Below are 144,179 nucleotides of genomic sequence, written 5' to 3'. Positions count from 1 at the left end.
ATACATTTCTGTTATTAAAGTTGTGGTTTTAATACCCAATCTGTGGGTATCTTTTTTATGGCCACCCCAGCAAATGAATACACCTATGATTGCTCCAGCTTACTTTCTGGAGAGAGTTTGCAGGCCACAGTGCATGGAAGGAGGAATTCAGATGAAACCCAGTGGTCTTTCTGAGCTGAGGAGATGCAGCTGGGAGTCTGAGAAAATCAAAATGGCTTGACTTCATAGAACAGAGTACTGGAGAGGACAGAGCTATACAGAGAGAGAGTTTCAGATATCTGTAGCTAAATCTTCGACTATATACTGATCAGCATGTACATGTAACCTAAAGGCTGAGGTTGGAGAAAGAACCATCCAAAAGTATCAGAGGGAACAGTACTTGGATCTCAAATAGGGCAGGAAGTAGTTTGTGTTTTTATCAGTCAGATTACAAAACCACATAATTAATGTGGCAACAGGTAGAGTTCTCAGAAAGGCATTGCCTATAGTTGGAAAAAATCAGCTCTAGACTAATGGCTGCTTTGATCTCATATAACAAAACTTAAAAGGAGGTCTAGAGAACGTCAAGCTGTTTCTATAAATTAACTGGCTTTTGGAACAAAGCTTAAGATTTTTTATAGATATACAAAAATCTAGCCTCTAACAAGATAAAATTCACAATGTCTGGCAAATAAGACAATGAAAAAATAAGACAATTTTCTTCTTATTTTGCATCCAAAATAAGGAGAAAAAAAATCCAGTCAGTAGAGACAGATTCATAAATTATACAAGTGGTAAATTAGATGTGTAAATAGGGACATTAAAATAGTTATCATAACTATATTCCACAGGTTTAAGAAGATAGAAAATGGCTTTTTCAATTCAATAAGTGAAAAAAAAGTAGAAGCAAGATTGAACATGTTATATGATGACACTAAAGACATAAAAAAGATCCAAACATAACTTCAACAGATGAAAAAATACAATGTCTAAGATAAAATAATAATGGATAGGACTAAAATCAGATTAAATATGGCAGAAGAAAAGATTAGTGAACTTGAAGATACAGCAATCAAAACTACTCAAAATGTGACAAAGAGAGAAAGACTGAAAAAAGATAAAAGAGAGCATTATTGAACTGTGGGATAACATTCAGTAGCCTAATACTGTGGTTTGGCTTTGTGTGCCCAACCAAATCTAATCTTGAATTGTAATCCCCATGTGTCAAGGCAGAGACCTAGTGGGAGGTGACTGGATCATGGTGGTGGTTTTCCCCATGGTGTTCTTGTGACACTGAGTGAATTCTCAGGAGATCTGATGGTTTTATAAATGGTAGTTATTCCTGAGCTCTCACAAGCTCTCTCTTTCCTGTCACCATGTGAAAAAGGTCTTTGCTTCCCCTTCGCCTTCTGCCATAACTGTAAGTTTCCTGAGGCCTCCGCATCCATGCAGAACAGTGAAAAGAACATCTTCTCTTTACAAATTACCCAGTCTCAGGCAGTTCTTTATAGCAGTGTGAAAATGGACTAATACACCTAATAAACCTGGAATAATAACTCCTGAAGGAGAAGAGTGAGTGTAGAAAAAATAATGAAAGAAATATAATAACAACTGAAAAAATTTAAAATGTGATGAAAACTATGGGCCTACAGACTGAGGAAGCTCAAAGAATCCCTAGCACAAGAAACCTGAAGAAAATTTACAAGAAACATAATGATCAAATTGCTTGAAACCAGTGAGAAAGATAAAAATCTTAACAGCAGCTAGAAAGAATATACATCATGTACAGAGAAACAAATATTATATGAAAATGACACCAGATACCACTTTAGAAGCAATGGGAACCAAGAGACAGTGAGGCAGCATCTTTAAAGTATTGAAAGAAAAAGACTATCAAGCTAAAATTCTCTACCCAGTAAAAATAGCTTTCAAAAGCAAAAGGCTACATACTTTTTTAGATGGTAAATTTAAAATGTCTGTTTCTTTAAAAAATAAAAACAAAAACAAAAATAAAAACAAACAGAACAGAGAAAATATTTATAGCACATATATCCAAAAGAGCCCTGGTCTTCAAAATATATAAATACTAGTATAAATCAATAAGCAAAATGGCCAGAAGACCTAAATACGTATGGTACAAAAGAAGAAATCAAATGGCTAATAAATATATAAAAGATACAAAAATCTTTTAGTAGCCAGAGAATTACAAATTACAACCATACCATTAAATACCTATCTTATTGGCTAAACAATGAAAAGCTCACATCTTACCTTTTCTTTTATGATTTATAAGGAGAGAGTGACAGCGATATTATTTTAAATACGTTTCTATTCAGTAAAAATAGATTCTTATTTATCTCCCTGATATGGGATAACAATGTACTGAAATGATTGAGGCAATTTGTATAAAAACAGTTACAAGTTGGTTTTCTTATTAATGAGTTTTCAGATGTCTTAAATTAGAACCAATGAGTCAGAATATTATATAAATTAAATTATGTTAACTTTTATTAATAATGTTAGCAATCACGGAACTAGAATATCCAAAGGAATATTCTTAATCTGGTAATTAAATTTGAAAGAATTGTTATAGAAATGCTTTTGTATTTTTTAAGCTAATTAATTTTATGAGACTAGAGAAGATTGTGGTTTCATTGTGTGAGTTTATCTTATCAAAAATAACTGTCACTGTTGGAATGCAAAAATTTCTCATTTAGAGTAAGAACTATATATTACTTATTTCTTTGTCCCTTGTGCTTCTGGGAGTGCCTGGGAAATACAAAGTTGCTCACAAATGTTTTTTTGGATAGAATTTTGATGTTCTAAGATTTTTTTTGTAACCTTTAGGATAGGTTAAATTAAACTCCTACTAGAGAACTTAATTCTCTCCTCTCTCCCTTACATTATCCAGTATGTTTATCAATATTGATCAACATATATAATTAAATGCTTGTCTTCAAAGTTCAAATAAGTGAAGCTATAATTAAAGTCTAGCATGTGCTCATTTAAGCTGAGATTCACTTTAGAAACCCCAAGTAAGAACAATTCTACTCAGCAAGATGGAAAACTAACGATCAATGTCATAGGGTATGAAGTTGTATTAGACCATTCTTGCATTGCTATAAAGAAATACCTGAGACTGGGTAATTTATAAGAAAAGAGTTTTAATTGGCTCATGGTTCTGCAGGCTGTACAGGAAGCATAGTACCAGCAACTGCTTCTGGGGAGACCTCAGGAAGCTTCCAATCATGGTGGAAGGTGAAGGGGAGCCGCTTCTTACATGGCAGGAGCACGAGCTAGAGAGAGAGTGAGGGGGTAGGTGCCATACTCTTTTTTTTTTTTTTTTGAGACCGAGTCTCACTCTGTCACCCTGGCTAGAGGGCAGTGACGCGATCTCAGCTCACTGCAAGCTCTACCTCCCGGGTTCACACCATTCTCCTGCCTCAGCCTCCCGAGGAGCTGGGACTACAGGCGCCCGCCACCACGCACGGCTAATTTTTTGTATTTTTAGTAAAGACGGGGTTTCACCGTGTTAGCCAGGATGGTCTCCATCTCCTGACCTCGTGATTCGCCCTCCTCAGCCTCCCAAAGTGCTGGGATTGCAGGCGTGAGCCACCGCACCTGGCCGGTGCCATACACTTTTAAATGACCATAACTCATGAAAACTCACTCACTATCATGAGGACAGCACCAAAGGGATGATGCTAAACCCTTCATGAGAAATCTGCCCTCATGACCCAAAATCATCTTTCACCAGACCCACCTCTAACATTGGGGATTACATTTCAACATGAGATTTGGAGGGGACACATATTCAAACCATATCAAAGTTGATTGCTATTCAGTGGAACCACCCATGAAATGCCAACTAGAAAGATGGAAAGAAAGGTGGCCAAATTATTTTCTACAACTTTAAAAAATGTGAATAAGGGCTTATGAAACAAGATTCAAATCAAGTACAGGAAGTATTTATTGACCATCTACCATGTGACAGAAGCTGTGCAAGTTATAGCTCTTGTTTGATTCTTACAATAGCAACAGTGTATCTGTCCTAAATTAGTGATATGGTTTGGCTGTGTCCAGACCCAAATCTCATCTTGAATTGTATGCCCATAATTTCCAGGTGTTGTGGGAGGGACCTAGTGGGAGACAATTTGAATCATGGGGGTGGTTTCCCGCATGCTGTTCTTGTGGTAGTGAATAAGTCTCATGAGATTTGATGGTTTTATCAAGGGTTTCCACTTTTGCATCTTCATTTTCTCTGGCTGCTGCCATGTAAGAAGTGTCTTTAGCCTCCTGCCTTGATTCTGAGGCCTTCCCAGCCATGTGGAACTGTAAGTCCAATTAAACCTGTTTTTCTTCCCAGTCTCAGGTATGTCTTTATCAGCAGTGTGAAAACAGATTAATACAGTAAATTGGTACCAGTAGAGTGGGGCGTTGCTGAAAAAATACCCGAAAATGTGAAAGTGACTTTGGAAGTGGGTAACAGGCAGAGGCTGGAACAGCTTGGAGGGCTCAGAAGAAGACAGGGAAATGTGGGAAAGTTTGGAACTTCCTAGAGACTTGTTGAATGGCTTTGACCAAAAGCCTGATGGCGATATGGACAATAAGGTCTAGGCTGAGATGGTCTCAGATGGAGATCAGGAACTTGTTGGGAACTGGAGCAAAGGTGACTCTTGTTACATTTTAGCAAAGAGACTGGCGGCATTTTGCTGCTGCCCCAGAGATTTGTGAAACTTTGAACTTCAGAGAGATGGTTTAGGACATCTGGCAGAAGAAATTTCTAAACAGCAGAGCATTCAAGAGGTGACTTGGGTGCTATTGAAGGCATTCAGTTTTATAAGGGAAGCAGAGCATAAACATTTGGAAGATTTGCGGCCTGATAATGTGATAGAAAAGAAAAACCCATTTTCTGAGGAGAAATTCAAGCCAGCTGCAGAAACTTGCATAAGTAATGAGGAGTAAGAGGCGATGTTAATCCCCAAGACAATAGGAAAAATGTCTGATGAGGGTGACCCCTTTCTTTAAGAAATGATGGGATCTAGATGGGAAATGTACATCTTTGGAGTTGTTTCAACTTGAACTAATTTTGAGAGAATATGCATTTATCAATGAGGACTTTTTAAAGTGTTTATTTATTTAGAGACAGAGTCTCACTCTGTTGCCCAGGCTGGAGTGCAGTGGCTTGATCATAGCTGACTGTAACCTCAAAATACTTGGTTCAAGTTATCCTCTCTCCTTAGCCTTCCAAGTAGTCAGGGCTACAGGTGCACTAACATGCTCAGCTATTTTTTTTTCTTTTTCTTTTTTTTTTGTAGAGATGGGGTCTCAGAATGTTACCCAGGCTGATCTTGAACTCCTGGCCTTAAGTGATGTTCCTGTGTTGGTCTTCCAAAGTGTTGGGATTATTGGCATGAGCCAAGGATCATGGACCAGTGAGTACTTTTTATAGTGATGAATAATAATATTACTTCCTTGGAACATTTATAGTAAATTAGCTGATACGTTAATCAGGTGATAATTGCATTTTGGTGCAGTCAGAAACTCAATAAACACATTATTGAAAACTGATAATTACTAATTATAACAATAATACTAGATCCTAGATGTTGAGATTCATCGTGAATATTATGGAGCCTATTTGGTAACATGGAAGAAAAAAATTGAAAGTGTGAGTTCAGTTGTAGCGGAAGATAAACTACTCATCAAAATAAATATAAACGCGTAGCAGATTTGATAAAGCAGTAAAGATTATTTTTGGCCACTAGAGGGAGCTCATACTTTAAAAACTGTTTGGAGCATCCATCGTGTTTCAAGGATCACTGCAGGTTTTAAAAATCAGTAATGATTTGCCCTCAATTGTTTTTGGAGGCTTCTTACACTGTAACATACCAGAGGGATGGGTAAGTAACAAAAATTGTAAGTCAATGTGACTATTTCAGAACTGGCTATAAATGTTCAAAAAAATAATCTCTGATCATACTTATTTAAAGTTAGGGATTTAATTTACTCTTCTCCCACTAAAGTATTTCTTTGAAAATGTATTTTCTTTGAAAAGCCACATTTCTCCCAAAAGTAAAATCTGTGGAATTATTTGTTTTCACTTATTCAGGGAATAGGAGAATATGGGTTATAATTTTGTCATTATGTGTATTTCACAGTCTTATCTACCTCTGGAATGTCTCTCAGGCCTCCTCCCTTTAACCTCAGTCCCATGGCCAGCCTTATTCATGGGCTCATTGCTTCTCCTCTGGTCTGTCATGATAGTTTCTTCACTGGTCTCCCCATCCTCACAGACCACCCCGTCTAGTGTCTCCCAAATGCAATTGCCTTTTACGTCCATCATTTTCAGAACAATGTTTTCATGAAACATATTTTTGATCACATTCTTTTCTGCTCAAAACTTCTTAGTAGCTCCCTACTTCTACAAAACAAGTCCACAAACTTCTACTTGGCATTCAAGGTCCAATTCATTTATTTTCTTTTATTTTATTTTTTGAGACGGAGTCTCACTCTGTCGCCCAGGCTGGAGTGCAGTGGTGTGATGTCGGCTCACTGCAAGCTCTGCCTCCCGGGTTCACACCATTCTCCTGCCTCAGCCTCCCGAGTAGCTGGGACTACAGGCGCCCGCCACTCCGCCCAGCTAATTATTTTTCTTTCTTTTTTGTATTTTTAGTAGAGATGGGGTTTCACCACGTTAGCCAGGATGGTCTCGATCTCCTGACCTCGTGATCCACCCGTCTCGGCCTCCCAAAGTGCTGGGATTACAGGCGTGAGCCACCGCGCCCGGCCTCAAGGTCCAATTCAATGCTACCTCCTTTTCAGGCCCACTGACTCCAGGCTGGAATAATTCTGTCCCTCTCTTTTCTGAGTTCTCATGGTAGCTATTTTCTGTACAGACCTTGTGGCATACCTCCTTACTGCTTTATTTTATAGTTGCTTATGAGCATGTCTTATATCACCTCTATGGCCAACTTCCTTAAAGCATGCCTCCTTGCTCGGAAACCAGAGAGGAAGCTTTGCTTCAGCAAGGAAATGATGTTGAAGGGCAATTTAAGAGATCCAGATTTTGGAGAAATTCTGATGTGGAATTGATAGAACTGGATGCTCTGGCTGCATAACAAGCCACCGCAAAATTTAGGAGCTTCAAATGAAAGCTTATTATTATCTCTGAAGCTTCTGAGGGTTGACTAGACTCAGGTGGTTCTCACTTTGAGTTTCAAGTCTGATTGCAGTCAGATGGTGGTTGGACTGGGGTCCTCTGAATGCTCAGCCAAGCTCAACATCCAACATGGCTTCTTCACTTACGTGTTTGGACCCCTGGGCTGGGATGGCCAAAATCTCTGGGATTTGGCCAAATATCTTGCTTTCTCCACGTGTTCCCTCCATGTGGCTAGCTTGGGCTTCCTTAGTGCATGGTGGTCTCAGGTTAGATGTCTTATGTGGTGGCTGACTTTCCCTAGAATAAGGAGTGAAAGAGCCCTATTCCCTAGAATAAGGGCCTTTCAAAAGGCCCGGGTAGAAGCAGCAAGGTTTCCTATGTCTTAACCTTGGAAATCCCACAGCATCACTTCCTCCAAGTGCAGCCCAGACCCAGTGTGGGAGGAGACTGCACAGGAGCATGGGTGCTAGAAAGGGTGCTTCCTCAGGAGGCCATCTCTGAAGCATGGCTACCTCGCATGCTAACATTTTCAATGGGAAAAACATCCTGCTCTGAGGAACAGAAGGGATAAGCTAAAGACACACCAATCAGAAGAATGGGAAAAGATCAGGGTGACAGAAACTTAGTTTCAAGAGAAAAAAAGGTGGTCATTCACTACTGTTTAACATGTCTGCAGACCTTTTTACACTCTTCTCACCAAGAGGTGGGGCTATGTTTCCTCCCTTTGAAACTGGGCAGGCTTTTCTGAACGTTTTATCCGGTAGAGTATAACAGAATTCATGCTATGCAGCTTCCAAGATAAGGTCAAAACAGGGGATGCAGTTTCTACCATGCTTTCTGGACTATTTGTTCTTGAAACCTTCAGCTGCTATGTGAGCAGTCTGATTTTTCTGAGGCTGCCATGTTGTGAGAAGCCCAAATTAGTCCATGTAAAGACCACATGGAGAGGTTTTGAGACTACATGAAGAGAGAGATGCACAGCCAACCCTTTCCAAAAACCCTGACCCACACAGAGGCCATGAGAGAGAGCGTGACTGTAGCTGTTTTAAGCTGCTATGTTTGGGGGCAGTTTTGTTGTTGTATTTTGTTTTTAAAAGACAGGGTCTCCTCTCCCTCTGTTGCCCGGGTTTGAGTGCAGTGGTGCAATCATAGCTCACTGCAGCCTCAAACTCCTGGACTCGATTAATCCTCCGGCTTCAGCCTCCCAGGTTGCTAGGACTACAGGCATGCACCACCACAGTTGGCTAATTTTTTTAGTTTTTAATTTTTTTGTAGAGAAGGGTTCTCGCTATCTTGCCCAAGCTGGTCTCAAACTCCTGGGCTCCAGTGAGCCTCTCACCTCGGCCTCCCAGAGTGTAAGCTACTATGTTTTGGAATGACTTTTCATGCTGCAAAGTATAACTGGAACAGGTGAAGACTGAAAAAACCTTATATATAATAACTATGTGATTGCCTTCCTGTCCTTCTTTCTGTCTTTGTTTTTAACAAGACAGAAGCTTCTCATGATGTTGCTGTCATTCCCCACCTGCCTCCTCCTAGACAGGGACTGGGGCCCTCCACATGAGGCATGCTGTCCATGGGCCCTCCACGTGAGGCCTGCTGTCCCCCGGCCCTCCAGGTGAGGCCTGCTGTCCCCGGGCCCTCCACATGAGGCATTCTGTCTGTGGGCCCTCCATGTGAGACCTGCTGTCCCCGGGCCCTCCACGTGAGGCCTGCTGTCCTTGGGCCCTCTATGTGAAGCCTTTTGTCCTTGGTCCTGTGGCTGCACCTCCTGGCGGATGCAACCATGGCCACGCGTCCATCTCATCTCTACCACATCTGAGTTACAGTTTCCAGAGCAGAAAACTCTTGCTAACATTTAGGATTTAGACGCATCTCTTTGCTTCTCTTTTCCCATTTTAGACTTCCCTTGTAAGGAATGAAAACCATTATAATTCTGAGAAACTCAGGCCAGACAAAGCCTTCTGAAGCCTCATGGCCATTTTCCTCAGCTCATAGTGCCCTGCTAGGCCAGGGGTAAGGTCACTCTCCCCGCAATCCACCCATCCTGCTCCAAGTCAGGAGCCCTCACAGAGTTTTTCAGCTTCCCACTAGTAGGTCTTTGTTCATCCCATTCTCCCACATTGAAGCAAATTGGAGCTACCTTCTTTTTTCCCTCCTCTTGGGAGTTGCTTTATTTTGGGTTTCTTTGTACAAATTGTTGACATAGCCCTTGATGGGAAGGATCAAGACGGATCCTCTCATCCTTCCCCTTACTGAGCAGAAGTGTCTGACCCTCTGGCCTTCTATGAACCACTGGGACCCACAAACAACATGTCAGATCCAAAGAGCACTGGCCTCCGAACACGGAAGTAGGTGGGCAACTGAAGGAAAGGTGAATAGTGAGAACAAGGGAGGGGAGGACAAAGGGAAGAAGGGAAGGGCCGGGAGATAAGACATTGACATGTGCAGTGAGCTTAGCTGGGCATGGTGGTGTGAGACTGTAGTCACAACTCCTTGGGAGGCTGAGAGGAGAGGATTGCTTGAGCCCGGGAGTTCACGTCTATACTGGGCAACATAATGAGACCTTGTCTTTTAGAGAGAGAAAGAGAGACCAGAAGTCCTGGACATAGCCAGGCTGTGGGCAGCCCACGGATGAGGTGAGATGTCAATGTGATCATCCCTGGAAGTGTGAAGGAAGGTAGGGCGGGGTTATTGAATACACTGTGTCATTCAATTACTGTCATCATCTGGATTTTATATGGGATGGGGGCTGGGAATTCCTGGTCTACTTGTGCTGGAGAGATGTTTAGGTTTTCTCAGATGGTTAATAGAGGGCACCAGCAGTTGTTTGGTGGCATTGGAGGAACAGCTTTTTGAATCCCAAATGACCCTTTTCAGATAAAATTGAAGCTGAATTGAGACTTCGGGAGGATAAGTATAAAGTTGTAAGTGGGTGGGATAGAGAACAGCCATGCGAATGTCAAATCTTCTGCCTTTTCACTCCTGTCTTAGGCCGAATGTGAAGTGCCCCGTTCTTTCCTTCGGTGGAGCCTTTGAAGATTTTTCTTTTCTTTAAAGCTCACTTAGCGGTTAAAGACTTGAGATGGGCTGTAAAGCTGTGAAAAGCCTGGGAGGAAATGGTGTTGGCATGAAGGGGTAAAGCCAAGCTTGGAGGGGTGCCAGTGGCAGGGACCCACACTAATTCCTCTTCTTCTTATGCCCTTCTAAATATGTCTCTGAAGCACAGGAGAACATTCCTAGGGAAAAACAACGTCCACTCACCTCATTCCAAGAAAATCTGTAACAACATCCAATTGTCTTTGAGAGGAAAGAAGATGACATTGGGAGACATGGCATCTAGAGGAAAAGCGAGAACCACCAGTCTTCCTTTCAGACTTCACAGTGGGATCTTGGCGCCTCAGATAAACAAAGGCACTGGCAGGAAGGAAAGCGAAAATCAGAGGAGAGGTCTGGCAGGCCACAGCCAGAGCAGGGGCAGTGGGTGAGAAAACCCTGGGTTTGAGGATCCTGATTCTCTTCCCTAACAGCCTTTGGGTCCCTCTTTCTGAAACAAGGTTGAGAGCATGTCCTCTGGCCTGGGGTACTTGGGTGAATCTGAGGCACCCCAGGTAGCAATGATGGCAGATTTTGCACTTGAGCTGGGGAGAAAGCCAGTGGTGCTGAAAGCAATGGAGACTGAGGTACAGAGATCTTCCCGCCAAACCCATTCCCAGGCTTTCTGCCTCTCTAGGAATGGAGAGAGAGAGAATGCCTTGGCTGGTTTCCTGAAATCCAGTTCGTGGAGCCACAGCCCCAGTGAGTGCTCACTCAGGAAACAAATGCTCAAGAGAGGACAGGCATCAGCTAGGAAACTCCACTCCGAAAGGGATCAGCTGTTGCTCTCACAGGCACACTGCTTTGGTCCAGGAAGTCAGTAAAACGCAAACAGGATCCCAGCGAGGTCATTTGTTTTGGAAAAGACAGAGGGAGGAGGAGGGAGGGGCAGCCATGTGAACGTGCAGTTATGTCAGGGCCTCCCCAGATCCCTGGAACGTCCTGCCTGAGCACACCAGGGAAAACCTCTCCTTGCTCACTAGCCCTCGGGAAGTACAGCTCTCACTGAAAATCTGTCAGCATAATTAAAAAATGAACACCCCTCCAATCGCAAGATCAACGCCAAGGGTTACCTTCCTGGGGAGCTGCCCAGGGGGAGCATGGTTTCCTAAGACAACTTTTGTGATCTGCATAGAATATTTTTGCTCCTATTTTTTTTTTTTTTTTTTTTCTGAGACAAGATCTGGCTTTATTTCTATCGGGACATGTTTGGATGTTCTTCCAAAAAGTCTACTGGTAAGAGAGCTCAGTTGGTCTTCTAGGAGAGATAACTGTTGACATATCAGGGGCCAAAGGCTCATCTCTTTATTCCCTGAGCTTGGGGAAGAGGTGGCATCATTTCACCCTTAGAGCACAGGATAAATATTATGATCATTCAAGCAAAAAGACATTCTACTGGCTACTTTTGATTTAGCATTACAGTTTCTAATTTATCCCAAAGATATACTGACAGAAATGGAAAGATGTATTCACAAGGCCACCTATCAGAGCATGATTTGTGTATTAGAAACAACTCAAATGTCCATCAATAGGGGACCCTCAACTATGGTACATTCACACAATGCAGTAGTACACAGCTGTAAAAAAAAAGAAGAAGGAGAATATCTCTACATGCAAGTACGAAATATATAGTTGATAAATATTAAGATATAATCATTAAAACTCAAAACAAAATGAAAAAAGTCAAACCTAACTAGATATTGAGTTGGTGGCACATCCTCTTGGGAGAAAGTATTTCAAGTGACATTAAAACCTGGGAATTGACTGTAGACCTCAAGTGGGATATACCCTTAGAACAAAAGGAACTGCAAAAACACACACACACACAAACTTCAAATGTTTCCAGTAATTACATTTTCACGGAAAGTTTTCCTATTGTTATTCTGAGACTATTGTATATGTTTCCCGGTATAAAACAAGTGAGTAATATGTAGGTGTTGTTGGGAACCAGAAATTTAGGTTGAAAAGAGATGTAAATTTAAGTGAGATCAAATAAAAGCCCTATAGTCCTGAATCAGACTTTGAATTGGAAACATTCAATTATAAATATGATGTTTTATCTACATTATCTATCTATCTATCTATCTATCTATCTATCTATCTATCTATCTACAGATCCATTCATTAACCTACCTCTAATCTCCTAGCTTTGTTCCCTGAAAATGCCTAGAAACAAAGAAAAACCTGTTAGCAGTGATCATCCCTAACATACAGATAATGCTCCCCTAAGAGTTGGGGCTCCTTAGAGAAATACCGAGCTCCAGGTCTTAGCGAAAGATGTGCAAGATGCACCTTTAACACGTGGTCCTACCTGAAAACAAGTATACTGTTGAAGACTACCATGGTTGTGTCATAAAGAGTCAAGAGCCAATTTTCAGGGATTCCCATTTGAATATCAGAAATAATAACTGCAATAAGTTAAAGCACATCAATTAAATTTAAATTTATGGGTTTACAATGAGTTTATTAAAAAAGAAGTTCCCTGGGATGTGATATCCGTGTGTCAGTGACAAATCGCAATGATAAGTCCAGAGTAATAGTGTGACCACAGCAATACCAGCAGCAAGGCAGCAGAGCAGGATTCAGGGATTGACACTGGTGTAGCTGTGGCAACAGGAGCCTGAAGGCCTTGAGGAGAATGGGTGCATGATGCTGGGGTCTGGCCAGTGGACAGGAAGGCCGAGAAGGGCACAAGTGGGACTGAGGTCCAGGGAAGACTGATGGAGACTGCAATCTACAGGGAGGTCTCACTATTACATTCACCTCCACGTTGTTGCCTTCCTGGTGCTATGACCCAGGAAATTTTGTGTTAGCATTAAGGAAATTGAAGTCTGTCACCCCAAGAATCTCATATTATTGTAGAAAAATCTAAACTAAGAGTTTTATTATTAAAATCAATCAATTTTATTAGAAACCAAAATGTTTTTCTGCTCTTTTATTTCAAGTAGAAAATTTGTTTGAAAACTAAGATCCTCTGCAGCCATCTCACTGGGATTCATATCTGCAAGAGGGTTTTCTCTTGTAATTTAAACTCTCCACAGTCCACCAATAATTCCTCTTTGCTCCTGCTCTCCAAGAGCTAAGTGACTGAATTCAGTTTGGCTTTAAGTTTTCTGTAGATACTATCAGGTCCTTCTGTGGGGGTGTGCCTGAGCAGTGATTGAGGCTAATCTTGCTTGGCTTAGGAGGCCTGATGTTTTTCCTGACTGAGGTGCTATGATTGAATTTATGTATTTTTATGACTGTAGGCTTATTTCCCGGTTTTTCAGGTTTAAAAAGTACATTTGAAATAATAAGCTTCTTTGTTTTCTTTTGATTGAATCTATGGTGGTAATAAAAAAATAAAGAACAGCTATGCGGAGAGGTAACAATGACTCCATAACTTCTAGCCAACTTTGGATAACAATAAAGGCCTACAATGCAAGAGAATGGAGATCTTCCTTGGGATAAACATTCTGGAAAAACCTAACCCTAACCTTTGTGGTTTCCGTAATGTTCTGTATTTGTAAGAGAGAAGTGATCCACAGAATTTAAAGCCTGGAGACCCAGGAGCTGGGGGAAGCAATTTGGTAGATTTTCCACTTACTACCTGGTCTGATGTACTGGTAAATCTAAAACCCATCATTTCTCTCTCATCTTCCTCTGTCCAGGTTACACTCCCTTGGTCCCCCAATGCAAGTGAACCTTTCAACAGCTGGCCTCACCTCAGACCCAAAGCAGAAAGGGGTTGAACATTGACTAAAGGATTTAGATTCCTTATCTTAGGTAGGGAGATGCAAAGTGCATAAAAACAGACAGTTTTGTTATTTGATATAAATACTCAATTTGACTTATATCTAGTGGTGGGCTTTATGTTATACTGCCACGTGAGTCTTAAAAACTAGGTTCTGGAATGTCATTCTGGCTTGCATGTTTGATTCTATGAAAGGTGTTTGGGAACTGAAATTCTATCTCATTTTCCCCACTAAATTTGCATGGTTATACATAATTTTCTAAAATTGTGCAGGGCCAATTTCTGATGCCTGCATATGGTTCATATTTATACAAGGACTCAGGAGGTTGCTGAAATGGCTGTACCCTGGGAAAGCTTTATAGGATAGATGATTTATGAGAATTGTTTGAAGAAGGAAAAGAGTAGGCTGGTGGAAAGGAGAGGCCAGGGAAAAGTTTGGAGGGGAGTAAAAGGCTTGGAATTGCCAGAATAATGTCAAGCGATGTGGAGGGATAAGAGGAATTTACTGGCTAGAACAGAGAAATCCAACTTATGTAGGTGGACAAAGGGATGCTGTGGAAATAGCCATTGGTAACTAGCTTTATTTAACTAAGCGTAATTAGAAACTTTAATTTAAAGTAGTGGAAAATTGGTAACTCGGATTTGTTGAATGATTGAGTGGTAGCTGTTGGTAAGTTTCTGCGTGGGGATATATATTTCAGAGTGGTGAATTATGTCATTAAAAAATATATGAGGGGCTAGGTGCACTGACCCATGACTGTAACCCCTGAACTTTCGGTAGCCAAGGCAGGAGGATTCTTGAGGCCAAGAGTTTGAGACCAGCCTGGGCAACATAGGGAGACTGCATCTCTACAAAAGATTAAAAATGAGCAGGGTGTGGTGGTACACACCTGTAGCCCCAGTTACTGGGGAGGCTGAGGTGGGAGGATGGCTTGAACCTGGGAAGTCAAGGCTGCAGTGAGCTGTGATCATGCCACTGTACTCCAGCCTGAGTGACAGAGCGAGACCCTGCCTCCAAACAAACAAACAAACAAACAAAGAAGAAAAGAAAAGAAAAAAGGGATATGAGAAAGTTCCTTCTTAGTCTCAATAAGGGAATCTGGAAGAAAGGCATCTAGAGAAGGTTGAGGAATCTACAATGAGGTCCAAAGGGCCTTGAGTCAGGTCAGTAGTAAGTCAAGGGCTCAAAGTGTTGTATGTAGGAAAAAGAAGTATTGTGAGAGGGCAGCTCCAGGGCTAGGTATGCGGCAGAAGAAAGTTTTTGGTTGAGGGGAAACCCAAGATAAAAAGTCATGAAAATGTGAAGAACATAATGCCACTTCTAACAATGAAGCAAATGAGAAGAAAGAGGGATTGCTACAGTAGAAAGAGTGATTGCTGTGTGTAGAACATGGCATGCAACAGCTTTTTGAAAGGTAAAAGTTAGCAGAGAGTTCTGGTGCATAAAACATTTTGCAGATGCCTGAAGATTATTTTTAAGTTTTATTGGGATGGTGTAAAAGAGTTTTCAGAAGGATATTTATTTTGGTCTTTGCCTTACCGATGGCAGTTTGGGTTCTTCCAGTGGCCTTGGGGAGGCACAGCAGGAGACCTGCAAGGAGTGCACCATGCGGGCACTGAGGCACATCCACAAAAGTAGAAGAAACTGGGAAAGCAGGCCAGTTAGAACAGAGGGAATAGACCACACCAGGAAGTTTAGATTTTACTCTACAACTAATGGAGGAATTGCTGCAGTAATTGCTAAGATGAAGGCAATTGATGCTTTTTCAATCCAGAGAATGAATGGCATGGTCAAATGTACATGTTAGAAAAATCCAACTGGCAGCAGTAAGGATTACAGACTGAAGGGGAGGAGACCCTACAAGTGAGACTGTCACCTAGAAAGGAGTTATTTAAAGAAGGACCAGAAGTCCCATTTACTAGAAAATGTTAGTTATGAAGATGCCAAGATGAGGACAGTTAAACGACATAGGCTAAATTCCCATGACATTTAGACTTCATGTCATGGCATCTATTGTACAGCTAGAATACTGAGGGTTTTGAAACAGCTAGGGGTTAATTTGCTGCAGAAATTGCCAAGATGAAGGCAGGAAAGCATTTGAGTGAGCAGAACCTTAAATGGGAAAAAGGTAAAGAGTATTCTGGTTAAGACATAAATTACAGAAACTGCCTGTATCAGTCAGGGTTCAGCCAGAGAGGCAGAATCAATAAGATATATATGTATATAGGAATGGATTTGACTTAAACATGCATGAGGGCTGGCTAAGCAAGCCCAAAGTCCATAGAGCAGGCAGCTGGGAAGGGAAGGTCATAAGCTAGCTGGAATCCCATGAGCCTGAGCTGAAGCTTGGAGTCTCTGAACTTTAGGAAGAGTCTAGTTGCTCCTTAAAAGGGCTTTGGCTTGACTAAATCAGGCCCAACCAGTATGATGCCCCTTTTTTATTAACTCAAAATAAACTGACTTGGGACTTTAATTATGTCTATATAATCTCTGCTCAGCAGCACCTAGATTAGCATTTGGCAAAACAATTGGGATAAGGTGTGGATAGTCCACAAAATGGCCACTGCCCCCATCCATCCTCCAACTCTGAAGAGAGAATATCCTTGTGGTCCACCCTTTCCAGAAACATGCTAGAGACGGAATTCTGGGGAGTACAGTCCAAGCCATAACACTGCCATTCTAAGACCACTTTTCAGGTGGAGGATACAATTCTTAAGATTCTGAAAGTTGAAAATACAAATTATATTCTGTCTTTAATAGTCATAAGGTATAAGTTTCTCCATGAAGTATTGCAGGACTTTATTACTATTAAATGAGAATGTCTTATTTCAGAAACCATTCACATTTTAGTTATATTTTATTTTGTATTAAGTAATATACACATTTAATTTAACAAAGTAGAATATATATTTATAATTCAAATAAAAGGTATTCATAAATAGGACCAAACTTACAATCAGGACACTAATTTTATAAGGAAAACTTAAAGGACCTCTGTTTTCATCCATGGCTTAGCTTCTAATTAGCTTAGTCTCCTTGGCCAAGTCAGTTACCCCATATCTGAGTTTTCTCATGAGTAATATGAGGTAGCTGACTAGACTCACTCCAAGGTCTTTCAAGATCTAGAAGTCTGTTGGCAGCATTCGCAAAACAAATGATAAATTCTTTCTTAAAAACTGTCTATTTGACATTATTGACTACTTACATGCAAATTCACTCAAATGATTCAATGTCTCCTGCAAAATTAGCAAAAGTTTCTATTGTTTTTTGTATTCACTACTTTCTAGAAATCTGTATTTTATCATGGACCATCGACCTCCTTCAAGCAAATCCTCTTAGGCAAGCTTCAGAATGCGTCAGCCTTCACTGGATGGAAAATTTGGACTGCAGTGGGCTCCCTATATCAAGGTTGAACTGACAGGCTGGTTGCGGTGGCTGACGCCAGTAATGCCAACACTTTATTTGGGAGGCCAAAGTGGGCAAATTACTTGAGCCCAGGAGTTCAAGACCAGCCTGGGCACATGCAAAACCTCATCTGTACCAAAAAAAAAAAAAAAAGAAAAAGAAAGAAAAATTAGCCAGATGTGGTGGCACACACTTGTAGGTAGACATGCCTGTAGTCCTAGCTACCAGGGAGGTTGAGGTGGGAGGATCTCCTGAGCCCAGGGAGGTGGAGGCTTCAGTGAGCCATGATTGTACCACTGCACTCCAGCCTGAGTGACAGAGTGAGACCCTGTCTCAAAAAAAAAAAAAAAAAGAGAGACAGAACTGACATGTATTAAAAATACCCTTTTCTTTTTCTACCATCAGCATTCCCTGATTCTGAACCCATGCCTCAGAAAGGCTGTGAGGTCGGCAGAGCCGTGCAGGGGAAAGGCGCCTGCAGGTAGAGTTTGAGGAAGAGAGCTCCAGTCAGGTCCCTGCCATGACCCTCCTCTTGGTTTGGTGGGTCATAGCACCTTAGGAAACAGCTAGGGGGGCAGGAAGTGTGTTGTCTTGAACTCAGCCCTGGTTTTAAATTCTGGCCGCAGCTCCTACTAGCTTTGTTCTGGGCAAGCCATTTAAGCTGCAAGCCTCCCTCTCCTCTTCTGTAAAAGTGACAATGTAATCCCTATTTCCCATGGTCACAGAGTTCATCCTGGTAAGTGTCCTCTTGGCCTCCCTCTGGGCCTCAATTTCACTAATAATGAGCCCCTCTGTAATTTGGGGGCTTCTAACCATGGCAAGAGAGCCTATAATCCAGGTAGAGAACCCTTCAGGGTAGAGACACCAGCCAAACTCTCTTCAAGTAGAAAAGGGAATCTAGAGACAACGACATTCAGAGAAATGACTGCTTTGGCTTCTGGAGCCAAGGCTCCCAATCTCTATTTGAACTATTGAGCTGCCCTGGAAGCTCAGGGAGCAGGAAAAGAGGATGTGTTGTACTATCTGGTGTTAAAATAATCCAAAGGTCCATGCAGAAAAACAGGTGAGCAAAGCAAGCTGGCTGGCTGCCTTCAAGGACCCCAGCCCTCCTGCATCATGCTGGGCACTATTTCTACCTCCTTCCATCCCTGTTTTTTCCGTGTACCCCCCACCTTGGCTGTGTTAGGTCTCACACTTGTAGGCTGATGCACTATGATTTAAGGGTGATCCTCCCTGGAGGATTCCAACTCAGAACTGTGACTGCTCCATACACCTTCCCCTCCTTTCCTCTCCTCTTTTACAGCTGCCTTTTCCCCAAGTGTTTATACTGTAGTCTGCCAAGAAGAAGTTCTCAGCAAAGATAGTGGCCTGGTTTGGCCCTGCCTATTGTATGAAGACACAACAACTACTCCAGGTACAAATGTCAGATGGGGAGCATGGCCTAAATGACCTGCTGTCCTGGCAGTGGGAAGCAGTGTGCTGCTTTCTTCCTTCTAGGATGCAGAACAGGCCTCAACAGGTACCACTTTACATTTCTAAAAGATGAGGGAATAGTAACTTAAATTCTTGGACCAAAAAAACTGTGCCAGAGAGAGGAGAGAGAGTGAGGGAGAGAGAGAGAGAGAGGGAGAGAGAGAGAGAGAGAGAAAGAGAGAGAGAGATTAATTCATATCAGAAGGGCTCCAGGGAGATATAGAGAATGCAGAAGAAATCACTGATACATGTAGATGTTCTATTCTTCCAGCCACTGTTCTCCACCATCACTCAGAAGCCTCATTTTCTTTTTCTTTCTTTCTTTCTTTCTTTTTTTTTTTTTGCAGTTGCAAGATTTAATGGAGTGAAGACAGAGCTCCCATACAAAGGGAGGGGACCCAAAGAGGGTAGCCATTGCTGGCTTGAATGCCTGGGTTTATATCCCGATCATTGTCCCTCCCACTGTGCTCTCAGGCAATAGATTATTGGCTATTTCTTTACCTCCTATTTTTGTCTAATTAGCATTTTAGTGAGCTCTCTTTACTACCTGATTGGTCAGATGTGAGCTAAGTTGCAAGCCCCATGTTTAAAGGTGGAAGCAGTCACCTTCCCAGTTAGGCTTAGGGATTCTTAGTCGGCCTAGGAAATCCAGCTAGTCCTGTCTCTCAGTCCCCCATCTCAACAGGAAAACCCAAGTGCTGTTGGGGAGGTTGGCCGACGACTGCTCTAACTGCTTCCTGCTGAATTGGGGTGCAGTAGGGGTTGTGCAGTTGAGATTTCCTCAGGAGGGGTGCCTTCGATGTCATTAACATTGGAGCATGGGCTAGCAGGCCGGTCCAGTGGTCTGTGGTAGATCTTAGTCATGGACTGCATCTGGGGCTCCATTTGAAGAATGTAGTTTTACAGCTTTAATTCTAGAAGAGACAAATTTAACAAGGAGGTTAAAGATACAGGGATTGACATGTATGGCCTGCAGTGCAGGGGATTATTTCTTTGGCACACTTCACAGGCCCTATCTGCTTGATGGTTTTGAAAAGGCCTGGTCGAATAAATAATAATTTGGCTATCTGATGGGTGCTATCAATGCCTAAGTGGAAGGTTTGGTGAAGGGTTTTAAGTAATTTCTATTGGTTAGCTGCAGGCAAAAGTATTTTTCCTTCTTTGGTGGCTAGCCATCCTGAGGGGAGGAAAGTATGTCCTTGTGAGGTTCCCTATTCTATTTCTCCTGCTGAGTACTGGGGCTTGGTTTCTCAGAGGGGATTACCCCATACTAGGGGTCCTTCTGTAAGCATTTCTAATGGAGGGTCCTGCCTTGCAGCTCTTTTGGCTTCAGTATCCGCTTGGTGGCTCCCTTCTAGTTCCCTTTCCTTTCCTTTCTGATGACCCTGGCAGTGTAAGACTGCCACCTCTTTAGGTTTCTGTACAGCCAATAATAATCTCCTAAAGGCTTCCTGATGTTTGATAGGTGTTCCCTCAGAAGTTAGGAATTCCCTTTCTCTCCATATTGCTGCGTGGACATGGAGGACTAGGTAAGCATACTTAGAGTCTGTATATATATTTACCCTTTTTCCTTCTCCTAATTCTAGTGCCCAAGTGAGGGCTATTAGTTCTGCCAGCTGAGCACTAGTTCCTGGAGTGAGGGGATTACTTTCAAGTATTCCATTATCACTGACCACTGCATACCCTGTTTTTCGAAGTCCTTTTTCTACAAAGGAATTTCCATCAGTATACAAGCTGAGGTTGGGATCAGTCAAGGGAACCTCTAGAAGGTCCCCTCAAGTGATGTAGGTTTGAGCAATCACCTGTTGACAGTTATGTTCTATCTTTTCTTCATTGTCTGGAAGAAATGTGGCTGGGTTAAGAGTTGCACAAGTGCGCAGTCACAGCACTGGCCCTTCAAGTAATAGAGCCTGATATTTAAGTAAACGGTTGTCTGACACCCACAAGTCTCCTTTAGCAGTGAGTATGCCGTTTATACCATGAGATGTCCACACAGTAAGATCTCTTCCCTGTATCATTTTAACTGCTTCAGATACTAAGACTGCTACTGCTGCCACTACCCGTAAACAATGTTGCCAACCCTTTGCCACTACATCAGTTTCCTTACTCAGGTATGCCACGGGTTGCAAGCTGGTCCCTCAGACCTGCATAAGGACTCCTAGAGATATTCCTATTTTTTTCTGTGACATATAAAGAAAAGTCTTGCCCCATTGGCAAGCTTAACACTGGGGCTTGGGTTAGGGCCCTCTTTAGGGCCTGGAAAGCTGCTTCTGCTTCAGGTGTCCATCTTACTAAATGGGTATTGGCTTTCTGAGTTTCCTTAATTAGTGTGTATAATGGTCTGGCTATTTCACGGTACCTGGGAATCCATATTTGGCAGAAACCTGTTATGCCAAGGAACCCTCTTAGTTGCTTTAGGGTTTTGGGATGAGGATAAGCCAGTATAGGCTGAGTAGAGTCCTCACTGAGGGCCCTGGTACCTTTGGATAATTTTAGCCCTAAGTATTTAACCTGCTGTGAGCAGAGCTGAGCCTTTGGTTTGGAAATCTTGTAGCCACAGGTGGCGAGGAAATTTAAGAGCACTTGGGTGGCTTCATGGCACAAGGTTCCTGAACGGGCAGCTAAAAGTAAATCATCCACGTACCGAAGGACAAGAGTGTCCAGGTATGAGAACTGGCTCAAGTCTTGGGCTAATGCCTGGCCAAATAGATGGGGGCTATCCCTGAACCCTTGGGGTGAAACAGTCCAGGTGAGTTGAGATGCTTGGTTTGAAGGATCTTCAAAGGCAAACAAGAATTGAGAGTCTGGATGTACAGGTATGCAGAAAAAAGGCATCCTTAAGGTCCAGGACTGTAAACCACTCTGCTTCCTGTGGTATTTGGGAAAGCAGAGTATAAGGGTTAGGTACAGAGGAGTATAGAGGAAACAACAGCCTCATTGACAATCCTGAGATCTTGCACTAACCTCTGCTGTCTGTTGGGTTTCTGTACTCCTAAAATTGGAGTATTGCAGGGGCTATAGCATGCTTGTACTAGGCCTTGGGCTTTTAGGTCCTTAATCTTTTGGAGTCCTTGTTGGGCCTCGGGTCTAAGGGGGTACTGCCTTTGGTAGGGAAAGGAGGCGGAATCCTTTAGTTTAACTTGAACAGGATGGGCATTCTTTGCTCATCCATATTGTCCTTCTGTTGCCCAGACTTCAGGATTAATTCCTTCCTCAAGCAGGGGACAACAAATGGGTGTTCCTTCTCCTATGTTCAGGTGTATAATGGCCCCTGCTTTTGCTAGAATGTCTCTCCCTAACAAGGGAGTAGAGAAGCCTCATTTTCTTATTTGAAGTGTAGGCTGCCCATGTCTATAGCTGGCTCTCCATCCCGTGTCCTCCATAGTCCTGACACTCCACTCTTTGTCCTTTTATCGATCACAATTTTTTTTTATCTTCAGTTACCTTAAAATAGAAATATCCCCCACATTCCTCAACTTCGCCAGTAACAAAGATTGTCCTCTCCACCTTGGCCACCATACATATCATGACTCTCAATGACTCTACAGTCAAGATCTCCAACTCCAAACATCTGCTTGTTCACAGTTACCTGTCACTTTGCCTTGTCCTTCCCCCCCCATGCACATGCATGAGCACAGATGCACACACCCCTACAGGGAAAGACTCGGCCTTCAACTTCCCTGATAAAGTTAAAATGATCCTTCAGTTCCTCTCCACCCCTCAAATTTCTGAGTGTCCTCATTCTTTTATTCTTCCTTTCTTTCTATTTAAAAGATGAAGTGTATTTCAGTCTTATTACATCATCCTTTTTAAGGTTAGACCTGTTCCCTTGGTGCCTCACAACTTGTCCAAGATCTGGCTTTACTTATTAATCTTCTTTCTGACACCTTCATTTTTCTCTTGTCCACTCATCCTTCCTCTTAGAACTCCAAATATGATAAAAAGTATCTTCTTAAACACCAAGATAGCATTCCTATAACCACACTGCCCCCTCAAGCATCTTCCCTGTCCTTCCTATCACCAAACATCTTGAAAGAATAGTTTGTACTGACTTCCTGTCACCCACTCTGGCCTTTCCAATGAGGTCTCTACCTCTGTGCTGCAGGTTTTTTTCCTAACAGCTGGGTTAATTCCATCTGTCATATTCAGTGGCTTCTTGCCTTCCTCTGACCAAAAGTTTTATGTTAAACTCTGTTTTCATTTTGCATTGTCTTCCTTGACAATTTCACCCTTTCCTAAGGCTTCTAACATTATCTCTATTTCTATAATTGCCAAATCATATCATCATCCCTGAATTCTCTTCATAGAACGTAGGCATGACTCACAGACTGCCAAAATGCAAAAATGTATAAAACCCTGAAATGAAAGTGGAGGCAGATGGTCCTAGATGATAGATGGCAGGTATGATTAAAGCTGCCGGGGATGACAGAAGTATGGAGGGATCCCAAGCCCTTCCTCCCCAGGTCAGCTTTTCCCAGCTTTATATTATCTGCCAAGATGCTCATGCTGTGCTCACATATTCTTTTCTCATCAAGACTATTCTTTCCTCTATTCCATCATGTTCTTCCTCAGTTCTGAGTTCAGATACCTCTTAGACACAATTCTCAATATTCTTGGCCTTGCCTCTTGTTCTAACATCCATTTCCACAAAGGCTTGGACTGACTTCAGGCAAGAGCAGGAAAACCCAGTGCCACTACCTGGGATGACTGTGGGGGAATGGCCAGCATAGTGCTAGGGCAAAATGTGAATGACAGAATGCCCTGTGGGACAGTTGTTGACACGTGGAGGATGGAAGCTGATGGATAAATTCTTCCCTTGTCTTCTTCTTATTTAGTAAGTCTTCTCAGAAGGTTCCTGTAGAATTGAGCCTCCACAATGGTGGCTACCTGATAAAGCATCTTTGTCCTGGCTTCCTGCTTATTCCCTTTTGCATTTTCTCATTCCTCATTCCTACTCCCTGCAATCACATTACCAAATAAACTACTGTCAAATGACAAAATTACAACAAATTTAGTTATAAATCGTATGGGCTTTCATTTGTGATTCATGAATCCAGTCAGCTTCCACTCTCAAAAATAGGATGAGAGTTCCCACTGGGCAATGACAAAATACTAGATTAGGCAGAAACAAGGAAATAGAATAATAGGGGGAAAAAAAGCTGATTGGTTAACATCAGGTTACTTCAGGCTACTTTTTTTGGTGAAGGTTAAAGCATAGGGAACTTTCCAATTACACTGACTCAGCAAGACTGGAATCTCCTGTTTTCAGGAAAAACTGATCTGTTTGGGGATCTGTCTGCTTCCTTAAAGTTTCCGTTCAACTGTGTGGCATTTGGTTTGTTCTGTACCACTGGGGCCTCATGAAGGAGCTCAGTAGAAAACAGTGGCTTCCCACAATTTTTGTTTAACATCACCCACATGTAAGTCTTTCTTTCAGGCTCTACTTTGGGGAAATCCAAGCTAAGATTTGGAAAAACAGTTAATCATATTATGTAGCCTGTAAGATACTTTACAATAAATATGTATTACAGTGAAAACACAAAGGAAGGCACCAAAACTATACATAGGAATTGGGGAACTCTTCCCAGAGGAAGTGATGTCCACTTGACAGTAAAGGGTAAATAGCCAGAGGGAGTGGGAGGAAAATATTGGGGGCTGGGGGAGCAAACTTACAAGACAGAAAAGGATGTGTAAAGGCCTGGAGGTGATAAAGAATATGACACACTTTTATTAATGGTGTCACAATAGTCCCAGTAACCCAGGCTCAAAATCCCCTTGTGACCCTTGATTTTTCCTCCACCCGGGACCTTGACTCCTGATAATCACCAAGTTCCACTGGTGCTGCCTCCTCCACATTCGTTCCACTACCTTTCCTTCTTAGTGTGAAATCCTCGGTTCAGGCCCTCCTCCCTCCCTGTTGGACATTGCTACAGCCTCCTAACTAGGATCTCATGCTCATCCACCAATTCATACTGCACTCTGCAGTCAGAACAACATTCTGAAAACTCTGAACACACCTCTTTCCTATTTGAACACCTCCAGTAGTTCCCCCAGTTATGACTGCTTTCCCCTCAAGTTTACTTTATTGCTAAAAAATGCTAATAATTATCTGAGCCTTTGGCAAGTTGTAATCTTTTTCTAGTGGAGAGTCTTGTCTTGATGTTGCTGGCTGCTGATCAGGGTGGCAGTTGCTGAAAGTTGGAGTGGCTGTGGAAATTTCTTAAAACAAGAAAATGAGGTTTGCCTCATCAATTGACTCTTCCTTCCACAAAAGATTTCTCTGCAGCATGCAGTGCTGTTTGATAGCATTTGCCCACAATAGATTTTTTTCAGAATTGGAGTCAGTCCTCTCAAACCTTGCTGCTGCTTAATCACTAAATTTATGTAGTATTCTAAATCCTTGGTTATCATTTCAACAATGTTCATAGCATCTTTACCACGAGTAGATTCCACCTCAATAAATAATGTTACTTGCTCATCCATAAGAAACAACTTCTCCTCCATTTAAGTTTGATCATAAGATTGCAGCAATTCAGTTACATCTTCACATCTTCATCTTCACTTCTAATTTTAATTCTCCAGCTATTTCCAACTCAGTCTGTAGTTACTTCCTCCACTGAAGTCTTGAATCCCTCAACATCATCCACGAGGATTGAAATCAACTTCTTTCAAACTTCTGTTAATGTCAATATTTTAATCTGAATCTAATGGCATCTAGAATGGTGAATCATTTCCAGAAGGTTTTCAGTTTAATTTGTTCATCAGAAGAATCACTATCTATGACAGCTATAGACTTATGAAATGAATTCTTAAATAATAAAATTTGAAAGTCAAAATTACTCCTCAATCTATGGGTTTCAGAATGAATGTTGTGTTAGCAGGAATGAAAACAACATTCATCCCCTTGTATATCTCCATCAAAGCTCTTGGGTGACTAGGTGCATTGTCAATGAAGAGTAATCTTTTGAAAGGAATTTTTTTTTTTCTTCTGAGCAGTAGATCTCAACAGTGGACTTAAAACATTCAGCAGACAATGCTGTAAACTGATGTGCTGTCATCTAGGCTTTGTTGTTCACTTACAGAGCACAAGCAGAATAGATTTAGCTACTTTTTAAAGACCCTAGAATTTTTGGAATGATAAATGAGCACTGGCTTCAACTTAAAGTCACCAACTGCATTTAGCCCCAACAGGAGAGTCAGCCCATCCTTTGAATCTTTGAAGCCAGGCATTGACTTCCCCTCTCTAGTTATTAAGTCCTAGATGGCATCTCCTTACAATACAGTATAAGGTTGTTTTGTCTTCACTGAAAATCTGTTGTGTTCAACCTGAGAAAGCTGATTGAGAAAAAAAGAAGGAAATGTATTGTTCAGTGTAGTCACCTTCATTAGTGACCCTTGGATAACTTGCTGAAGCTTCTATATCAGCACTTGCTGTTTCACCTTCTACTTTTACGTTATGGAAATGGCCTCTTTCCTTACACTTCACAAATCAACCTCTGCTAGCTTCAAATTTTTCTTCTGCAGCTTCCTCACCTTTTCTAACCTTTATAGCATTAAAGAGAGTTGGATTCTTCCTCTTGATTAGGCTTTGGCTTATGGGAGTGTTGTGTCTAGTTTGAACTTCTATCCAGACCACTAAACCTTTCTCCATATCAGCAATAAGGCTGTTTTGCTTTCTTTCTTTTTTTTTTCTTTTCTTGACAGAGTCTTGCTCTGTGACTCAGGCTGGAGTGCAGTGGCACAATGTTGGCTCGCTGCAACCTCTGACTCCCAGGTTCAAGTGATTCTCCTGCCACAGCCTCCCGAGTATCTGGGACTACAGGTGTGCACCACCATGTCTGGCTAATTTTTGTATTTTCAGTAGAGACAGGGTTTCACCATCTCTACTAAAAATATGGAGTTTCACCATGTTGTCTAGGCTGGTCTTGAACTCCTGACCTCAAGTATTCTGCCACCTCGGCCTCCCAAAATGCTGGGATTACTGGTGTGAGCCACTGTGCCCAGCCTTTCTTTTCATTCTTGAGTTCATTTGAGTAACACTTGTAATTTCCTTCAAGAACGTGCCCTTTGAATTCACAACTTTGCTATTTGGCAGAAGAGGCCTAGCTTTGGCCTATCTTAGCTTTGGACATGTCCTCCTCAATAAGCTTAATCATTTCTAGCTTTTGATTTAAAATGAGACACATAGAACTCTTCCTTTCACTTGAATACTTAGGGGCCACTCTAGGGTTATTAATTGGCCTCCTTTCAACAGTGTTGCATCTCAGGGAATGGAAAGTCTTCAGAAGAGGGAGAAAAATGGGGAACAACTGATCAGTGGAGCAGTCAGAACACAAAACATATATCGATTTAGTTAGCTGTCTTCTATGGGTGTGGTTTTTGGCACCCCAAAACAATTACACTATAACAGCAAAGGTCACTGATCACAGATCACAGTAACATATATAATAATAATGAAAAATGTTTAAAAGATTGAGAGAACAATCAAAATGTGACACAGAGAAATAAAATGAGAACATGCTGTTGGAAAAATGGCTCTGATAGACTTGCTCAATGCAGGGTTACCACAAACCTTGAATTAGTAAAAAACACAGTATCTGAAAAGTGCAGTGAAACAAGGTACGCCTGTATATATACGTGTGTACACAAAGACCCACACACCCCACTTTTCTGCACCTTGGATTTTCTCTAACAATATACCTTGGACACTGTTGTGTTTATTTTATTTTATTTTTATTTATTTACTTTTAGCGACAGGGTCTTACTCTGTCATCCAGGCTGGAGTGCAATGGTGTGATTGTAGCTCATCTCCTAGGTTCAAGCGATCCTCGACTCAGCCTCCTGAGTAGCTAGGACTACAGGCATGTGTCACCATACCCACTAACTAAAACAATTTTTTTTTTTTGTGGAGACAGGGTCCTGTTACGTTGCTCAGGCTAGTCTCAAAACTCCTGGCCTCAAGGGATCCTCCCACCTCAGCCTCCCAAAGTGCTGGGATTACAGTCATGAGCCACGGCACCCAGCCTATTTTTTTAAAGCTATCTAAACAGCTTAATTTTATTGATATGCCATAGTTTGTAAGCAATTACCTCAAGATGGTTAAGTTTTTTCTGATCTCTTGCTATAAAAATTGTGCTGTAATGACTATTGTTGAATCTACATCACTTTGCTCATGAATTAAATTTTTTTTTTTTTGGACCGAGTTTTACTTTGCCGCCCAGCTGGAGTGGGAGTGCAGTGGTACGATCTTGGCTCACTGCAACCTCTGATTCTTGGATTCAAGCAATTCTCATGCTACGGCTAATTTTTGTGTTTTTAGTAGAGATGGGGTTTCGCCATGTTTTCCAGGCTGGTCTCAAACTCCTGGGCTCAAGTAATCCACCTGCCTCTGCCTCCCAAAGTCCTGGGATTACAGGCATGAGCCACTGCGCCAGGCTGAATTGAATATTTGATCAACAATTTAGTGACATGGAAGAATTGCATTTGAGATTCTGTTCAAGCTTTATGTTTTGCTGAGATATCAGAAGCTATGAAATTCTCACTGTATAACGCTACTTTTTTCATCTTTTGCATATGCCTGACTCATACAACTAATTGTTTAGATCCTAATATAGCTTTGACAGATACAAACATGTTGAATATCTCCAGCATCTTTCTCCTTATCCAGTTTTTTTGATGAGGACACACTATAAAGTTCAGCTTAAAATCAGTGAAATAAAGGAGAGGAGAAATCACAAAGTCCCGTGACTCCATGACTCCAGGGTGCTTCCTACTGAGTGGCCCTTCTGGAACATAGCAACCACATGTGGTTTTCAAAGTGTTACTTTTCAGATGTAAGAAAATAGAAACACATGAAAACAATTACACAGGGAAAAAAATCAAGAAAAGTTGGAAGTATTTTTAGGATAACATAATGCAGCAAAAACACAAGTTTAGAAACATCTTTGAAATTCAAACTAGAATTCTTAGGTTATTTTTGAGTAGCTGAAGGCAGTTGAGAACAAACAAACATGTAAGACACCAACAAATCCCATAATTCTGTCACTGCGTGGTAACGGATAGGTGTGTGTGTGTGTGTGTGTGTGTTGCATTTAAGAATACAGTGTTCAAGAAAAAATGTCAGGCCAACCATGTGTAAACTAATCTCTCCAAGTTCCAAAAATTTCCTGATGGAATATCTTACAACATCTCAGAATTTCAAAGTCCCTGAAAATAAGCTAATTAGTTGAAGGCTGACCTAAGAGGTTACTCTCTAGGCCAAGTGTTTCAAATGCCCATTGCAAAGTGATGGCAATGGATGTCTGAAGGCCATTTCTGCACTCGTCAGGGTATTCATCCCTTGGTAGCCTCTTTAAAAATGCAATCTTAGAAGAAGCAGCTTCACCTTTGAAGGTTACTTACTGATCTTTCTCCAGACTTGGTCCATGCAGAAGAAAAAAGTCAGATGCACTTCTGGGTTTCACTTGGAAGAAAAACTGAAGTTGTACCTGCTCTCCTGCCTCTCAGATGAATGAATGTGGCCCTATAGGCTCAGTCTACCCTACTACTTTGGATCTTAATCACGAGTCATAGTGACTTACTAGGAAAAGCCTCTGAGCTCCTAGATTGCAAGGCATATAGTTCCCCAGTTTGAGGTGAGGCTGGACACCTGTCTGCATTTGAGCACACATCATTTGTGGTTCACCTCCTGATGTTCCTGGACTGGGACCCTTTCTCTAGGTAGAGCCAAATATGCAATGCCTGCTTTCTTCCTGCTCCCCTTATCACTCACCTCCTCCCCTCACTTAATTTTCCTCTGACCTTTAACTCCATATCTCTTCAGTCTGACACAATGGACCAGATACCAGCTTTGGAAACAAACAAATTTAGTTCAAATCTGGCTCTACCACTGAACCAGTGTGTGAACTTGTTGTTGCCTAGAAGAGTTAGCTCCTGCCTCCCCTCCCAATACCCTAAGCCTAAAGAAACCCATGTTACTGCAAAACAGATCTTAACCTTACATGTGCACATAAAACCAGTCCAAAATTATATTTAAGACACTCGAATACAGATTACTGGAGAGGGCATAGGAACTAGGCTATTGTGGGGCAAAGACGGGAAGTATACTTTCTGTTGCATATCTTTTTAAATTTTAAATATTTGAATCATTTGAATATATTATCCACAGAACAAAAGTATAAGAAGAGAAATGAATAAAAATACATCTTAGAAAATTTGTATGTAAATCAAATGACTTTCCCATAGATAAAATATAATAGATTTATTTTATTTAATATAGAGTTTGACAAATAAATTTACTGAAATAGCCACAAATATGAAATGTAATGAACTGTATTATATTTGAATTATAATCTAAGGCAATGAACAAAAACTGTATTATTTCAATTCTCTTTCCTTATTCCACCGAATGTGTGATAAAAATTTATTGAGTAAAATGCTAACGTTTATAGAGCACTTAACAGTTTACAAAGTCTTTCATGCACTCCAATTATGATCTTCCACTCACAGAAGCATCCAGGGCAAGCATGATTACTTCACTTCCCAGCTGATGAAATAAAATCCCATTTGTCCAAGGCCACAGAGCAAATCAAACAAGTGGCAGAATTGGAATGTGAATCCAGTTCTCCTGGCTCTGAATGAGGCCATAATGTTTCCCCTAATTTCAGGCAGAATTCATACTTTAACTGTTTAAATTTAACTTAAGAGACTGGAAAAAGAAAAGTAAAATTTAAACAACTATCCTATTGACATCACCACCATACTCAAACATACTGTGTTTTACACCTCACTAGTTCAATTTCTCTGTTCTGAGACCACCAGTGTATTGCTCAGGAACACCTGACAACTTCTCAGACTGCAAAGTGGACATATTTATGGTGCATCCCTACTTTGAATGGAGTCAAGAGTAGAGAGTTGGAAACAGATGGTCTAGGTAAGAAACGCAAACCAATGCTGGGAGCAGTGGCTCACGCCTGTAATCCTAGCACTTCGGGAGGATTAGGCGGGTGGATCACGAGGCCAGGAGATCGAGACCATCCTGGCTAACATGGTGAAACCTCGTCTCTACTAAAAATACAAAAAATTAGCTGGGCGTGGTGGCACATGCCTGTAGTCCCAGCTACTTGGGAGGCTGAGGCAGGAGAATCACTTGAACCCAGGAGGCGGATGTTGCAGTGAGCCGAGATTGCACCACTGCACTCCAGCCTGGGCGACAGAGTGAGACTCGGTCTCAAAAAAAAAAAAAAAAATCAAGACTTCTCTTACCCTGAAGAGCATGATGAACTAATACTGATACTACATGATGACAAGATATGCTATGTTGCACATTGGAGAAAGAGTATTTTTACATATTTAATTTAAAGGAAAACGGTAAATTGAATTATGTGTGCACCATGGTATGAAAAAGTGTGAAAAAGGAGAATTTCACTCTTGTTTTTTTCTCCCACTCCCACAAGCAATTCTCTTTTTAGCAGTAACTAAAGAAAGCTAAACATTTATTTTTATCTTTTAACTGTTCCATTTTGTCTTGTCATCATCTTTTGGTTGCATATAACCGAGTTTTTTTTTTTTTAATCAGAAAGTTTAGGGCAATCTAACTGCAGGGATGAAGTGTGCACATGCACGCATGTGCACAAACACACACACACACACAAGAACTATTATTTCATAGCATAGTTGTTGAAGGGCTTTGGAATCAGAAGGCTGGGTCATGCCCTGATATTTAATACCTGTGAGACTTTGGGCAAGTAACTCAGTCATTCTAAAAATGACTTCCTACCTTAGAATGATGTGACAATCAAGCTAAAAAACATAGGTAAGTAAAAGTGTAGTTCTTGGAACATGACATTCATTTGCTCACGTATTCACTCATCATTTGTTCATGAATTCATTCGATGACTAGTTACTAGCACTTATTTCATGCAGGCCCTGAGCCAGGTCCTGGAGATAGAGCAGGGAACAAAACAGAGCAACTCCGGCCCCAGAGTTTATATTCTCTGAAAGGAGACCAACAATAATATGTAAGGTAAAATTTTAGAGTGGCAATTAGTCTATTAAAAAAGTAATAGGTATAGGAGACAGTGTTAGGGGTGCAGTTTTAATTTGATTGGAGAAGGCTATGCTAAGAAAGAATGGGTTTAATTCAAGTCAGTTGTTAAAATTATTATAATTGTTGCTGGGCACAGTGGCTTCTGCCTGTAATCCCAGCATTTTGGGAGGCTAAGGCGGGCAGATCACTTGAAGCCAGGAGTTGGAGACCAGCCTGGACAACATGGTGAAACCTCGTCTCTATGAAAAATGCAAAAAAATGAGCCAGGTGTGGTGGCGCATGCCTATAACCCCAGCTACTTGGGAAGCTGAGGCAGGAGAATCCGTTGAACCTGGGAGGCGGAGAATGCTGTAAGCTGAGATCGTGCGACTGCACTCCAGCCTGGGTGACAGAGCGGTACTCTGTCTCAAGAAAAAAATTATTATAATAGTAATATATTCTATATTCATATATCATATTTGCAAGTCTTTGTGAGTAAACTAATGACTGTGATATAATTATAATAGCAAGCACAGAAGATCATTAAACACACATGGACAATGGCCACGCTCAGCTTTCCTCTCTGAAAAGAATTTAACATCCTAGAATTGTTCTGTGGCTCCCTATTATTAAACACTTAGTTTACATAAAATTTTATAGCAGATCTTGTATACAAGTTATAATAATATTATGGTGAAAACTAGCCTGAATTTACCAAGCAAATGAAGAAAATAGATCTAATTCTTCAAAATAAATGCTTTCTGAATGGAGTGTCCATTTTGCAGTTCCTTGACTTGGCTAAGTTACTTGCTCTTGGTCTGAAGCTTCCTTTGAAGCAGTTATTACATCTGGAGAAAACAGGCCCCTGTACCTGGGGTCAGGACATAGGGAAAGGTATTTTATTACTCTTCAGAAAATAGAATCTTTATTCAGATTCCTTTTATTCTCTTGGCCCCACTAGTTCTTCCCTTTATTTCTTACCTTTTAATTTTTTTCTTTCTACCTTTTCCTTTCTTCTTTACTTTCTTCTCTCGGATTCCTCCTCTTCTTCCTCTCTTCCTTCCTTCTTTTTGTTAGTTCTCTTCTCGTGCAAGCTAAGTAAAGAAAAGGAAGCATTTTACCATCAAGTGAGAACATTTCAGACTACACAGAATGAGAATCTTCATAGTCGATAGGCTCCCTTCACTCAGGAGAGCTTGAATCACCTGAAAGCCTTGCCCAAATCTCCAGTAAGAGGAGTGGTGCCATGCACCAGCTGTGTGTCTCCGAGAATTCAACCTCTCTGAATCTCAGTTTCCTCAACAACCGCAATTACACATTTTGGTGGAAGTTTGTTTTATCCATTAGAAATACTAGATGAAAGTGCTTGGCCCTTTGGCATTGCAATGTGGCAACTGCTGAGTGATGTCAATGCATGAAATTTGAAAGGATGGTGATCGATTTATTACATGTTCCAAAAAAATATTAATAAGTTATTTTTAAAAAGTGCTTGGCATTCTATAGGCACTAAAAAATAAGAGTTATTGTTTCCGCACTCGGGGGTGTTCTCTGCCGTTTTCTCTTCGAGCCCAATCCTTCCTTTCTGTCCTCTCAGGTGTGTCTGTTCTTCTCAGTCTAATATAAGCTTTTCCTCAGTTTCTTTGGGTTACCGAAGCAGCAGGTCCTTTCTCTCTGATTCTAAAGACCTTTGCCTAGGTCTGTGCATGCATGAGCTGATCACTGTCTTCCTCAGTTAGTTGTTGGCAATGCCCGGGCAGGAACTAGGGCTTCTTGACTATGGGTGTGTGGCTTTTCCTTCATGACACCATATGGCCTCTGAGAGCTGGCATTTGATTTTCATTTAATTGAAATTCTTGTAGAAGATCATCAACAATACCATTAGCAGGAACCAGCTTTTTAAATGGTCAGAATAATCCTTGTCTATTTTTGGAGATGTTGTCTTGCTCCTAGAGCAGCTGTGAGTGTGTGAACTCATCAGTGATGTGGACACTGCCCAAATAGTAATCAACAAAGAAATCTTATAAAATTACCAACAGATTACTGCTTCAGCCTGCCAGCACTTTCAATGCCAGCCAGCCTGTTTTTGTTTTTCTTTGTTTGTTTTCCACTGCAATAGGTTGCAATTTAGAGTAAGTCTTTGTGGACTATGAATGAAAATAGAGTTTCACACTCAATTGATAAGCTTTGACAAATGAAAAAACACATACGCGGTATATTTGGGAGAATAAACAGGAACATAGAAAACTAGGGATTCATCTCTCCCTTTCCTTTATCTTAATAATATGAGACAAATGTAATAAAACTCTATCTTACCCCCATCATAATGCTGTACATGTAAGTAATGCCAAAGAAGTATATGATATTTCTTGCCCTTCATGGATAAATGTCAGAAATTGTATCACAATGACCATGGTACAAATAATTCACCAGGACGGAAAAGAAAAAGAGGTTAAAAGTTTCTATTTGCATATATTTCAATGCATTTTGAAGTCCAAAGGATACAAGTTACATAACATATAAGTTAGATGCATTTCCCCAAATGCAAAAGTAAATATCTTAGTGCTACCTCTGCTTGCTGTTGCTCACATTCTCAATTTTCCCCAGTGCCTCCTTCAGCTATTGCTCAATGACTTCTCTAAGTTACATTTTATAGATTCTTCAAAGAATCCTTGCTTCTGTGAGGTTACCTAAACCAGGATCCCATAAAATTAAGACAATGAGACAGGAACCACTGAGAGCACCGCAGGCAGCAGAGCAGCTCTCAAATCACCAGAGGTTGACGCCACCAAATGGCTCCAGGCCTGAGTTTCTTCCATGTGCTCCTACCTACTTTCTACCTCAAGGGAACTGTTCATTTTTTTTTTAAAAAAAACAGGTTTACTGCTATTGCTATCCAAACAGCTATGCACTATTTTTTCTACTCTATTCTATGTCCTTCCTCTGGATGCATTTTGAAATTCTGTTTTGAAAGCATTTAGATATTTGGGGAGCATAAATTTTTTAAGATTTAAATCAGTTTTGTCTTCACTAGTGATTATTTGCTTTTATTTTTAATTGACACGTAATAATTGTACATACTTATGGGGTACCATGTGATATTTTGACATGCCTACACACTGTGTAGTGATCAAATCAGGGTAAATAGCAAATTCATCACCTCAAAACTTTATTTCTTTGTGTTGGGAGCATTCAAAATCCACTCTTGTAGGTTTTGAATACAAATTATTCACAAAAATTGAAAGTAAATTTTTGTTAATTGTAGTCATTCTATAGTGCCATAGAACACTAAGATTTATTCCTCCTATCTAGCAGTAACTTAGTATTTGCTAATCAACCTCTGGCTAGCTCCCTACCACCCCACCCACCACACACACACCTTTCCCAGCCTCTAGGAGCTACTATTCTACTCTCTACTTCTATGAGGTCAACTTTTTTGCCTTCCATAAATGAGTGAGAACATGCAGTATTTGTCTCTCTATGCCTGGATTATTTCACTTAATATAATATCCTCCAAGGTTCTCATTTTAACCAAACAACATGTCCTGGTATAGGATGTGAATTTAGATTTAGCAGGTCAACTTTTATTTCAACACTGTGGAGTTTGGAAAGCACCCAAGAAGTCAACGAGAAACCAAACCTTTTAAGAAGCCTGGGGCAAGTGCATTTAAGTCCATTTTCCCATCTATTACCAGGGCACTGGGCGAGGCCACACAGGCTCTGTCCTGCACAACTTCAAGGAACATGCAAAGAGGCAGCCTGTGTATAACATGACGAAGGATGGACAAATCAACTGATCTTCAAAGTCCCTTTGAACTGAAATTTAATCATTCTGACAATGGATACTCCAGTATTTCTCTATATCTTCTTCACATTTGCTTTTTAAAATGTCATTTTTTAACATATATTGTTTTAATAACTGTTCTGGATTAAATTTGGTTTAGAAATAATTTTCAATTTGTTTGTGTGCTGCTTTATGTAATAAAATGAAATAGTAAATATTGAAAATGTTAATGAGTTTTAAAACGTTATAAACCAAAAAAAAAAAAAAAAGTCATAAACCTCAGGAAAATCAAAATCAGTAACTCATCTGTCAGGCCATAGGCATGGTGATTTAAATTGAGATCACTTACAAATGTAAATGGATTATCAGATGTCAAATACTTTTACTTTCCATTGTAATTCAAATTGAACATGGGTAAGGCTTAAACATCACCATAAACACTATTTGCTCTAGAGTGAACCTCCTTGTAAGAATTACTGGTCTTGGAACTCAACCAAGGGAACTTAGTTACTGAATTGCTAACAGGAGACCCAGGGTGAAATGATTCTCCCTGTTAAGTGACTCTAATAGTGGTAGAATCCAGCTCTTTTGTTTTAGGCAGTAGTATATTTATGTCAAATCACTATACTTCATATCCAGAAAAGATGCAGGGAAGCTTCCAAGTTTACTAATGCCATCTTGACTGACATTGAGTAAGTTTTCCTTTCTTTGCAATTTTCAGCTCAATAGTATCTTACAGTGCAATGTGCCAGGAAGTCTACAAACTTGAAACTAAGCCTTTCCTGCTATAAATTAAACCTGTTTCCTCCTTGGTACAAACCAAATGCTTAATTATCTCTCTCCTTTTTCACAATCCCTTCATAGAGTCCAGGACTCTTTGATCTTCCTATTTTTTTCCACCTCTAGAATTGGGCATTATTTTAAAACTTCCACCAGTTTTATGGTTCATCTGGAGTCTACACTAACTTAAAAACTGGGCAGAGTATTCACTTTGATATCTGAGTGCTTACTATGTGCCAGGATTAATGTTCACAATATCTTGTGATACATATATTATTACCTCATGAATCATCACAGCAGTCTTAAGAGGTAGTTCTGTTATCCTCCTTTTACAGGTGAGGAACTTGAGGCAGAGAGAGGCTAGGTAAATTGCCCAAGATCACGTTGTGCAAATTCCCCAAAGCAGAATGTGTGCTCATAACCATTGCTCTGCACTCCTTGTCTGTTACATTAAGCTTGCTGGTTTGGTTACCCAATTCCTAAACACTGATGACCAACATATACTAAATTGCCTCTGGAACATTCTTCTGGTAAGTAGTATCATTGAAGTCTAAAAGCAGGTTTACCCATGAAACACATTTAACTAATCTAAGAAATTATGCTCTAGGCCTGGCGTAGCAGCTCACACCTGTAATCCTAACAATTTGGGAGGCTGAGGCTGTAAGATCACTTGTGCCTGGGAGTTTGAGACCACCTGGGGAACATAGCAACACCTCATCTATACCAGAAAAAAAAAAAAAAGGAAGCCAGGAATGGGGGTGTGCACCTGTAATCCCAGTTACTTGGCAGGCTGAGGTGGTAGGAGTGCTTGAACCTGGGAGGTCGAGGCTGCAGTTATCCATGATCGTGCCACTGCACTCCAAACTGGGTGACAGAGCAAGCAGAGACTCTGTCTGAAAAAAAAAATAGAAAGAAAGAGAGAGAGAGAAAGAAAGAAAGAAAAAAGTAAGCTATGCTCTAAACACATCTCCTCATCCAGTACAATCTCCTCCCAGACCACTCCCACCCAGTTTTGTGGATTTCTTTTTTCAAATGATGATTTTGATATTCAACCACTTTTTCATGTTGAAAATATGGTATATATACACCAAGGAATACTATATGGCCATAAAAAAGAAGGAGTTCATATCCTTTTGCAGAGACATGGATGGAGCCAAAGGCCATTATTCACAGCAAACTAATGCAGGAACAGAAAACCAAATACTGCATATTCTCACTTATAAGTGGGAGCTAAATGTAGAGAACACATGGACACACAGAGGGCAACAAGACACAGGGGCCTTTGAAAGGGTGGAGAGAGGGAGGAAGAAAAGGATCAGGAAAAATAACTAATGGGTACTATGCTTAATACCTGGGTGATGAAATAATCTCAACAACAAAACCCCCAGGATACAAGTTTACCTATGTAACAAAGCTCCACTTGTACCCCAGAAGTTAAAAGTTAAAAAAAGAGAAAACATTGAATTCTACTTGAACTATCAGATATTGTCTGTGCAGCATTTAAAAATGTACTAAAGCAGCCAAGCCAAGTGGGAGATAAAAATAATAATAATAAAGGTAAAAAAAGTAATGTACTAAAAATATGGAGATTATATAGAAAACTATAGAAAATTTAGACTAGCATTGGTAACTGAAAAGTAAAATAACAATCAATAAAATGATAAATATAAAAATAATATATTATTCTGAATTGTTCATAAGATAGACGAAAAAGACTTCCTAAGGAACAATTTTCTACACATTATACTCATCTCAGCCACTGCATAGTATAAATGTGTGTTTTCAGATAATTGGGACAAACCTAATAACTTTGAGATAATAGAAATCAAAACAAACTGAAATCCTAGTTTGAAGGCTAAGACTATAATTTCAGTAAGTCTAAATTTAGTGCTTAATCCACTAAGGAGTGTCCTTGGCAGTGAAATTGAGATACAGTACACACCAGTGACCTCTTCGTGTCACTGGTGAGCTTTCCTTGGCTCCCTTCTCCCTATCTCTTCAACGGGTTCCCACTCCAGTGCTATCGGTGTGCTGCTAGAGAACAAGTTTTTTAAAAAAATTTTAAATCACAGCTAATCTTTTCCCAAGACAAACAGTATTCAGTGTGAAAAGAAAGCTCCTGGTTAATTTATGTCGCTTAGAAAACCGAAACAGATAAAGGAATATCCTTTAAAAATCACCACCAGACTGTAATATAATCAGGAACTGGGTAAATTCAACAATAGAAGGAAGTCAAATAGACTGACCTTTCCCAAGTTGTTTTAAAACTGACATGTGAGTGGAAGTTACTGGTGTGGTTTTGTTGCCGCTTCTTGTTTTCCTAAGGAATTTGGAATCTGAGCAGGGAAGTCGCCTGTTCTTTAAACTAGCAGTAGAACAAGAAAGAATATACTCATCCTTCTAGGGGACAAAAAAATAAAGTTATTCTAGCTGGAATGCACCTCCCCAAAAGAGATAGATAGAATCACCAACCAAGAATTTAAACAAGAAGTATTATTTATCTCTTACTATTGGCCCGTACTGTCCTAAATATTGGTAGTGATGAAGGGAACAATTGTGCAAAAGGAGTATTGAAACACATGGAGTTCATAAATGGTCTCTTCTCTCAAGTTTACAGTCTAACTCAAAATTGTTGTATTTTAAGCATGTTTGGAAGTATTTAATTTTTTGCATCATTGTTGTTTGTCATTCTAAAAGTTACTGCTATAATGGCTACAGAAACTGTGGTTCCTGAGTTTTCTGACATAGAACCAATATATTGTTATATGTTACATATTATTTTGTCTTTTCATATAAATACATTAACAAATTACCAAAATGTAGGGGCTGTTGCTAAGCCATCTGCTTTAATTTGGGTTTATAAAATATGATCACTAGAACTATGCCCCAGGTTTTTAAGGGTGCCTATCCAATTTATATTTTTCAGTCAAAAAGTAATGTCTCCAAATAAAACAGCATCAATAGCTTTCCAACAGCCAGTATTAGAAGCAGAACTCCATGGTCAGTCATTCCAGTATAGGTTGTATCTTCACCCAGAATTGTTTCATGTTTGAAATCTTCAACTTCAAACCAATAATCAAATTATCCTCTATTCGTCTAACTTCACCACCTTCTCTCCCATTACCATCTCTGAGTCTGTATGGGTGCTGCTGAATTTCCATCGTCTCCTGTTTCTTCTTGGTTTCCATGCAGGACTGCATGGTCAATGGCTTTTAACGTCTCTCACATCAGTGTCCTTTCACATTCCTTCATCCTCCTCCCACACCTGTGCTGTTCATCCTCAACCCTGTGTCAGTTCATGATCTGTTTCCTCTGTAACTGAGTAGGCAGAAAAAAATCTCATCGCTGTGTTGATGACAGTGTGGCAAATTCATGCATTTTTTGACCTGGCTATTCTACTTGTTCTTACTTTTTAAATTCATTTCCTATGGAAATGCTGTTAACCTTTTTCATTCTCTTCAAGTCTTCCTCTTTATTCTCCAAAAATCATATTTAAGAGATAACTTTGCCTCTTCTTTCACATAAAAAATAGAGGTTATGTGAAATGGCTCATGCCTATAATTTTAGCACTTTGGGAGGCCGAGGCGGGTGGATCACCTGAGGTCAGGAGTTCAAGACCAGCCTGGCCAACATGGTGAAACTCCATCTCTGCTAAAAATACAAAAATTAGCCGGGGGTGGTGGCACGCTCCTGTAGTCCCAGTTACTCAGGAGGCTGAGGCAGGAGAATTGCTTGAACCTGGGAGGCAGAGGTTGTAGTGAGCTGAGATTGCACCACTGTACTCCAGCCTGGGCGACACAGCGAGACTCTCTCTCAAAGAAAAAAAAGAAAAGAAAAAAAAAAAGAAAACCATCAGGTTTGATCCTTTTCAGTCTTCTTACTGTAACTTGCCAATATTTATAGGTCATCATTTCACTCTTCAAGACCTAGCTGAAAAGCCATCCCTTTGTTGTGGCCACCCTGTATCATTCTCTTCCTCTGTCAGTCACATTGTGAATATAATCACTATCAAAATGACAGATATTTTAGGAATGTATTTCAAATTTCCTGCTTTCTACCAAATATCTCTTAATTTTTAGTTCAGGAAATGTAGCCTATAATACTTGTTATACTTTTTAGAGTTTAACTTTTAAAATAAGGTAATACATTCATATTATTCAAACTTCACCAGGCACAAAGATGAATTAGTGAGCATTCTTACACTCTTGGGCTTAACTACAGTTTCTTGTGTATTTTCTAAAGATATTAATATAATATGTAAGTAATTAATCTTGCATCTTCCCCTGTGCCCATACTTTTTGCATACATACATAGTATATTATAGTATGTATGTATCACTATACTGTACTGATATACACCCATCACTTAACAATAGGTACTAGAAATTATTCCAAATCAATACATAAAGTATTACCTCTTTCTATTTTATAGATACATAGTACAGATTAGAGACTGCCACAAATTCCTGGCCACTTCTCTAATTAAGAGGTAGAGTCCACTTTTCTCCCCTTGTATCTGGGCTGGCTCTGAAACTTATTTTTCTCTATAGAATGAGGTAGCAGTGATGCTGTATAATTTCTGAGATTTACAGCTTTTGAGATCTTAAGATATCTACAACTTTATGTCCTGAGAAAACTCTGTTGGAAGCTAGCCACTATGCTGGAAGAAGCCCAAGCTATGAAGAAAGGCCACATGGAAGAAAGCTAATGCTAAAACCCTCCAGTTCAACAATCCATGCTGATTTCCCATCCAACAGCCAGCACCAACTAACAGGCATTTGAGGGAGCCATCTTGGATATTCCAGCTGATTTAATTCTCCAGATGACCCTGTGATGACCCTAGTGGACATCACACAGAACAGAACTTCTCAACTAAGCCTAGTCACCCATGGAATTGTGAGAGAAAATAAATAATTGTTATTGTTTTAAGCCACTCTGTTTTGGGTAGTGTGTGACTATCAATAGATAACCAAAACACATAGTAATCCATCATGTGGGTATATGCTGTTTTATTTAACCCAACCTCTACTGATGGACATTCAGGTTGTTTCTCCTCTTTTGCTATTATAAACAATGTTGTAATTAATAATGATGTAAATATGTCACTTTTCATGTGTGACTGTATCTGTGGGATGAGTTCCTAAAATTAGAATTTCCGGATATAAGAGAATATGCACTTACAGTTTTGATAGATATTACAAAATGGTTATCTGGGAGATTTCACTAACCTACACTTCCAGCAGTAATCTATGAAGTCACTATTCTCCTACACCTTGACTAATACTATGTTATTAAACTTTCTGATTTTTGCTAATCTAATTGGTAGAAAATGGTATAATTTTAATTTGTATTTCCATTTTTAAAATAACATTTATCATATTTTAATATATTTAAGAGCCATTTGTATTTTCCTTTTTCTAAATAGTCCATGTTCTTTGCTCAGGTTCTACTGGGATGTTGGTTTTTTAAAAAATTGATTTATAAAAACTCTTTAGGGAGTTTAATCATTGATTTATGAGTGGCAAACATTTTTTCTGTTTGTCATTTTTCTTTTGGCTTTACTTAGAGTAATATTTGCCATGCATAACTTTTCACTTTTATGTTGTCAAATTTATCAAAATTTTAACTATTTTGATAGAAATTCTGCCTTGGATTCTTCTAACACTTTTTTTCACATTTAAATTTTGTTGTATCTTTTAACATTTAAATCTCCTCTGAGATATGAATTTCCTTTTTTAGGTCATTTTCTGTTATATTTAATTATGTTTCAAATCTTGCCTATTGCCTGTGTGCTTCTCAAGGGCAGGAAACCTCTCTTTTTCATGGCTGTATCCTGAAAACCTAGCACAATGGATCATATATAAAACAGTCTCAGTAAGTATTGATACCATATGAAATAAACTTTAGGCCTGCACTGGGTTCCAAAGATAAAGCCACTCTTTCTGACATCATCTGGGAGGAATTTGTTGACCACGAACAAAGAAGCTACATTTTGAACAAGCATGTTTGAAACTCTAGAACTTAAGGCTCAGCAATATAGAAATATTTTTGAGTCTTTTTTCTCCAGCTGTGTTTACTGTCTACGATGTGTGACTTCTCTCTCTTCTGATGCTAATTAATTAATACCCCAAATGCCAAACCTTTATTTACCACCCTGCACACACAGATCTCTATTAGAAGTCTGGAATGTTGATGGTTGGGTAGGTATTTTAACCTAGCTTAACCTCTATCACAATAATTAATTTTAATTGCTTTTCATCTTGGTTACATGATCCCCCAACTCCATGGAAATGACATAACCTTGTAAAAAATTTAAAAAAAAAAACCTTGACATGAGCTTCTTAAAGAAACAGAAGTGAGATTTGACTTGAGCATTCAGTAACCAAAGGTGTAAGATACCCAAAACAAAGGAAATGTGGTGCTTTCACTGCTTGTTTTTAGTGCTGCCACTGCTCTCCCAAGGAATGTTGCTGCCTTAAACTCTGTTCTGTGGCAGATACTTCCTGCCCCTATACATCACCTTCAGATGTACTAAATGATCAAGATCTTTACCATCTGGCCACTCCTCTAGCTCTAGTGTTCCAAATGACTTACATTTTTAATGGTTCTTTGTGATCTCCCTGATATAGAAATACATGTATGCAAGGACATGTGCACTCAAAAAGAGTCTACCTTCCTTCTTTGCATTCCTGTGTGCTTTAGCCAGAAGAGATGTTTTAGGATGGTGGTACAGTGAGGAATTTATGAAACAAGGGCCACTGGGCCACTGAGATGACTATTTGTGGTTAAGTGGAATCCAAAAGGATGATATGGGGTATCTCTTTCTTTACAAGTAGTAGCCACTGTCATTGAACAAATATTTAAATAATACAAACAATTGTTAATAATTATTTAGCTCCTCTTAAATGAGTCACGTGTCCCCTTTCCATGTATAAAAACTGTATTTATACTTTGTGTTTCCCTTATGCTACTCAAAAGATCACAATAAAAACATTCTCTTGAAAAATTTAGTTTATTTCATTGACTTAGAAAAAAAAATTTTTTTTACTGCATTTTATGCTAGATTCACACATTTCACATGGTGGTTGAACATATAAGGAAAGATATATTTTTACCACAGCTTGATAACATTTCTTCAAGATGCTATCCTCACAACAGATTATATTTATTCAGAAAATTTGAAGCCATCTATTTGAAATTACCTCTAGTAGTTTGTTAAAATGTAACAGATCCATTTATAGACTTTTAAAAGATGGAATATTTATAAAGTTACAGTTGTTTGTTTGCTTGTTTGTTTGTTTTTTAGATGAAGTCTTGTTCTGTCATCTCGGCTCACTGCAATCTCCACCTCCTGGGTTCAAGTGATTCTCCTGCTTCAGCCTTCCGAGTAGCTGGGATCACAGGCACGCGCCACCACGCCCAGCTAATTTTTGTAAAGATGAGATTTCACCATGTTGGCCAGGATGGCCTTGATCTCCTGACCCATTGATCCGCCCACCTCAGCCTCTCAAAGTGCTGGGATTACAGGCGTGAGCCACCACGCCCAGCCAAAGGTACAGTTATATGTCAGTTATACAATAGATTCCCAATAGGGTAAGACCCTAGGGGAGTAACATCACTAGAATCTGATGTGTCCATCTCAAATAGTTTTTTACTGAATTGATTATGTCTCAATAATATTTTGGAATCTTGATAAAAACTTACTTGGCTAAAGTATACCATTAATATGACAATATTCTATAATAAATAAACAATGGTATTTACCATATTACCTTTACCATGTGTATTTGTATCCAAAACACACTCATTTATACCATATCAAGGCATAGCAACTCCAGCTTGTTTGAAGAACATTACTTGATAAACAGCAATGAAGACAGAAGAGTTGATGGAAATTCTGATATTACTACCACCTCCTTCCCCTACTACTGCCCTTGTAAAACACAGAAATAGTTTGTTCATGTGACCAAATTGAAGTCTTCTTTCACTCAGGAATATAGAGTATCCAACATGCATTGTGGTGCTTTAAAGATGGTCAAAATTCTTTGACATTATCTCATCAAAAGGTGGTGTCAATGTCCTTCTTTCCCAGAATCTGGGTGGGCTCTGAGACTGCTTTGACCAATAAAGCATAGTGGAAGTGAAGCTGTGCCAGTGTCTCGGGCTCAGGCTGAAAGAGACTGGCAGCTTTCACTTCCTGTCTCTTGGAAGTCTCTTGAAACTTCGGACCTGGGGGAAGCCAGCTGCCGAGTGAGAAGTCTTGACTATCCACAGATGGCAGTGAGTATAGAGAATTTCTGCTAGGTCTCCTGCGTTTCAGCCATCCCAGCCCAGGCACCACGACACATTATCAAAGGACTATCTCGAAACTTCTCATCCCAGCAAACATCCAATGGAGAAGAATGAAGACTCCAGACATATGATCCCACTCTAGCCATCCCAGGAGCCCCCAGCTATCCAAACAACTACAGCTGTGGCCACAAACATCGTGTATCAGGGACAAACTCTCTGCTTATGGCTGCTCTAATCCTTGACCTACAGAATCATGAAATTTGTGGACACGGGCATGATCTTGATTTTGGTGATGGTTTCACAGGTGTGTACCTATGTATGCTTATCAAAGTGTGCATTTTAAAATGTGCAGTTTATTATATGTCAATTATATATAAAGCAGTTCAAAAATTTAAAAATAATTGTTGTTTTATACCACTGAGTTTTCAGGTGGTTTGTAATATGACAACAGATAACCTGAACATGCACTTCCTATGTTTTATGTTTATTTCTTCCTGATATTTATTAAAATAAAAATATTATTAAAATACAAACTTGGCATATGAAACTTTATTAGGTATATTAAGTACTTTTTTTACAATATTCAATTTGTTTTTATTAAAAGTCTATAATCTAGACTATAGATTATACAGTCTAGATTATAATCTAATCTATTATATTAGATATAATAGATTAAATGAGTTGGCTTTAAAAAATCACATTATGGATTATTATTGATAATATTAATATTGTTTTTTACTGAAGTGAATTTCTTACCAGAACAGATTCTAGGCATTTGCACATTCACTCTTAAGTTTCTAGATCCAAGTCCATTCCCTAGAACGTATTAGATATTCAATAAGTGTTTGGTAAAAATATAAATGAAATATGGAATAAAATCTAAACTTTTTCTTTTGTTTTAATATCTTTATCTAGTATATCTTAGTTTAAATGTATTGCAAATGATTTCAGGATACCAGTGTCTACCTGAGCTAGATTGCTCTCAAGTTTTAGTTTAATATTCAACCAAAAATGCACATTATAAAACAATGTACCTTCTATTACAAAAAGTTTGCATGTGATGGAGCCAGGTCCCTTTGAGTCCAGCACCTAAGTGTCTAATCACTAATTCATCCTCGTGACCCCATCAGGAAATAACATGACCACAAGTCTAACTGACAGGAATGAGACCTACAGAAGAACAAAAAAGGAAGAAAAGTTAATAATCTTTTTTCTGTCCATTTTCTTCTTTATTGTAGGTCAGATGTACGTGATGGTTACCATTATAACTACATACTATGAAAGATTAATCAGTAGAAAGAAAACAAATTAAAGACACACAAAAAACTTCAGAGAATCAACTTCTGGTCAAAAAAGTCCTCCTTTAGCCAACTCTAAACCTCATTCAATCATTATTCTCTATACTCTTAGAAAGCATTCAGAAGATATAACATTTTTTAAGGACTTCAAGCAGCAAATGGCAGAAGTGACAAGAATTGAAAATAGAAGAAAATTTTGTTTTGTTTAAAGAATTCTAATTTTAATATGGGAAGAATGCATTCATATTTATGCCAGATTCATATATATGAAATATATATATATATATATTTCTTGTAAATGTACTTTTGCTAACAAAATAGGAATTCAGGACAATAAGAAGGTCTAGAGGAAGCACCCTTTATGAGTAATTGGTTTCAATGTTCGTATTCTGAATCTAAACAATAAAAAATCAAAACTCTGCATTTTCTCAATAAATATGTTTTTCTCTGTGTTTTAAGTCTCAAGAAGTTATGGTAGAAATGCTTTACAGAAAATATTTTTCAAGCCTGGCGTGGTGGCTCATGCCTGTAATCCCAGCACTTTGGGAGACTGAGGCAGGCAGATCACTTGAGGTCAGGAGTTCAAGACCAGCCTTTCCAATATAGTGAGAACTTGTCTCTACTAAAAATACAAAAAAAAAAAATATTAGCCTGGCATGGTGGTGCACACCTGTAATCCCAGCTACTTGGGAGGCTGAGGCACGAGAATCACTTGAACCCAGGAGATGGAGGTTGCAGTGGGCTGAGATGGCACCACTGCACTACAGCCTGGGTGACAGAGCAAGTAAGACTCTGTCTCAAAGAAAAAATATTTTTTTTCATATGATAATACTACAGCTAGAAAGCTAGAATTCTTTTTTACTGATTGTTATATTAAGTCCTTTCTGTTCACTAAACATTACTAAGCATGAAAAAAATCTTTGTGCTGTGGTAAGAATGCTGAAAAATGTATAATTAAAATTCGGATATATGAATAACAACTTCTCACTATAGTTTGGAAAATAAACTAGTATTGGTATATTTTTTGTTTGTTTTAAATAAACTCATCACTGGAGTTCTAATAAATTTTGCTTCTAGACCATGTGAAAATTTTAAATTAGAAGCTATACAGCAACTAATTTTTAAATTAACATAAAAATTCTCATTTAAAATGTTCTGAAAATTTTTAAACATATGCAGTTGCTATAATTTAATACATTCCTCTGTCTTTTACTGTCACTTAATACATTTCTCTGTCTTTTCTGTATCCCTTGTATTTCCCAGCAGTAACTCATGCTTTCAAAATATCAGGAAGCAAATGAGAAAAGGAAAAAAAGACATTCATTATATATGGTAAGCCAAATAATGAACTAGCTAGATAGTGCCTCAGAGACTGGAGGAAAATGGCATTGTTAACATAATTGTTTTTCCAGTTAATAATTAATATTGTATAATCTGACCTTAATCTATAGGCTTCTTTTTCATTATAATCTCACCAGAAGTCCTTAATTCTATTCAAATGTTACCTATTTTAGATGATCTATTGCCTCATCCAATGGTTCCCAGTTTCTCAAATACACTAAAATAAATAGCTCTAGTTGGTGGTTTACTTAGAAAGAAATGTTACCCCGTGGTCACTTAAATCCAACATCCTCAAAAATTCTTTTTTTATATAAAGCTGCGAAGTAATCCTGCCAAAGGACACTTTGGGCTCCGCAGTGAGTATAATTTTTCCTTAAAAATTGCCAATTTCTTGATCTATATTCTATGATAAAAGTTTTAATATTTTGATGAGTTAATTAGTATTGCTTATTGACCAACATGTTCTATTTAGTGTACTGCTTCACCAAGTGCCAACATATACATCTCCAGTGACTGCTGATGGCTGAGTCTCATGTTAGTAAATTTCTAAACATTTTTCTTAGTACATGGAGTAATGTGTTATGTTGATAAATGTTTGATGACACTTATATGTAACTACATTTCAGTAATTCGAAGGTAAGAAAAAGTTGCCATGACTCCCATTTCTTTGAAATTGTGTACAATGAAAGGCTTCTCAGCATGATACCCCAACTAAAATTTAGGGGTGTGACAGCACTTATAAGTAAATCCATTTTGTTTGAGTAAATATTGAGTTTCATTTACCTTTTAGCAAATTCCCAAGTAGCATCTCCATAAATTTAAACTGATTTTACTTATTGAGTTCTATTATTAACTTTAAAAGACAATCTACTTTGGATCATTTTGAGCATCACATATTGCTTACATAAAATAAGTTTAAATCTGAGTCAATAATGATACTAAGCAAACAAATAAAATCATTGGTCACTGTATTAAGTCTGTTTTCATGCTGTGGATAAAGACATACCCATGACTGGGCAATTTACAAAAGAAAGGTTTAATTGGACTTACAGTTCCACGTGGCTGGGGAAGCCTCACAATCATGGTGGAAGGCGAAAGGCACATCTCACATGATAGCAGACAAGGGAAAAGAGCTTGTGCAGGGGAACTCCTTTTTTAAAACCATCAGATCTCGTGAGACTTATCCACTATCAGCACGGGAAAGACTTTCCCCCATGATTCAATTACCTTCCACCAGTCCCTCACATAATACATGGCAATTCAAGATGAGATTTGGGTGGGAACACAGCCAAACCATATCAGTCACCTTTGGAGAATACTAGAGAATTAACTAACTATTCCGAAAATCAGTAAATAAAGGGAAAAAAGCAAACATTTTTTCTGTCTTTCCATAAAAAATTGTACTTTGAACAACCAAATGGGTGATAATGAAAGAAAGTTCCTCTTTATAAAAGTAACTGAAGAGGCCAGGTGTGGTGGCTCATGCCTATAATCCCAGCACTTTGGGAGGCTGTGATGGGCAGATCACTTGAGCCCAGAAGTTTGAGACCAGCCTGTGCAACATATCTAGACCCTGTCTTTAAAAAGAAAGAAAAAATTTAAAACAGTAACTGAGCATCAGCTATTGTGGGCACACTGCCTATGGGTAGCCCTGCTTCACAAGGAGCAGTTAAAAAAAAAAGTAACTGAGTAGATAAATGAGAAAGGAATGATAATTACAATAACAAGATGTGGCAATCCTGATTTAATTAATGAATCTAAGCAAAAAGCAATGGCTTTGAATAGAACACAGAAAATAAACAACTAAATATTATGTGCCTCCTGGTTGAAACATACACAATTATCTATGATTTCATCTTTTGAACCTGAATCTGATCAAGCCTCTGGATCTATTCATCAATTTATATAAAACACAAGAGACACAGAAAAGACAAAGGAATGTACTAAACTACAGCATGAGGTACAATCAGCAAAATTCATACCATGGAAACTATAGAACAAACAATTTAGTTTCTTGCAGAAATAAATTGCAAGGGAAAAATAAAGACATCGTTAAAGACACTTTGGAGATATGCTTACCAGATGCAATTTATGGATGTGTATTAGCATTCCCCAGAGAAACAGAACCAAGAGGATATATATGAGTATATAAGAGGGAATTTGTTATGGAAGCCAGCTCAAATGATTATGGAGGATGAGAAGTTCCACAACATCCCATCTGCAAGCTGTACAACCAAGGAAGCCAATGTTGTAATTCAGTCTGAGTCTGAAGGCCAGAGAAACTGGGGTCATTGGTGTAATCTTGGAGTCTGAAAGCTCAACGAAATCAGGAGAAGACGGATGTCCCAGCCCCAAGAGGGAGAGAATTTGCCCTTCTTCGTTTTTTCTTCTATTGGAACCCTTAATAGACTGGATGATGCCTGTCCATATTGATGAGGGTAGTTCTTCTCTACTCAGTTTAATGCTTCAAATGCTAGTCTCTTCCGAAAATTCTCTCACAGACCCACCCAGAAATGTTTTACCAGCTATCTGGCTATCCCTTAACCCAGTCAAGTTGACACATAAAATTAACCATCACAAAATGTTATTTGGATTCAGATTTTAATCAACAAAGTGTGAAAAAATAATAAGATTATTGGAGAAATTTGTGTGTTGGCTGGATATTTAATGACAAGAAAGTTTTCATTTTTGCAGGTGTGCTAATGGTATTGTGGGTTTTATTGAGTCTTTATCTTCTAAAAATACTTCCTAAAACAGTTACAGAAGGAAAGATTCATAATCTGAAATTTGCTTCCAAATTATCCAAGAGTCTGGTGTTGGGGTTGGGGACTGAGTGGAAGTATAGACAAGGCAATCTTGGCCATGGGGTTCATGTCCAAATTTCTTATTCTTATTACAAGGACACCAATCAGATTAGATCATGGCCCACTCTAATGGCCTGATTTTAACTTAATCACCTTTAAAGTTCTCTTTCCAAATACAGTCACATTCTGAGGTACTGGGGGTTAAGGCATTAGTGGGAATTTGTGGGGACATAATTCAGTTCATAACAAGTCCATTCAGAATCTTGCTCTGTTTATTTGTAATATCAATGCCATATAAACTGCTTAAAATGGTTACCTTCAATATTGGCTCAAAAGCTAAACTTTGTAAGCTCCTGGCATTAATCACCATGCTATACTTTGCAAAGTCCACAGCCCAACAATCCTAAGCACTCCTTCACTTTCAGACTAATTCTATAGTTCTATTTTCTCCAATATGGTAGTCATGCATGAACTAGTAAACACTTGAAATGTGGCTGATCCAAACTGAGATGTGTTGTAAGTATACATTACACTGGATCTCAAAGACTTAGCAAGAAAAAAAGAAAGATATCTCGTTACTAGTTTTTGTATTGATTACATGCTGAAATGATAGTTTGGATATACTAAATTAGATTATTAAAGTTAATTTCAGCTGTTCCTTCTTCCTTAAAACAATATGGCTAGTATATAACTTTAAAATTATGTGCTCACTTTATATTTCTATTGGATGGCACTTTTCAAAAATACAGGTACCTGTCATTTGACCTAAGATTCGCTTCAAAGACTTTCTTAGACTTCCAATTTATAACTCTCCCCAATAATCCCTTTCCTTTTTGCACCACACATTTAATAACCTAGGTGCAGAATTCTAGTGCTATATGCAGTCCTTAATTCACATTTCAAACCTGAAGAACATGTGCCTACTTCTTAGGCAGACAACATGTAATGCTAACTTAAAAAATGCCACTGAAAGTTGTTATATTTATTGAAATCCTAAGTGATGGATAGTTCTGCTGCCTTTTACCATTTCCAAGGAAAAAGAGAAGCTATAATAATAGCAATTGACAAAGATACTCTCATTTTTCCTTTACCAGTGGTACTAGATATTCTCAGGCTGCCGCAGTGGCTTACACCTGTAATCTCAACACTTTGGGAGGCCAGTGTGGGAGGATCACTTGAGTCCAGGAGTTCAAGACCCCTTCTCTACAAAAAAATTTAAAAATTGGCTGGGTATGGTGGTACACACCTGTAATCACAGCTACTTTGGAGGCTGAGGTGGGAGGATCACTTGAGTCTCAGAGGTCGAGGCTGCAGTGAGCCATGATTGCACCACTGCATTCCAGCCTGGGTGATAGAGTGAGACTCTATTTCAAAAACAAATAGATAAATAATGTAAAAAAGATACTCTCATATTTCATTTATAAAGAACACTAGAAAAAGTCTTATGCTCCAATTTTACCAAAACACTAGAACTGGGCTTATACAGATTTCTAGAAATTTTTGCAATACTTACATATTTGCAGCTGCTAAATTTTGTGACAAAGATAAATGTTTCATTTTGCTTAAAAGTTGATGCTGAGAGGAGGAATTGTAGTTAGGAGTATTTCAGCATCAGTAATTTTTTACTTTTTCAGCAACATAAAATATGATTAACATCCACTGCTTGTACTTCTTGGCAGGCTCAGTTGTATCTTACCCAGATTTTCATTTTAGTACAATTAATCTATACAGGTTTAATTAGGTAGATTTAAATGCCATCAAATGAGTATACTTATCTGGCAGCACAACAGTGGCTCAAAACCTACAGGATTAAAAACTTTGCATTTTGGCTTACCATCTATATCCCTGAATGATAGTTTCCACAATCATCAAAGTAATCTTTAAGAATTGCCAAGAAATCAAATAATGAAAATGTCAGTTTTAAAAATAATTTTAAGGCATTGAAATAGGAAAAAAAAGGTTTTTGGAAAGTCAAGTTTTTATCAAGACTCCTTGTAATTAGATCTCTTTTTCACATCCTTAATTTTGGTTGTCTCCTGTAAAATTATCTTTATTAAGTAAAGTCAACACAGAATCTCAGAATAATTATTTTTATAGTTGAAGTATCCTTCCAAACATTTCTTCAAGCAGTAATTTTGCAGCATTTTGGGGTGATTGGATTACCCATTTGGAGGATTGAGATGGAGGAAAAAGGGGAGAGGGAGAGTACCCTGTTACAGAGAAAGCAAAATACTATAGAAGTGGATTGCTGAATATCTTGTTCCTTGAATGCACTTCAACACTGCACATTAGTAAGCACTATAAAGAATCAATGCAAACATTAATTTAGCTTTCTCAACATTACAGTCTGTAAATGAAATTCTTTAGATTTAAATTGATTACTATAAAAGGTTTACTTTTTTTCCCTTCTTATATTTCCGAGGGCATACTATGCCACTTAGCTGTGTATTTAACTTCATTTAGCCTCTATCAAGGACCTGAAACAAAATGCTTATGAAGAACGCTATTTTGTCTTGGCGCAGTGGCTCACGCCTCTAATCCCAGAATTTTGGGAGGCAGAGGTAGGTGGATTGCTTAGGCCAGAAGTTCGAGACCAGCCTGGCCAACATGGCAAAACCCCGTCTCTATGAAGAACGCAAAAATTAGCCGGGAATGGTGGTGCATGCCTGTAATCCCAGCTATTTGGGAGGCTGAGGCACAAGAATTGCTTGAACCCAGGAGGTTGCAGTGAACTGCACTCCAGCCTGGGCAAGAGTGAGACCCTGTCTCAAAAAAAAAAAAAAAAAAAAAGCTCATATTTTGATACTAGATGGTTGTTAACTTTGTAATGTGGAGTTTGAGACCATAATTACCCCAGAATTCTATAAAGAGTTAGTTTATTTTTGAACATTCAAATTTCAAGTCTCATAAGCAAAAATTAAAAAAAAAATGTTTCATTCACATTTTCAACACCAATCTATAAAGAATTTTCTTTCTTAAGAATGAAACACAACTTATATATCTAAATATGGGGCTTCCCTTACAGTGGTCTTGAAAGGTTTATTCATTAATTTAGTTGATGCTTTTAAGATTCAAAGTATTTTTAGAATTTAACAAGAAATGCCTATTATCCAGAAGACAGTTTTTCTAAATGATGCCAAATCCTCATCTTTTGAGAAAAGGTATGGCTTACAGTAAGTCATTATCACTCAAAGTATTAGGCAAGAGATCAAACTATGTATTATCATTTTTTCTTAAATATGAGCCATAACTATAAATAAGGAGTGATTTCCATATGTCTCTGAAAGAGGAATTTCAGAGAACCTTTTGGGTTGAATAAATTCCAGACAAAAAATTGATCTCAGTTCCACCTACCTACAACTTAAATGAAGAACATATGTAAACAAGTAACACTGAAAAGATTGCTTTTTATAATTCATTAGTGATTGGCATGTTACTAGAATAAAGGTAAAAGAGAAAAAAAGATAATCTCATTAGTTTTAGTCAACTACACCCAAGTATATCTATTGAATACTTTTAAAATATTGAAAACATATAGGAAATCCTAAAGTTGTTGAAATTGACACCTAACATTTTAAAAGTATTTATTTTCCATTTTCAGAATAGCATTCTTGAGTATAATTTAAAAAGAGTGCTGGAACTTGAATCCCCAACAGGGGGGACTGGAACATTTACAGATTAAAAGCATTTTAAAATTCCTGTGTGGCACACTCTACTTTCATAGGATGTGGAGAGGGGAAAAAAATGCTCAATTTGCAGTGAATGATTAAACGGAAGTTAAAATCTAATAGATGTCTTACTTAAATACTTTTAAAAATTTTCAAATTTGACTGAGGCTACATTAAACTATACTCCCCTACCAACTGCTAGTCAAGGATCTATCTAAAAAATATGACTGCATGTCCAGGGATGTGTGGTGGCTCATGCCTGTAATCCTAGAACTTTGGGAGGCTGAGGCAGGAGGATTGCTTGAGCCCAGAGTTCAAGACCACCCTGGGCAACATAGTAAGACACCTGCCTATAAGTAAATAAATAAACATATATAGATATGGCTGTGAAAAGTACCTTACCCCAAATCCTTAATTTTAATTGAAAAGATATATTGTTTATATTCATATGATTAAAAAAAATTGCATTGTTTCTCAAATATATTATCAAGTTCTATCATTAACATTTTTAATTGGCTTGGGGGCATACAACTCGCCCTCAATGGATATAATTTTATTTGTTAAATATAATGCCAAGCATATCATTTAAATCTCTTAAACTGAATGCTTACCTTTAACACTTAAGATTTAAAAATTTTCTCTAAAAATATTTGCATTTTAAAATAAAATTTGTAAAAAAAATCCTATTTTAGCAGGCTTGATTATATCAACTGGTAAAACTTTATTTTACAAGCAATAGGAATTGGATCAAATGATTATTATAACCCAGAGGAAGTATTTTGTAACCACAGCAAATGCCATTATACATACTGCCAATACAGATTTAATAGACAATACTGAACTGTACAAGAGTTATTTATTTTTCCTTAATCTCAAAGCTATTTTTAGTAATACAAAAAAGCCATATTAACATTTTTTTCCGTTAGAAAACATGATGTACAAAACTTTGGATGAAAAGATACGTCAAATTTCATTTAATCACTTGGAGGAAAATCCACCAACTCCATCAATACCACCCAAAGTGTTTTAGGCAGTGAATAAAATCAAAATAATGCATCTTAATAAATTCCAGCTGTTAAAAAGAACAAACTTAGCAATATATAACAGTTTGCTACACAGGATTTTTGACTATTCACTTTGGGAGTTATTTTTTAAAATCCACTTTTTTATTGAGTCCTACTACATACCAGGCACTGTACTTGGCCATCTAGGTAACTAAGAAAACGTTGGTTAAGATAGGAAAGACCCATAAATCAGTCCTTTGGTTACCAAATTCAATTTTTAACTTTCAAACATCCTCCAAGATCAAGAAACCCTAACTAAAAATACACACCCTTCTAAGTGTTATTTGATTTTATTAGTAGCAAGGGTGTTTGGTAAGGTCATGAACCACTATTTTTAATCCATTATTCCAATTAAGAATGCGTATCGAAAGCTAATTTGTTATTTTTCTAATGAGTTTAAGATTTGGCATTCAGTTGTTACACATGTGGTTCAATGATTGATCATGAACCCTAAACTGCACACTGCTCAAAAACAGCAAAACAGATGTGCATTAAATGAAATAATAGTTTTTGATACATATCTTAAATTTCAATCAGTTTAGGGTCCATTGAAGAAAAAGATATCCAGTTATCAGGTGGCAAAGAGCAGAGGAGGTAAACGAGTAAAGATTATTAATATTCAGTGAAGTATTATTGTCTATCTTATCCTTTGAGTAACAAGATGCTAACACACTTTCAAAAAAAAAAAAAAAAAAAAAGATGCTTAAAACTATGCTAAAGGCCCATGAACTGACATCATCCATTCAACACCATTACTTTGTTACATAAACCTGTTTTCTTAAGGTAGAACATATTATGCAATAATTTGGAAATTAGCCAAGCACTAAGCAATTACAATAGCAGGTAATACACCATCAATTTGTGAAACACATTTGGCCACATTTCATGACCCATCTGCAGTATGGATTCTATAGACTCTCACTCAGTTTAAAATTTGTTTCTGGACCTGAATGACAAGAGAATGGCTTTATGAAATTTTCTCATAAGACATTTAAATAGTCTTAGGTTCACACCCTTTTTGTTCTAAATGATTTAATCTGACATGCTATATAACTACAATAAAAATAATTATGTTCAATTCTTAAATGAAAACTAAATGCCAATAAATGGTAACAGATTTGACATGGAATGTTGTAAGATCTTCCTCTACGTAATCTGACACTGCGGATTATGAATTTCAGAGCTTGAAAACTTCAGATTAAGAACCACAAGAAAATTTACTCCTGATGGCATGCAAGATCTTCCTAAAAATTAACCTAAGACCTAGAAGTCTCAGTATTATTAGAACATAAAAAAACACAACAAATTTGTACATTTTATTCACATTTATTTTTCGCTTTTAGTGTGCTCACAGAAAATTAGAACACCTTAAGCAGGAGTTTAATAGCAATTTTTGTAAGCAAAGTTACATTCCATCTCTAAGTCAAATTGGTCAAAGCTTCTCCAGTATTTACAAAACATGATAGACAAGATGCTACACAAAACCATTGCATCTGAAGATTTTTTTTCCTTTATTCTCAAAGACGACTGGAAAAGAAAGCATTATCTGCTGTAATCAAAAACATACCACAGTATAAACAGTAACCATTCCACTTATCACAGCTTGGTTGAGTTTAAAATTTGTGTTTTAAAAGGTCCAAGATGACTGCAGTTTTACAAAAATGGGCAGGGTGGAAAGTTGCAAACTTCATGTGCTTCTGGATATCAAGATTTGTTTTTATACAATAGTCACAGTTAAAAACACCCTGCTGGTAATACATAATTACACTTTATTAAGGTCATAAACCAGCAATAAACAATAAAGCCTATACAACTTGTAGTTCTACTTAATCACTGACTGGTACAGCTAACATGAGATAAGTGAAAAGTTCCTATGGTTTAAATGAACTCCTAAGACTATGATCGTTTTTTTTTTTTTAATCTGGGTATTGGTGTTTTTTCTTTTTTCCTCTTTCCTTCTTAGTCAAGACTTGTAGTGTTGTAAACCTGCCTCACAAAATACATGGTAATAACTTTTCTTAAAAAAAAAAAAAAAAAGACAACCTTTACACCATTTCTAGTGGCACACTATTTTGGCAATGTTATGCACCACTTCAATTTTCCCATTGTGACCCCTATCACTTCATTTGATATCCCTTTTTTGACCCACCCATCTCCTTCATATATGGGCATGTCCATAGATTGACAAAGAAAGTTTACATTTTTGAATAAAGATGCAAAGTATGCAAAAACATTAATACTGATGCGAAAAAATAAAAAATAAAAGAGAAACAAGGCAGAGGAAGAAGGTGTTTAAGCTCTCCTCGACCTGTTGGAATGGTGGTTAACAGAATGATTTGAGATGGGATCTGTGGGGAGGGGAGAAAAGAAAAACAAAATTTGGTGCTTAAAAAAAGTAAAATAAAAAAAGACATCTTTAAAATCAATCCCTGGTTGTAGACAAGTTCTCCAAAACCAGTACCTGGCACCACTCCAACAAACAAACAGGGGAGAAAAGTTCTTCGATTATCTCACAAAAGCTTGCTCCTTTACTCTGCCGCCTCCGCTGGGGGGGCTTCTGGACTGCACTCGGGCTGGGCCTCCTGTGAGGTGGCTGCGCAGGCTGACGAGGCGGCGGCGGCCGCGGGCTCCTCCGCGGGGGCGGCCTCCTGCTCTGGGGGCGCGCCAGGCCCGGCGGCCGAGGGGGCCTCGCAGGCAGCGGCGCTGGCCCCGGCCTCCTCGGCCTTCTTCTCCTCCACCTTGCTGGGCTCCTCGGCAGCCTTGGTCTCGTCGCTGGCGGGCGGCTTCTCTGGCGCGACAGCGGCCTCCTCGGGCTTGGCCTCCTGCGGGTCGCCACCCGCCGCCCCCTCCTCGCCCTCTGCCGCCTCCTCGCCCGGCGCCGCTGCCTGCTCCCCGGAGGCCGCGCCCGCCTCGGCGGCGGCCGCAGCTGCGCCCCCGGCGGCCTCGTCCTTGCCGCCTTCGGCAGCAGGCGCCTCAGCCTCACCGCCCTCTCCAGCCTCCTTCTTGTTCTTCTTGAAGGAGAAACCGCTCAGCTTGAAAGACTTCTTGAAGGAAAAGCGCTTCTTTTTTTTTTTCGGGGTCTCGTTGCTGGGCGAGGGCGTGGCCCCGTCCTCGGCCTTGGGCGAAGACGTCGAGGAGGCGCCCGACGCGGCCTCTCCCTCCGCGGCCGTGGGCGAGCCAGGCTCGGCAGCCTCGCCTTCCGCGGGGGCCTCCTTCTCTACCGGGCTGGCCCCCGCCTCGGGGGCGGCGGCGGCCGGCTCATCTTTCTCGGCCGCGGAGGGCGACGCCGCCCCGCTCCCGGCGGCCGCGGGCTCCTCCTTGTCTGCGGCCGGGGCGCTGCCGTTGGCTTGCAGCTCCTCCTTGGCGCCCGACTCGGCGGCCGCGGGCGAAGCGTCGCCGTTTACCTTCACGTGGCCATTCTCCTAAGGGGCAGAGAAAGCGGGAGCGTCACTGAAGCGGCCGGGGCGCCGCCATTCCCGCCCCCAGCCCTGGACCGGGAGTGCCCCGCTTCCCCCTAAGGCCCCTGTGGCCATCGAGACCCCATCCCCGTCGTTACGGGGAGGGAGACGCGGGTGGATGCCCAGACGAGAGCCCCCACGAACGAGGAAATGGGCACCGCTGCCTGGAGACCCCCACCAAAACGCAACTGTAGCCCCCAAGTACGGCAATGGCCTCCCAGCCGTTCAGCAAGTGCCCTAAAGACGAAGTCCGAAACGTAGCAAGCAAAGGCTAACCATGCCAGCCCTCGCCTTATGGGGGGCTTGAGGGAAAAAAGGTGCCAGGGAATAGTTGACACAGCAAACGCCCTTTGGAAGAAGGCACAGAGCCAGAGCTGGTGGTTCGCGCCTACGTTTCACATCCCTCTTTCTCCCTAAATACATAAAGGCCTTTTCGAAATACCAGGAATTCCCAGGGGGATCACAGCACTCGAGCCAGGAGCGCCCGCGCGGGGCCCTCGGAGCTCCTGCGCCCGCCCAGGCCTTTGGGACCGGCAGGGGGCGCTGTGCCTCCACCGCGCCGCGTTGGGCGCAGGCAGCCGAGGAGGGGCGGAGTCGCCGGGCCACCCCGCCCTGCCCAGCCGGGCCCTGCCCGCAGGCCGAGGCGCCCCCGAGCCCGGATCGCGCAGCCCAACAGTCCGCAAACAAAGCTCAGGTGGTTTCCTGGCCTGCCGGTCGGGCTGAAACCAACAAGGCAGGGGGAAACCCATTATTTCTGAGGTCTCGCCTCTGCCTCCACGCCCACCTTCCCCTGCGATTCTGCGAAGCCTGGGCGCGCCTCGGCGGCTCATTTTGCATTTTTAACGGGTTTAAAGCCTCTTGGCAGACCTCGCTTTCCCCAGTAGGTTAGAGCAGGCGAAGCGACACGATCTCTTCTCTAGGAAAAGAGGCGTGGTGGGTGCCCAGTGTTTGCGAAGCAGCCACCCATGGCCGACCTCTCGGGTCCACCCAACCGTGGCTATCTGCCTGGGTCCGGGTAGCGCCGGGCGGCCCCCCGCGGGTGGTCGAGGCGCCACGCACAAGAACAATCCCAACCGAAAGGCACGAATCGCCTCTTTTTGACCATCTGGAAAGGTTCTTAAAAGACCCACCGAGTGTTCCCACCCCACAGATACCATTTAAAAATCAAATGGGTGTGTAATTCCACAGACAGCTACGAATAAAGATTTAGGACAGTGGGAAAGCCTCATCAAAAGGTACCGAAGCCCTCTGTCTAGCCCCAGCCAGCCACCTTTCCAAGAACCCAGGGCACGCCGCCGCGGCATACAATAAGACAGCCCTTCCCTCCTCGCCTTTCTCCACCACCATCCCCATTGCGCCCCCCTTTCCCGACTCCCCCCCGCCACACACAATCACACCACCAGTTCAGAAATCTCGAAGACAATCCAGCTTCGACAACAAACCCGAGAGCCACCCAAACACCATTGTGCCCCCAAACACAAATGCAACCTGGCTGGGGGCGGGGGAGGAGGGCACCTAGCTAGTCACGTTCTGCCAATCTCCAAACCACGCCATTTTAGACGATTTATCACTCCTTTCCTCCTGTCTGCTCAAGAATTCTCCAGGATTCTAAGGAACCACTCCTTTGGTGTGGGGGGAGACCCCGGCTATGAAAAATCCACAATTTAGGCTATCCATTTCCATTCAACTTTCAGACTAGAATCCAGCCACACTCCTCTCCACGAATGAGCCTTGGGAGCCACCAGGAGGGAAGGAGAGAAAGACACCAAATAAACGACCACAACCACAGGTAGAATTTACCTGCCCGTTCGCTTTGGAAGGCGACGAGGCCACAGCCGCCTCCCCGGGCCTCTCCGCGGCGGCTTCTCCCTTCGCTGCGGTCTTGGAGAACTGGGCACCCATGCTGGCTTCTTCAACAAAGAAACTCAACAGATCCAGGAGGGGAAACAAAGAGCCTCGGGTTGGTGTAACGACGGGGCGAGCAGCAGCAGCAGCGGCGGCGGCAACAGCGGCAGCGGCACACACACCGGAGGGAGGGGGGTGGGGGTGGTGGAGAAGACAGAACAGAACCGATTAAATACACTCCGGATAAAAAAATTTTAGTCGAAGAGATCAAAAAGCAGCAGCACAGGAGGGAGGGAAAAAGGGTGGAAAAGTCGAGCACAAAAAAAGGAGCCCAAGTGTAGTTCGAAAAAAAAAGAAGTAATAAAAAAAATCCCAGATTTGTAGCCGCACTGTAGACAAGAGGAAAATGGAGAAATCTCCCTGGTTGCTAATAAGATGCGGGGTCCAACGCCCAAGTGCACAGATGAATGGGCTCGCGGGCGCTGACGCGGCCCCCGCGCGCGTCGGCCAATCCGCGCGCCGCACAAAAAGCAGGGGGCGGGGTCTGCGCGCCTGGCGAACAATGGAGCCGCGCTTTGCAAACGGTTTGAAAATCAGCCTCAGACCGAGAATTAATGTCCTCCAAATAAATAAATCAATTAAAAAATACATGGCACTCGCCTCTCTCTGCTTGAAAATAATAATGCATTTCTTGATTGGCTTGCTTTGTTTGGAATTAATTAACGCGGGAGGGGGGTACTTGTGCATCGGGGCGGAGAAAGCGTTAACTTGACTCGCATTGACTCTCGTCGGTCTATATCCGTGTGTCTCTCTCTCCACTCGCTCCCCTCCCCCATCTTTCCGTGTGTTTATGTGTATGTGTGTGTATGCGAGTGTTAAAGACAATGGTTGCGATTTGTGTGTTTGCAGCATGTTTTCTTTCTTTCTTTTTCCATATTGGTTTTACAGATAATGCTCAGGGTTTGTTTTTTCAACTGCTGCAATGGTTAAATCGTCCCAAATTGAAAGGTATTTAAACCACGAAGATCGAATTTCATCAAGCGAGATCGCAAGTTAGAATTAGGTCTGTAGGCCAGATGTGGAAAATGCAAAAGCGGCAAACAGCGAAGCCACACTCCCTTCCCTCTCCCACATTGGCATGAAATAAAATATTTTGAGATTGGCTTTGGGCGCTCAACAAATTCCCCCTTCTCTGGCTATTCCCAATTAGTGATTTTTTTTCCCACAATTCAAAGTGAGAGCCATTTACAGAAGATCGAAACTCTTCGCGTTTTATCACTGTTTTAAATGACATAATTTTCCTCTATGGTGAAATGAGACACAGCCTCGAGTAGACGAATCCATATTTACAGTTGGGATGTTATTCGCGTCAATATGGATCGTTTTCAGCCTACTGCCAGAATCGAATGGACTCTTTTTGAACGTGTGAGTGTGTGAGTGTGCACGCAGGCGAATGTGCTCCTGGAAGGAAGGGAGGCAGCAGCAACGATGACATTCTAAACAGGATTGCAGTTCTAAGGAGAAATGTTCTGCATGTTGAGAGAGAGCAAGATCCCTGAGCTCTCCAAGTCTAACTTGGGTTAGAGGAAAAGCTTCTATAATGGTACACAGGATACCTCCATCTGTCACTGCACTCCTTGCCACCGAAGTACCAGACGCTTTTTGTGCGTGAGAGACAAGGCACTGACTTAAAGTATGGGGGGTGAGGGGGACCAAGGAAACAGCTTAATAAGCATTTTCTTCCCAAAGTTTTCACTCGTGGCAAAATCACACCACCTTTTCTCGTTTACATTTGGTGATCCTGCAAGGAATAATCTTTCGCTTATGAAGGTGAGAAGCAGTCGAGGGAATGGTTCATTTCTCCTGGTGCTGGCTCTGAATTCTCAAACAGTTTTATTTTCTGCTCATTGTAGGGAAATAGGTCACACTCTGAGTGAAAAAGACGGTTGGTTCAAGCCAGTAACTCTTTGTTCAAGCGTTGCTTTGAAAATCACCAAGCTGAACATTGTTACGTGAAGCTTCGTCTTCTCACTGTCCAGTTCCTTCAGATGCATTATTCGACCACGGTCATATTCCCCAGAGCTGATGTAAAGACGTTTCCGTAGAAATGCATCTTGCCAGCAAACGTGTTATTACCCTTAAGAGAGCCTGCTGGCCTGGCCCACGACCCCAGCCGCCAGGATGGACGCGAATCCCTTGTATTAGCAGTTCGAACTTGAAAAGCCAACTGGGCTGATCCGACACCACCATCCAGGCGATTCCCAAAAGCCCATTTAAGGCTCTTGATTTCCCCCCACCCCCAACGTGAATCATGCCCCTTCCTCCGCATCCCCCTCCTATTTTAAATTGGGGTGACTGCTAGCTCGCTTTCAGATTTTCTCCCAGACGCGTCCTTAGCCCTCCATTTGGGGGCTGCTTTTATTGCTCCTTTGTTACCAGGCTGCCGTGTAGCTTTCCCCCCTTTTCTTTCTGGTACGCCTATTTGCCTGGTATCGGCTGGTCTCCCTGACAACGGCCGGGGAAGATTCGGAGCACGGGGCCGGGGAGGGGGAAGAGGCGGAGCCGGCGCTGGGGGTGACGGTGGGGGAGACGGGAGCTGGGAGTGGTGGAGGGGAGAGGGGCCGAGTGAGAGACTGGGAGACAGACTGCGAAGCAGATGGCCGCGCGAGGGGGCGGGGTGCGGGCGGGGTGCGGGCGGGGCGGGGCGGGGGACAGTCCCAGCGTCAGGGGCGCAAGGGAGCCAATCAATTCCCGCAGCAGCTCCGGGGCAAAAAAAAAAAAAAAAAAAAAGTGTAAACACATAGATTCCCTCCCCACGAGCGGTCTCGGTCTCTAGTTTACAGTAGAAAGATGATTTCTTTTTGATACGCAAGCGCATTCTACGGTAGCTGGAAAGCCGACGGTCCCCAGCAAGTGGCAGGCGGAGGCTCCTTGGGGGCGCTGCCGGCGGCCGCTGAGGGCTGGGCCACCCTTTCCCCAACCTCCCCCAGCGACTAGTGTCGTCCAAGCAAGGGATTTCTTTAGCTTATAGGGAAGGGGGTCCCGGCGGTGGATGGGTGAGGAAGAATGGGCCGGGAAATGGGAAACGGTTGTGGTTCTTCTTGAAAACCTGCATAATGACAGGGAAGGAAGGCCAAGAACGTGGAACTAGTAGGGAAGCAGTACAGTGCAAGTGTGGCTCCTCAGGAGTTTGGTGTGCTCACACGCAGAGTTAAAGGTTTCAAATAAAGCGCCAAAAGTGTTTATATAAATATGACTAAAGAACCCAAGAGTTCATAGTGAAAATGTAAAACCGGTGTCTGTAACCAAATCAGCAGGAAGAAACGGTCATTTATTCTTTATTTGTACTCCCCTTTCACCCTGCCCTAACATATTTGCAAGATAATAATAATCTGTATATAGGTTTTTTTTTTTTGAAAAAAAGAGCAATTTATTTAAGAGACCTGTTATTTTTCTGCAAAATGTTAGCGTTGGAAAGAATTTTAGAGACCATTCCACAAAATCTTGAGAGCCCAGTGTGCCAAACACAATAATCTAGATCTTGTTTTCATATCATTGAACAAGATAAACTCAGTCTCTGACCTCAGGGGGCTTCCAATTTAGAAGATCATCTGGTGAAGTTGAACTGGAGCACCTGGCTTCCCCCTCTCAACGATGAAGAAATAGGCACGAGAGCGTTGCCGGATTTCTCAGATGGTAGAGCCACGAATAGAGCTCAGCCCCCTTGATGATTCTGAGTCCTGGCTTTTTCCGCCACTGCCAGTGCTGCCATCTTCCGTTGATGGCACAGATTCACTCAGTAGGTCAGTCATTCATTCTTAAAGTATTTATTAAGGTCCTCCTAAGTGCGAGGAAAAAGGCTTTAAACATCAGCTTACACCAGGGACAAATATGGACATGGTCTTTCTTCTCGTGCAGCTTACATTTGTATTATTATTTCTTAAAACTTCTTAATATGTGAAGAAAGAAAGGAAAAACAAGATTAACTGTGTGTTTAAAAAACAATACAAAAGATGACAGCCACTTTGTAGATTCCAAATTAAATACGCCTTTTTCACCTGGAAGCATTCATGCATTCACAACATATGAAATCCCATTGTGCAGGCAGTGTTCTGCTCCAACCTTCATCTTAGATTTTATGCTACTTGAAATTTAATTCCACATAAATTGATTAGCTTGCAGTGTGGTGGGGAGGAAAACAGACATAGCCCCTCAGTTCATTTGGCAAGTATTTATTGAACTCCTATCATGTAGTAGGCATTTGGGATATATCAGTGAACAAAACAGACGAGAAATCTTTATAAAGCATACATTCTTGGGTGGGGAGAAAAGCACAAGTTAAAAAAATGTAAGTCAGCAAATTATATGAAATGTTAGAAGTCTGTAAGTGTTGTGGGAGGGGCGGAGTGGTGGGGGAAACTAAAGCAAAATAAGGGAGATGGGAGTTCAGGGGAGAGTTGAGATGTAATTCCATATAGGCCGGGAAAGGCCTCATTGAGAAGACAAACTTTGAGCAGATTGGAAGAGGTGAGGGAATTAATAATGCAGATGGTTCGCTCGGGGAGAAGCCAGCATTTAACAATGAAATCACAGACTGAAATATAACTTTAAACCATCACATGTACTCTTAACGAAAATAGGGAGTACATGTGACCATTTGAAGTTCTATTTTGTGCTATAAGATAGTATAATTTCATTAGGAGGGTTAAAGAAGGCCTTTTGAAATAAGTAACATTTAAGTGGAAACCTAAAGGAAGAGTAGGCATTAGCCAGGTAAAGAGGTGAAGAGCTGTGTTCAGATGGAAGAAATAGCAAAGCCCATGAGGAGGAAGAGTTCAGCATGGATTTGGGAGGAAGGTAGAGAGATGAGTTAGAACATATTTTCAGATTCCTATAAAACGTCTTAGTAGAAGAGTGAAGTTCACAGATGTAAGTCTGAAGTTCAAACTACAGTTTTGAATGTAAATACTGATTTGTGATCATTCCACATGAAAATATTTTTAGAAGCCAAGTCACAGGAAAATGCAAAAGATAAGAGATTACAGAATGATGCCCTGAGTAATTTCTGCTCTCAGAGGATCCGTAGAAAAGGAGCCAAGATGGCAAAGAAGACTGAGAAGGAATTCTCAAAGAGTAGACAGAAAGCCAGGAGAGTGTGGGGTCAGGAAAGTCAATAAAGACAGTGTTTCAAGGGGGAGTAGTGAGTTTTGTCAAATGCTGTTGAGTGTTCAGATGAAATACTGAGATGTTTCCATTGCATGTTGTAGGACAGAAACTACTGGATACAGGCTCCAGAGCAGTTTTTGTAGTATGTTGATAGTGGAAGCTGGATTTCGTGTGTTGAGGATAAAATGGAAGACGAAGAAGATGATGGCATAGTCACCTCTTTATGAAGCTGGACTCAGTAAAGGTTTAGGGAGACAAGGCAGTAGCTGGAGAGGGCTGGGACAGGTTGAGCATCCCTGATGGGAACATCTGAAATCCAAAATCTGAAATTTTTGAGTGTTAATATGACACCACAAGTGGAAAATTCCACACCTAGCCTCATGTGAGGGGTCACGGTAAAAACACACATGCAAGACACACAGTTTATTCCGTGTCTCCAAGGAGAAAAAACATCCCCCCCGCCCCTGTCAGCTGCAATATATGTTTTCTTTGCACATCCAGATTCCCCCATGCAAGCACACCACAAAGGGTAATAAAGTAGTTCAATGTACACAATTTTTTTCACAGTGTACATAAATTTCAATGTACACAAATTTTGTTTCATGCACAATATTATTTAAAATATTGTATGAAATTATATTCAGGCTATGTTTATAAGGTATATTTGAAACATAAATAAATGTCGTGTTTAGACTTGGGTTCTCATCCCCAAGATATCTCATTATGTCTATGAAACCATCCCAAAATTCAAAAAAATCTGAAATCTGAAACACTTCTGGTCCTAAGAATTTCAGATAAGGAATGCTCAACCCACTTAATGATTTTTTGGCTTGTGTTATGCTGTCTTGGATGGAAGGCATCAGAGCACATTTAACTCATCTGGAAACTAATACAGTAGAAAGGAAAATGAAGATACAAGAGGAAAAGGAATAAAGAATGGAAAAACATTTCTGAGAAGGCAGGAAGGGATGGGGATATAGGGCACATGCTGAGAAATTGGGTTTTAAAAGATATTCTGCTTTTTAAAATATTCTGTAATGAGAGAACAAGAGGATGGCTATAGATTTGCTGGTGGGAAGATGAGAAAGTTTCCCTCTGATGGTTTCTATTCAGCCAGGAGGAAAGAAGAAAAGGGAGAGTTGCGGTTTGATGACCTTATAGAAGGTGTGGAATAATGACTGGGAGGCATAGGATTGAGACTTTTGGGCATGGTAAGAGTTTAGAGCAGTAATGAGGGCCCATTTGAGGTTGATAAATCTCAAGGATGCTTAATCAATATATCAGATATATCTTTCTACAATCCTCTTTAAGATTACCAGCCATTCACTCTTTCAACCTATGCCCAATTTGTGTCATATCTATAAGTCAATATTCGCACAAAAATAGAATATAGATTAAAAGGCAGTGCTATTACAAAGCACAATGTCAGTTAATACTGTATCATTTCACACAGATATGCATAAAGAGAAGGAGGGAGGGAAGATAACCTACTCTGTACCAGGGACAGCATTGTGTGAGTCCGCTAGGCTTGTGTTTCACCCTTCCAACAGAACCTGAACTTGTATCATTTTCCCATTTTACAGATTTGGAAATTGATGTTCAGGAAGGTTTGGAAAATAAAGTTCAATAGTGTGTTAGCCATTGTTCATTGAAGTCTATCTGGCATCTAGGAATCTAATAAGAGCTCAAATTGTTGTTATAGGCACAGAAATTTATATGTAGTTGGAGCTTTTTTTTGTTTAATTAAAAAATAGAGACAGGGTCTCACTATGTCGCCCAGACTGGTCCCGAACTCCTGGGATCAAGTGATCCTCCCACCTGAGCCTCTCAAAATGCTGGGATTACAGACATGAGCCACTGCCCCCAGCCTGTAGTAGGAGCTTTATTAGTTTTTAAAATTGATACAAAAACTGCAAGCTTCTTTACTTTTAGACTCTGCTTTAGTGTTCTTTATTAACTATCCAGTAGTACTCAAATAGAAAGATTCTTTCATATTTAGGAAACATCAGAGTCACTGCTTATCTGTCTGAAGAATCAAGAACTAACACATCTACAACAGTAGTGAAGTTTCTGGCATGTTAGATCTCCATATGGTCGGAATAGGTGATCACTACAAAACCACTATAAACAAGAGTGTATTTTTTGGTCACTGCTATTCAGGTACACCAATTGAAATAACCATACATATATATATACACACACACACACACGCGCATATGTATATACATATATATACACACACACATATATATACATATATACACACGCATACATATATATACATATACACACACATACACATATATATACATACACATACACATACACACACACACACACACACACATATATATATATTCTTTTTTTTTTTTTGAGACAAGGTCTTGTTCTGTTGCCCAGGCTGATCTAACTCCTGGACCCAAATGATCCTCTCACCCCCTCCCCAGCCTCCGCAGTAGCTGGAACTATAGGCACATACCACCATGTCCGGCTAATTTTTGTATTTGTTGTAGAAACAGGGTCTCCCTATGTTACCCAGACTGGTCTCTAACTCCTGGGCTCAAGCAAATCTTTCATCTCAGCTTCCCAAAGTGCTGGGATTACAGATGTGAGCCATTATGCCTGGCCAAGATTTTTTAATATTTGAAAGAGAAATCAAAGAGTAGGACATAATATTAGAGACAAATAAACAAAAAGTAGGAAAATCTTTAAAGAAAAAGTTTTCTCCAGAAATTTTGAATCAAAGCTTATCCATAGTAGCATTTCTCAAAATTTGCAATATTTATCCTTCAGGGACAGGCTGAAAACTTTCCATATAAGATTTTGGAAGAACGGAATGAAGGTGGAGGATTGGGGAAGGCACAGGGATAATTCCCTTTCCAACTTTGTTCTCAGAGATAAGAGGCAAGTAAATAAAGAAAAGCAATCAAAGTTTTCATTAAAAGGATCAGGCGATCAGGTTCCTGGTCTTATAGAGTTACCTAGTCACTTTTCTCATTGTTCTTAACTGGCGGACCAGAAGTGGAGGTAAAACATTCACATAGAAAAAAGTTGAATCTTCAGCATGATGAGTATAGGGACCATACCAGGGGTAATTTTTCATTGCTTCTTTAGTCATAAATACTTTCTGATATTAAAAAGGAGACTTAAACAGTGGCTGAAATGAGCTATTTGAACTAATCTATGGTTCTAGAAATTAAAGTATAAAATCAAACACTTACCTTTATTCCAAATAACAATGCAGTTTTAAAAAAAGATGTATTAAGCTCTTAGAAATAACTTGTTGCAGTCAATAAATAGAAAGTTTTTATTAAGCTACTGCTAAAGTAGAACTTTAGTAAGGGCCCCTCCAGTCTAATGGACTTTTCAGTGCCTTCAACACTCTATTAGGTTTTGTGATGAGATGACTGGGAAGGACTTCATTTGCTCAGCAGATATTTATTAAGTACCTACTTTATACCAGGCACTGGCGTACAGTGATTTGCCTCCATTAAGTATTTGAATCCCTGCAGCAATCTTATAAAATAGAAACCACTACTCCCATTTTCTTTGTAAATCAAATCCCTGAGGCATAACATAACATGCTCAAGTTTATGCTGCTCATAAGTGGTCTGGAATGGGTTCTCAGTCCAGCTCTTGATGATTCCAAAGCTGTGACACTGTTTCCCTGACTATATCATACTGTCTCAGATAAAGTTAAGAATTTTATGGGATGTTTCCAGTTTTTGTGAAGATTACAAAAATGATCAAGATACACTAAAAATTGTCTGAAATATATTAAATATTAGACTTTATCTGTTGTAAGAGAAGTATTTAGGGCTACATCTGCAAGGTGGGAATTAGCATTCAAAGAAACACACACACACACACACAAACAGAATCTGACTGGTCAGATTCTTGAATCTGGAAACAACCTTAGTAACTTTATCCAGAATATTGTCATCACAAAACGTATTTTTGGACAACTGAATAAAAACATAAATGGTTAAGTTGTGCCAAAAACTTACCTCTACCTTTCCTGAGGCAAAAGTGTGAGTGTTGCTTAGAGCAGAGTGAAGCTTTTTGGAATGTAGGTAAAATAGGGTGTAGAGAAAGGGAGAGAATGTTACAGTTGGAAAGAGAATCCAGATGTGAGATGCGGCTGAGAGATGAGATCAGAGATAAGAAGGTACAGCCCTTCACAGTGCCAATGTGAGAAAACTGTAAGGATTCCTGGGATGGAGGGGACTCATGGCCGAGAATGCAGGGAGTGATGAAAATGTGACATTCTTCCATTAAGGCTGCAGTTGGAATTTGATTTACATTTTGATTGTAGGTGTAAATACTTGACAGTTTTAAAATTTCAATCACTATTGTATATATTGTTTTGTTTAATACCCACAGTAAATTCAGAGATCAATTAGATCAATTAGGTGAATTTCCAGTTATAAGGCTGTTAAATAATTTGCTTAAAATCCCAACTACAGGCTGGGTGCGGTGACTCACGCCTGTAATCCCAGCACTTTGGGAGGCCGAGGTGGGCACATCATGAGGTAAGGAGTTCGAGACCAGCCTGACCAACATGGTGAAACCCTGTCTCTACTAAAAATAAAAAAATTAGCCAGGCGTGGTGGCACGCGCCTATAATCCCAGCTATTCAGGAGGCTGAGGCAGGAGAATCGCTTGAACCTGGGAGGTGGAAGTTGCAGTGAGCGGAGATCACACCACTGCACTCCAGCCTGGGCGACAGAGAGAGACCTCATCTAAAAACAAAAAAATTCCCAATCTCAACTATAGCTACCCAGACCAGCCAGTATCTTGTGGTCTGCTGGGACAGACAGGGACTTTGTCACTGCCCTATCCTGAGGTCTCTGCCTCTTCTACATGTCTTCCACTCCCCTTCCTCTCCAGTGTGTGTGCGTGTATGTATTTTTTTAGATGGCTTTTCGCGATGTTGCCTAGCTGGAGTGCAGTGGCTATTCACAGGCCTAATCATAGCTCACTGCAGCCTCAAACTCCCGGGCTCAAGCTACTCATCTTCTTGAGTAGCTGGGTCAACAGGCATGCATCACCACACTCAACTGGTCTCCAGTATTGAGGAAAAGATACTTAAGGCAAGTTTTCAATTGACTTTGGATTTTTTCTCATTGCTTTAAATATTGCTTTTATGCCAATGACACAACAATTAGAATTTCCTATCCTAATGGCTAACTGAAATTCCAGCTCTGTATTTTCCATTGTCTCCTTACTGATCTGGTAATTGCTGCTTGTATATTTCTCACCACTTTCTTAAAGTCAGGTTATTGTTTTTCCATCTAAACCAGCTCATCTTATGAGTGATCTAGTGTACCATGTCTTACACTTTCCACTCAAGATATTTTATAATGAGTCCAAAATGTCTCCAGGAAAGCTGATGATTTCCTTCCCTTCCTTTTCTTCCCTTCCTTCTCTTCCTTTCTCCCTTGTTGATTTCTTCAGCTTTCTTGGAGACATTTTGGACTCATTTCTCTCCATTTTTCAGGCTAAGAATAGAACCAGGTATAAGGCCTCCTTAGGTTTCAGCATGACTAAACACTACACTACCAATTAGAATGTAAAACCAAAAATAAAATAAAACAAACCCTGAAGGTTTTGCCCATTTGTTTAGTTTATAAACCTCTTTTCACCTCCATCATCTTTCACATCTCAGGCACATATTACATTATGTTACGTTTTCCTCTAAAATTCCTATTGATTAGACTTTACTAAATACAAAAATAATTGAGTATCAAGGAGAAGACTGGAATTCTCACTGTATAATTTGTTATCAGCTCAGAACACCTCATGGATTATCCTTGTCAAGTTGTGTTGATTTATTTTGCTTTCAAACATCTCTGGTATTTTCTCCCTTCCAAGGACTAAAACTCAAGTCAAAGTTCTTGATATTTTCTGCCTGAATTACCTCCTAGGTCATCGTTCCCCTCTCCAGGGCATTCAATGCCACAAATATCTCTCTTGTCACATCTCTGATCAAAAATTGGCTTCTAGTTGCCTGGGATCTAACCCTCCCTGCCTGACTTCCAAGGCTGTTTATAATCTGTCACCATAATCTCTAGAGAGAGGACCAGTTTGGATCACTGAATGATGATTTATTAAACTCTTCCTTATAATTGTTTTAATTTGCCTCCCAATAAAGAACTAGTAGTTACAAGTTTTTAATATAGACCCAATAAATACACTTTATAGAGAAAAGACTGAAGAATTCCAAGATATTTTATAATTAAAAAAAATTTAGGAAGCCAGTTTTCCACCAGCGTCTCTCCCTCTTTCCCTTCTTCCCTAAAAACTAAGCAGATTTCAAGGAGGTTGTGAACTGATCTCCCTTTTTACTGATAAGACAGCCTTGTCTTTGAACTTCTCAGGGTCCTGTCACAGTCTTTTATGTTTGTCTGACTCAACCATAGCAACAGTTGCATCAGTAGGGGCAAAATGTCCTCCTAAGAAGCAGAGAAGAGAAAATGACAATTGATAAATAATAGATATTTCCTCCTGATTATGTTGACAAGACCAGTTTTCCTTCTTGATCAAAATATTTTTTCATGTCCTTAACATTTTATTTCTTAACATTTTATTTTCTAACACTCTTGTCTCAGTCACCCAGGCTGGAGTGCAGCAGCGCAATCTTGGCTCACTGCAACCTCTGCCTCCCAGGCTCAAGCGATTCTTCTGTCTCAGCCTCCTGAGTAGCTGAGATTACAGGCATGCACCACCACGCCTGGCTAATTTTTGTATTTTCAGTACAGACAGGGCTTCACCATGTTGGCCAGGCTGGTCTCAAACTCCTGACCTCAGGTGATCCTCCCGCCCCGACCTCCCAAAGTGCTAGGTTTACAGACGTGAGCCACTGTGCCCAGCCTCTACTGTGGCTTTAAATGTCCTGAATACTTATAGAGTGGCCATTAATTGAATAAAATGGGTAGTAATTTTCCCTGCATCTACTTTTATATTCTTTTCACCAAATGACCAAAAAAAAAATTTTTTTTTTACAACTTTTCATTTAAAAAATCCATATTATTGTAATTGTGGTGTTTTGAAAATATCCAATAACAAGCAGGATAAAGAATTATTATAGTCTAGGCATCATCACTACTTTTTGAAAATAATTTGATTTTCATTTTAACTTCATTTTATTAATACAATCAAAAGATTCATTCAATTTACCGGGGGAGAATTGTAAAAAAAATTATTGGATATCAAGTAGGCAAATATCTAGATAAATTGTTTGGTCCATATCTTTTTATTTAATGCTTTATTAAAAACTTTTAAAATTCTTAATGAGCCCCTCAGGACTATTTCATGAAACATATTAAAATGCAGCTTATGTCATTTTATACATAAATACATATATATAATTCCTTATCACAGTGTATATATGTGTGTATATATATATATGCATGAACATGGCAAGAATATAAAGTTGAGAATGTTGATTTCCATTGTCATTGTATCAGAACTCATGGGAGCAAGCAACTATCCTTTGTAATTATCACTTTATCAGAACACCCGTCAGACCCATGCCAATCTTCAAATCAATTTAGAGGGGGCATTCCTCTTTGGGACTGGCCCCAGAAGCCATATAACAAACTGTTTCAATACTTTATGATTATATTTTATGATCACTTTTATTACTGGAAACTGTGTTACCCACTTTGATCATTCTTTAATAATAGTAACACCGCCCAGGTGCATTAAACATTTCAGTGTTCAAAGAGCTTTCAAAACACAATTTTATTCACTGTGCTTTTGGCTGTTGCTAAAATAATACGGTACTTGTCTTTGGGGAATTTGCTCCCCTGGGGTGAAGGAGCTGCAGTGTAGTAGGACTACACTATTTGAGGACATGGGTTCAATTTCAGGTTCAAACATTTGGTGGCTATGTTGTGAACTAATGCAGTTGACTTAGGTTCTCTAAGCCCAAGTTTCTTCTTTTGTAAAATGTAGATAAAAGTTTCATCTTAAAGAAAGAGTTCTAGTTCTAAGATTTAATAGAGATATCTAAAGGTAAGGTATGGTGATATTGTTGTTGTTTTAGGTGTTCTTTTAAAAAAAATTATTTATTTATTTTTGAGACAGAGTCTTGCTCTGTCACCCAGGCTGGAGTGCAGTGGGGAGATCTCACTGTAACCTCCGCTTCCCAGGTTCAAGTGATCCTCCTGCCTCAGCCTCCCAAGTAGCTGGGATTACAGGTGACACCACCATACCTGGCTAATTTTGTATTTTTTTTTTTTTTTAGTAGAGATGGGTTTTTGCCATGTTGGCCGGGCTGGTCTTAAACTCTTGGCCTCAAGTGATTTGCCAGCTTTGGCCTCCCAATATGCTGGGATTACAGGCATGAGCCACCGCTTTAAGCGTTCTTGTAAGAAGTTTTCTGGTGCGATTTGGATGAAAATAGGCAGAAGCTGTAATGAAAGTTTTGAGATTTAGTAACCCCAGGCCCCAGCATTTAGCAGGTCCTCAATAAAAGCTGGTTTTCCTTTCTATCTTATCATCCTGGAATAAGATGGGTTTGGTGAAACCCTCTGACTAGATTTGAAAGTGAAAGGAAAATAAGAAAAACCTGTAACAGCAGAGCTGTAATAAAGTACTCACTTGTAAAGTAAGCATTTGCAACGAACCCATTTTTTGACTCCTCCCTTGGGAAGAATTCCCAAAGGAATTCCGAGACGCTGACCAGGGATTACTGAAAGCGCTAGACGGCCTGTAGGAGAATTGGTGATTCCAAGTTGTCCTTTCCTTCCAGTAAGCCAGCCTCTCTCTTGAGGGAGGTGGGATTATAGTTCTTAGTTAATGTCAATTTTAATTAACGTTTAGACTTTTACGTGATTAAGCAAATGCTGTGTCCCCACATTTTGCATTTCTTAAGCTATCTTTTCTTAGTCTCGGCTTCTCCTCAAATATTTTACAAGCCAGAGCTGTTTAATGTAATTGGACATTTCATCTGCACTTAGCTAGGAGAGCCAGCCTTGCTGTTTATCTGGGGGTAAGCAGCACTTTGAAAAAATTTACATTAGATTAAAAAAAAAAGTCTCATCCAGCCTGGTGCAGTGGCTCACGCCTGTAATCCCAGCACTTTGGGAGGCCAAGGCAGGAGGGTCACTTGAGGTCGTGAGTTTGAGACCAGCCTGACCAACATGGCGAAATTCTGTCTCTACTAAAAATACAAAAATTATCCGGGCATGGTGGCGCATGCCTGTAATCCCAGCTACTTGGGGAGCTGAAGCACAAAAATCACTTGCAGAGGTTGCAGTGAGCCAAGATTGCACCACTGCACTCCAGCCTGGGCAACAGAGTCAGACTCTATTTCAAAACAACAACAACAACAACAACAACAAAACAAAAGAAACCTCATCCTTCTCACAGAAAGTCTAGATAGATAAACGAGCTTTCTTCGGGTTCTCTTGCTCTCTCTGTTTTTTCTTAAGTGCTAATTACCAATCTTGTTAGCAGCAGCATATTAATAATTTATTTACACCCTGAATTTCTTTGGGCAATATTTTGTTAATACCTGTGCAAATTTTATTTTTGCAGGCTTGCTTTTCTCCCAATTTTGAAGAAAAAATTGTTGAAAAGAGATAATTTATAGCAATTATAATTCTCATAATAATTATTATCCTCATTGGTATTAAAAGATATGAAACAATATACTGGGAGGCAGTGCTCTGTTAGGAGCAGCAGTTAATAATTTTGGAATCAAATAAACAGCTTTGAATTTAGGCTCTACTATTTCCTGGCTTTGTGACTTGGGGTTAGGTACCTAATCTTCTTCCTCATCTGAGATATGGGGGTAATAGGAGCATTGCCTTCCAGAACTGTTTTGAGACTTTTCCTGAAGACCTGAATATAGGAAGTTCTCATTAAATGATAACAAATCTGACTCCAGACCATAGAATGTTAAGGGTGGGGGTAGGAATATCAAATTGATTTGTGGAAGATCAACTGTTCATATATTGGTAAAAACAATGTTTTACAGCAACTTCATAACTTCCAAAGCATTTTTGGATTCCTTGTTTTACTTAATCTTTATAATAAATGGCAGGTGAGAATTAGTTTCATTTGAATGATGAAATAGATACCAAGGCCTGGAAATTTTTCTCTAGATTATACTGCAGATAAGTTGCAGGAAGTGATTTCAGATGCCTGGTAACTGCGTTTAAAAGAACCCTCAAGAATCTTAGAACTTCATAGATCAGCCGTCAAATTTGAATGGAATTCTCATTATGTGGTCACCAGTATCATGCGTTTCAAGGTTGATGTCCTGCCCAGTGCATGGCTGCACTGCATCATTTTGACACAGCATCTTTTCCACAGTGGTAGGTCCTCTGGAGGCATTCAGTCCTCTGGGAAAAATTATGGACTTTTAGATCATGCTTATATTAAGAAGCCAGCTTTAAACGTTGGCTTTGTGTATATTCAAAAGGGGTACAGAAAAAACTTTGATAAAATTTTTAGTACCTTTGAAGCTGAGCTTTATAAAAGCTATAGTTATTTACATAAGTACAAAAATTAAGGAGGCAAAATGAACATGTAACAAAAGAAAGTTCTGGACTTTGTAATTCTGCTGTTTTTTATATTACCAAGTAGTTCTGGATAAGGTAGGAACAACATTAATAGCACAGTTTGCTAACTCCTATTTTTTCCATGAAAAATTTTAATGAGAAAAAAATGCATTCTTGTAACGTTTTCAAATAGAACAGGAGTGTATAAAATAACTGAAGTAAATTCCTTTTCATTGATCCTTTTTAAGAATTCTACCTCCTGTTAGCAAGTTGTAGTATATCTTTCCAGGCTTTATTTTATTCCCATGCTTGCTCATGAACAGATATATACATGAGTTTTACAAACGGGATGAATGACATTATTGTATGCAATCTATCTGGATTGCTTTCTGATTTCTTTTTTGAACTTTATATCTTGAAGAATTCCCCTAGGAGTATATATAAAACAACCTAATTCTTTTAAATAGCCATATAGTGTTTCATTGTTCATATGGAAATATTAAAACTTACTTAGTCATTTCTTTCATTGATGAATGTTTAGGTTGTTTAAAATTTTTCTCTATTGTATCATTAATATTCATATATATATTTGTCCACATGTGTAAGTATTTTTGTAGGATGGATTGTTAGAAGTAATATTGTTCCATCAAAGCGCATAATCTTTAACGTATTGATGAATGTTGCCACACTGACCCACAGAAATGCTATGGTTGTTTATATTCAGATGCATAATGATGAAAATGCCCTTTTCCTTATACCCTTACCAAAACTACATACTATCAATTGTTCAATTTTCTTTAATCCGGTGGGAAATCAGTAAACAGTTACTGATCTTTATATTCATTGATCACTTTTTTCTTTTTCTTTTGTTCATTTTTATTCTTTTACCTTGTTATATTGGATTGTCTTTTCATTATTTAATTGAAGGAACTCTTCAGTTTTTACATGTTATAGCGGTTAATCCCTTTCTGTTATATGTTACATCTATCTCCTTTCAGTCTGTTTTGTCTTTTATTAAACATGGTTTATGTGATCTTTTCCTGGGCAGAAAAATTTAAAGCATCATGTAGTTATATCTGTCCATTGTTTCCTTGTGTTCGTTGTGGCTTCTGAGTTTTTTTTTCCTCCCCAAGTTCAGGTCAGATGGGTAATGAGCCAAGATTGTAGTGCATTTCACAGATGCATGTGAACACCCAATCATCATCGCTCATGAGCTACAAAAGGAGCAGGCTTCTAAGTTTTCTATCTTGTTTAGGAATGATATTTCCTTAAGAGTACATACATATTTGGGTTGGGCGAGGTGGCACACGCCTGTAGTCCCAGCATGCTGGGAGGCCAAAGAGGGAAGATCACTTGAGGTCAGGAGTTAGAGACCAGCCTGGCCAACATGGTGAAACCCCATCGCTACTAAAAACACAAAAAATAAATAGCCGGGAGTGGTGGTGCACACCTGTAATCCCAATTAATTGGGAGGTTGAGGTGGGAGGATTGCTTGAACCCAAGGAGGCAGAGGTTGCAGTGAGCAGAGATTGCACCTGGGTGACAGAGCAAGACTGTCTCCAAAAAAAAAAAAAAAAAGGGGGGGGGGGTACATACATATTCTTATGCTTTCCTCATATTTGTTAAAATTCTTAATCTTATGATTAATTCAATTGGAATTTATGGCCGCGCGTGGTGGCTCACGCCTATAATCTTAGCACTTTGGAAAATCGAGGCAGGTGGATCACCTGAGGTCAGGAGTTCGAGACCAGCCTGGGGCAACATGGTGACACTCCACCTCTACTAAAAGTACAAAAATTAGCCAGGCATGCTGGCATGCACCTGTAATCCCAACTACTCGACGGGTTGAGACAGGAGAACCGCTTGAACTCTGGAGGTGGAGGTTGCAGTGAGCCAAGATTGAGCCACTGCACTGTAGCCTGGATAACAGAGCAAGACTCCATCTTTCTGATGGCCAGTGATGGTGAGCATTTTTTCTTGTGTCTTTTGGCTGCATAAATGTCTTCTTTTGAGAAGTGTCTGTTCATATCCTTTGCCCACTTTTTGATGGGGTTGTTTGTTTTTTTCTTGTAAATTTGTTAGAGTTCATTGTAGATTCTGGATATTAGCCCTTTGTCAGATGAGTAGGTTGCGACCATCTCACACCAGTTAGAATGGCGATCATTAAAAAGTCAGGAAACAACAGGTGCCGGAGAGGATGTGGAGAAATAGGAACACTTTTACACTGTTGGTGGGACTGTAAACTAGTTCAACCATTGTGGAAGTCAGTGTGATGATTCCTCAGGGATCTAGAACTAGAAATACCATTTGACCCAGCCATCCCATTACTGGGTATATACCCAAAGGACTATAAATCATGCTGCTATAAAGACACATGCACACATATGTTTATTGCGGCACTATTCACAATAGCGAAGACTTGGAACCAACCCAAATGTCCAACAATGATAGACTGGATTAAGAAAATGTGGCACATATACACCCTGGAATACTATGCAGCCATAAAAAATGATGAGTTCATGTCCTTTGTAGGGACATGGATGAAATTGGAAATCATCATTCTCAGTAAACTATCGCAAAGACAAAAAACCAAACACCGCATATTCTCACTCATAGGTGGGAATTGAACAATGAGAACACATGGTCACAGGAAGGGGAACATCACACTTTGGGGACTGTTGTGGGGTGGGGGGAGGGGGGAGGGATAGCATTAGGAGATATACCTAATGCTAAATGGCGAGTTAATGGATGCAGCACACCAGCATGGCACATGTATACATATGTAACTAACCTGCACATTGTGCACATGTACCCTAAAACTTAAAGTATAATAATAATAATAATAAAAGAAAAAAGTGGTTAATAACCATAAAAAAAGACTCCGTCTCAAAAAAAAAAAAATTGGGAATTTATTTTGAAGTATGGTGTGAGGTAGGAATCTCATTTGATTATTTTTCCCTTATGTTCTACCACAATTGATTTGAAATTCTTTCATCAGTATGCACTACAGTAGTATGCACTACAGTTCCCATGAAAACATGGGTCTATTGCTGGATTCTCTCTTCTGTTTACTGAACTATCTTTTTAGTCCTATGCTAATACATTTTTGTTTAATTACTATAATTTTGTAATGTATTTTGATATCTGGCATAGAAAATCATCTTTATTTTTCTTTTGCTTTAAAAGTCAGCATTCTTACTTATTTACTCTTCCAGATAAAATTAGGATCAGACTTTCAATTCTAAACATATTTTTTCTCTGAGTATTTGATGCGATTATACTTAGTTGATAAATTGGCATAAAATTGATATCTTTATAATGTATTTTTTTTTAAAAAAAAAACAAGCTTGGCAAGTTTTATTAAAGGAAAATTTTGCATGGTTTACTTTCCACCAGTCTGTTCTGGCATGCTTCTAATGATAGCAGAATCACCTGGATCAGTGAGCGCCAGTGTGCATACTCTGTAGTATTTTCCACATGCTGTGCCCAGTTCAATACTATTGCCACTGTAGTGATGGACACCAATTTTGGCCAACATTGCATAGTACTCTACTTCTGATTTCCTCAAAGCTGGGCAGTTGTAAGCAAGGATGACCAATTTTGCTGTGCCTTGTCTGATCATCTTTAGAGTCTGCTTGTACCCCAGCATGTACTTTCCGCTTTTCATGAGTTGGAGCCGAGAATTAATTGACTCCAGTGAGTTTTTCATCTCCTTGGTTGGGATGGCCCCAATCAAGAGCAGCTGCCAAGATGGCTGGGGAGTGAGAAAGGTGATATCTGTATAATATTATATATACAGGTATTCAGGTCTTTTTTTCATCCTTACATATAGGTTTAGAGTTGTCTTCATTATGTGTTATGCAAATTATTCCTAGATAATCTATTATTTTATCTTCTTGCTGTTGTTTTTAAATAAGTTACCTACATATGTGCCACATGCAGGAGCAGATGGCAGAAATAGTAAGTGATTTGCCCAAGTGCAACTAGTTAATAACAGAATTTAGATTAGAGACCAAGTCTTCTGACTGGGACTCCTCCCACAATAAGGCAGATTCTTTTACTACTGACCCATTCTTGTTGCTATCTTTCTCTCTCTCTTTTATTTTTTATTTTATTTTATTTTATTTTGAGATAGGGTCTTGCTGTGTCACCCAGGATGGAGTGCAATAACGACATCTAAGCTCACTGCAACCTCTGCCTCTGGGGTTCAAGCAATTCTCCTCCCTCAGCCTCCCTAGTAGCTGGGATTCCAGGCACCTGCCACCATACCTGGCTGTTTTTTGTATATTTAGTAGAGATGAGGTTTCACCATGTTGGCCAGGCTGGTCTGGAACTCCTGACCTCAGGAGATCCACCTGCCTCGGCCTCCCAAAGTACAGGATTACAGGCTTGAGCCACCGCGCCTGACCTCTCTCTCTCTCTTTGAATGTAGCTTCATGTTGAATAACAAATCTGCGTCAAGAAAATATAGGCCTAATCCCATAAATTTTAGACTCATAAGAAATTGGAATAAATGTGTAAGGTTCATTTCTCAAATTCTATTCATGTTCAAAGTAAGTAATGTTTCTGTTGATGGAATTTAGGGAGTCTGTTTTTAACCTAATATTTCTTTAAAGGCTTCACACAAATGAAACCTAAGCAAAATTTCTTAAATAGTAATCTCAAATTTTATCTATGAAATAAAGCTCTAAAAGGTCATCTTATTCATAAGTTGTATATCTCATTAAAGACTGAAAAAACAATCTCATTATAATTAAACTTTGCATTTTGTCTTTTATTTAGTGCAGTTGCAAAACAGAATTGTTTGATCACTGTCAACAGTTGAAAACATGATGGTAGTTTCAGCAATTATTGGTACATTGTGAGTCTATCATCAAGTGTTTTAATACCAGTGCAAATCAGTGATTTCAATAAATAAATTTTGAAATAAATAAAACCAGAATGTTTTAACAAAACTTAAACTAAAGGCACAAAATGTATAGATGCAGGCTTAATGGTATACCCTAACAACCGTTTCTGCAGGTGGCTTGTCAGGAGGAAGCTTGATGCATTCTGTCCCTTGAATAGGCAAAAGTCTCCAGCCACTTTCTTTAAAGTTAGTAGGTGTGCCGACTGATTCCATTTCACAAGGAGAACCCTGAAAGATTTAAACTGCATCTTTCTCCCCAATTCTTAAGCACAGTGCCTCAAACAAGATGCTAGTTATGCCTGTGAGATCAGATCAAATACATAACAGTGAGAAATTGAAATTCATAGTCAGTCCACTTAAATGCTCATCCAGTCAAAAATAGATTTGGTAAATTATAAAAACATGGTTTGTTTTAAATAGAAAACATTTAGAAAAGGAACTGACTGAGAGGATCAAAGATGAGCGGAACCAAGTTTCATGGTATGGAGGCCAGTTGAACAAGTAAAGAACACAAAATAAAATACAGACAGTTTTCTTCTTGATTCGGGAGGTAGCTGAATTTCCTGCATTTGTGGAGAAAGTCAACCATGCTTGAAAAGGTCTAGGTGTCCTGGTTGAAGCAGTATAAAAGCTGAGGATTCTGACACTCTTGTTTTCATGGTAGACTCCTGACTTGATAATGAGCCAGTTGGATATGAACCCTCTTTGACATCCATTGGTATGCAGATGCCAGCTGTGGAGTCTCCCACAAGTGAAGAGTAGGACTTGAGTAGGTCTTACATGTTAGTAAAATCTTTATGTTACTATTTACAGAGGTCTCACAGAATATCTTTGCCTTCTACTTTTAGTGTTTGTTGCTCCCTTCTGGTGAAGAGTCCTGGGAAGACATAGTGCTGATAGTGATCCAGTACATCAAATACCATGACTGTTCTTTGTTTGTTGTCCTCAATCCGGGTCCTCTTAACAGAAAATTTATTATTTTTTAAAATAAAATGTCTTCATTTTAAAAATGAAAATATTTTACACCATTACATGTAAACTTCAATATCTTTATTATTTGTGTCTCATTCTCAGTGTTGCCCATGTGAAACCTGCAAGTTCTATCAGACAGGCCTCCTGTCATCGTTCTTGCACAAGGCAGCCACACCTGGAATGAGAGCCACTGGGATCTAGTGCTCAGCCACAGGGGCTGGAGGTAGCTGTGTTAGGAAGATGGTGCCTCAGCTTTTCACCGAGGCATTGATGCTTCCTTGGCTGACATGAATCTGCTCTACTGAAAAACATTTGGAAAGGAGCTTTGCAGAGTGTAACTTGCCTGGTTGGCAGTCTTGTTTCTTTCTTAGCCAAGAAGAAGCAAGGGGCTCATCAAACCAAATTTCAACCTTCAGCTTCACTTGAAAAATCATGGTGGTTGACATAGGGATCAGCAAAGTCTTTGAAGTTCTTTGGCATGCAAGGCAAGTCATAATTTGGTTCTTAAGAGAAATGTTTTTCCTTTTGTGCTGTTTGGTATCCTGGACACAGAATTCCTTCCCAGTTTTCCATAACCAGCATCCTGGGTATTTTTGTATTAAAATTATACCTTACGTTTTATCCTTCTCTTACTGGATATGTTTCATCTTTTTTACTTGAATAATTAGGCCAAGAGAATAAAAATCTAGTCTTGAGTCAAATAAATTAAAATTAAGTGGTTATTGAGAAAGAGGCATTTCAATTTCTTCGTTTGTGTTTTTATTTCCAGTGGAGCACCAGCAATAAAGACTCTTACAATCAAATATGATAGAAATTCAGGACCAGGTGAGGTGGCTCATGCCATTAATCCCAGCACTTTGGGATGGCAAGGTGGGCAGATCACTTGAGGTCAGGAGTTCAAGACCAGCCTGGGCAACATGGCAAAACCCCATCTCTACTAAAAATACAAAAATCAGCCGGGTGCGGTGGAGCACACCTGTAATCCCAGTTACTCTGGGGGCTGTGGCATGAGAATTGCTTGAATCTGGGAGGCGGAGGTTACAGTGAGCTGAGATTGAGATCGTTCCACTGTACTCCAGCCTGAGAGATAGAGGGAGACTCTATCTCTCAAAAAAAATATGTTTTGGTGAATTTCTATGTTATATATAAATATATATATTATTTTATTTATTTATCATGTACATATAACAGAAATTCACCAAAAACCTGACTTTTCTTTAAATCTTACCAATTAATAGAAATAAGTGTTTAATTAATCAATCAGCATGTATTTTTGAGCGCCTCTGAGTTTAAAGATATTTAAAGTACTGCTGTTAGACTGTAGTGATGGTAACAGTTCTTCCTAGAGCCTGGAAAGAGGTGGCATTCTTCTTGCACCAGGTTCAGACTTAGCTATTTTGGATCATTCCTTACTGAGAGTCAGCTAATCCCTCCTCAGTTCCCTCTTTATCACTGGTCTCAAATACACTGACTGTCTATTGCACTTATGGAAAATAGATCAGTGGGGTGCTCCTGAACTTCTTTATAAGTTGAAGTGCCATTGCTGAAATTCATGCAATGCAACATAATAATGTGTGATTGACACTAAAATAGGTGTTCAGCATTTTGCATTTCTATAAGTTTTAGAAAAACTGTAAGGTTTTTTGTTGTTGTTGTTGTTGTTGTTTTGTTTTGTTTTAGAGACAGGGTCTTGCTCTGTCACCCAGGCTGGAGTCCAGTGGCATGATCACAGCTCACTGCAGGCTTGGTCCACCTGGGCTCAAGCAATCCTCCCATCTCAGCCTCCTGAGTAGCTGGATTTATAGGACCATGCCATTAGGCCTGGTATATATATGTGTGTGTGTGTGCGTGTGTGTGTGTGTATGTGTGTGCATACATATATATATATGTATATTAGAGACAGGGTTTAACTATATTGCCCAGACTGGCTGGTCTCGAACTCTTGGGCTTAAATGATTCTTCCATCTTGGCCTCCCAAAGTGCTGGGATTACAGGAGTGAGCCACCATGCCTGGCCTAGAAAAACTGTAAATTAAATGAGAGCATGTGTGGTAAGAACTGCCCTCTCCTATAATTCCCCTATGGTCTCTTAATGCTTTTATACCTTACCAGGCCCAGCATTGCCCTGGTTTAGTTGACCTAGGGTAACTCAACTCTGTGTGAGTTTTCTTCCAGTATGCAATCCTCTATACCAGGGCTCTATACCAGGGGTCAGCAACAGTTTTGGGTAAAGTGTCAGGTATTTCAGACTTGGGGAATGAATTAGTTTTCTAGGCTGCTGTAACAAAATGCCACAAACTATGTAGCTTACAATAACAGAAATGTATACCCTTGCAGGTCTGGAGGCTCTGAGAGAGAACACATTCCATGCCTTTTTTTTTTTTTTTTTGAGACAGAGTCTCATGCTGTCACTTAGGCTGGAGTGCAGTGGCATGATCGTGGCTCACTGCAAGGCCTGACCTCCTGAGTCCAGGTGATCCTCAGGCCTTAGCCTCTTAAGTAGCTAGCACTATAGGTGTGCACCACCATGCCTGGTTAATTTTTTTTTATTTTTTGTAGAGACAGGGTCTTGCTAAGTTGCCCAGGCTGGCCATGCCTGTTTTCTAGCTTCTACTGGTTGCTGGCAATCCTTGACTAGTAGATGCCTCACTCCAATTTCAGCCTCATTACAGCATGGCTTTCTTCCCACTGTATATCTGTGTTTTTGTATGAGGACACCAGTGATTGGATTTAGGACCCACTCTAATCCAGTATGGCTTCATCGAAACTTAATTACATCTGCAAAGATCTTATTTCCCGATAAGGTCACATTCTGAGGTTCTGGGTGGACTTGGGAGACATTATTACTACTACTCCTGCAGAAAGTCATCCAGTCTCTAGTGTAGCAGCAAGGCAGTCATGGGCAATGCATAAATGAATGAGTAGGCTCTGTTCCCATTAAAGTTTTGTTTACGAACATTGGAATTAAAATTTTATGCAGCAATTTAAAAGATGATTCTTAGTTTGTGGGACTTACCAAAGGAGGGATGGGGTGCAGGGGGAAGATTCAACCCAATGCCTGTAGTTTGCTAACAGGTATGATATAGTAATGCTGAGGAGGTAGATGTAACTTTAGGGTAATTTTTCTTCTTTCTGCTCATAAACAAAAGAACCACATTCTGAGGAAACCTGTTTGTGATTTGCATCAAGAAACTTTCAATGGCCTCATGTTTTAGCAGAGAGGAAGCCAGACTGATGCCTGTTTGGCAGCATCATTCCTGGTGTGCTTGCCAAAATTTTGGTGAGGATTTTGCTGTCAAGATTAAGAGGTGATGCAGGCTTAAATGAAGAACATGACCCGGAGTCCTTGTGTTGAAGGATTAGGACATTTCCCTCATGGGATCATAGCATTCTCTGTGCCAAAGGTTTGAGAATACTTTTGAGGTGATTTTAAATTAAAGGCATTTTATGACTCAATACTACGTGGCATTCTGGTAAGATGTTGTCATTCCCTCAGTACTCATTGAAGACTAGATATTAGATAATATTCTGCACATCTGAACAGACTTCATCTTCTAATGCTAAGAACTGCTATTTTATCTTGAGGCAAAACAAATCTAAATTTTCTGATTTATTATGCATATGCTTCTAATGAGATTTATGTAATGTAAAATTTGAAGTTATTGTTAAAGATTGTGATTTACTTGTTTTTTCTAATTACAAAACCAAAACTTGCTCATTGTAGAAAATTTAAATAATGCCAAAACAGATAATATAAAAATAGGAAAATTTCCCATAATCTCAATTCTCAGAGATAATTTCTGAGATTTTGGTATGTATTTTTTCTTTTTTTTTGAGACGGAGTCTTTCTCTGTTGCCCAGGCTGGAGTGCAGTGGTGCGATCTCTGCTCAATGCAGCCTTCACCTCCCAGGTTCCAGCAATTCTCCTCCTTCAGCCTCCCCAGTAGATGGGATTACAGGCACGTGCAACCATACCCGGCTAATTTTTGTATTTTTAGTAGAGACAGGGTTTCACTATGTTGGCCAGGCTGGTCTTGAACTCCTGACCTCAGGTGATCTGCCTGCTTTGGCCTCCCAAAGTGCTAGGATTATAGGCGTGAACCATCAGGTATGGATTTTTTCAAACATTCCTCCTACCAAGTAATTATAAAAGCAAATGAAAAGGTAAACACTGAACAGACATTTTACATGTTTTTAAGAGATTTTAATACAAAGTATGTGAGCAAAGTATCATTAGTTCTTATACCTAATTATGCATTAGACTCATAGCATGCTAATAATAGAATATGAAATAGTTGTACCTACTAATGTTAAGGGATATGTCTTTGTTTTGTTTTTGTTTTGTTGTCAACAAGCAGAGACTGACCTAGTAGAAACAATAACACCCATATACATATATAGTAAAGTCCTATTATTCAGAAACTCACTAAGCCGTGGGTTGAACAATGAGTCTTTTCTCCTTACTAGAGAGACTTGAAACAGGTATCCATCTTCTTCAATAATAACATCAATAATTTAATAGGGTTTACCATCCACTGCATGTTATTAGTAGAGGCTTTATCTGGCTGAGAACTGAGAAAATTCTGGGAGCATGTTTCATTTAGGTAGGAGTTCACCATCAGGATCTCAAGTGGATATCGTAATGACTGCTGTGGTTTATGCCCTTAGCAGCCCAGAACAGAATGGTTTAATTACTACCCTCCTTAGACAACGTGGAAATCTTGCGTATAAAAGTGGATAATCCTCCACTTGTATACAAAAGTGGCTAGATAATCTCAACACTTGGGTTATGCCTACAAGATGCCAGCATACTTTAGTGTCTTGGGAGGTAATATGGGCTTTGGAAAGACACAGACCTGGACATGAATCTTACCTCTATTTCTATCATCCATGGGGCCTTAAACAAGTTACTTAAACTGCGTTTTGGTTTTCTCATCTACAAAATGGAAATAAATAGTAATGTGTCTGGAGTTGGTTCCTTCTGGTGGGTTCAGTGGTCTCGCTGACTTAAAGAATGAAGCCATGGACCTTTGGGTGAGTGTTACAGCTCTTAAAGATGGCACGGACCCAAAGAGTGAGAGGTAGCAAGGTTTATTGTGAAGAGTGAAAGAACAAAGCTTCCACAGTGTGGAAGGAGACCCAAGTGGGTTGCCGCTGCTGGCTGGGGTGGCCAGCTTTTATTCCCTTATTTGTCCCCTCCTGTGTTCCATTTCTGTCCTATCAGAGTGCCTTTTTTTCAATCCTCCTCATGATTGTCTACTTTTAGACTGCTGCTGATTGGTGTGTTTTACAGAGCACTGATTATGCATTTTATAATCCTCTGGCTATCTACAGAGTGCTGATTGCTGCATTTTTACAGAGCACTGATTGGTGCATTTTACAATTCTCTTGCTAGCTACAGAGCACTGACTGGTGAGTTTTACAATCCTAGCTACAGAGTGCTGATTGGTGCGTTTTACAATCCTCTTGTAAGACAGAAAAGTTCTCCAAGTCCCCATTGGACCCAGGAAGTCCAGCTGGCTTCACCTCTCAGTAACATTTTGCAGGAATGTTAAGGATTAGTGTTGATGTGTGTGTAAAGCACTGCACCAGTATCTCATATTTAGGAGGAGCTCAAAAATACTATTTTTTATTGTTATTACTTGAGGTTTTTTTGTCTTTTTTTTTTCCTTTTTGTAGAGAACAGTATCTTGCTGTATTGCCCAGGCAGGTGTCAAACTCCTGGGCTCGAGCTCTTCTCCTGCCTCTGCCTCCCTAAAAGCTGGAATTACAGATATGAACCACTGTGCCTGGCTTCAGAGAGATCTTTAGATGACCCAATCTGACTCTCTTATTTAACAAATGAAAAAAATTGGACTCAGAAGGCTTACTGCTCTTAGGTTATTCAGGTAGTTGGCGGTAGACCAGAAAGGACAATTTTGACACTATGTTTCTTACTCCAGTCTTCCTTCCATCATTCATTCTTTCTTTTAAAATTTTTATTTAATAGTCCCAGACACTGATAAATTCATTCATGTCTGTAATTTCTTTAGCCATACTGCTTATTACATAACAAGTTCTCATTCAATAAAAAGTCTGAAGATCTATACATTGCTTTTAAAGAAAAATGTCTATATAAATGATGTCCTCATTAAAGACTCAGTGAATTCTCTTTTTTTCTGTCTGTCTTCCATTTCTGGTGTTTGCTAAGATTTATATTCAGTTTTTTTCCACATTATACTTACAGGTTTACTGAATTTCATAAGACTGGCTCAATTTCACAAATTTGTCTGGGCTCTAAATATTAGCAACTGCTGTGTTCATTGTTGCTGCAAGAAATACTTTTATCTTATATTTTCATATACTTTCAGTATACTATATATATGCATATATATCCATGTGTACATACACATCTGTGTATTGATGAAATCTTACATGTTTTATTTTACACTGCACAAGCATGATTCTCCAACAGAACATGTAGATTTTTCAAGCACCCTAGGCATTAAATTGACACATAGGGTCCCAAAGACTTCTTTAACAAGAGATCAATATTCCTTAAGCCTATACTTTTTACACAATAATTGGAGAATAATGGTCCTTTCTTATCTGGTTTTCACTGAGATCTTCTCATACAACGACTGGTGAGATGTGCAGTCCTGGGCACAGGCACAATATGCAGCCAGCAGCTAATATGTTCCTTGGCATAATAACTCACCTTGCCAGAACGACCCAAAGAAGCTCTGCCTGGTGAATTCCCCTGAGCCTTATGGGCTGTTAGTTGACCTTGGACTGGCTGCTTACATTTTCTTAGCTTCACTAACTTCCCTTACATAGTTGGGGAAGGTTCAAATGAGGTAATCCAGGTAAAAACCATTTGTAAACTACTAAAAGCTACAGAAACACGAGATATTAATATAAACACTCTCTAATAACGTACCAATAGGAGAAACCAACATAATTATTTAAAATTTTTAATAATTAGGTTCATAAAAATTCAAGGATTTTGGAATCACTCTCTGTACCTTTTCTGTATCTTTAGGTTTAGCAATACTCAAGAAATATCCCAATTATGGGAAAAATCACAAATGCTATTGACTGCACAAAGCCAGGAATTCAGTCTAGTGGTGAAATTCTTATGGTTAACCTTTTGTCCCCATTACTAAACCTCACCCCAAAAGAGAATGGAGAGAGTGTGTGGAATCTCTTCAGGAGTCTATTCAAGAGGAAGTAACATTCCTACTTGTCCATTCTCTGCCTGCTTCCCCACACTGTACAGTATTTAGGCTCCTCCTCATCCTTGGTCTGGATTCTTTTAGTGATTCTAATTATATGCATGACCTTGGCTTTCAGGCTAAGGTAACCTTTATGGCCAATTTGTGGGCTATTTTCAAAGAAGTTTCCTGGTGTTTTACAGGGACTTTATTTACTTTCACAAGACCTCATCCATGTATTCATTACAAAGAACCATATTGGTTTGCTTTTCTACTCTTTCCTGCTCTGCCACCTCTACAGGAAATTACATTGCACGCAGAGGCATCACGCAGAGAAAAGACGCCTCCTTATTCAGTGGAAGCAATTTCTGTCTTATGTGTTACTTCAACTGTCATAACATTCTCAGGCATGAACTTCACTCTCTTGATTAATATTTATAACCTCCTCTTTAGACACCTGTAATGTCAGTGCCTATTGGGGTAGGAAGCTCAGTACATGGCAGGCAGGAGAGTTAATACAGTCTGTTAATACTTAAAGAGATGAGGGTTGTCTAAAGGTTCCATTGTCAAAGGAAGCCCGGGATGGATTCTGGCTACAAACCAGGGAGGGACATTTCTATCCAGCCTTGCACTAGTCCTAACTGGAAGTGGCATGACCCACTGGACTCGGAGCAGGAGTATCTACTTGCTGCTGGCTTGTTCTGTGAGTTGGGGCAATTCCCTGATGTCTGATACCTTTATTTCCCCAACTGTAACATGGACTAACTGAGTGATTGCCTACCTAGGCTTGTTATAAATAGGACAAATGGCATGTCTGTGCAGCTGCTTTCATTCTCCTGCTCTCGGAATGGTTAAAACCAGGGTATTTAATTTCCCTTGGAAAGAAAGATTTTTTCAGGAGCAGCTTGGAGTTACAGGCACTGAAAAGGGAGGATCGGTGCCCATCACTCTATTGGCTCTCAGACACTGCCCATCTCTGGAGCAACACAATATCACACAACTCTGGTAGATCATGATACAGGATCTGAGAAGACTTGAAGATTAAAGGAAAAATTAAAGCTGGGAATGTCTATTTGGAATGAAAATGGTTCATGGGGACTCCTATCAGGACTAAGCTCCAGTCCTGAACATTTAGCAAACTGTTTTCTGCCTGCATCTTCTGCATCCAAACATTCAATTGTATTTTCAATCTGAAAATGCCTAAAATGGAATGCATTATTCTATAAGCTTTTGTAATCTTTGTCATTAAGTTAGTGAATGATTTTTGATAACTTACATTGTTTCTTTGTGTCCGTTTTTATCATTCATTAATTCATTTATTGTGATTTATCCAATCAATTTGTATTCCTGGAGGGTCTAATATGTCTAAGACATAGAATGTTATCCAAACATAAGGGTGCAAATGCTGCCTTTTCCACAATTTTTTTTCTCTGGTACTCAGTTTCAGGCAATCTTCTTTCCTTGGCTTCACTACTTTCTAACTTTCTTACAATACTTATCATGTGCTGATACATATAATGTTATTTGTGTACATGTTTTATTTCCCATACTATAAGTTTTATTATCTTAAAACCTTTAAGCTGTCTACACCATCCCCTTGTACTTTACAGATAATAAATATAGAATGGAAGACATATACAAAAATAACAATAATGTAACACAATATATAATGACATATGGGCATATGGGTGGTAGACATTAAAAAAGTGCTCTGGGAATGAAGAGATGAATTGATCAGGGAAAAGCACTTGGAAGTAGGGTGGTTGATATGGTTTGGCTCTGTGTTTCCACCCAAATTTCACCTCAAATTATAATCCCCATAATCCCCACGTGTCGAGGGATGGAACAGGTGGGAGGTGATTGGATCATGGGGGTGTTTTCCCCCATGCTGTTCTCATGATAGTGAGTGAGTTTTCACAAGATCTGATGGTTTTATAAGGCAGTTTTTCCTGCTCTTGCTTGCTCTCTCTCACCTGCCATCATGTAAGATGTGCCTCTTACCCTTCCTCCATGACTGTAAGTTTCCTGAAGCCTCCCCAGCCATGCGGAACTATGAGTCAATTAAACCCCTTTCCTTTATAAATTACCCAGTCTTGGGTGTTTCTTTACAGCAGTGTGAAAATGGGCTAATCCAGTGGTCATGGGAGAGGTGGGGTGAAGTCATTCCAGGTAGAGAAAAAACATTAGCAACTGGTGCCCATAGGAAAGAATATATCTTTGGGAAATCAGGAGCGATGATGATGGACAGTAAATAGCCACTAGAGGATGGGACGTTGCAAATGCCAAACTAAGATGATTAGGCTCTTCTATAAGCAAAGATTAGATACAAAAATTTTTTGAGCAGTTGAGTGCCATATCAAAGAGACATTTTCAAGAGATTTCTCAGGTAATGGCATGCGAGTTGGTGAGACAGCTTGGAGGCAGAAAAAAATAAGAATTAGTTACTTGTGCAAGAGTATGTGAACATCTTGGAACAGATATAAAGGCGTAAGGCAGAGAAACTAGAGCAGAAGAGTGGAATCCTCAGATTATAAAGAGATGATCAATAAGACATTGCAATTGAGTTTGAGGATAAGGAAAGGGGTAAATAAAAACCCATTTCTAGGTCTTGTGTTTAAATTATGTTAAAAATTGTGATACCATTGATAAATGGTAGAAAATCAATTTTGGAGGAAAAATAATGCATTCAGTTTTAGGCATTTTCAGGTTGAAAATGCAATGATGGAATGTTTGGGTGCAGAGGAGGCAGGCGCTAACCAGTTTGTTAAATGTTCAAGACTGGAGCTTAGAAGGGAGATCAGAGGTTATAAAGTAAATACAAGGCCTGCATGTTAGCTCACACCTGTAATACCAGCATTTTGGGAGGCCAAGGCAGGAGGATCACTTGAGCCCAGGAGTTTGACACCAGCCTTGACAACATAGTAAAGACCTATCTCTACAAAAATATAATCAAAAAGTTAGCCAGGCATGTGGTGCATGCTTGTAGCTCTAGTTATTCAGGGGGCTGAGGCAGGAGGATTGCTTGAGCCCAAGAGTTTGAGGCTGCAGTGAGCTATGATCATGCCACTGTACTCCACCCTGGATGACAGAGTGAGACTCTGTGTCTAAATAAATAAATAAATAAAAAGGAAAGTAAAAACGTATAGATGAAATGATGAAAAAGAGTCATCCACTTACTTCCTTTGTTGTAATTTCTCTGTTATAAGCTCCTTGAAGGTAGGACCAAGTCCTATTTGTTTTTGTTATCTGGCTTTGCGTGTGAAGTACCTGGTACATAATCTGCATTTTATGAGTCATTTTTCTGGAAAGCTACCTAGACCCATATGCAACCCTGTGTTACTTGTGCTAACGAGATACAAAGAGAACACTTATGTGTAAAATTCACAAACAAGTGAAATTTCTAGGTAATAGCCTCAATCTTCCCTTTCTCCTAGAAAATAATTTATTACTATAAGTTACCAAATTAAAATTTATATATATCTTTTCATCTGATGATAGGTTGAAAGGCTTTAAGCCTATTACAGATAGGAAGACTTAGTTAATTGCTATTTTGTACTTGCTGATTTCTCAGCTCCTTTAAAAGTTTAAGAAATCTAAGTTTAAGTCAGGTGAGAAGGAACTAGATAAAGCTACGAATCCTTGACTTATTAGGAGTGCACATTACTCTAAAACCTCTATTTATTTTTTTCTCCATGTTTCTCTATAAATTAGCCCAGCACTGAGAAATCATTGCTGAGCCTTGTAAAAGAGTACCTTCTGCTTCAGCTTCTGTAGCTTAATCTGCTTCTCCCCTCCCAGCATGGGAGAGCTCAAGTAATGTATGTTTCCAAGCATGGAGGGAAAAAGTCAGGGCCCTGTCTCCGCCAGCCCAGCAGTTCTCAGAGGAGCTGGAGCGATGCCCGGTTGCTCCTGGGAATTGTGCGGTCGCCAGTGCAGCTGCACTCCTCATTACATGGTGGCCAAGAAGAGTCTCTTTCTATGCGCTGATTTTTCAGCTCATAGACATTGAGGCACCAGGATGTTGTAGGGGATTGGGGAGGCACTCTGCCCTACAAATATGACTTTCCCAAAGTTGCCCCTCCTTCTCCTCACTCTGGCCACAGTTTACACAGGAACACAGCAGAAAGATTGCATATTTAAGTCTTTTCTTCCTTCAAAGGAGAGACAGTCACCCCTGCTTAGGTGCAGAGAAAGAGAGGAGAGTGGAGAGACAGAAAATAGGCCTCCTTTAGTCTCCCTTCAGTAGCTGGAGGAGATGTGGCACAGTGGGAGAGCCCCAGACTTGGAGGCAGTCAGAGATCTGCTACTGGGACTCTATCACCCTGGACCTTCATTTCCTCTTTGCAAAATGAGGGGCTCTAACTAGATCTCTAAAATCTCTTTCCTGGCTGGGCATGGTGGCTCACGCTTGTAACCCTAGCAATTTGGGAGGTGGAGGTGGGTGGATCACATGAGACCAGGAGTTCGAGACCAGCCTGACCAACATGGCAAAATCCCATCTACTAAAACTACAAAAATTAGCCGGGCGTGCTAGTGCACACCTGTAATCCCAGCTACTCGGGTGGCTGAGGCACGAGAATTGCTTGAACCCGGGAGGGGGAGGTTGCAGTGAGCTGAGATCGCACCACTGCACTCCAGCCTGGGCCACAGAGTGAGACTCTGTCTCAAACAAAAACAACAACAAAACAAAACAAACAAACAAACAAAGAAACAAAAAGAAAAGTATCTTTCCTGTCCTAATATCCTATTTTTTTTTTATTTCATGAGATGAAAAATAATACACACTCCAAGTTATTCTTGACGTAATTCCACTAGAGTACCGGGCAACATCTAGCTCATGTATAAACACTTCTCCATGCCTTTTGAAATACTTTGGAGGAGAATACGGAAAAGGTAAATCTGAGAGAATACAATTAATTCTGACATTTCTGTTAAATTTGGAAAACTACAATCTTGAACTAGAGTTTGTAGGTTGGCCAGAACCTAAAGTTTTGAGGAGGTATCTTCTAGGCTGAACTGATTTATGCTGGCCTTGAGCATGCAAGGACTCCCAGCCTGAAGGACTGCGATACAGTTTGGAGGCAAACTGTCTTTGATTAAACTGTTCCATCTAGTCCTGCTCCTGGTTACTGAGGGTGTGCTGTTAGTTACCACTGTGAGTGAGAAGTGGAGTCCACGTAGATACTTGGCAAGCGTTGGCATCTATGTGGTCATGTGTGTTGTTTGTGCTGAAATCCCATAATACCTCCAGGCAGTTTAATTCTGTGGTGGAACCAACTTGAAAAATTAAACAAAGCTAAGATTTGACAACACTGCACTTGTGGTACAACACAGCTGTGATTCCATGAGCTCAGCAGGGAGAAGGAGTTGGAGGAATCTGTCATAGCAAAAGCATGCTTTTTAACAAATAACAATTTAGCAGACATCCACAGTGCTATGGAACAGAGGCTGTAAAGAGTATGGTCTGTCAGGAGTGAATGGGTCATGGTGTCTGTTCTTGGGGGGTGGTTGATCACGTCTGCTTGAATCATGGGTGTCTTATGAAATGAAACTTCTTGCCAGAGATGGATCGCCCCATGATGCTCTCCTCCTATAAACACTTTTGCCAACTGATTTATAAATTGTCAGTAAGTAAACATTTTTGGGGAGAAAAGATCACTTTTGGGAACAACTAAAAATTTGATACTTTTTTTGGTGTGTGTGTCTGGGATAGCCCTAGAGATTAAGGAAGACTAAAGACTCTTTGTTTATTAGATACAATAGAAGTTTGTATATTTGAAAGGATTTCTTTCCTGCTGCCTTATTGGGTAAAGCTTAAAAAAATAAAAATACTTTTGAGAAGTAACTAATTTTCCGATGCTAGACTTTGGGATCTCTATTGCAAAAGGGTTCTTCTTTATTTTATCCTGAGTGTGATGGCTTTTTGTGTTCCCAAGTCGTTCAGGGGATGCTTTTCAATGGCTGTTTCCTCGCCAGTCACATTTAGTCCTGCAGAAGCCATTTGTGTAGCTAACATGATCCACTCAGCAAGTGAGAGCTGGAACATATTAAGCACTGGAATCATTTTACTGCAGAGCAGAAAAGATCTTGGATTTCAATGTTTAAGACTTTTGAATTGTGGGGCTCAGCTACCCAAATAGATCAGTATGTGATTCTAAAGAGCAGTAAAATTGATATGTGATTTGCATGCTTTGACTTCAGAAGTCTTCAAAATAAGTTAAATTACTATTATGCTTTCGTTTTGTGATTAATGTAACTGCAATTGCAGATGTTTTCTCAAAAGATCAATTTACCTCAGAATTCTCTTTTCTCTCTCTCTTTTTTTGAGATGAAGTGTCACTCTGTTGCCAGGCTGGAGTACAGTGGCACGATCTGGGCTCACTGCAACATCCCCTGCCAGGTTCAAGTGATTCTCTTGCCTCAGCCTCCCAAGTAGCTAAGACTACAGGTGCGCACCACCATTCCCAACTAATTTTTGTATTTTTAGTAGAGACGGGGTTTCACCGTGTTGGCCAGGATGGTCTCGATCTCTTGACCTCAGGTGACCCACCCACCTTGGCCTCCCAAAGTGCTGGGATTACAGGCATGAGCCACCGCGCCTGGCTTCTTTTCTCATTTTTAACATGGGCAATTCATTAGCTTAAAATCATAATAAACTTCTAGAATGATGTATTTCAGATTTTATAGAAGATGTGTAAAAACAAACATTGATTTATAAAAAACTCTTTAAAATCTTTCTTTTAATCTGATGTGTCTTGGCATTTTTTTTTTCTGCTTCTGTTTCCATTAATTTTTCCTGTCTTGTCTCCGGATTCTTCTTCTTTTCTGTTTTTTAAATACAGAGACAGGGCCTTGCCATCTTGCCCAGGCTGGTCTTGAACTCCTGGGCTCAAGCAGTCCTCCTGCCTTGGCCTCCCAACGTGCTGGGATTACAGGTGTGAGCCACCATGCCCAGCCTGATTCTTCTTTTGGAGACATTTCCTTCTTGTTTTCTGAAAGAGATTCCACTGAGAATCCACCCCACTTTCCTGTTATAGTTTCTTCACTGTCCAGTGTCTTTATACTTTTTTTTTTTTTTTTTTTTTTTTTTTTTGAGACAGAGTCTCGCTCTGTGGCCCAGGCTGGAGTGCAGTGGTGTGATTTCAGCTCACTGCAACCTCTGCCTTCTGGGTTCAAGTGATTCTCCGGCCTCAGCCTCTGGGGTAGTTGGGACTACAGGCGTGCACTGCCACGCCTTTCTAATTTTTGTATTTTTAGTAGAAACGGGGTTTCACCATGTTGGCCAGGCTGGTCTTTAACTCCTGACCTCAGGCAATCCACCTGCCTTGGCCTCCCAAAGTGCTGAGATTCAGGCATGAGCCACAGTGCCCGGCCCTTCATACTCTTCTGATGACCACCGCACAACCCAAATGTCTGTCCATCACTCCAGTTCCTTCCTTCGTCAGACTTCCGGTGTCCCTGCTACACAATAGCTGCCTGAGAGGTCCGCCTACACAGAGCCTAAGTCATTTTCTTTATAAAGTACTTCTCTTCACTCAGTTCCTACTGTTAGTCTCCCTTCTCAAAACCCTACTCTGTATTCTAATTCAGTCACTTAGAGAACTCTGGCATTTCTTCTGATGGCTCACCCCCCCACTTCTCAGGTATCTCTTGCCTGTATATCAAGCTTGTCCAACTCACAGCCTGCGGGCTGCATGTGGCCCAGAATGGCTTTGAATGTGGCCCAACACAAATTTGTAAACTTTCTTAAAACATTATGGGATTTTTTTGGCTTTTTTTTTTTTTTAGCTCATCAGGTATCATTAGTGTTAGCATTTTGTATGTGTGGCCCAAGACAATTCTTATTCCAGTGTGGCCCAGGGAAGCCAAAAGACTGGACACCCCTGCATATTTTTACTTGATTTTCCTGTCTGAAGTTTCTGGATTTTGGTCACCACAAAATGCTTCAGTGCAAAAATTTCTTTGCTTTCTGGTGTGTTTTTAACTCACTTTGCTTCAAATTCTTTCATCATGTTTCTTTTATCTTTACCTGTAATTTATCCATTGGTAATTTTTAGAATGAAGCATTCAGCCTCCTGTTACTTGTACCCTTTCTATAAAGTCTTGTCCATTGTCAGACACATTCTTCCCACAGCCTTATTTCCAAATGTGCTTAACATCTTTTCCTGTGTTCTGGAATACACTCCTGTCTCTTCTTTGCCAAACCACCTCCTGTATGGGGTGGTGGTTTAGAGTATGACCACTGGCACCAGAGTGCCTGGTTTCAAATTCTAGCTCTGCCACTCACTAACTGATTCATGGTTGTGTGGGACACTTAACCTCTCCAAGTCTCAATTTCTTCATTTGTTACATGGAGATGTTAACGATAGACCTGATCATCATTGATAGACCTTAGTAAGGCTGTTGTTAGGATTAAACGAATAGATACCAATGGTCCCCAACTTACATGGTTTGACTTATATGATTTTTTGACTTTATGATAGTATGAAAGCAACACACATTCGAGTAGAAACCATGCCTTGAGTATTCATACAATCATTTCATTTTTCCCTTTCAATCCAGTATTCAATAAATTACATGAGATATTGAACACTTTGTTGTAAAATAGGCTTTGTGTTAGATGATTTTGCGCAACTTAAGCTAACGTTAAGTCTACTTAGCACGATTAAGGTGGCTTAGGCTAAGCTACGACGTTTGATAGATTAGGTGTATTAAATGGATTTTCAACTTATAATATTTTTAGCTTATGGTGGGTTTATTGGGATGTAACTCCATCATAAGTAGGTGAGAAGCTATACACATAAAGTGATTAGAATAGGTTCTGACACAGAGTAAGCACTATTTAAGTGTCAGCTCTTAATCATTTACTCACATTCAGTGTTTCCAGTCCAAAGTCATCTCTCTCTCTCTGCAGCCCCTTTTCATTCCTCTAAGGACCTACCCCAAGAGTCTGCACACAAAAGTTGCCCAATAGATCTTTGTTGAAATCATCTAGACAGCATTACAAGGGAACTGAATTCCATGGACCTCGAATGTGACTCAGTTGCCTTAGCACAGTCCGAGGCACTGTCATTTGTCATATTAGCTTATGCTGTATCCAAGTCCCCTAGAAGAGCGCCTAACATATGGTAAGTGCTCAAAAATTGTTAAATGAATGAATGATTGAATGAATTGTCAAACTTCTCAAAGCTTAACTTATAAGCCTCTTGGGTCAAATGAAATAAAAAATATAGTTTATTTAAAAAAATAACTTTTTAAGTTAGTAAAACTATATATCTACATACAAAATACACTTAAATAAAATATAGAGTATATCTGACGTGTGTGTATTGTACACCTATATGCATATAATTTATATATGCTTTTGAAAGTTAGCAAAACTAAAATATAAACAATCACATCATCAAATACTCATTTGGGGTATAAGTGTTTTCACATTTTTTCTGTGCAGTATGTGTATAAATTAAAAAAAATTTGGATCATATCATACCTAACATTTAATAAACTCTACCATTTTGTTTACTTAAAATTATAGTGTGAATTAAATGTCTACTTTATAATAAACACCAAAAGTAGGTTTAAAAGGCCATCTATTTTTGTTATTTTCTTCTTTCTACATATCTATTCTTTTGGTCTCACGTTCTTATCCTTATGATAAGGTTTGCAATATTACAATTTAAAATGCCGTTTCTGAAGGAAGAAGGTCTTATACTAGAACATGTTAGCATTCCAGAAAATATGCTGAATAACTTTGCTTTATACTTTATTACTTTGGTTTTCCTTTTAGATTGATTTTTAAAAAAATATTTTATTTTACATCAACTCACAGGTGAAATTCCCCATTAGTTTTTAGAACAAACACTGAAATTAAGGATTTTATAATAAAGTATAAATGTGATGCACATTTAGGTTAGGAGGTCAAAAACATTGTTTTTTGATCCAGGGACTCCACAGTTCACCAATATTACAGGACCTCACTCTGGCTCTCTCCTCCTGATAGGTGTTGAGAGAGAGTAAGGACACTGCTGTTTTTCCAGATTCCATTTTTATTTAGAAACAATGCTCAATTTTAAAAGTCAGAATAGTGGCAAAATAGGTTGGCAAAAAGGGAACAACAATTGACCAAAAAGAAAAATGACAATAGTTTAAACCAAGTAAATTATTGGGAAAAAAGTAGTAGAAAATGTGCTGAATCAAAATAAATCTGATTAGATCCTTAAGTGGTAACTCCTTTCCGGAGCATACACTTTCCTCCAGCGTAGCCCTGTCCAGGGGCAAGGCCACATCTGTACTATGAACCAGAAAGTCTCAGGTTGTCAATAAACTGTCTTTGCTTTCACAAATATTTACAAACCACCACCTTCTTCTCCTCATTGCTATAGAAATAAAAAAACAAGGGGAAAACCAGATAGGATCATGAATTTCAGTTTGAGACTTATGAAATATTACAAATAAGAAAATATAAAGAACTATTTTATTTAAAAAAAAAAACAGGATTTTTGACTCTCGATTCTCTAGCACAGCATAGCAAGTAAATGTTTAACCAGAACTCAAGATATAAGAAATGAATTTCATGTGGAACCTATAAATGAAATTTGTCTAAATATCCAATCTATTTTATAAATTTTGCTGAGTCTGGAGATGAGAGGATAACAAGGGAATAAGTAATAATATTGTTATCTTATTAAGAATTATTAGGGTGCTTAATTACATCTACAGAGAAAAATAATATTTAATGAAATGACAAAGGTAACTAAAATAAAGTTTCTACACAATCACTATACTAAACAATACCTTTAATCAAAAATTACAGCATATATACCAGTCAGAGTGTCCATGTAAGCGTTTTGAATAATTATATGTGGCGTATTTTCTTAGTTCAATGGTTAACATCATGCACAAGCCAGAGATACTTCATTATTCCAAAGCTTCGCTAAAAGAATTTTTCAGCTGAAGTGAATCTGTCACTATTAGTGCTCTAGTCATGTCCCTATAGCTACTAGTAGAAAAGTACATTTTTGTGACATTAAATTTTATTTGCTTGGAGTTTGTCTTCCAAATGAGTAATGTCTAAAGAGAATCACAATCTGAAAAGACAATGAAGCTTCAGCTGGTCAGTTTCATTTCTCCCTCCCTTTAAATCTGTCTTTGGCTTATGCAATACCAACAGGATGGAGTAATTTTTGAAGTATTTACTTTGTAAAGATAGTAATTTTCTAAACAAACTTTTTATGTATCAGAGGGTGTATGAAAAATGAAGCCTTGTCTTTCTCTTTCTTTCTGCCCTCCAATCTCCCATTTAGTAAAACTTGTAGAGCAAATTGTTTCATTGACCTTGAACATTTTAATCACATCCTCTGAAGAAAGGCGGGAATACAGAATGTTTTTTTATAAGGTACTGTATTACAAAAGAAAAAGAGTGCCTGATAGTCAATGTTCCAGGTAATAATACTTCTCAGGCTTCCGATTTGGGAATGCACAGATAACTAGACTATTACAGCTAGGAGGAAAGACTCTTAATGATAATGTCAAACCCTTTTGATTTAATATAACTAGAAGAGATTTAAGAAATACCTAATGCTAAATGACGAGTTAATGGGTGCAGCACACCAGCATGGCACATGTATACATATGTAACTAACCTGCACATTGTGCACGTGTACCCTAAAACTTAAAGTATAATAATAACAAAATAAAATAAAATAAAATAAATAAAAAAAAGAAAAACGCTGAAAAAAAAAGAAATTCCTTATTTCTGCTCCAAACTCAAAATACTATCCATTTTTTTTCTTTTATGATTGTTACTATTATTATTTCGAGACAGGATTTGGCTCTGTCACTCAGGCTGGAGTGCAGTGGCATGAGCTCAGCTCCCTACAACCTCCAACTCCCAGGCTCAAGCAATCTTCCTGCCTCAGCCTCCTGAGTAGCTGGGACTCACAGGTGGGAGCCACCACACCCAGCCAACTTTTTCTTAATAAAAAATAATATAGAAGTTTAATGTAAAAATTAGGAAAAAACAACAATTACAAATACTTCTGTGCATTCTATCCAGCTTAAAATACAGAACACTACCCTAATCAATATAATGTTGAGTTTTGTATGTTTTTTTAAACTTGATATAGATGGGAATCACGATGTACAATAATTATATGACTTGCTTCTTTGGATCAATATTGTTTTCATGAAGTTGACCCATGTTGATACATGTGGCTGCCCATAGCTTATTTATTTTCATATCTGTATGACATTCCATTGTGAAAGTGTACCACAATTTATCTATTTTCCTGTGACTGAATGTTACTTCCAAATTTTGCAGCATAAACATTGCTGCCATGAACACATGACTACTGGTGGACATGTGCAAGAGATTCTTTACATTATATATCTAGAAAGAGAATTGCTGATCATGTATAATATGCATTCTTCATTTACTGAATATTACCAAATTGTTTCCCAAAGTGTTTGTACCAGTTTATACATACATACAAAGTTCTATCAACAGGGTTTAAATTCTGATTATTCCCCATCCATGCCAACACTGGATAAGGATAAACTTTAAAATTTTTGCTTCCCTGGTGGTTGTGAAATGGTATCTTTTGATCTTAATTAGGATTTCTGTGATTACTAACAACATTGAACATCTTTTTATATGTTTTCTGGAGGGGGGTCCATTCTTGTTTTCTTTTGATTGCTTTCCTGTTTAAGTCCTTGCCCATTTTTTTCTATTGAGTTGTTTGTCGTCTTCTTAAAATTTATAGAGTTTTAAAGTGTATTTTGGGGCTGGGTGCGGTCGCTTACGCCTGTGATCCTAGCACTTTGGGCGGCTGAAACGGATGGATGACCTGAGGTTAGAAGTTCGAGACCAGCCTGACCAACATGGTGAAACCGCATCTCTACTAAAATTACAAAAATTAGCTGGGTGTGGTGGCACATGCCTGTAATCTCAGCTACTCGGGAGGCTGAGCTGGGAGAATTGCTTTAATCCTGGAGGTGAAGGTTGCAGTGAGCTGAGATCCCACCACTGCACTCCAGCCTGGGTGACAGAGTGAGCCTCCATCTAAAAAATAAACAAACAAATAAATAAATAAATAAATAAATAAATAGTTTGGATACCAATCTTTTGTTAATTATGTTTTGCAAATATATTTTCTCACATTTATATTTTTACATCATTTGCCTTTAATTTTGTTTTTATTATGGAGGTCTTACCTACAATCAGCAAAGTGAATAAACCTGTGTACAGAATTATTATATATGTGTATATCCACACAGCCATCCCCAGATCAGTGTATAAAACACTTCCAAGACCACAGTAGCCTCTCTCATGCCTCCATTCCAGGTAATGTCTCTGAATCTCCCACACCTCCAGTATTTTCTTCACTCCCACTCGGGATTAATTTTGCCTTTTTTGAACTCTTAATGAATAGAATCATAAAGTAGGTACTATATCATATTTGGTTTCTTTCACCCAATATTTTATGTGAGGGATGTTGTGCATAAAACTATTGTGTTCTTTTCATTGCCGTGTAGTATTCCAATGTGTTAACATTTTATGATTTCCCATTCTACAATTGATGTGTGTGTAGGTTGTTTCATAGGTTAGACTCTTATACATCTCTGTACTCATCCTTTATTGTACAGCAGCCCTCAATTTCCTTCAGCATGTATCCAGGAGCAGAATTTCTGGGGTAATCTGAAAAGATTACCCCTTTCCCACTGAATTGTAGTGATACCTTTATCATAAATCAGGTGACTGTAAATGTGTTGGTCTCTTCTGGGCTTTCTATCCTGTTCTATTAATCTATTTGTATCATCTCTATGTACCTTTTGTGGATAGTAATTCCAAGATTAAATCTACACAAATATATCAATCTTTTTCTTCATAGTTTACACAATTTTTGTCTTCCCTAAGACAAGATAATACAGATATATTTCTATATTTCTCCTAAAATATAGTTTTTTATAGTTTTATCTTCCAGGTTTTAAGGTTTTTCAAATTTATTTAATCAACTTGGCACTGATTTTTGAGACTGGTTTGAAGGAGAGATCCGATTTTATTTTCATTCATGTGTATTTACAATTGTCCCAGCATCATTTATGGAATAGTACTCCCCCTTGGTTTTTTTGTTTTTGTTTTTGTTTTGGTAGAGATGTGGTCTTACTATGTTGCCCGGTCTGGTTTCAAACTTCTGGGCTTAATTGATCCTCCTGCCTCACACTCCAAAAGTGCTGGGATTATAGGCATGACCCATTATACCTGGCTGAATTAGTCCCTTTTTTCATCTTTGAGCTACTATGCCAACTCTGGTACAAGTTAACTTTTCATATACTCATGAGTTTGTTTCTGGGCTCCAGATTGTGTTTCATTTGTCTATTTCTGTGTCAAGATCATACCATTCTAATCGTAATAGCTTCAAGTCTTCCAGCATTGTACTCATCAGGAGTGTCATGATAATTTTTGATCATTTATAATTCCTTGTGAATTTTAGAATAAGTTTGTCAACTCCACAAAAGTCCCTGTTAGGATTTTGATTGGGTTTGTTTTTGTTTTTGTTTGAGATGGAGTCTCATTGCATACCATGATTACATTTATTTTTTCTTTTCTTTTTTTTTTTTTTGAGACTGAGTCTTGCTCTGTTGCCAAGCTGGAGTGCAGTGGCGATCTCGGCTCACTGCAACCTCTGCCTCCTGGGTTCAAGTGATTCTTGTGCCTCAGCCTCCCTAGTAGTGCCCGCCACCACGCCTGGCTAATTTTTGTATTTTTAGTAGAGATGGGGTTTGACCATGTTGGCCAGGGTGGTCTTGATCTCTTGACCTCGTGATCTGCCCGCCTCGGCCTCCCAAAGTGCTGGGATTACAGGTGTGAGCCACCACGTCCAGCCGATTACATTTCTTTTTTGTGTACAACCTTATGTTTCCTTTTTTGCTAAGTTTTTTGTGTTATCTTTCATTAATTGAGCCCCAAACTTTCCAACACAACTACAACATTTATTTCAATATATTAAAATAGACAAAATTGATTAAATATACATATAGTAATATGCATATTTCATTTATCTTTTTTGAGACATTCTTCTTGTCCCTGCTAAGGTGGTAGTGGTCATTTGTCGTCAACTTTAGATAAAGGGACTACCCTTTTGGCATGGTTTCTGACAATCTCTATAATAAGCAGAGACTGTCCGCTAAGCAAGTTAATCTACAATGGACTTGTAAAGTGAGTGTGAAATTTACCTTTGATGTTTTAATTCATTGAGATATTTCTGGAGTTGTTTATTACTGCAGCAAAACTTAGCCTGTCTTAACTACTACAGCCTTCCTCCAGCTAGAAGTGACTGCTATCTAGCCAGCTAAACATCAGCCATCCCCGGCTTTCCCTTCACCATCAATCTAGGAAGTCCTTTGACTTCTTTCTTTTCTGGCATACCCTATTTTAGAAATCCAAAGTCTTCCTCTTTCTTGTTTTACCCTCTGGTTTTGGTGGTACACATTCTCCAGTAGCTTCTTTAGAAGGATTCATGGAAAATGAAGTTTTTGAGAACGAAATGTCTGAAATTTGTCATACTAGATCTGATTTCTACTTTGGCTACATTCAAAAATTTTTGTTAGAGGCCAGGCGTGGTGGCTTATGCCTGTAATCCCAGCACTTTGAAAGGCCGAGGCAGGAGAATTGCTGGAGGCCAGGAGTTCAAGATCAGCCTAGGCAACATTTCAAGACCTCATTTCTACAAAAAGTAAAAGATAAAAAATAATTAGTCCGAGGCAGGAGAATCACTTGAACCCCAGAGGCAGAGGTTGCAGTCAGCTGAGACTGTGCCACTGCACACCAGCCTGGGCAGCAGAGTGAGACTCCGTCTCAAAAAACAAACAAACAAACAAACAACAAAAAACATAAAAACATGGGTTTCAACATTATGATTTTGTTTTAAGATTCTAGAAGGTCCTCTACAACAAGTTTATTTAAGAACATTTTCTTCCATTACTGCTTTGCTAAGAAATGTTTCAAAAACAAAACCAAAAAGAACAGGAATGAATTTTATATTTCAATAAATGCTTTCTTGGCATATACTGAAATCATCATATACTTTTTAACCTTTACTTTGTTAACGTAGTTTCCTAATGGTAGGGGTTTTCTAACAGTAGTCTTTCAGGATGGCTTTACTACTCTTCTCCGAGGAGACACTGAAATATTTTTTAGGAAAGGGGAAAATTTGAGGCGGAACGCTAACCAGGCTGTTTCTGCTTCCTGTGTCTAGGATTGGTGCTGTACTCTCTTTGTTCTGGGCCATGCAGAGGTTAAGATTTTCGTTTGCAAAACAAGGATTTGACCTAGAATCGCTAAAACGTATTTTAATAATTCAACTAAATTTGTTGCTATTCTTACATTTTTTTAATGGAATTTTTGCTTCATAAACACTCCATAGGAAATTAATCTCCTTATTAGCACTAAACCTAACACATTGCATTTGACACACCTTAAGGGTAAGAAATGGAATTTACAAAATGTTTTTTCAATGAACGCCTCATCTGTGGTTCAGCTACTTTCCTTACCACAGCATAGTTTTCCTCCTGCTCTTTATCCTCACATGGCAGTCAAGAGACAGGACTTTTTTTTTTTTCCCTCCTGCAGTATCTTTCTCTTCCATGTACTTCCCCTAAGAGGAGGAAAGAGGTAGAGATCTGCTCTAATCATTAGTAGTAACTGTGGACCCAGAGTCTGAGTTGCCGGATATGCCAAAGAATGTTTGGCTAAGACTCTTCCTTAACCATTAAGCTAAGAAACTTTGCCCAGAGTCCTCAGAATGATTGGTAGAGTGACAAAATGAGAGGCAGCTAAAGGTTTAGTAATGGAAGAAATCTAGACCTGGGAATCAAGCCATGAGGTCTCAGGCTAGCTTCTGTCACTCTTGAGCCTCTCTGAGTCTTAGTTTCCTCATATATAAAATAAGGAGGCTTGACTTTACTAGATTGTCTTCATGGTCTTTTTGGGCTGTAACATTCTTTTGCATTTAAAATAATACTGGCTGGACATGGTGGCTCACGCCTGTAATCCCAGCACTTTGGGAGGCCGAGGTGGGTGGATCACCTGAGGTTGGGAGTTCGAGACCAGCCTGGCCAACATGGAGAAACCCCGTCTCTACTAAAAATGCAAAATTAGCCAGGCGTGATGGCGCATGCCTATAATCCCAGCTGCTCAGGAGGCTGAGGAAGGAGAATCACTTGAACCTGGGAGGCGGAGGTTGCGGTGAGCCGAGATTGTGCCATTGCACTCCATCCTGGGCAACAAGAGTGAAACTCCATCTCATGAAATAAAATAAAATAAAATAAAATAAAATAAAATAAAAAAATAAACTGAGGCCTGACGTGGTGGCTCACACCTGTATTAGTACACTTTGGGAGGCTGAGGTGGGTGGATCACTTGAGGCCAGGAATTCTGAGACCAGCCTGGACAACATAATGAATCCCTATCTCTATTAAAAATACAAAAAATTAGCTGGGTGTGGTGGCACACGCCTGTAATCCCAGCTACTGGGGTGGCTGAGGCAGGAGAATCACTTGAACCTAGGAGGCAGAGGTTGTGGTGAGCCGAGATCACGCCACTGCACAGCAGCTGGGGTGACAGAGACCCCTGTCTCAAAAAAGTAAATAAATAATAAGAAAGTATCAACTCTAGAAAATCTTCAGTAAATGTGTAGATTCCATTTAAGTGTGAACTTCACTGTTTAAATTGAAAGAGATCTTACAATGTTTCAGAATTGAATCATTTTCCTTTCTGTTATGAATACTGTTTTGTTTTTTAAATATATGATATAGAAAGTTTCCTGGAAATCCCTAAAATATCCCCATGGTAGGCAAAATAATGGCCCCCCACAAAGAAGTCCATGTCTTAATCCCTGAAACCTGTTATGGTGTTATCTCACATGGCCAAAGGCCTTTGCAGATGTGGTTAAACTAAGGATATTGAGAAGGAAAGACTACCCTGGATTATGTGGGTGGGCCTAATTTAATCACAAGGCAAAGCCGTGATTACTTTTGCACCAACCTAATAGAAGAGGTCAGAATGATGTCATATGAGATGGACTTAACCTGTCATTGCCAGCTTTGAAAGTAGAGGAAGGGAGCCATGAGCCAAGGAATGTAGGCCACCTGCAGAAGCTGGAGAAGGCAAGGAAAATGGACTCTGCCCTAGGCCTCCAGAAGGAACACAGCCCTGCTGATGCTTGATTATGGGCTTGTGAGACACAGTTTAGATTTCTGATCTCCAGAACTATAAGATAAATTTGTGGGTTTTTTTTAAGTCACTAAATTTGTGATAATTTGTTAAAGCAACAGTAGGAAATTAACACTATCCCTCACCTCTGGCCTTTATTGTGTTGAGCAAATGTACTTTAGTTTTTGTTTTTATTTCTCTGCATGTTGTTCACATAGTAGCAAACACTTCTGTTCTGCCTTAATAACCAAGAATTATGCCATGTTGAATTATTTGTTTATATTGTAGCTAAAGGAATAAATAGAAAATTGATTAATTATGCTTCTGTGTACCGTTATGTTCCCAAGTCTAATTATTTCCTAGCACTACGTTTCATTCTTTGAATTCACAGAATGTTGCATCTGGAAAGAACCATTAATATGATCTAATGGAGTCTAACACTCTCCTTTTGTAAGAGAAGAAATTGTGACCTATTAACAGTAAACCCATGAGCTTCCCCATATGCATCTAGCTAGTTGCTTATAACACTAGGATAAAATCTGAGGACCTCTGGCTCCCAGGCAGGCATTTGCCCCACAGTACCATGCTGTTTCCACAAAAGTGTGAGAATGTGAAAATATGTAATGAACCTGGTCTCTTAATGCAAAAGATGAAGGAACATGAAATTCAAATATGCCTTGTATAATTCAACCCATTCTCACTTGAGAAGTAGTGTAATGCAGTAGTTACAATCTAGGACCCCAAAGCTCGATTGTCTATATGCAAATCCCATGTCTACTACTTCCCAGCAAAATGACTCTAGACAAGTTACTTAACCTCACCATTCCTCTATTTCCTTATCTGTAAAATGGAGATGATAATAATAGTATTGAACTCATAGGGTTATGGGGAGGTTTGAATGCATTAATAGGCCAGGTGCCATGGCTCATGCCTGTAATCCCAGCACTCTGGGAGGCCGAGACGGTGGGTTGCTTGTGGTCAGGAGTTCAAGACCAGTCTGGGCAACATGGGGGAAACTCATCTCTACTAAAAATACAAAAATGAGCTGGGCGTGGTGGCGGGTGCCTGTAGTCCAAGCTACTTGGGGGGCTGAGGTGGAAGGATTGCTTGAGCCCAGGAGGCAGAGATTGCAGTGAGCCAAGATCACACCACTGCACTCCAGCCTGGGCAGCAGAGCAAGACTCTGTCTCAAAATAAATAAATACATATGTACAGTAATATTAAGTTGGTGCAAAAGTAATTGCGGTTTTTGTCATTACTTTTAATGGCAAAACTGCAGTTACTTTTGCACCAACCTGTTAACTGTAAGGCTCATAGAAAAGGCTTTGGACCAAATTTAATAATAAATAATTATAAGCAATAATCATTATTAGTGGTAGACTGTATAATAAAGACAAATTATTTCAGTTAAACAAAGTAACACTTCTATTAATATTATTATTAATATTTGTTCCTACTGTGCCTATTAGCCACCTCCTATGGTGAAGTCATGAACACTTAATCCTAATACAGGGCCCAAATGTTCTGGTGAACTGCCTGTAGATTGAAAATCATGTCCTTTTCTATGCCAGCAGACATTTTGTGGACAGTTAGCACATGACAGTCATGAGTGTTCTTGCTAAAGTCACGTTAATAACAAAGAACTGTACAGTGACTCGTTCCATACTGTCATTTCTTTAAGTTGCATTGTTTCAAGAACTAAGTGGCTGATGTACTGTTTCGTTTCTTTCATAATGCTGAGCATGGGTATCTGATAGACTTGCTTAGGCTGGCAAATTTTTGCGTAGAAGTGCTAGATTTGTATGCATCTTTGAGAATGGGGCAGTTCAAAGCTAAAGTGAGCTAGGAACAAAACAGGAAGTGAAAAAGTAGAACGGAAAGACATAGGTAGATAGAGGAAGAAAAAAGGGGAAGGAGGAAAGGACCCACAAAAGGATTTTAAAGATAAATGAAAATATTTAAGCCGAGAAGAGAGTTTCAGAGGCAGTTAAGGCAAAGAAGAGACAATGCAGGCAGAGGTGTTTTATATGAAGCGTCTCTGAGGCCTAAACCAAATTTTACCATGCACGAGAGTCACCTGGATTACTAAACAATTTCCTGCATCCTGGCCCCAGGGATGCTGATCTAGTTGGTCACAGCAGAGCCCAATCATTTGCATTTCTAACAAGCGCATCAGTGGTGCCAATGCTGCTGGTCTGAGGACATTTTGAGAATCTTTGGGCTAAACTATATTTACAAAAAGTAAATATAATTGTTCTCGTTTTTTTATGGAGCTCTGTTTTACATACAGTAAATTGCACAGATCTTAATGTTTTTGGTTTCCTAACAAGCAATTCCCCACTAGGTTATGTAAAGATCTATCAGTTTCCATATACTGTGTCTGTCAAGAATACCAAGATACTTTTTTGAATAAAGTCCTAATGGCCTGATATTATTCTCCACCAGAATAATATAATGAACTCCAGTATGTTTTCTATCTTTTTGAGGAAAAACATGTATTTCTGTAACCTAGAATTGAAATGCCAAAAACTACAAAGCACCTACATTACTTTGACTGCACGTGCAATGTTCCTGGTCTCATGTAAGCTATATATAGCCCATTTGTTATTCCTTATTATCCCACTTGAGAGGAGGAAATTTGTTATGTTATATTGAATTCTCCCCCCTTCCTTGAATTAGCAACTTAGCAGGTTTATGTAAAAGGTAATCTCAGACATTGGGCAAGAAAGCTATTGAGATTAAAACCCTTCAACAGTGCTTCTCTAACTTCACTGTGTAACTGAATCGCATGAGATCTTATTACAGTGCAGATTCTGATTCAATGGGTCAGGTGTGGGGTCCAACATTCTGCACTTGTAACAAGCTCCCAGGTGATATTGATGCTGCCAGTCCATGAATTACATTTTCAGCAGTAAGGTCCTGTCTAGTGTGTATAGACAGTTCTCAGACTTCAGCATCAAAATCGTTGTTAGAACCTAGATTGTGGACCCCTAACCCAGTGTATCTGATTTAGGGGGAGTGGGACCTGAGAATTTGTGTTTCTAAGTTCCAAGATGATGCTGGGATAGAGTGGGGAATACATTTTGTTGACTACTGATCTATGGACCAATCTTTGTTTTGCTGACGCTAATTGACTTGCCAGCAATTTACATGGCTAATAGATAACATCTCCCCTCAAACTTCTCTGCCAAAGTCACCAGTGGCCTCTTCATTGGCAAATCCAATGGAGTCCTCTTCAAATTACTTGGCTTCTGACTGTTGTTACTTCCTTCTTGATCCCCTCTTCTCTCTTGGTTACTGCAATAGAATTTGCTCTGTTTGCTTCTCACTTTCTAACTCAAACTCTATTCTATCTCAGACTCCTTTGTCAGTTTCTCTTTCTTGCCATTCCTCTGCTCCGCCTCATGATTGTGCCTTAGTTTAGCCTTAGTTCTGCTCCTTTGACCACATCAGTACTCTTCTAATGAATCTCCCTGCCTTGATCTTGAGTCCCCAAGGCACCCAGCCCACCTCTACCACAGCAACTTTCTGAAACACAAGTGTGACGTGTTGTCACCCTGCTTAAAAACCTTAAGTTTTAAGGGTTTCCCATTTGCCATAGGACACATTCCAAACTCTTCAGCTTGACTAATGTGGCTGTCAATAATCTGGCCCTTCGTTGTCTACCCTTTAGCATTTCCTTTCACCAGACCTACTGTAGAATCTTACCAGATATACTTAAAAGCATCCAATATCTGTAGAGGTTATGTGATTGCATACCTCCATACCTCTGTTTATGATACTTTCTCTTCCAAGAATTCCCTCCCTCCCATTCTTAACCCTCTTGGCCAGCAGACGCTTCTTCAGCTTTTCTGTGTCTCTCTTCTTTGAACCCTTTTGTGACCATCCCAGGAAGCAGTGGTCACTTCCTTCTCATGCCTGTACATAATAATGACGTTGTAATACTTCATTGTACTTACATGTCTGATTCTCCCTATTAGTTTATAAAGCTCTTGAGAATAGATTTATTTTTCAACTCTGTATCTCTCGTGCATTGTCCAATGCCTAATAAATTCATTGCCTGTTTGTTTACTGAACAAATGAATGAATAATAGAAATTGTGGAATTAGAAACTGAAAAACAAACAAACAAACAAACAAAAACCTTAGTTTACTGTATTAGTTTCCTGAGGCTGCTGTAACAAATTACCACAAATTTAGCACTTTAAAACAACAGAAATTGATTCTTTCATAGTCCTGGAGACCAGAAGTCTGAAATCAAGTTGCTGAGAGGGCATGTTACTCTCTCTGGAGGCTGTAGGAGATATTTTTTTCTTTTCTTCTTCCAGACTCTGGTGGTTCCAGTTGTTCTTGGCCTGTGACTTCCTCCCTCTAATCTCTGCTTCCATATTTCCATGGCCTTCTCTTCTGTCTCTCATAAGGACACTTGTCATTGCACTTAGGGCCCACCTGGATAGTCCAGGATTACCTCATCTAAGTTCCTTAATTTGATTTCATTTGCAAAGACCTGTTCTCCAAATAAGGCCATGTTCCCAGGCTCTGGTGGTTAGGACATGGACATACCTTGCTGGGAGTCACCATACAACCTACTACAGAGATTGTTAAAAAAAAAGACTAAAGGGGTTGTCCATCAGTAGAAATAAGGGACAGAAACTCTCCCTGTAGATCCCATGTAATAACAATGAGTAGAAGGTGGCTGGGTGCGGTGGCTCATGCCTGTAAACTCAGCACTTTGGGAGGCCGAGGCAGGTGGATCACCTGAAGTCAGGAATTTGTGACCAGCCTGGCCAACATGGTGAAACTCTGTTTCTACTAAAAATACAAAAATTAGCCTGGCATGGTGGCATGCACTGTAGTTCCAGCTACTCAGGAGGCTGAGACAAGAGAATCTCTTGGACCCAGGGGACAGAGGTTGCAGTGAACCGAGATCGCGCCATTGCACTCCAGCCAGGGCAACAAGAGAAAAACTCTGTCTCAAAAATCAAACAAACAAACAAACAACAACAAAAAATGAGTAGAAAGTGATAGACAAGGACTCTGTTACTCCAGTTCTCTTCAAATCAATGCTTCCCCCAACCATAAACTCTTTTTCTTTAAAAACAAAAAACCAAAAAACAGTGTTTGTGTGTGTGTTGGGAGGCCAAGGGTCAAGCACTGAGAATATTCTCCTTTTTGCCTAAATCATACCAGATCATCCTCCTCAAGCTTAAAAAACACAACGATCTCATCTGTTGGTCTTTGAAAAATATAATCCTTTCTTAATTGGTTGTTTTGTAACTTTACATTGGTTCTAGCAGGGAGGAACCTATCCATTTCACTTCTTGATACAGTATCTTTGCCTTCTCCACCAATTAGGAACTTCAATACTTCTGATTAAAGTGTTGATTTGTGTTGGAGAAAAACAGGCAGAGACATGGGGTTGGGATAAGCAGCTGTGGAAATTGTGGGGAAGGGAGACTCAGCCAAGGGACAGGAAGGCTGTTCCAGAGCTCTGGCCTGACCACTTATTCCATGGTTTGCACATGATCCCCCAGCACCGGAGCCAGGGTTTCCAGAGTGCACAGCTTTCATTTCCATTAGTGACTGACTTAGAATCGTCAAGACCAAACCTTTCCCTCTGACTTTACAATTGAAGTTCAAAGGCTTTTTCATCTAGTCTACACCTATCGGTGAGTTCAGGAGAATTTTGGGAAAATAAAAAATGCAAGATAAAACTCTACAGAGTTACATTTCTCTTTCTTTCCACAAGATGAGAGAACAATACAGGATACTGTAATTTGTCAAAACCCCAAACAAAACAAAACAGGTCTGTTGTTAATACAGACAAATGGTCACAGCTGCAGAAAAGTTTCCACATGAACTCTCTCAGTCCTAAATAGTCATTTTTGCAGTTCTGCGATCACTTTTCCAGGACTCCTTTTTTCCCTTCTCAGTATTTATTCATATTAACTATTTTTTCCATGTTAGATTTGTTCTGTTCGATATATTTTTTAGACAATGCTGCTTCCCATACAGCAGCTTTCTAATATTCTACCCAGGTTCACCATATATATGTGTCATTTCAGTGCCGCAATAGCTGTACAGTGAAAGTAAATATTTTGATGACGTAGTCCATCAGAAGAACTGCTGTTAGATTCCTCTCTCTACTCCCATTCCCGACATTCCTGTGTTATAGGCCTCCCTTCCCAAGCATGCTGCTAACTGTTGTGCCACAAATCAATGCAATGAAGCTTGAGGCCCAGGTTGTCATACAGCTGAAACACGCCAGGTGTGTTGAGAGTTTTCCAATGTTTGACTAATTTAGGTTAAGTTGAATTGTCTAAGCTGGCTTAAATTGCTGAGAAAGTAAGAAAGGCAGGCCTGGAGAACTGGTGTCTGATCATTTAAGGCTGAAATTTAAACCTCAAGCGAAACAGGGAATCCAAAACCAATTCAAAACAGAAAGAAGAAAGTTGTGTGTGACATTTCTGTAATCGAAACTGATGAGTTATACATTTTTACTGTTGATTCTTAGCTTGTCTTCCTCTTTTGCCAGTATATATTTATCCCTTCAGGCATAATACCATGTTACAGCAAAACTGCTTTCATTTTGACTCCATTTGTGATAGACACATAGGGGTTGATGTTTACTTTTGAACTCACAAGAGTCTCTAAAGTTTGGAGTATAAGATTGTGAGATTAATGTTTAACCCCATGCAAGAAAAAAAGGAATTTCTGGGCCTTTGAAAAACACTTTGCCAGCACAGAAAGAACTTAAATATACATGTAAATTATTACAAAATTGAAATGACAAAATATCCATATCTAAAGCGATGTTCAAAGTTTTGTACTTGGCAAATTTTATGAACTTCCAGAATTATTCAGTGTAAATGAAAGATATAAAAATAGAGCTAAAATACGTAGTAATTGTTGGAATACTTTTCACAATGTGTCCACTTATTCAGATGTACTTTTATCATTTAGATAAAATATTTTACTTATCTGTAAGATATTCATGTGTAGAGTTAAACTTACAAGTTTTTAAAGTTACATTTATTTATGTGCATTTTAAGCTATAATTTTGCAGGTTTTATGCTATAGCTAAAGGAAAATTGAAAAAATGAGCATGAAAATTTAAAAGCTTTATATATTTTTAGATTACGAAGTAATACAGGTTTATTGTCAAAAATTAAGAAAATGCAGAAAGATATAAAGAAGACAAGAAAACCACTTATAATCCTATAATTAATAATATCATTAATGCTTTCGATTTTACAGTTGGCCCTTGAACAACATAGGTTTGAACTGCATGGGTCCACTTTTACACAGATCTTTTTCAACCCAACTTGGATAAAAAATACAAAATTTGGCTCTTCTGACTATGAAGTAGCCATTCTTTTATTCCTTTACTTTCTTAATCAACTTGCTTTCACTTTAAAAAAAATACAAAAGTCATATTTGAGGGATGGGAAACTTGCATATATTGGCAGTGGGAGGGGGCTGACTTTTCATATACATAGGTTCCGCAGGTCTGACTGAGGGACTTGAGTATGAATAAGATTTTGTTATGCACAAGTGGTCCTGGAACCAGTCCTCTGTGTATACCAAGGAACAACTGTACTTTTAGGCTTTCTGTCTGTATATTATACTTTTACAAAATAAACCAAGAGCAGCTGGGTGCAGGGCTCATGCCTGTAATCCCAGCACTTTGGGAAGCCAAGGCGGGAGGATCGCTTGAGCTCAGGAGTTTGTGACCAGCCTAGGCAACATGGTAAAACTCTTGTCTCTACAAAAATGCAAACATTAGCTGTGGACTAATTTTTAATTAATTTTAAACTAATGCCTGTGGACCCAGCTACTCAGGAGGCTGAGGTGGGAGAATCACCTGAGCCCAGGAAAAGTTGAGGCTGCAGTGAGCCATGATGGCGCTACTGCACTTCAGCCTGGGTGACAGAGTGAGACCGTTTCCAAACAAACAAACAAACAAACAAACAAACCAATCAAGATCAGTCAATGTACCAAGTTGATTTCCAAAGGATTTAGCAATGCTGCTGGAGCAACTGAATATCCATATGGAAGAAAACAAATGAACTTTGACCCATATCTCATTCTATACAAAAAAACTCATTTGAGACAGATCAGAGACCTCAACTTAAAACCAGAAACATAAAGCTTCAAGAACAAAAAGAGAATATCTTCATGATCTTAGGGTGGGCAAAGATTTCAAGGAAAGAACACAAAAAGCATTAACAATAAGAGAAAAAATGTTAAATTGGATTTCACAAAAAATTTTCTGCTTTTTAGAAGGCATCATTCAGAAATGACTAGACAAGTCTTAAACTGGGAAAAAAATATTCTCAGCTCATACGCATGCACAAAGTTTGTATGCAGAATATATAAAGAACACTCAAAAATGTTCTATTTCTTGTTGGATGGTAGTTATGCTAGTGTATACAATTGCCAAGATATGTAAAATGGAACACCTAAAATTTGTGCATTTTATTTTATGTTAATGTTATAATAAAAATAAAATGAAGATCACTAAGAGTTTTATTTAACGCTTCATTGAATTCACATTATTATTTTTCTGTGCTCTTTACTACTTTTCGAGAAAATGTTTTTGATAGCTATGTATTGTTGCATAATATGAATACATAAAAATTAGGCTGAACTCAAAAAAATTTTACAGTACAGATAAATTTTCTTTTATCTCTGGATATCTTGTTTTGTTTGCATTTCTGATTATGAGAACATCATATTTAAGCTTTTGTATCAAGAATATCTGTGTTCCAGATTGAGCAATGAGGGTTAAGATTCTCTTATACTTAGTTGTTTTCTCCCTCCCTCCCTTCTTTCTTTCCCTTCCTTCCTTTTTCTCTTTCTCTCTTTCTCTCTCTTTCTTTCTTTTCTTTCTCTTTCTCTTTGCATCTATCGCTCCTGACTTTTGTATTTTACATATATATATATATTTATTATTATTTATTCATTTTTTTTTTGAGATGGAGTTTCGCTCTTCTTGCCTAGGCTGGAGTGCAATGGTGTGATCTTGGCTCACTGCAGCCTCCACCTCCCGGGTTCAAGAGATTATCCTGCCTCAGCCTCCTGAGTAGCTGGGATTACAGGCATGTGCCACCACATCTGGCTAATTTTGTGTTTTTAGTGGAGACAGGGTTTCACCATTTTGGCTAGGCTGGTCTTGAACTCCTGACCTCAAGGGACCCATCCACCTTGGCCTCCCAAACTGCTGGGATTACAGGCGTGAGCTACTGCGCCTGGACCCATATTTTTATTTGGAAAAAATTCAATCTTACAGAAAAGTAGGATGAAAGTAGAATATAATGAAGAATGTATGTTCTTCACCTAGATTCGCCAATTCTTAACACTTTGCCACATTTGCATTCTGTGTGTGTGTATTCACAGTTTTTTTTTAAGTTTCAGATGTTTCTTCGGTATGTGGAAACAAACTAATATCTTCAATAACAAAATTATTACTCTCTCAAAATTTAACACTGATGCACAATACCAAATAGAGATTACACATTCAAATTTTTCCCACTGTCCCAGAAGCATTCCTTACACTTAAAAAAATGCAGGCCCCAAGCAAATATAATGCATACATTCGTTATTGGATTTCCTTAGTCTCCTTTATTTTAGAAAAAGCCCTCTACTTTTTAAAATGTCTGACATACATTGATATTTTGAGGAGTCCAAATCAATTGTCTTATAGAATAGTCTACACCTGGATTTGTCTGATTATTTACTCGTGATTAGGTTCAGGACAAACATTTTTGGCAAGAATACTTTAAAGGTGATGTGTATAATCTGTTATATAATGTGCATTATATAAAGATTGGTGATGTTAAGTTTTATATTTTTGGTAAGGTATTTTCACCAGATTTCTCTCTTTTTGGAACTGAAAAGTATTAAGTGAGGTGATTGTATAAATATCCTGTCCTCCAATAACCTCTCACCCAATAGCATTAACATTTGTTAATAATGATCCTTACCTGGCTCATTTATTACAGTGATGGTTCCAAAATGGTGATTTTCTAGTTTCATCTTCATTTTTACTTTTATTAATTGAATAATTTTCTGTACAATAATGCTTTTTCTCTTTTCCTCTTCTTTATTTTAGTATCATGAATTTTTTTTTCAATTCAGAATGTTATAATCTTTTTTGGACACTTTTATTTGATGAGTGGAGACCAGAGACAATATTTTAAACTACTTTTAGATTGTTCAGTCCACTCTAGGCTCCCAGAAGTCGTGTAAATTTTCAAGTCCACTTGATTTATTTAATATTTGAAAGTGGTGTTCCGTGGTGTGATGGTTAAGTATTTACCAATCAGCTTTCTAAGAAAAAAAATCCTGTTTGTAATAGTTGCTGATTTCCACGGTGTACACATTCCCACTTTGGTTGATTTTAAGTAAACAATGACAGGAGATGCATAATAGCATGCTATTATTTAGTATTTCCACCGTACAAGTACAATAAATGTAAATAACCTCAACAGCATATGTGATAGTAAAATATAATCAAACAATTAGGAAGTGATGAATTCTAAGTATTATTACCTTCTAAAATATAATTTAATTTTAAGTTTATATAGTTTAGTTTTTAACGATATTTGAGTTTAGCAACTGGCTTACCAAATTTTTTGCGAAAATTTAACAATCAACTCTTGCAAGCAAGCACAAGCCAGCTTTAGTACCCAAACACAATGTTTGCTTCCAGTCAAGGTCTAAGCCTAACTCTTGGCTTCAGTACTAATTAAATATGATAAAATTATGCCTAAAAGCAAGGTGGAGTATTTTTGCAGATTTTTTTTCCCAGAGAAATAACTTTGTCAAAGAAATCAATTTCCCTCCCTCTTCTCCACCTACACTTGATGCTCTCAGTTTAGCAGTGTCAAGAACCATAACTATCTCCAATTTATTGAACCGGAAGGTTGGGAAGAAATTCAGATGATATGCAAAGAGGAAATTAAAGAACATTTAGGACACTGGTGTCTTATCCATAGTCCAGATCTCCTGTGGTATAACATTGTTTCCTCTAACCAGCTTCCCTCCCTTTTAGGAACAGCTCCCTTTTTCCTAGTCAATGCCCTTTTCCTACATCAGGTAGGTACCTGGCTCCATTCCCATAGTTGTTTGTTCCTTGGAAATTTTTGAACTGGATCCAGGAGAAGAGACTCAGTCCTTCTCTGGAGGAGAAAGTGTCATAAGAATCTTGGAAGAAACTGGTGGCCATGATTCCTACCATATTTGAAAAAAGAAAGCATAAAAGAGGTAGAGGAAGAGTACTGGTGGAACTCTAGGGCCTTTCTAAATTCTTTGAGCCTTTTGGCAAATTCTCTCTTCTCTGGCCTAGAACAATTTGAGTTGGGTGTCTGTAGCATGGCTTAAAGAGAAGGAATTTGAGTTCCAGAGAAATTCAGAAATACTAAGACTTACAGAGCTAATTGGTAGTGGGGAAGAAGAGTAACCAGATTTCCTCTTCCAAGGATTGGTGCTCTTACCACCACTGCAAAGCATAGCTCCATGTTCTCTGTGTCTCTAGTAGCCTGCAAATGCCTCTACTTAAAGTAAGATAGAGAAATATCACACATGTGGATATGTGTATAATATATACACTCTACCTATATTTGTATCTGTATGTATATGCAGAATATATATACTTGTATACAATAAGCATATAATGATATATATACACACACATATACACACACTCTAACCCTAACCCTAACCATATATATGTGTGTGTATGTATATATATATATAGAAACACTCTCATAATATATGTATATATAATATAAATACTTTGCCTATATATGTATCTGTATGTATATGCAGATATATCCATCTACCTATGTATCTTTTAGTCAGTTCAGGCTGCTATAGGCATGGTGGCTTCTAAACTACAGAAATTTATTTTTCTCAGTTCTGGAGGCTGAAAGTCTGAGATCAGGGTGCCAATATAGTCAAATTGTCATGAGGGCCCTCTTTCAGGTTGCAGACGGCTGATTTATTGTATCCTCACATGGCAGAGAGCAGAGAGAGGAAGCAAGGTCTCTCTTGTTCCTCATGAAGGCATCAATCCCATTTATAAAGGCTCTACTCTCATGATCTCATTTAATCCCAATTACTTCTCAAGGTCCCACCTCCTAATACCATCATATGGGGTGGGGGTAGTGTTTCAACATATAAATTTGAGGGGGGCACAAACATGCAGTCCATAGCTCTCTCTCTCTCTGTCTCTCTCTCTCATCTATCTAGCATTTATTTATTTCTCCTAATATCCTAATATATATTATATTATGTATCATCTGTCTCTCCTTACATACATACACATATGCACACACACAGTAATGTAAACACTAATATATATTTTCTAAGTGAAAATTACACTGTGAAAATTACAGAATATACACATATATTCTGTGATGCCAGTATTACTTTTTAAAAGTGTATATGCATGGAAAAAAGAAAAAAGAAATACTACAAAATGAAGAGTAGGTGGTGGGTTATGAATGATTTTATCTTACTATTTTTTGATATGTTTTTGTAATTTTCAATATTTTCAGATAAAGGCTAATTTGGTTGGCATCAATACTCAAAAACGATTGCATTGTTAGAAATATTGCTCAGTTAACATAGATCTTAAATTGTGCAGTGTATTAGCCTTCTAGGACTGCCATAACAAAATACTATGGCCTGGATAGCTTAAATACAGAAACTCATTTCTCACAGTTCTGGAACCTGGAAGTCCCACATCCAGGTGTGGGCAGGTTTTGATTTCTCCTGCAACCTCTCTCTTTGGCTTGCAGAGGCTGCCTTCTTGCTGTGTCCTCACATGGCCTTTCTTCTGTGTATGCATGTTTCTGATAGGTCTTCACCTGCATGTAAGGCCACCTGTGCCATTGGGCTAGGGCCCCAGCCTTATGACCTTTTAAATCTGAATTACCTCCTTAAAGGCCCTATCTTCATATACAGTCACATGATGGGTTAAGGATCCAACATATACATTTTTGGAGTAGGGATCGGGATGGAGGAGCCCCATTCTTCCCATAACATTAAGCGTGTAAAAATGAGCTTTAACTTATAAAACTGACTCAAAATAAAGCAAAGAAAGTCCTTACACAAAACAAAATTTCTATGTGGATTTTTTTCAGCTAGTGATTATTTGTAATATCCTCATAGACTTGAAAATCAGTGTCTAGCCTCTAAATAAATGTTTCCATCTCCATTTCCCACATCGCTACCCAAATATTTCCTCAATTATATTGTCATCTAATTATGTAAGTATGAATGATATTATTGTTAAGAATAATTTGTGTTTTAGAATTTAGCTTATCTTTGAGACTTGATCAAACAAACATTGTTTGATCAAATAAAATCAAACAACGAATTGATTTTATTTTCTAAAAATTAACCAGGTGCACCTTTTTGTAAATGACTTGATTATTTACATTATAATGAATGAAAAGTTATGTTTAGGTCTATGGAAATGTTGTCTTAAGTATAAGAAGAATTTAGAGAACTTTATTTTTTGGGTCTGCCATTATGAATGATGTATAATATATACCTTGTTCTCACTTAAAGATAAATATGTCTATACATAAATATGCATGTAGGTGTATATACAAACAGCAAGATACATATTTTTTTCTGACTTAAAAATAATACATGGGCTGGGCGCAGTGGCTCACACCTCTGATCCCGGGATCTGGGGAGGCCAAGGCCAGCGGATGGCTTGAGCCCAGGTGTTCAAGACCAGCCTGGGCAGCATAGTGAAACACTGTCTCTTAAAAAAAATACAAAAATTAGCAGGATGTACTGGCATGCACCTGTAGTCCTAGTTACTCAGGAAGCTGAGGTGGGAAGATTGCTTGAGCCCAAGAGGTGGAGGTTGCAGTGAGCTGAGATCATGCCACTGCACTCCAGCTTGGGTGACAGAGTGAGACTTTGTCTCAAAAAAAAAAAAAAAAAGGAAAAGAAAAGAAAAGAAAAAATAAAAAGAAAGAAAAAGAAAAGAAACCACAACCAAATAGCAAAACCATGCTCATTGTAGAGATTTTAGAAAATACAGAAAAGTATGAAGAGGACATGTATAACCATTATCCCATTACTCAGAGCTAACATGTTTAGTATGTTGCTAAGATAGCACCCAATTCTCACCTCCTGCTCTTCACACCCTTGTGTAGACAGCCTCTTCCCCTATGGAATCAGACTGATCTATGTGACCATTAGAATAACTGGAAAGCAAGACTGGTCATTGTAGCTCAGGCCTGTAATCCTAGAGCTTTGGGAGGCGGTGGTGGGAGGATCGCTTGAGCCCAAGAATTTGAGATCAGGTTGGGCAACATAGCAAGCCCTCATGGCTACAAAATTTTTTTAAAAAAATTAACTGGGCATGGCAGTACATGCCTGTACTCTTAGCTACTTGGGAGGCTGAGACAGGAGGATCGCTTGAGCCCAGGACTTCGAGGCTGCAGTGAGCTATTATTGTGCCACTGCACTCCAGCCTGAGAGACAGAGCAAGACCCTGTATCTAAATAAACAAATAATAAAATAAAATAAAGAATAACTGAAGGCTGAGCTCAGTGGCCCACACCTACAATATCAGCACTTTGAAAGGCCAAGGCAGGCAGATCACTTGAACCAAGAGTTGGAGACCAGCCTGGGCAATATGGTGAAACCTAGTCTCTACAAAAAATTAACGAGCATGGTGGCACGTGCCTGTAGTTCCAGCTACTCCAGAGGCTGAGGTAGGAGGTCAGCAAGTTGGGCTGCAGTGAGCCAGGATCCTGTCACTGCACTCCAGCCTGGTGACAGAGTGAGACCCCGTCTAAAGAAGAAAAGAATAACTTGAAAGCGACTGTGTATGATTTTTAAGTATAGGTCTTAAAAGAAATTACAGTTTTTGTTTTGATCTCTTGTTTTGGTTCCCCTGAAGGAATCCAGCCACCATGTTATAAGGATGCTATGTTATGAGGATATTCAAGGATCCCTGGGGAGACCCACAGGGAGTGAAACTGATGTCTCCCACCAACAGCCAGACTCAGCTTGCTTGCCCAGTGGGTGAGCCAGCTAGGAAGTGGGTCCTCTTTCCCTGGTCAGACCTTCAGAGGACTGCAACCCCTGCTAACGTCTCATTGAAACCTCATGAGGGAACCAAGGAAGAACTGCCCATCTAAGCTATTCCCAAATTCAAGACATATAAAAAACATGAGAGGCCGGGAGTGGTGGCTCACGCCTATAATCCCAACAATTTGGGGGATTAAGACAGGAGGATCACTTGAGCCCATGAGTTTGAGACCAGCCCAGGGAATATAGTAAAACCTCATCTCTTATACTAATACTGCCACTGCTACTGCTACTAATACTAATACTAATAAGCCAGGCATGGTGGTGCATGCCTGTAGTCCCACCTCCTTGGGAGGCTGAGGCAAGATTATTGCTTGAGCCTGGGAGGTTGAAGTTGCAGTGATCTGTAATAGCACCATGCACTCCAGCCTGGGCAACAGAGCAAGACCCTATCTCAAAAAAAAAAAAAAAAGAAAAGAAAAAGAATATGCCTAAACTGTCCTGTCAGTAGCATATCATAACTTTCTTGGCACATATTTGCCATGAAAACTTGGGCCACTGGCAAGCCATGAATGTAAACAACAAAAGTAGTATATGAGTCTGTCTCAAATGACATTTCCTTGAAGTAAGCACAGAAGATATTATTTTACCACGTAGAAGAAAAAGCTTTGTGGAAAACATTAGTTCTTTCCAGGGCATCGATTAAACCATGAATTTTCTGTGGCTGAAAATTTTCATCAGGTTGGTAAATGACATTGAATTTTATTTTAGAGGGGATTGAAATCTTTTACTATTTAGAACATGTTTGTTATTGACATGGAAAACCTGTGGGACTGGTCATAAATGGAGTAGGAGGAAGGGAAAACAACAGATGACAGCCGGGAAGGAGCCCTGAGGGTGCAATGGTGGCCCTGCAGTGGGGTGGCACTGTGGACATGCAACTACTGGAACCAAAGTGACTGCCACCCTGGTAGTCATCTTGGGCACTGTAGCCTCTGCTAGACTAGTGTGCACATTTCTTCAAGCAGGGACCATGCATGGTCTAATGGCAATCAGTGTATCCTTCTGTCAAGGGGAGAAAGAAAGAAGCTTCTGTCTCTTCTGTAGAGAGGGTGGGGAAGGATGAAATCAGCAGGTGTATTCTTCAGATGTTTATCTTTTCAGAGGCATTGATTTCCAATTGTAGCTAAATAATATGATCAATAAGTCAGGACACTTCCGCACACTATGCTAGGAAACATCTCTTACTTAACAAGGTTCTTCCTCTGTTCTTTTGAGTGAGGTGTCTAATGGGAGCAGTTAATTCATTGTGTTTTGAGTAATATTATTTTCTTAGAACGCCCTTAGGGGAAATCTCAGCAAATCATTAAATGTATGTATATGTGTGTATAAATATCATTGCAATAAAAGTCATTAGATTGCAAATCTCTATGCAATAAAACTGTTTCTGACAACGTGTTTGTTTCAAGCACTCTTTGCTTGCATACTCTTTTAACCTCCTCCTATACACTTGGACTTTCTTCGATGTCAAAATACATAACAGATATCCCTGACACCGAAAAAAAAATAAAACTATTCCTTAAACTATTAGCAGCCAAAGGAAAAAATGTAGAGAAATTTCAGGACTTCAAGGGAATGCTCTGTCTTAATTTTTATATGAATGACTTGAATAATGTTAATGTCAATGCATAATAGAATTAACCTGGATGGAGCAAGAAATAAACTTGCTTGTTTCATGTGTATATTATTTTGATTTCAGATTCCGAAACCCCTAATTAACTGGAATTCAGTAAAGTGAAATTGTAAGTAACCATCATTTCCTTTCTTAGAATTTCTTCAAAAGGAGACGAAAGATCACAGGAATTAGCAGGCTGCATGGTGGTCCAATTGAGAAAAAAATGTGACTGCACCATTCTTCTGCCAAGGTTCTATGAGTGGCTGCAATATAAAAAGAAGAAAACTCACCTCAAAGACTTTAAAAAGCAACAGAAATAATGGTAGGGTCATTGTGTGGGTCAACATGGATTCACGTCAATATTTCTTACTTTCCTAGTCAAATCTACATAACTATTTAATTGTAATTGCCATCAGATAATGACTGTAAAATAGGAACATTTTCAACCACAAAATAAATATTAAGACAATTTTTATACACTTTACTAAAGCAGAAAATATATTTAAAAATTTTAGAGAAATTGTCAGTCATTAAGATTGAAAAAAAATGGGATGTCATTTGAGTCCACCTAAAATTTTTTTTGTTTGGTAGTTTTTGAGACGGAGTCACTCTGTCTCCCAGGCTAGAGTGCAGTGGTGCCATCTTGCCTCACTGCAGCCTGTGCCTCCTGGCTTCAAGCGATGCTCTTGCCTCAGCCTCCCAAGTAGCTGGGATTACAGGCACCTGCCACCACACCAGGCTAATTTTTGTATTTTTAGTAGAGATTGAGTTTCACCATGTTGGCCAGGCTGATCCTGAACTCCTGACCTCAAGTGATCCACCCACCTCAGCCTCCCAAAGTGCTGGGATTACAGGCATCAGCCACCGTGCCCCGCCTAAAGTTTTTATTATCAGAAAGACCTCTGTCCTTTAACTTCAGGCAATAATTAACTTTCCATTTTGCTTTGGCCTAGGTATTGCCACTTTTAAAATGAATTCTAATAGCTAAAGGCATAAACTATTTAGTAATTACTAGAACTATTTTCTGAACTTTTGAAAAAAATTAAAATTTCAAAGCAAGCATGTTGGGAAATTTAAGGTAACCTCTTTTCTGCTCCCAAATTTAATTATACATGTACTCATGATTATGTGATCATACACTCATAACACTGTGTGAACTGTTAGTTTGTTTCTCATTCTATTTCTGTTTTGTTTTGTTTTGTTTTTGGCTGTTATCAGAGCTAATTCACTCAACAAGCAGGTCCCAATTTGCATGGAAAAATATTATCTGTCTGGTTTTCTAATATCCATAACAAAGGAAAGCTAGCCAAGCATCCCATTCCAGATTTAGTGAGGATGACATGTTTGGCAGGAAGAAGAATATGATTTACCAATTGAAGAGGAGAATATCAAAGTGAGTAGAGTAAAAAAAAAAAAAAATTTAAATAGATCTCTATTTTTATAGGGAAAGCTGATGAAAATAACATTAAAATAAAAGCTATCTCTTTAAATTGATTTTTGTAGTCTTTATTAATATTTAATATTTCAATTTTATGTGCTATATTTCCTTTGGTAATCTTCTGTTTTCATGGACAAGTTCAGTCTATAAATGTGCACTTATTGTCAGTAAGTTCCATCTTCCTCTCATACCAGGCCTTATTTAAAGCTAAACAAATTCATTCCGGATTTTAGGTGTATATTTTGTGGAGTTTTTGTTTCATTTTGTTTTTAAGTTGCAAGTGTAAGACACAGTTCAGACACTAACACTAAATAAAAATGGTTGCAAATTTATTACTTTTCTAAAGATTCTGGAAGGGTCCCTTTTTATAGGCTAGATCATAATTTTAAATGTTACTATGAAAGCAGGCACACAGCACAGTGGTCTTCGTCTGACCAACTGCTTCTAATGTTTGACCCAGCATCCCCAAGCAGCTCTCAGGAACTCTTTGGGTCTAGCTTCTGTATCTGTGAAATGAAGGCTTGCACCAGCTAATTACTAAAAGTCCTCTTCTTACTTTATGATTCTATAAAAACAATTATCTTTGCAATGTTCTTTTAAAATAAGATATAGGTGAAACTTTGGATCTTTTAGTATAAGAACTGAAGAAAATAGGGAGCAGAAAGTTATAATTGAATGTTAACCAAAGATACACATTCTTATAAAAATTCTCATACAGAACTAGGTAAAATGAGAGTCCCACCAACAGTATCCGCATGCACTGAATTTTTTTCATTTTAATATGTTTTGATACACTGTTGTGCCAGCGCTAAAAAAATGAGTTTTCAAGCAATAATGTTTTCCCAAAGGAAAAAATTGTCATTTTTTTTCCGTGTGGGAAGTGTGTGGGCAGGACTCTCAACTTTCAGGAAAACTTCTGTCTTTTTAGAAAGAGATTTTCCAGATACTTTTTGAATTACTTCTCTGAAAATAATGAGAAGTCTATGAAAACAGAATTGTCACAACTACTTGCTTGTTGGTGGGGGTGACCTGTGGCTGCTTCCACCTCTCTAGGTGTTGAGAGCAGAAACCAAGAGGAAGGAGGGAGAAGATGCCCACAGTGAGGCCAGGGAGCAGTGGGCCCACGGCTGCTTTGGATCATGATCTGATTAACCAGATCTCCACAAGGGATATAGATTGTGGATATATAATGTTTGTGTCCCACCAAATTTATACACTGAATTTCTAATCCTACTCTTAATTTCTGAAATATGATAATTTTTATGTTGAAATACCATATGTGCCAGTGTTAGAAGATAAGGCCTTTGGGAAGTGATTATGTCATGAGGGGAAAGCACTGATGAATGAGGTTAGTGCCCCTATGAAAGAGGCCCAAGAGAGACCCTTGCCCCTTCTACCGTGTGAGGACACAGAAAGAAGGCACCGTCTACGAACCTGAAAGCAGGTCATTACCAGACACTCAATCCGCCAGTGCCTTGATCTTGGACTTCCCAGCCTCCAAAACAGTGAGAAATGAATTTCTCTTGTTTATAAGCCACCCAGTTTATGGTATTTTGTTATAGCAGCCTGAGTGAACTGACACGTTTGTTATGGGTTGAATTGCGTCCTCTCAAAATTCCTGTGTTGAATTCCTAACCCCTAGTACCTTAAAATGTGACTTTTTGGCTGGGCGCAGTGGCTCACTCCTGTAATCCCAGCACTTTGGGAGGCCGAGGCAGGCAGATCACCTGAGGTCAGGAGTTTGAGACCAGCCTGACCAACATGGAGAAGCCTCGTGTCTCCTAAAAATACAAAATTAGCCGGGCTTGGTGATGCATGCCTGTAATCCCAGTTACTCAGGAGGCTGAGGCAGGAGAATCACCTGAACTCGGGAGGTGGAAGTTGCAGTGAGCTGAGATTGTGCCATTGCACTCCAACCTGGGCAACAAGAGTGAAACTCCGTCTCAAAAAAAAAAAAAAAAAGATGTGACTTTTTGTAGAGATAGGGTCTTTATAGAGGTAATCACCATAAAATGAGATCATTAGAGTGGACCCTAATCCAATATGACTGGTGTTCTTATAAGTAGGGGTGAATTTGGACACAGATGCACAGGGAGAATGTCATGTGAACACAAAGGCACTGATTTACAAGCCAAAGAGAGAGACCCTGGAATAGATCCTTTCCTGACAGCACTCAGAAATAATCCTGCCAACACCTTGATTTTTAACTTCTAGTTTTCGGAACTGTGAGATAATAAATTTCTGTTGCTGAAACCACTCAGTTATGACACTTTTTTACTACAGCCATAGCAAACGAATACAACACCAAGTCTAAATAAATGTAAGGATTCAGTTAGCAGCAAAAATCCTAATTGTATTTGAGCTATCTCACAGAGTTAAGTAATATTTTTGTTTCTTTGAAGTAAAATTTTCTTGTGGTTTTATGGGTAATCAAAATAATTTTTAACTGAAAAATAATGTATGTATGTATGCATGTGTGTGTATATATATATATATATATATATATACACACAGATATACTGTATAAAATGTTAAACTAACTGAGGCTGGGCATGGTGGCTCTCTCCTGTAATCCCAGCACTTTGGGAGGCTGAAGCAGATTGATGACTTGAGGACAGGAGTTTGAGACCAGCCTGGGCAATATAGCAAGACCCTGTCTCTACAAAATGTCAAAAAAGCTAGCCTGGTGGAATGACTAATGCCTATAATCCCAGCTACTTGGGAGACTAAGTGAGAGGATTGTTTGAACCCAAGAAGTTGAGGCTGCAGTGAGCTGCGATTGCACCACTATACTCCAGCCTGAGCAATAGAGCAAGACCCTGTCTGAAAAAAAGAAAAGTTAAATGATATGGAATATAAAATAAAAGTCATTCTTCATCTCCCTTTCCTCAGTTTTAATTACCTCCCTAGAAGTTAGCTGTTTGGAACCTAACATTATAGTTTTACAGTGCTTGATTCTTAATTCTACACCATACAGACTTGAATAAGATTCTAGCCTGATATTGGAGTTTTGCTAAAACATCACATTTAGAGTTCATGTTGTGGAACTATGCTACAAGTAGGATCTTACACTTCTATTATCTCAGCACTATGGATAGGCTCCAAAATAGACCTGTTATTTTAAAATTCCATCCTGTAATAGGCCACATGTTTAGAATTTAGTATATTACCAAGCAAGGGAGAATTTTAAAGTATCAGTTATCAACTGTGTTATTCCCTGGCTTTGTTTTTTACTTATTATTATTATTATTTTTGAGAACGAGTTTCGCTCTTGTTGCCCAGGCTGGAGTGCAATGATGTGATCTCAGCTCACTGCAACCTCCACCTCCTGGGTTCAAGCAATTCTTATGCCTCAGCCTTCCGAGTAGCTGGGATTACAGACACTCACTACCATGTCTGGCTAATTTTTTGTATTTTTAGTAGAGATGGGGTTTCACCATGTCATCCAGGCTGGTCTCGAACTCCTGACCTTAGGTGATCCACCCACCTTGGCCTCTCAAAGTGCTGGGATTACAAGTGTGAGCCACCATGCCTGGCCAATTATTTTTTTTCTTTTTTTGAGACAGAGTCTCGCTCTATCACCCAAGCTGGAGTGCAGTGGCACAATCTCAGCTCACTGCAACCCCTGCCTCCCGAATTCAAGTGATTCTCTGGCCTCAGCCCCCTAAATAGCTGGGATTACAGGCACGTGCCACCATACCCAGCTAATTTTTGTATTTTTAGTAGAGATGAGGGGGTTTCACCATGTTGGTCTTGATCTCCTCTCGTCAAGTGATCAGTCTGCCTTGGCCTCTCAAAGTTCTGGGATTACAGGCTTGAGCCACTACACCTGGCCTATTGCTTAAAATATTTTTATAGTTAAGAAAAGAACAATTCGATTGAGGGGAATGGGGAGATGTTGGTAGAAAGCATCAGTTAGAATGGATAAGTTCTAGAGGTTTATTGTAGAACATGGTGATTATAGTTCATAATAGTAATGTATACTTGAACATTGCTAAGAAATTAGATCTTAAATCTTCCATCACACACACATGCACACACAAAGATAAAAGTATGTGAGGTGATGGATGCGGAAATTAGCTTGATGTAATCATTTTAGAATGCATATATATATATCTAAACATTATGTTGTACACTGTAAATATATATAATTTTTATTTGTCAATTGTATCTTAATAAAACAAGTGGGGTAAAAAAAAGGAACAACTGACTACCTTGTGTTCAAGCTGTTTTCTAGAAACCAGGAATAAATTACCTGCCTTCTATGAAGTTTGAGTCAGTTACACCATAGTGATACTCTTTTTACAGACAACTCAATAAATCAGTAGCTCACCTGCCTGAAATAATAAACTAGTACTTCCGCTATAAAGATTCTGAACAGATTAAATTAATATTACAAAAGCCACACAAGACAGCTCATAGAGTGATAGACATGTTCCTTCAGTCCTTACTTGGTGTCTGTACAGTCATGATTCATATATCATTCTAACATTTTTTCCTGATGTAGTTCCTGGGTCCAAAGTCCTCTTCACACAAAAGAGGGAACATTTTACTTCTACTATGCTTCCTGGTTAAGATTAAGAAGAAAAAATTAAACTCCTAGTCATTAGGAGAGAACCAAAAGCTATAAAATGCTACAGTAGGTTGAAAACAGTTGTCTGGAGTCATTTTGTAACAATGAAAAACGTCCCACTTGATTCTTTGTCTTGAAGTCATTCTTATATTAGAATTATTTTAGTTAGTCTTTTTTTTGTTGTTTTTGAGACAGAGTCTCCCTCTGTCACCCCGGCTGGAGTAAAACGGTGCAATCTCGGCTCACTGCAACCTCCGCCTCCCAGATTCAAGTGATTCTCCTACCTCGGCCTCTCGACTAGCTGGGATTACAGGCACATGCCACCACGCCTGGCTAATTTTTGTATTTTTAGTAGAGATGGGGTTTTACCATGTTGGCCATGCTGGTCTCGAACTCCTGACCTCAAGCAATCTGCCTGCCTCGGCCTCCCAAAGTGCTGGTATTACAGGTGTGAGCCGCTGCGCCTGGCCTTATGTTAGAATTATTAATAACCGAAGCTCAAAAGTGGTCCTGAATCATTTTGAAAAAAAAAAAGTGTTGTTATCAATATGCCCTCTTTAAGAAGGTAGAAAATTGTGTAATATATTTAAGAAAAATTTCTGGCTGGGTGTGGTGGTTCACACCTGTAATCCCAGCACTTTGGGAGGCAGAGGCAGGTGGATCACTTGAGGTCAGGAGTTCGAGACCAGCCTGGCCAATGTGGTGAAACTATCTCTTCTAAAAATACAAAAAATTAGCCAGGCATGGTGGCACACACCTGTAATCAAAGTTACTCAGGAGGCTAAGGCAAGAGAATTGCTTGAACCCAGGAGGCAGAGGTTGCAGTGAGCTGAGATCGTGCCATTGCACTCCATCCTGGATAACAGAGTGAGACTTTGTCTCAAAAACAAAATAAAACAAAACAAACAAAGAATGATTTCCACCTAAAGTTGCTCAAATATCAAAAAGGTTTGGTACTTAAAGAGGGAAAGATTGGTTATCTGAAAAATTTTGCTCTCTAGATAGATGAGATTTTATTATATCCTAATTAAAGTATTTCATTTTAAAAAAATAAAGTATTGGCCGGGTGTGGTGGCTCACACCTGTAATCCCGGCACTTTGGGAGGCCAAGGAGGGTGGATCACCTGAGGTTAGGAGCTCAAGACCAGCCTGGCCAACATGGTGAAACCCTGTCTCTACTAAAAAATACAAAAATTAGCCAGGTGTGGTGGCAGGTGCCTGTAGTCCCAGCTACTTGGGAGGCTGAGGCAGGGAGAATTGCTTGAACCTGGGTGGCAGAAGTTGCGGTGAGCCGATATTGTGCCACTGCACTCCAGTCTGGGTGACACAGCGAGACTCTGTCTCAGAAAAAATAAATAAATAAAAAAATAAAAAATAAAGTATTTCATTTATTAAAATATGTGCATTTATGATTGTACCTTAGTCTATTGGACTTTAGTAAGATAGAGATTTATTCCATTGGTTGACAGTAAATTTTATATATATATATGTATATATATATATAAACTTAAATGTGTGTGGTACAGTTATTTTATTAGGCAAGATGATAGCTATATTGTGTCAGAATAAAGTGCGCTCCACAGCATTAGTATACAGAATAGGGTCACTAAGATGAATGGACTTCAAATAAAGAGGCAAATAAAATGTATGGCTTTCACTTATTTATAAAAAGCCTACAGTAAAGGAGAATCAAGAGACCATAAAAAGATGATGTACTGTTGGAAATTTTACAGGTATCTTCTTTTCCTTAGCATCATACCAATTGGCCTATTGTTATTCAAATCATATTCAAATAGTCCAAAAATGTCAGTTTAGGATTGAAATCAATTAAAGTCTGGGTACATATCAGATGAAGTTTTCAGCATTATAATTAAATGAAGGCAATATTTGTCATATGGAACAAAGGAACTGTCTAGTAATAAAATTTACACCAACTTCTAAACAATGAACTTATGCATACATGCTATTTGGTGATTCCTTAAGTGTGAAGTTAGGTGCATTAAGCTAACAAAGGAAAAAAGTTTATTTATAACAGCACTGTAGGCAGAGGTCTTTGAAAGTGCAAAGATACCATCTTCCCTTCCCAGGGAGCAATTGCTTTGCACAGATGCTCTACAAATATCAAGCACAAGGAACCTGGGTTTTAATTACAAAGTAAAATATCATTTCAAAATTGCATAATTGGTGGTTGTCTTTTGCAATGCAATGAGCATAAGGGAACCTGACATTAAATGTTTGATGTGTTGCCATGACATTTCCTGAAATTTTATTTTGTGCTGCTTTTAAGCTGCAAACTATGTTAAATTTGAATTCTTTAAAGGGTGGGTTAACAGAATGATACAGTTAAAAAACCTAACTGATGTTGGAATGCCTATGTTCACAAATTGTACAGTTCTGATTTTAGAAAAAAAGTAAATACAGAAGTAAAGACATAATGGGGTCTTTATGTTCTCCTTACAGTAGTGACATGTTTTCCTGGAGATAGAGGCCATTTAGTCAGGGAGGGATGTCTCTAGCTTTCCCTTTGAGTAAAGGGAAAAATAATAGAATGAGGAAAATACAGTGGCAGTCAGTTCCCACCACATTTGAATGTTCAGGCCGTTGAAATTGAGAGAAAAATGTCACAGATGCTGTGTAGTTACAGAGCTGCTGGAAGGAACAGTGGTAGGACTGGTGTTGCTCTAGTTTTCTATGTTCCAGAAAATGCCTTCAACCATTATATATATACTGCTTGCCCGGTATGCACTGGAGTGTATACTATTTGCTCAGCAGGGTTTGACTTCAAGAAGTCATCTATTCTATCTGTAAGAGCAAAGGACAATTAGGTATTGAATATTTTTCCTCATAGTAATTTAGTGGAAGAATATAAATAAATAAATTTATTTATTTTAATTGAATTTAATTTTATTTTGAGACAAGGTCTTTCTCTGTCACCCAGGTTGGAGTGCGGTGGCACAATCGTGTCTCACTGTAGCCTCAACCTCCGGCACTCGATTGTTTCTCCCACCTCAGCCTCCTGAGTAGTGATACTACAGGCACCTCCACCATGCCTGGCTAATTTTTGTACTATTTTTGTAGAGACAATGTCTTACTATATTGCCTAGGCTAGTCTCAAACTCCTGGACTCAAGCAATCTGCCTGCCTTCATCTCCCAAAGTGCTGAGATTACAGGCATGAACCAACACGTTCGGCCCTTTAAAAAAAAAAAAATTATATATATATATATTTAATTAGAGATGAGATCTTACTATGTTGCTCAGACTGGTCCTGAACTTCTGGGCTTCAGTGATCCTCTAGCCTGGGCCCTCCAAGATGCTGGGATTACTGGCATGAGCCACCATGCCTGGTTGAAAATAAGTGATTAATGGGGAAAATATAAAGCCTTGGGTTGTTAAACCATTTATTCTCTCTTAAGACACCTACTGACTCATACAGGAAGATGCCTTCTTGGGTGGATACAGTATATTTTGAATGCTTCCCTACTTTTGACTGCTTAATGTTCATATTGAAATAAGTATTGTCAGGAAGGCTGAGAATGAAATTGAGCCCAAGGAAGTGGTTCACAGCCCTGCGCAGGTAGCATCCTCGTATTTTACTAAACAGTAGCATTTCTTACTCAGTTACATTTTGGTGTCAGTTCCTCTTCCCCAAATGGACATTTTTTGTTTGTTTTAATGTCATTATTGTCAAATAACAGAAGTAGGACCACCTATATACACAAACAACCTATATTTCTCATATTTTCCTTAATTTTAGAAATATGCATAAAAGTCATTTAAGCAGAGAAAGACCAAGACTCACTAGACTAATGAAAGAAGCTCAAGGCCGACACTCAAATTTTCCCTTCTTTCCTTTAAAATGATGATTTCTTTATGAATTTAAAATATCAAATTATTTCTGTTGATCTTACTGATAATATTACTTGCATTTATGAAGCAACTCCTATGCAAGATATTGATGAAGAAGCACTTCTGTTAACTGCTCTATAGGAAGTTGAAAGGCTTTCTCCCACAGTTGTTCAGCTTGAGGGCTAGAACTCCAGAACTATCTTCTATTTCAGGGTTTTTTTTTTTTTTTTTTTTTTTTGCCTGTTGCCATGAAAAAATTTAGCCTGTCTCCAAACAAACATTACCATTTTATATGCCCTTTTTAAATATCATGCTTTAGATATGAAAGTGCACCCAAATCAGGCCCATTATGACATGCATAGAGGTTGGATTAATAAGGAGGCTTCTAATTCAGCCAAAACAATTCTTATTTTTAAAATTATGGTGCTATTTTTATTAGGTTGATCACCAGAATAATTGATTTGATTTTGTGTATAAGCTGCTTGAAGGAATGCTGCAGATGGACAATTTTGAATACTATAGGCTGGGCGCAGCATCTCATGCCTGCAATCCCAGCACTTTGAGAGGCGAAGGCCAGAGGATCACTTGAGGCCAGGAGTTTGAGACCAGACTGGGCAACAGAGCAAGACCTCATCTCTACAAAAAAATTAAAAAAAATATATATATATATATAGCCAGGTATGGTGGCATATGCCCGTAGTCCCAGCTACTTGGGATGCTGAGGTGAGAGGATCACTTGAGCCAGGGAGGTTGAGGCTGCAGTGAGCCATGATTGTACCACTACATTCTGACCTGGGTGACAGAGCAAGCTCCTACCTCAAATATATATATATATATATCTTTGGTCTACATCTATTTTCCAAGAGTGATTGCTGATTCAGTGAAAAATCTATGCTTTAAAAGATATATCAAAGACTATACTTCCCAGCATCATTGCTATGGTTTATTACTAGAAAAGTTTCTCCAACTTTGTAGAGCACTAGAAGCCAGAAGGAGGAGGAGCAGTGCCCTCTCTTTAGTGTGAAGCCAGCTTTGCTCTTCGGGAAGGAATGCAGCCTGAGCGTTTCCATTTTTAATTTAAGAATTTTTTTCTTTTTTTCTTTTTTTTTTTTTTGAGACGGAGTCTCGCTGTTGCCCAGGCTGGAGTGCGGTGGCGCGATCTCGGCTCACTGCAGGCTCCGCCCCCCGGGGTTCACGCCATTCTCCTGCCTCAGCCTCCCGAGTAGCTGGGACTACAGGGGCCCGCCACCTCGCCCGGCTAATTTTTTGTATTTTTAGTAGAGACGGGGTTACACCGTGTTAGCCAGGATGGTCTCGATCTCCTGACCTCGTGATCCGCCCGCCTCGGCCTCCCAAAGTGCTGGGATTACAGGCGTGAGCCACCGCACCCGGCCAAGAATTTTTTTCTTAAAAAAAGATACAAGAAAGAGAATCCGAACACCAGGTTAATAAGGTGGTGAAGATTCTGAGAGTTGTAGGAGATGTTGTAATAATCCTAGTTATATTTCTTTCTCATATAAAAATGAAGGAACAGGATTTGTTTTATCAACTCTATAGAAGATTTGTTTAATCTCCTATAGAGAGTACATATATATCTTTACAATCAGGATTAAAAGTATTATTTTCAATAATTGGCAGGCTTAATTTGTACTAGAAAGCTAAATTTAGGCCTTAGATAAATGTAGTAAGTATATTTTACTCAATGTACATTTATTCAGGTTTTTCAATAGTGGTAAGTTGTAGTGCCTTGGTTCAAGCCACTGAAAAATGTAAGCAGAAAATCTCATTTTCAGAAATTAAAAAAAACTAAGGAGAAAAATCAATTTATAAAAAGACCACATCCGTTCAAATGAAGTGAAAATAACAGCTATAATAGACTTTGATGTTCACAGAATATACTTATGGGAATTATGAACCAATTTTACTTCCTGTTGTTTATAATAGATTAACAATATATCTAGACTTTTACTTTTTAATTCCTTATTCATGGTTCTTGGCACATGGTTTAAAATGTTTGTTGTTTTTTAAGTGAAAGAATGAATGACACTATATTGGAGAATAATTCAATCTAGTTTTATTGGTACAATTTAGGCTCATATCTTATTTGCTCTATACCAGTCATATTATTATATAATTTATCAGCAGTAAATGATCATGATTATTGGGTTCACATTTATAAAACATATATAATGTAAAAACCCAGGCTGTTTCACTTGAAATGGTTTTCAAAGGTTCAGTACAGACCAAATGCCTTTCACCTCTAAAACATCCAACACAGCTGAAAATAATACATTGAAGTCAGTGAGTGAATAGTAGTTATTTTGTAGATTATCATGAGTGGGGTTGATACAGAGATTTAAAAAATATATTGTCTTGTTTTTAAGTTTCACACCAGTAGCTCACGTATGCACTTTAACTCCAAAAGCTAAATGTTTGGGAATGAGTCCTTATTTATTTCCTTCAGTTCTGCCTAGAATGTTCTTGCCTTCCCTTCTGCTTATCCAAACCCTCAGAACCAATCTAAAATATCACCATCTACGGCCCTGTTTCCATGAGAACTTTAAAATTGTAACCCCAACACGGTGTTATAACCTTCGCTGAGCCCCAATGTTATTATTATACCTTTCTTATACCACTTTCTATATTCTGCCTTTTTACCTGTGTCATTTACCAAACAGCTATTATAAGCTGCTTATAACTATTAGCTTTTAGTGATATTCTTATATTCTACTATTTTTAACAGTTTTTTGCACATACCAATTACTTAATAAATATTTGCTGACCTGGGTCAACAGCTGCCTTCCTGCCAACCACAAGATACCATTTAGAATTTTCTTACTGTCAGGAGCTAGTCATCTGTTTGTTGACCTCTTCCTGCTCCACAATGATAAAAATACAGTCTAATAGAGATATTGAGCTCACCTCAGAGCTTTGCTAAGAAGTTCAAAAAATTATACACAATACCTAACATTTATTCATATTTTACTATGTGTCAGACATATCAAGGTCACTGTGCTAAGGCTTTTGTGCTAAGACTTGTATAATCATGATCTCATTTATGTCTCAGAATAATAATTTTGTGTAATAATAGTTTTACCCCATTGAGATCTCAGAATTATTAAATAACCTGCTTAATGCTACTTAACTTGCTAATGGCAAAGCAAAGACTTACACCCATGCACCTAACTACTAATTCTATTGTGTCTGTTCAAGTGCCCAAAGCCAGTCAAGAAGTAGGAAGAACTGAGTTCTAGAATTCTTAGTGCATGGTTGGGCAAGTGGTTCATTTTGATCCCTTGATGCTTATTTATTTCATTTATTTATTTGAGACAGAAGTTACTATCTTGCCTAGCTGACCTTGAACTCCTAGGCTCAAGTGATCCTTCCACCTCAGCCTTCCAAGTAGCTGGGACTGACTACAGGCTTGCACCACTGCATCGTGTGATGCTTTTTTTCTAACCGAATATTGTAAATCCAGTAATATATCTGAAACATTAGGTACATAGAATATTTGTGGAAGTATTAAGCCGGCCATGTAAATATGGTATTTATTGAAACATAATACCTTAAGTTGAATTTTAGTTTAAGAATTTGTTTCATTTATATCAAGTGCTGTAAATTACAAAGCATTTTCATACATATTATATCTCACTAGATTCTCACAACCAATAGGTCACTGGCTATATATTATCTGGCTTTACTGCACAGGGTTTGGGTTTGAAAAAGGGTAGGTAACTTTTATCAAATCACGCACCAAGTAAATGTCCAAGAATTAGCTTTTTTATTACACTTTTCTGACTCCAGGACATGGTAGCACGTATTAATAGCTCAACACGTAATGTGTATTTATAAGCAAGATTCCACAAAACTACTAGACATACATGTTTACTATTTATGTATGTATTTATTTATTTTTGAGACAGAGTTTCACTCTTGTTGCCCAGGCTGGAGTGCAATGGCGTGATCTCGGCTCACTGCAACCTCCGTCTGCCTCCTGGTTTCAAGTGATTCTCCTGCCTCAGCCTCCTGAGTAGCTGGGATTACAGGCACCCACCACAATGCCCAGCTAAGTTTTGTATTTTTAGTAGTGACAGGGTTTGGCCATGTTGGCCAGGCTGGTCTCAAATTCCTGACCTCAGGTGATCCCTCCTCCTCAGCCTCTTAAAGTGCTGGGATTACAGACGTGAGCTACCACTCCTGGCCCTACAATTTATTAATAACAACAATGACAGTAGCTTTACCACATTCACACAGGTTGAGCACATAAATTATCAATCATCCAAATCAGGACCCCTTGAGAATGACAAATACCAAACTAACTGAGAAGCTGGAAAACAAGCATAAATTGGGACGAGCTTAGACAAACTGGAATATGTGATTCTGTAATTTTAATAGCACCTATCATGTGTTAGGTCTTACTCTAAGAACTTTACATGAATTAACTCAATGAATTCTTTTTTCTTTTCTTTTTTTTTTTTTTTTTTGAGACAGAGTCTCGCTCTGTCACCCAGGCTGGAGTACAGTGGCATGATCTCGGTTCACTGCAATCTCCATCTTCTGGGTTCAAGCAATTCTCCTTCCTCAGCCTCCTGAGTAGCTGAGATTACAGATGCCCACTGCCACAACTGGCTAATTTTTGTATTTTTAGTAGAGACAGAGTTTCACCATGTTGGCCAAGCTAGTCTTGAACTCCTGACCTCAGGTGATCCACACACTTCAGCCTCCCAAAGTACTGGGATTACAGGCATGAGCCACTGCACCCGGCCTCAATTAATTCTTATGAAGTAGGAATTATGCTCATTTTTCAAATTAGCTTTTTGTGAGATGTCCCAGGCCATACGGCATTTGTGGATTCTTTACAGTGCATTTTGCTGTCTTCAATCTCTTCGCTTGCCTAATAGAGGGAAAGGGAGAGCAAAGGCCAAGAAGATAAGGATTTGGATAATGGCAGGCGATGATTATCAGAATTTAGTGGCTGAAAAAGTTATCTAGCTGTTTTCCAATGCCAGTATCAGCATAGAAGTTCGTGGGAAGCCATCATAATTTTATATCAAGGAAGTATAAGTAACATATCTAACAATCTTACTGATTACCCTTTTTCTATTGCATGCTTACACACTTTAGGTTTTGATGTACTTGGTGCTCTTGGAAAACTATTTGAAGATCTGTGAACAATTACCTAGGTAGAGCCATTAGCAGATAACATGTATGTTTCTAGGTGAATTGAGGCAACCGATCGGGATTAATATACTAGGCTTCAACCTGAGATTGATACCAATTTCACTGCAAAAAGATCTCAGGCTGGCCCTGACTCTGCTAAGGCTAAAGTTTGTTTGTGTTTTCTAAGTGGGTGTCATCTGTGTGAAGTCCTGAACCACGTCTTTAAGTACATTCTTTTCTTCTCTGCTTTATCTTCTGAGTTTGTTGAGAGAAGATTGTTGGCATTCCACTTCACTTGTCAAGCTGCATAGAAAAGACTGGAGATCTACAAGTGAAAGGAAATATTTCAACAAACAATGCCTGGTGCTTAAAATCTGATCACTTTATAAACAAATGGATGCTTTCTCTATTGTGCAAATGACCTCATCATGGAAAGTAGATTAAGCTCAGCATCACTCTATTCAGAGCTATCTTCCAACACTTCTCATAATCCTCTGCTTATTCTCCTACTCCATTGTTCCCTAAAATAACAGAGAAAACTCTGAACAACAATGTTCATTTGATTATTTTAAAGAATGGGTAAATATTTATACCTTCAAATAGTTAAATGTAAATAATGTTTTCGTTAAGTGTGGTAAATTACATTCACAACTACCTTATAAAGCAACCTCTATTTTCGGCAGGCATTATTCTTGGACCTCTTTCATGACTTATTTTATTCTCACAATATTCTGGGTAGCACTACTTTTTCCATTCTATACATAACAAAATCAGGGGTCAAAGAGATTACATAACTCACTCAAGGTCAACTGTAAATTCTTCAAGAAATAAATATGTTGCCTCGGTTGCTACCAATTTTTAAAAAATTGTCAAAAAAGGTACAAGAATATTTACAATGCTCTTTATTATTTTTGTGGACTTAATATGCCACTCATTATGCTAAATTATTTTAATACATGTTTGTATTTTAGTTTTACCATAACTTTAGGAAAAATTCACTATTATCTTCATTTTACAGATCAGAAAAAGATGGTTACATAATTTATCCAAAGTGATCAAGAAATAGTAGAACTGGAATTCAAATCTAAATCTGTCTGACAGCAAAGAAATCTTCACTATACTAAATTATTATTATTATTATTTGAGACAGAGTCTTGCTCTGTTGCCCAGGCTGGAGTGCAATGGCATGATCACAGCTCACCACAACCTCCACCTCCCAGGTTCAAGCAATTCTTCTGCCTCAGCTTCCCGAGTAGCTGGGATTACAGATGTGTGCCACCATGCCTGGCTAATTTTTGTATTTCTAGTAGATACAGGGTTTCACCATGTTGGCCAGGCTGGTTTGAACTCCTGACCTCAAGTGATCTGCCCGCCTCGGCCTCCCAAAGTGCTGGAATTACAGGCTTGAGCCACCACGCTGGCTCTAGATTATTTTTAATAGTGTAACTGATGTCCTTTAATAAAGCATTCTGTCCATCACTGATAAACTTTTGCAACTTTAAGTTGTTTTTTGACTTTTTTCTTTCCCCACAAATTTATATCCAGACTGATGAACTAAACATTTCTATTTGGAATTCTTAAGTTAAATTCTTCTACCATATGATGACCTTTCATTTATTTAGACAAAAGAAAAAAATCTTAGGTGTTGAAGGAAGTGATTCTAGAAATTAACTAATTAAATTAGATCAAGAAAATGACACACAGGGCCGGGCACGGTGGCTCACGCCTGTAATCCTAGCACTTTGGGACGCTGAGGCGGGCAGGTCACCTGAGGTCAGGAGTTCGAGACCAGCCTGGCCAACATGGTGAAACCCCGACTCCACTAAAAATACAAAAAATTATCCAGGCATGGTGGTGGGTGCCTGTAATCCCAGCTAATCCAGAGGCTGAGACAGGAGAATAGCTTGAACCTGGGAGATGGAGGTTGCGGTGAGTGGAGATTGCACTGCTGCACTCCAGCCTGGGTGACAGAGCAAGACTCTGTCTCAAAAAAAAAAAAAAAAAAAAAGACACACAGGGCCAGGCATCACAGCTCATGCTGTAGTACCAGATACTCAGGAGGCTTGAGGCTTAAGGCTGAGGCCAGGAATTCAAGGCTGCAGTTAGCTATGATGGAGTGTACCTACCACACTCCAGCCTGGGTGATAGAGAGAGACCTCGGCTCTAAAACATAAAAATGAAGAAAATGACATGCAGAAAAGTGAGGTGTGCTATCATCACATGGGTTCTAGACAAAATATCTCCTGACTTTATAGATAGTGGTCATTCTATCACACCTAAAGTACAAACAGTTTCTGCAATTATTTGTTTTGTGGATCAGGACATAATACTAACAGTAATTACAATTATTATTATTATAACCATGAGCACTTATGAAGAGTTTATGATGTGTCATATGGTTCATCACATGTTGTTCATATGTGTTATCCCATTTAAGGCTCACAACGTTGTGAGGTTAGTACTAATATTATTCACATTTGTAGGAAAGGAATTAAACTCAGAGAGGTTAAGAATGTTGAAGGTCATACTGTAAGTAAACTGAGGTCAGTCTAGGTCAGAGCCAAGGTTCACAGCTATGCTCAGCTGTCAGTCTTGCTGGTTCTTTCCTCTCCACAGCAAGAGGCCCTTGACTTCTACCAGCATGCTGTGTCCTAGCTCAGCCACTGGAACCAATTCAGATTTGTAGCTGGAAGGATTTGAAGTCATCTCTGCTGCTAGAATGGCTTTTATGTTTTCTGCTTGTTTTTGAGACCCCTCTCCTCCATCTTCACCTCTTGCCAGTTCCTGTTACTTTAGATCTCCTCTCCTGGTAGCTGTTGGTACCTCCTTCTGTGATGCAAGCCTCTAGGGATGGCTTATAACCTCCTGCATACTTCCTTGTAGAATCTGAGCACAGACTGGTTAACTTCTATTACAGCCAGTTTCACCATTCACTGCTGGGTGAAGATCCTATTATACAAGCACACACACATACACACACACACACACACACTATATATATATACAGTTTATCACCAGATATTAACCAGGAATGACTGACTCTAAATGAAGTGCTGCTTTTGGACTAAATTTATATATGGGTAGTATATATTTTATATATTTTCAATACGTAAGTAGAAATTATTTTGATTTAATTGCTTTTTGGGGAATTGGCCTCTTACATTGAATGAGTCAGTGTGTCATAGGATGTTATCAAATTAGGAAATAATTTCTTTTTCTCAAAAACATCTTTTGTAGATAAATATCTTCTTCAGAATCAATCTTCTGTTAATCAGAACATCATTAACCACTACTGCCAAACCTGATAAATGAGGACTTGTTGGTGAAGAATGTTAGCCTTAAATGTATTTGTGATTTTTAAAAACTGGCAAGGATGAGTATATTTCTAAAATTGTGTTTTTAAGTGAAAACGTACTATTTGTGGAAATACACACACACAAAAAAAGAGATTCAGATATCTCAGGAAATCCAAACCAAGCTTATCTATTAAAAAGCATTTTTATTTTTTGTTTTGTTTGGTTTTTGAGACAGAGTCTTGCTCTGTTGCTCAGGCTGGAGTGCAACGGGATGATCTCGGCTCAGTATAACCTCTACCTCCCAGGTTCAAGCTACTCTCCTGCCTCAGCCTCCTGAGTAGCTGGGATTACAGGGGCCTGCCGCCATGCCTGGTTTATTTTTTAATTTTTTTTTTTTTTTTTTTTTTTTTTTTTTTTTTAGCAGAGATGGGGTTTCACCATGTTTTCCAGGCTGGTCTTGAACTCCTGACCTCAAGTGATCTGCCCGCCTTGGCCTCCCAAAGTGCTGGGATTACAGGCGTGAGTCACCACATCCGGCCTAAAAAGCATTTTTGAAGTAATCATCATTTTATAATTGCAAGTTTAATTAAGAAAAATAATTATTTATCATTTCTAAATTTTTCAAAATATTAGTTAAATGGAAAATAATTGACGGCTCTTACCGCTGCAAATTTTGTTCTGATAATTGAGTATCCTAGATTTAAAAATTCAAAGTGATCTCCAGCTGCTTGAGGCAAACGTGAAAAAGAGAAGAGATGAGTAATAAATTCTCACATACAGTTTTTGCAAGATTTTTGTTCAATAAATCTCAACCCTTAAATCTTAGTCCTGACCTAGAAGAAACATCCAATGAAGCATGCCAATGGTGTGTATTGTTGAAAAGTGCCATAAGGTCACACATAGTTCAAAAGGAAATTGGTGGAAGACTACTAGGTTCACATTTGTGAGGATCTCATAGACATCTAGTTAAAATGAATTCTGTTCTATCTGGTCAACACTGATAAATCATGAAAAGGAAAAGCCATCCATCCTGCTATTATTAAAAGTTGAGAATCTGGAAAGAACACATACAGATGAGGGCACAGATGTTTGTTTTGGGCGTAATGCTATTATGCTTGTCTGTAGAATTACACATAAAATGGCATTTTTATTTGAGTATTGTATGTTGTCAGTGTACTTAAGCATAGAGAGTTGCAGTAACATAGTACTCAAATGTGGGAGCTAGGTCAAGAGAAGTTCACACTCTCCATGGTTGAATATAGTAAAAAAAATCAACACAGAATAGATGAGAATGCTCACATGAAGAGACACCCACCTTCCTGATAAATATAGGGTGTTTCCCAAGTTTTTATTTAGAGAGCTGGTGTGTTCTCAAAGAATTCATGATTGGAATGTGATGATATAGAGAAACTGAAGTCAACTCAATTGTCTTGTAATTTGACTGTCTGAGATAAGAATGAGTTAAGGCCAAGAGTTGATTAGAGTACAGACAAACTTCCCAGCTTTTCTTTCCAGTGACTAGGAATTACTGGTTCTAAATGAAGTGCTGGTTCGTTGGACTAAATTTGTTTGGAAGATAATTGTACACAACCATTTAGTGGAATTTTCCTTGGGAAACATTCCAACATTTTTTGTCCTAATTTTTTCCTCACCAAAATTCCATCTAAATCCCAACAGAGGCTGGGTATGGTGGCTCACGCCTGTAATCCCAGCACTTTGGGATGCCAAGGTGGGTGGATCACCGGAGGTCAGGAGTTCGAGACCAGCCTGGCCAATGTGTTGAAACCCCTTCTCTACTAAAAATACAAAAATTAACCGGGCATGGTGGTGGATGCCTGCAATCCCAGCTACTTGGGAAGCTGAGGCAGGAGAATCACTTGAACTGGGGAGGTGGAGGTTGCAGTGAGTTGAGATCGCACCACTGCACCCCAGCCTGGGTGACAGAGGGAGACTT

At 39.2% G+C, this 144,179-nt stretch overlaps 3 protein-coding genes, 2 long non-coding RNA genes and 2 pseudogenes across 5 annotated transcripts in view; 3 read left to right on the top strand and 4 right to left on the bottom strand.

The window, feature by feature from the left end:
- The window catches only part of LOC129039106 (uncharacterized), a 14,420-nt gene extending 3,569 nt beyond the window's left edge, over nt 1–10,851 (bottom strand). The window contains exon 1 of the mRNA XM_054492609.1: nt 10,406–10,851. Coding sequence (XP_054348584.1) covers nt 10,406–10,851 — 446 coding nt within the window. The remainder of the gene's footprint in view (nt 1–10,405) is intronic.
- A 33,826-nt stretch (nt 10,852–44,677) lies between these two features.
- Nucleotides 44,678–50,011, top strand: LOC129038823 (uncharacterized). The gene is made up of 3 exons (XR_008503234.2): nt 44,678–45,032; nt 47,293–47,358; nt 47,684–50,011. It is a non-coding gene; the product is annotated as an uncharacterized LOC129038823 (long non-coding RNA).
- A 4,529-nt stretch (nt 50,012–54,540) lies between these two features.
- On the bottom strand, nt 54,541–60,704 carry MARCKS (myristoylated alanine rich protein kinase C substrate). Its single transcript, XM_054492264.2, has 2 exons — nt 60,162–60,704; nt 54,541–58,325 (listed from the first exon to the last, which is right to left on the bottom strand). The coding sequence occupies exons 1-2, from the start codon at nt 60,261–60,263 to the stop codon at nt 57,432–57,434; spliced, it is 996 nt and encodes a 331-aa protein (XP_054348239.2). The 5' UTR covers nt 60,264–60,704; the 3' UTR covers nt 54,541–57,431.
- Nucleotides 58,795–60,651, top strand: LOC134739749 (uncharacterized). Its single transcript, XR_010126764.1, has 2 exons — nt 58,795–59,596; nt 60,056–60,651. It is a non-coding gene; the product is annotated as an uncharacterized LOC134739749 (long non-coding RNA).
- A 16,319-nt stretch (nt 60,705–77,023) lies between the features above and the next one.
- LOC129039812 (small nucleolar RNA U13) lies at nt 77,024–77,112 on the bottom strand (annotated as a pseudogene).
- A 2,156-nt stretch (nt 77,113–79,268) lies between these two features.
- LOC129038910 (large ribosomal subunit protein eL30-like) lies at nt 79,269–79,595 on the bottom strand. The gene has a single exon (XM_054492426.1). The coding sequence runs from the start codon at nt 79,593–79,595 to the stop codon at nt 79,269–79,271; it is 327 nt and encodes a 108-aa protein (XP_054348401.1).
- A 55,085-nt stretch (nt 79,596–134,680) lies between these two features.
- On the top strand, nt 134,681–134,831 carry LOC129039648 (small nucleolar RNA U3; annotated as a pseudogene).
- The last annotated feature ends 9,348 nt before the right edge of the window (nt 134,832–144,179 follow it).

Source organism: Pongo pygmaeus, chromosome 5 (genome assembly GCF_028885625.2).
Source record: "Pongo pygmaeus isolate AG05252 chromosome 5, NHGRI_mPonPyg2-v2.0_pri, whole genome shotgun sequence".
Taxonomy (NCBI): domain Eukaryota; kingdom Metazoa; phylum Chordata; class Mammalia; order Primates; family Hominidae; genus Pongo; species Pongo pygmaeus.
The sequence above is the reverse complement of the archived record's forward strand: the minus strand, read 5'-3'. Positions and strand labels throughout refer to the sequence as shown.

What these genes read in the sequence shown, in the direction of transcription:
- MARCKS (XM_054492264.2), bottom strand. Translation starts at nt 60,263, where the DNA reads ATGGGTGCCCAGTTCTCCAAGACCGCAGCGAAGGGAGAAGCCGCCGCG. An exon ending in CTTCCAAAGCGAACGGGCAG is followed by an intron (nt 58,326 to 60,161) that starts GTAAATTCTACC and finishes TCTGCCCCTTAG; the next exon opens with GAGAATGGCCACGTGAAGGT.
- LOC129038910 (XM_054492426.1), bottom strand. Translation starts at nt 79,595, where the DNA reads ATGAAAAACTCACTGGAGTCAATTAATTCTCGGCTCCAACTCATGAAA.